This window comes from Hemibagrus wyckioides, linkage group LG26, assembly GCF_019097595.1.
Source record: "Hemibagrus wyckioides isolate EC202008001 linkage group LG26, SWU_Hwy_1.0, whole genome shotgun sequence".
In the NCBI taxonomy this organism is placed as follows: Eukaryota; Metazoa; Chordata; class Actinopteri; order Siluriformes; family Bagridae; genus Hemibagrus; species Hemibagrus wyckioides.
In genome coordinates, this window is record NC_080735.1 from 7335786 (window position 1) to 7459211 (window position 123426).

Consider the following 123426-nt stretch of genomic DNA (forward strand, 5'->3'; position numbering starts at 1 on the left):
ACTGATTTATACAAGTTGTTCACCTGAAGATGGGTATCAGCTCAAACAAGCCCTGGAAACTGCAGTGGCAATGTTGAAGCGCTAAAACATCCAGCTGGACCACAGAATGACTTCTCAAAGCCTGGTCAGGACGGCGTCAGTAAGTAGCCTGGAGATGAAGAAGTTGATACTATTCAACACTCTACGATGAAGGAAACGATAGCCACGGATTATCCGAGTGCGCACCTCATCTGAGTTCAATTCAAAGAACATGATCTCGGTCATCAACAGTCTGGAAGAGATGAAAAAAAAAATGGATTCAAAAAATGGACTCAATCCATGGGCTTTACCATCTAGCCAAAATCAGACGTTGAGTGAGTCACCAAACTTATATCCGTGTTGGTTTGAGCGATTTTATCAAGCTTACCAAATACCAGTTCACTAGGCTTGTGAAAACTTCCGAGGCCAGCAAAGCACCCATGACAAAAAAATAAAGCACACACTCTCCACTCACCACTCTGTGGTGCAGCATGGAATCGAGATAAGTATTGAAGTTCTCAAAGACCACTGCATGGATATGGCCGAGCAGCTCCAGGTTCAAGGAAGGCACAGATTCTAACAGTGGAGTACTAGGCACGCAACACCAGTGACAACCGGTGAAATATCTTGCAGTAGCAACACCAAGTTGCAACGAGGTGGACACCAAGATGTGCTACACATAAAGAGATGATCAGCTAGGTCATTGCTAGTTGTACAGTGCCAACTCCTACTGAGTGCATGATCTAGCACAACAATGTAACCAGCACAGAGCTTGATGTCGAGTGCCTGAGAAACGAACAATGGTTAATATTGATGGCAATCCAATAAGAGAAAGGAGAAGCGATGACTGATGTAATCCCTGATGAAAACAACATATTGATTGAGGAAGGCTGAAAGCTGAGCAAATATAAAGATCTGGACGTCAAAATCAGCCAGATGTGTGGAGACAAAACTGTGATGGTCTGAGCTTTTAGAACCATCATTAAAGGATTTGACAAGAACCTGGAGGAGTATATTACAGTCTCTTAGGTATCTTTTAACTCACCCAACATTGACAATTATTGACATTTATTAATTTATATCAAATACAACACATGGTATTTTATTCACATTTGTTCTGCAGATCATTTTTTCACAATGACAGGTAAGGATTCACTTGGTTTAAATGTACAGTACAAAGTCCTTATGGGAAAGTAAGGATTTAATAGGAGTGTGTAGCTATAATATACACTGGAGCATTATACACATATGTAAAATAGATATCTGGCAGATATATTTGGATTAGATGGCATTCTTTCAGTTAACACATTCTTGGAGTACAAGGGCTTGACAAAGACAAGAATATGAATTCATTCATTTTTAAGTTTAGAGAAAACGAAAGGCAAGTGAAAGTGAATGAAAGGGACATTTAATGTTTAAGGCAAAGCACTGACAAAAAAAGAGAAAAAAGTGAAAGACAGAGAGAAGGGACTTACAGAAAAAATACAGGGGGGCTCCCCTCAAAAATCTGGAAATTTATGACCCACGCTGTTAGCTATATCATGATCGTGGCTAACCAATGCTTCCAGTAAGCAGGGAAAAAAAAAAAAAGACGTCATTAGCGTCAACATAACACGTGTGATATAAAGACATACAAGCTCACATGAAGAATAGTCAGTACAAAATCTGCAATGTTTCTCTCACCACCTAAAATGACAAGGTATTGTACACGTGTAAAATGTAAGGTCCTCTCCGAGTTCCTGCTGTGTGTGTAGCAAACAGATGATATCACTTCCTATTTTCAGTCATCATGCAAATAACTTGTACGAGTTTGAAATGGGGGACCACTGAGTGTTTTCCCTGTAGTTACCAGAAACAGACTGACTTATACTGAAACTGTGTCTCATTTTAGGAAAAAAAAAGATAGATGAATAAGACAGGAAGCAAAGATCACAATGAAGCCTGTACATATATTATGCTAATAAGCTCCAGCAAGCCAGAATGAACAGCAGCAGGTAAGCAAATGTCCATATGTTTGTAAGTTCCCCAAGACCACTTTATAATTGGAAATAGTGGGGGAATCACAGACGCTCTGGGAAAACACCTGCCTTACACATATATATCACACACATACACACACACACACACTCTGACCTCATAAATGCATGATGATCTTCTCTTCTTCTGCTTCGCTACATCTCCTTACTTATCATACAGTAAACATCTTGAAGATGAAAGAATTAGTAAAAAAAAAAAAAAAAAAAACTAAATCGATTTTTTATTAGAGTGAAACGAAGTAAACAGAACCTCTGCAGCTAAACAGTACAAATAAATAAATAATCTTGGGCAGCACGGTGGCTTGGTGGTTAGCACTGTTAGCCTTTCTGTGTGCAGTTTGCATGTTCTCCCTGTGCCTGCGTGGGTTTACTCCGGGTACTCCGGTTTCCTCCCACAGTCCAAATGTGAGGTGAGACTGTCATTTACTCCTCTTACTTACATCTAAGTTGCAATCAGGTGTCCGATCTCCTCGATGTCCTCTGTGTGTAGCCTCTCTTTTAATTCCCCCTTGCCCTTTTCTGAAGTGTATTAAAAATAAGCTCGGTACACATTTTGAATAAATTTACTCACTGAACTGTACTCAGTCATTTACACTGAGCAGATTTTATTTGGGTGGTGGATTATGGAGTAAAATTAGTCACTTCATCATATTCTACAGATATTTAGAGCTGGGAGCCAGAAAAGAGGCTTGCTCTGTCCACTCCATGTTACTCAGACAGTAGTGGCTCAAGTGATTAAGGCTCTGGGTTCAAGCCCCAGCACCACTGTTGGGCAATTGACCAAGGCTCTTAACCCTCTCTGCTCCAGGTGTGCTGTATCATATCTGCCCCTGTGTTCTGACCCCAACTTCCTCAGCTGGGATATGTGAAGAAAAGAACTCCACTGTGCTGTAATGTGTGTGTGGTGATAAAGGCTTCTTGCCATCACTGATGAAAAAGGGAATCATGAAACAGATAGGTAGTATATGGGGGCATGGCTTAAAGTGAATCTACACCGGGACAGAGGAGTGTGTGGATGAGTTATATGAAAAATATCCAAGCCTTGTTCTGTGAGAGAGCTCTCTCTCTCTCTCTCTCTCTCTCTCTCAAATTCAAATAAGCTTTATATGCATGACTGTTATAGGACAGTGTTGCCAAAGCTTTGACTAGAATACATTCAGTTCATAATTAAATCAGAAGCCAATGGAAACACATGGGATAAGAGGAGCTACGGGATAGGAGTGTTAAAGGTGAAGGAAAAGAATGGGTCTCAGTGGAACTCAGAGCAGATCAGGACAATCTGCCTGCTCTCCCAAAGATACAGAACAGGATACAGATAGAGTTTGTCCAGCTTGTGTCTGGAGGAATAACAGTAGACTTTGCGCTGTGTGTGAAAAATGTGTGTTTGTAGCGCCCCTTTGACCACCCTGGCTGATTGGGCGCTTAGTGTTAAGTTATATTTAACTTTCTTGTACCTGAATTCCTAGTTTGGGTTCTCACCCGTTGCTTACCTGCCTAATATGCTGTCAACACTCTCATCCCTAGTAATTACAACAATAAACAGACACACGAATCTGGATATATAAATAGCCAAAATATATTGTACTGATAGCAAAATAATAAGCATATTGAAAATAAAATAAACTAAACAATCCCTCGTTGGGTATAAAAACAAATAGTACAATTATAAATAAAATAAATCACAATTTAAGTACCCTCAATGGAAATATAGCAACTTAATGCTCTTCTGCTTTTACAGATTAGTATAACTCAGTAGATGAACAAAAATAAATGATTACAAATCATAACACTGAGTACACCAGTATTCACACTCAGTTACACTAACTAATGTGACCAGTCACCTAGCTGTATTAACAAACTAAAATGCCGGCAAAAAACTACACTCATTGCAGGCCTGTTTCACCACACTGTACTCACAGTTTCCGTTGAAGTGTCGCACCACAACATTGGTAGGGATAATACCTCTCAGTGGCTTATTGTCTCCGAGCAGCAGTCTCATGAGTCCTTAGCAAACCGATGCTAAACTCTGTGTCGTCGGCAGCTCAAGTCGTCGGCTGATGTGCTCAGGTCCCTCATTGGCCAAAAGGAGGAACCCCGAACGTTCCCCATTGAACGGGGCGCTATCCATCAGCTCTACTTCCAGACATGCTCTCACAAATTGTCCCCGTCCTGGTAGCAAACCACTTTAGTACAGTATTAAAGCATTAGCATGGCCTGCTAACACCACAGCTAAACACAGTCTTCTAGTTGAACACGTGTACATAAACGCTGCACTCTTTACTTAAGGAAGTTTACACAATACTTTCAGAGACCTATAAAAACAAACAACTTTAGAGAGAATTCTTAGAGTTGCTGAGGCTCACAGGCAGTGACTCTCGTCTAGGTCTTCTCTCCGAATACACACACACTCCACTTTTCTCACCAACTCCTTTTCTTTCTTCTCCCCTTTTATTCAGTAAAAACAGTATAAACAGTCTTTAACACTCTATCCTAATGGTAATACCTTTATGTACGATGGTAATGGGTTGATCACTAGCTTTACCTAACTCATCATAAGTTAGGCGAAGTACAGGCTTCACTGGTCTCCTAGTTCTAAGTCTTAGCCCAAGATCTTTAGCCCTGTCTGAAGTAACTCTGGACTTATGGTTAGGATATCTAACCAGGATTTCCAACCTTTCTGTTTCTACCTCAACATCAGAATGGTGGCCATCAGGTGTACTCTCATGACCCTCACCATCCACCTGGCATTCTTCCTCCAGAAGTTCATCTGAAACTCGACTGTGACCTTCCTTGTGAACCAAGAATTCTGTCTCATTTTCACTTAAATCACCCAAACAGAATTCCTGATCTTCATTACTAGACACAGCACTAGATGGTTTTTCATAGCCTGTCTTTCTCAAGAACTTATCTAGGCACTCTCTAGAAGGTCTACACACCGCTACACTATCCCCCCCCAGAGGAGGAATCAGTGTCTGATGCACTCCCTTCAGGTGAGTTTCCCGTTTTTCTCTGGGGTTCGCTCCCAGTCGGTGCGCACACTTTCCTCTTTTTAGGTATACGTCCCTGACCGTCAGCGAAAGGCATTCTCATGGATTGACTAATGAGTAGAAGGTGATCTCTGTGCAGAGTTTTTTCTCTCCCTCTACCATTCTCCGGTTTTACCCTATAAACAGGTAGGTTGGGAAGTTTTCCCACAACCACATACAGTGTGATATCCCATCGGCCTTCAAGCTTGTGTTTACCTTTAAGGCCCAAATTTCTCAAAAGCACGTGATCCCCAGGAGCAATTGCTTGAAATCGCACCTGCTGATCATACATTTTCTTATTTCGCTGATGTCTCTTATCAGCCTGCTCGCTGGCCATTCTGTAGGCTCTTTGCAGATCACCTTTCAACCTTCCTACATACTCAATAGTGCTTCTCTCCAAGTCCATCAGGAGAAGTTCCAAAACATACATCCACCGGTAGCCTAGCCTCTCTGCCAAACATCAGCAGGTACGGTGAGTATCCTGTAGCATCACACTTGGTGCCATCATAAGCATGAACTAGGTAAGTGACATGCTCACTCCAAGAGCGCTTCTTCTCGACCCCTAATGTAGCAAGCATAGAAAGCAAAGTACTGTTAAACCTCTCTGGTTGAGGGTCTCCTTGAGGATGGTAAGGTGTAGTTTGGGATTTACATACTCCCACCATCATCAAGAGCTCTCGAATTAACCGACTTTCAAAATCTCTACCCTGATCGAAATGAATTCGGGCCAGTAGTCCATAATGCACAAAAAACTTCTCCACCAGTTTTAGCAACTGTCTGAGCCTTCTGATTTCTAGTAGGAAATGCCTGTGCATACCTCGTAAAATGATCCGTCACCACTAGAACATTACTGATCCCTTTGGAATCAGGCTCTAATGAAAGGAAGTCTATGCAGACCAGGTCCATGGGACCATTGCTCACTATCTGGTGCATGGAGTCTTGCGTGTAGCACAACCCCCACAGTCTTTGATATACTGTTCAGCTTCTACTCCCATCCTTGGCCAATAAAACCTACTTCGCAACAGATCTAAAGTTCGCTCTACCCCTAGATGACCCATGTCATCATGTAAAGAGTGTAGAACAATCTCTTTGAGTTCGGCTGGTAAGACGAGCTGTGTTACCTGTTCACCAGAAGGCTTTGTGCTCATCCGATGCAGCAGCCCATCTTTCATTACCAAATGGCCTTTCTCTCTCATCATCAGCATCAACTCTGGGCCTGAATCTTTATCTCCTGGCCATTTCCCTGTTAGCAAGGCCTCAGTCACCTTCTTTAGGGCATCATCCCTCTTCTGCACTTCCGCCAACTCTGTTCTGGACATCACTAGGGATATAATCAGAAGGGCCTAACTGATCCACACATCTTTGTGGGAAACTAAGCACATCTTGAGTACTGACTTTCTGACAAATGGATTTTACTGCATTTTGAGAGATCTCTTCCCATTGTCCTCTCCTTGATAACAGGTCAGCATCAATGTTGTTCTTGCCCGGGCGATACTGAATGGTGAAGTCATATGTAGCTAAAGCAGCCAGCCAGCGATGCCCAGCTGGCAAAGGCTACTGGCCGTAGTCCTTCAGGGTGCTCCTGGTATAAAACAGCACCTAGTCCCTTCAAACTGGCATCCGTATGGAGGACATACGGCTTGTGGGCATCAGCAAATGCTAGAACTGGTGCACTGGTGAGACAATGAATAATCTGATGGAATGCATCGATACATGCTTCATCCGATCACCAAACGGTTCGGATTCCTTCAGATAGGTCTTACCCTTTCCCATAGTCTGCTTTCACGACTTTTGAGTTGGCGCATACCCTTTAGTAAGTTCCGTGAGTGGTCAAACAATAGCCGAGTAGTTGGCTATAAATCACCTATAATATCCACAGAATCCCAGGAAAGACCGCAAAGATTTCAAATCAGTGGGCTGAGGCCAGTTGGCAACAGCCTCAATCTTCTCTGGATCTGTGGCTATACCATTTTCGGAGACGATATGCCCCACGTATTTCACCTGGGACTGACAGAATTGACATTTGTCTAGGGACAGCTTTAGACCCGCTTCCTCGAGCCTATCTAGTACTTTGAGGAGTCGTTGTTCGTGGTCCTCCAATGACTTCCCAAGTCATCTAAATAAACTAGCACCTCGAGAAGGTTCATGTCACCAACAGTCTTCTCCATCAGTCTTTGAAAGGTTGCCGGGGCTCCTGTAATTCCTTGCGGCATTCTCTCAAATTGATAAAACCCCAGTGGACAGATAAAGGCAGTTTTTTCCTTATCTACTTCAGACATTGGAATCTGATAATAGCCACTTCTTAAGTCTAATACAGAGAACCACCGGCTACCTGACAAACAGTCAAGCACATCGTCAATGCGAGGCATAGTATATTGATCAGGTATAGTCCTATTATTCAAAGTGCGGTAATCCACACACATCCTGATGCAGCCATTCTTCTTCTGGACCACCACTATAGGAGAAGTGTAAGGACTATGAGACTCCCTAATTATGCCAGCTGCCAACAAGTCTTGTAAATGTTTTCGAACATCTTCAATATCGGCTGGCGCTAATCGCCTAGACCGCTCTCTAAACGGTTGGGGATCTGACAAGCGGATGTTATGCTCTACGCCTTTGTCCATTCCAACATCCCACTCATGTAAAGAGAACACACTGGCTCGCTTAGACAGTTGTTGTCAAAGTCTGACTTTCCATTGCAGGTATAGGTGAGTCACCAAAATCAATGAGGCTATAATCAAACTCGGTCAATGCTGCCTCAGTTCTTGTCTCTGTCATTAGCATTACAGCATGCATTAATGGATCTGCAATGCATAACTGACCCTTCACTGTTCCTACTGGAAGAACTACACTGCGAGTAGACTCATTGTGTCATCACAGAAAAATGTTTCAACTTTATCTCAGAGCTCGGGATTACCAATGTCGTTAGTAGCACTCCAGCTGGTAGGGGAAACTTGGAGGAAGCCTCCAGCATCAGCACCTTTTTGTCTAAAGGCTGGCTCAACTCTACACTACATACAGCAGAGCAATCACTACTAGCAGGTACTGTCAGCGAACCTGGCCCTTTCAACTTCACCCATCCTACAGCATCATCCCCTTCACCAACCACCGTAGCGCCACTTGGTACTAGTCCATCAATTCTGATGCCCAGTGTCTGAGCAATATCCACTCCGGCAGTCTCTTGGCACAGCTTGGCCAGTCGCTTAAAAAGGTTAGCATTGGTGCCTAGAATAACTGGAGTCTGATCTGGAGTTCTGGGACTAGGACATATCAGTGCTAGGACTGAGATAGGTTCTCTGGCACCTGTAACACTCAGGAAACTCCATGTCTACCACCACATAGCCACGATAGGAGTAGCTACTCTCACTAAGTCCCCAGATGGCTAGTCCTGAGACTGGGTGAATTGGGACATCTGGCAAATACTTCTGATACCAGGTCTCAAAGATTATTGTGACCTGTGAACCACTATCCAACAGAGCATCACACATGTGTCCATTAACTCTCTTCACTACTGAAGATGGACCTATCAGCCCTTTCGGAATGCGCTTACCTCCCACCGAGGTTACCTCACTTCTCTTTACTGAACTGTTCTCTTTCTCCACATCGATAGCAAATGCTTTCTTCTGTACCTCTAAAGAATTTGGTTGGCATTGGGCCATTTTGAGCAGGTCTAGGTGGCTCTGCTCTCCATGACTTACCCATTGTACACACCTTATCATCCACCCTGTTGGCCACTTTACACTGCAATCTCTTGACTTGTTTCTTTAAGGCGGCTCTCTCTGCATTCTCTGTAGTTATAGGAGCATTAGACTGACCTGTCTGATCCAACACTTTGTCACTGGCTTCCCTTTGCGAGGGCTTAGTGTTCATGGCAGTGAACATTGACTTCAGCTCTTTAATTTCAGCTTTTAGGCTCTGAATGTCAATCTGTCTACTGTCCGCGCCCACATCCGTACGAACCTTCTGAACAGCCATGTTAACCTTAACCCTTGCAGTGGCATATTCCTCTTCTGCACAGATCTCACTTAGCAGTTCTAATGTTGGAGGATTTTGCCCCCTCTCCCGTAGTTTCAGCTGCACCAGCATCAGATCTGAATGTATGGCCCCCCGAAGTAGCTGTTCTACCCGGACAGAAGCCATACGACTAGCAGGAATACCACCTCTACTAACAACTTTTGTGAGAGACTGTTCTAGTCGCCTCAGAAAATCTGACAATTTTTCCCTTGGCTCTTGTTGCATTAGTCTTAGCTCGATTAGTGCTGCACGATTAATCGTATCGCAATCGCGATGTCAGCCTGTGCGATTATATGACGGGAAAATGTTGCGATTATATTAAACAAGTGTGTGGACTTGAAAAACATTCATTTTAAAAACACATACTTTCTGAGAACAGTTTGCCGATTTTCTGTGCCGCTAACAAAACAAACAAAAAAAGATCTGACAGTCTCTCAGTATAGGCAGTGCACGTGTGGTGTGCGTGCGTGTTCACTTATGTGCACAGCGCGGATAGACCAGAACGAAGACGGATGCCGAGGGGACTGATCTGGTAGCCAAAAAAAACTCTACCTCTGTTATATGGCGATATTTTGGATTTGAGATTACTCACACTGAGCAGAGAGATGTACTGTGCAAGATTTGCAAAATTAAAGTTGCTACGTCACATGGCAATATGACAAATCTATATCAGCACCTGAAACAGCACAGGGAAAAATATGATGAATGCATGACGATGAAAACCCAGATCAGTAAAGAGACAGCTGAAGGAAACAAGGCACCAGCTGTTCCCCAAACAAAACAAAGCACAATTACAGATGTGTTTGCAAGTATCACGCCATATGATAAGTCTTCGCCTAGACATAAAGAAATCACCGAATCCATAACGCATTGCTTGGCAAAAGACATGATGCCAATACACACCGTTAGTAAAGTGGGATTTCAGAAAATGATCCACACACTGGACAAGAGGTACCAGCTGCTCTCTTGAAACTATTTCTCACAAGTAGCGATCCCTAAACTTTATAACTCGCGCCATGACGAAGTTCAAAAGGAAATTGCTACGGTGATGTTGTTTTCAACCACTACGGACCTGTGGTCAAACAGGACAAGTGAACCGTATATTAGCTTGACTGTACACTTTGTCGACGAGGAGTTTGAATTGAAAAGCCGCTGCCTTCAAACGCCGTATTTCCCCCAACGACCACACAGGAGAGAACATAGCCTTGGGCTAAAGAGAGGCACTGGCTGCGTGGGACCTCTGAGGAGAGCCAGGTCGCCATCACTATAGACAACGGCACCAACATTGTCAAAGCGGTGGAGCTTAATCAGTGGACTAGAATCCAGTGTTTTGGGCATAGACTTCATTTGGCCATTGGTAAGTTAAATTAATGTCATGTTATTAGACGGCCTGCACGACAAATCGCATGCGATATCCGATGCGCGACTTTTTAGTAAAGCCGGTCCTTGATCAGTAGTAAATCTCCATCACGCAAGTGTTACCAATAGAGCAGCACTTACTACACAGAGCTGTAGTTCATTGACAAGCTGCGTAAAACCACGCAGACAAAATCATCAATTTCGCACACAGCTGTGAACAAAGGCTCTGCGTAGTGAAGTGCTGCTGAAAGCACACGTGTGATGGAGATTTACTACTGATTACAGGACCGGCTAACTATGGGGTTAGGGGCAGCTGTACCCTCGATTAATTAATGAAAATTTTAAATACAATGTAAATTTCGGTGTGCCACAAAAGATACAAGTGGCATATTTCATTTAGGGCTAATCATTAAACATAACTCTGTAAGAGGTGAATGAGTGTAAAGCACAAATCTGCCATAGCTATTTGCCTACTACTTTTAGGTCTAGAGTGGTGACATGATTTGATAAAAACAGTTTGTATTACTGTTTTATGCTATTAATATGAAAATGGGCATGTAATCAGAATGTGAATATTAGGTTTTGTAATGTCACTATTGTAAGTAAATGGTTTTTTTTTCATCTTATCATTCACAGAAAATGCTCTGAAAGATTGCACAGTGCATTAACAAAGCTACTGGGATATGCAGGAAGATTGTGGGCCACTTCTCCCATAGTTGGAAGAAAAGAGTGGCCTTGAGGGAAGCACCACGAGAGCTGAACCTCCCAGAGCATGCCATGGTGACAGACTGCTCAACACGATGGGGTTCCACTCAGAAAATGATAGAAAGAGTCCTGGAGCAGCAAAGTGCATTGTCCAAGGTTCTCTCTATAGACCGCAAAGTGCGACATCATCTCCCTTCATGGCAGGACCTGGAGATCTTGGAATCTGTAAACAAGGCACTAAGCCCTCTCCAGGACTTTACGGATGCCTTATCGGGTGTGAGTTATGTGAGCATATCTTGTGTGAAACCTGCTCTGCATCTTCTGAACACCTCAGTACTGGCTGAAGACGAAGCAGACGCTGACCTGACCAAATCACTGAACTCAAAAATTCTTAGCTACCTCAACAACAAATATGAAGGCATGTAGAACTTGCTAAACTTCACCAATTTCCTAGACCCAAGGTTCTGAACACAATACATCTGTGAATAAGAGAGCCAGACCTTAAAGGAACGAGCCATCTCTGAGTTGATAGTAAGTGAAACCAGAGTTTACCTTACTGGTAAGAATTCAACGTAACAAATTTCTGAAACATGCATTTTTTATTTGTTTCAGGAAATTTCCCAGCAGCACTCTGTAGCCCAAAGCACTGCAGTGATGGAGAATGATAGCCTGGATGTGGAAAGTCCACCTGCTGCTAAAGCCAAGAAGAAAACTCTGGCCAGTTTCTTCAAGGAAACAACATGCACAGCACCAAGAGCATCATTGTCATCCGTATTTGATCCCATGGCACAGTTTAGAGAAGCAGTGGCTGCTGAACTCAATGCTTACATTTACATGCCATGTGTAGACCATGGAGAAGATCCACTGAAATGGTGGAAATTCCACTAGGCTATGCAAACTAGCACAGAAATATCTGGGCATACAAGCAACAAGCTCTGCATCAGAGAGAGCTTTTAGCATTAGTGGAAATGTGTCGAGTCACCGATCCTGTCGGTGAGAAAGTGACTTTTACTGAGAAAGTGGTCAATCACAATTTAAGTACCCTCAATGGAAATATAGCAACTTAATGCTCTTCTGCTTTTACAGATTAGTATAACTCAGTAGATGAACAAAAATAAATGATTACAAATCATAACACTCAGTACACCAGTATTCACACTCAGTTACACTAACTAATGTGACCAGTCACCTGGCTGTATTAACAAACAAACTAAAATGCCGGCAAAAAACTACACTCGTTGCAGGCCTGTTTCACCACACTGTACTCACAGTTTCCGTTGAAGTGTCGCACCACAACATTGGTAGGGATAATACCTCTCAGTGGCTTATTGTCTCCGAGCAGCAGTCTCATGAGTCCTTAGCAAACCGATGCAGCTAAACACAGTCTTCTAGTTGAACACGTGTACATAAACGCTGCACTCTTTACTTAAGGAAGTTTACACAATACTTTCAGAGAACTATGAAAACAAACACCTTTAGAGAGAATTCTTAGAGTTGCTGAGGCTCACGGGCAGTGACCCTCGTCTAGGTCTTCTCTCCGAATACACACACACACACACACTCCACTTTTCTCACCAACTCCTTTTCTTTCTTCTCCTCTTTTATTCCCCACCACATCAGTAGTCCTGCTCAGGGATGGCTCCGATTGGCTACTAGGGATATTACACTTAAGCACGACCAATCTGATTCCAACTCAGGCTGCCATAAAACTAGATTGTGTGACCTCATGGTCTTCTAATACACTCTAAACAAACTAGGTTACATTTCACAGCAACAAATCAGCGCATGCGCTAACTCAATTTAAACCCAATGCATTTACAGTGTTAGAAACATCATTAAGGTTTTACCCAGGGCTACATGTTCAATGTGTTTTACATTAGGTCAACTGGTAATTCTAAATTGCCCATAGGTGTGAGTGTGTGTGATTGTGTGGCCCTGTGATGGACTGGCGACCTGTCCAGGGTGTACCCCTGCCTTTCGCCCAATGTGTGCTGGGATAGGCTCCAGCAGACCCCTGTGACCCTAATTAGGAATAAAGTGGGTGTAGAAGATGGATGGATAAATAATCTGCGAATGTTAAGGCACAGTTCCTTTATATGTGATGGCCCTATGGCATGTGTCAAAACCTTGGACACTCCCCCACTTGTAAAATCACATAATTAAGTAGTTAGTCATTAAATAAGTCATCAAGACTTGTTACTGAGGTCAGTTACTGACAGTAGGGACTGTCCACCTAAGAGCTACACAACACAAACATCAAATTATTCATCATTTCTTAGAAGAGAATAAACAGGCTGAGCTCTGCATGAACTTTCCCTTAAATTGTAGGATCTGCTGCCCTACTGCAGATTAGATGTAATTAAGTGTATTGGGGCAGGTGATAATCATTATAAATCAAAATAAATGTTTTTAATGAAGACACAGTAACATTTATGCAATCAGTCTTCATAATGGTAGTGAGTGTACTGTGCATCATGACATAAAACAGAACGAGTGGAAAATAATAAGCACCGTCTGAGCAATCAGAATCAAGCTAGGCAGCACTATGATGCAACAGCATTTAGTATATATAGAAAATTTGTATTGGTCATTGATATATTTAGATTATATTTCATCACTTTAATGTTCCTTGATATCTATTTAAGGAATCTCCCATAGAGACTGCAGAAGAGACAACTTCCCTCCTATCATTCAGTCAGAAAGAATAGAAAATGGAAAAAGAAAAAGCACATGAAACACCTCCTCATTGCTGATTAGAATGGGAAACCAGAGGTGTGCTCAGCTGTTTCTATATCAGTAAAAGTGAACATCCTGTCTTTGATGGGTCTAATTTTATTCTAGTGGTTCAGAGAAAGCGTAGGTGCATCACAGTAAACCAGAGGCATGGTGGGAAGGTTAAAGGGAAACAAACTCAATGAAACATTGTTCTATATGTGACGACATAAAGCAAAAACTATTAGGAATGAAAGTCTTTGAATTGGTTTCATAATGTCTGAGAATGCCACGTAAAGTTTCAGCTTAGCAAAGGTCGTATGAAATAATATGAATATGACCTTTAAAAAAATATGACTTTTAAAGCCAAAAGACTGGGAATATACTTATGAATTCAGCCATTTAGAACATCAGGTGGAAAAATAGCATCAAAGCAGTAGATGAATGTATTTTCCAGTGGCAGATCATCAGGGCCAGCAAGGCCTTCTCTCCTTCAACAGCAGTGATCTGAATCACTGACTTGCATTTTAATATGTTTAATATAATTTTCCATGAATGTATATTAAATTATTCCCAATAGTCTATTCTTTACATTTCATAGCTGTTCTCTTGGTTGTGCTGCTTCCTGTAGTGTATATTTATGATGAGTATTTATCCAATCATATTTCAGCCAGTGGCTGACATCATGTGTTGCCCGGCCTTAAGGCCTTCAGAATCAATAGTACAGGCGCCCGTAGCTTAAAATAAGTGGCAATGACACTGTTCCATTAACCAATCAGATTTCGAGTTGGCGTCACTGGGGCCATAGCAGGCATACGATTACGTGAGCAATTTCCTGTTCTTTGATTGGATAATTAACTAAATAAAATCTATATATTTTAACTCACAATGGCTGACAGAGGAGAAGAAATCGATTTGGTCACGGACATCCTTACAAATGCATTTTCAAGGCGGACTTTTCAAGAAAATCCTTTTGATTCTTTAAAATAGTTGGTAAGCTTTTTAAAGAACCATTTATGCTTTTGGGTTTTCTTTTTTTCTGGGTTTTCAGTTTGCCTTCATTCCAGATCCCCGGGGTGGGCTGTGTTTTTTTTTTTTCCTGCAGTGAAAGGAAACTTGTGAGAATGATTTGTGTAAATTTGTTTTTTTGCTATATGTAATGTAATTTTATTCATGTTCGCTACAAGAACCTGTGACACAACATACTGTTATACAGTGTTCTATATTCGCTGAGTCTCAGTTCGGATGCTGTGTCCTTCGGAGATTGCAGTTTGCTGCATACGGCTTTTTTGAGAAAAGTAACCATAATAAAATTGACTATTCCTTGTGAGGTGTGAAATACTGTAGACTAATTTCTTTTTTACTTTGTTATTTAACGGTTGATTAGTATCTATTGCCGTGGCATCATAATGATGCTATAGAGGTGGATTAATTCAGGAAGGACTCCAGTGAAGGCCTAGGTGTGAAATGCATGGCCCGCCACTGGTATTTTCTATATATTAATTAAATCTATAATGGATTCAGAAATTACGCTGATGCTCTAAAGCTCCTGGAGACACAATTGCACTTTTTTTTTTTTTACATAGAGTACAGTTATAGTGCACTTGATTATTTCATACACAGAAAGGGAACACTCTCCAGTGTCACAAAGATGAGGATGAGGTTACCTTCTGAGTCTCTCAAGGTTTCTTCCTCACACCGTCTGAGGGAGTTTTTCCTCCTCATCATCACCGCCTCTGGCTTACTCATTAGGGTTCAATTTTAATGAAATCTTTAAACTTTCAGTTTCTATAAAGCTGCTTTGAGACAAGTCATTTGTCAAAAGTTCTATACAAATAAAATTTAAATCAATTGAATTGTTATGAGTGTAATGGAAGTAACCCATCAAACAACCCCCTTTAATTCTTAGAAATTTAATTGCAGTGAATTACTTTAAAAAGTTATATGACTACCAGAAAAACTAGCACAATACTTTAGTTTTGAGTGGGTTGGAGAATTTCTTAGTCAGAATGGAAAACTGTTTTTCATATTTACATTCTCACTTCATATCCAAGTGCCATCTTGTAGCACAGGTGGGTTTCCCTATTGACATCAAATGCATGATTATGACCTAAAAAAAGAAAGAAGATGCTCCAGTTAATGTTTCCATTCATTGGTAGTGATTTAAATTTTTTATTTTAGGGCTGTTTTTCACAGCCTCTCTACCAGTTACCACTTAATTATTATAAACACACCCACCATGTTAAAAATAACACCTGCTCATTCATCCAAACATGCGGTACAATGGCACAACACAGTGCAATGTAAACAATCATGCAGGTTTGTTCACATCAAACATAAACATGGGGAGAAAATGTGATCTCATTGACTGACTGTAATATGGCTCAGAAATCGCTGATCTCCTGGGATTTTCACACACAACATTCTCTAGAGTTTACACAGAATGTTGCAGGGGAAAAACATTTCATGACAAGCAATTCAGTGAGGAAATTCACATTGTTGAAAGAGGACAGAGATCAGACTGGTTCAGCAGACAGGAAGGTTATAATAGTAACCTTGTGGTGCAATTGTGGTGAGCACCAAACTGCTGAAAAAGCATGGTGATGCTTTTCTGATCTTCAACTGCTCAGGTTTATCTGTTGGGACCTTGAGTGAGGTCCTTAACCCGCAACTGCTCAGTTGTATAAATGAGATAAATGTAAGTGGCTATGGATAAGGGCACTTGCCAAAAGCTTTGTGTGTGTGTGTGAGTGTGAGTGTGAGTGTGAATGAACGAATGAACAAATGAACAAACAAACGAATGAACGAACAAGCAAACAACCAAATGACGAATGAACAAACAAACAAACAAACAATCCATTAACTTAGTCTGCAAATGTGCTGGTCTCAGATTTTTCTACAGAATACTAAAACATAATGAGATTTCTTTAGATCATGAGGCAATATAGAAAACAAGCCTTCCTTCACAAGCCTAATAACAACGCTTTGTTTTAGATCAGTTAGTACCTGTTAAACTGGCTCGCTTTCAGACGGAGCGCTGAGAAACAAAGGCAGAAGGAAAGTAAACTAATCCAAAGTTACTGTGACTGGAGTCAAGTAATCCTTATTTTTGTGCTCTGGTAAACAGTATTCATAAATAAAACCATAATGTTTACTAATTTTAAAATGTCTTACCTCTGATTATACTTTTGACTTTTTAAGAGAGATTTTAATATTTATGTTCGTTTAATATTTATATTTCTATGCTCAGTTAGTTGTACAGTTAGCTGTTCATTTTGTACAGTTTAAGAACAGTCCCACACACATAATTAAGTCCACACTCTCAGTCTTATTTGGTTTTTCTATTGGCAGCATTAGGCAGGATTTATGATCATAGGTTAATTATCTGCACTATAAGAACTGTATTGTTAATACTAAATCCAGGTATTATTCTGGTTTAATATGTTCCTATGAAGGCAAAACTAAGATGCTGTTTTCACTCTTCAATACTGTTTTTAGTCCCCAATGTTCTTTGCCTTCTCATCTATATTCATCTGCCTTTTGCAACTCTCTGATGTCCTTTTTCAATGATAAAATATACAAAATTCATCTGCACTGCTCACCATCCTCCCTTAATAGTTCTTCTGAATCTTACCCTATTCCTTATCCTTTCTCCGCTTTCCAGTTTCCTACCAATTCAGATATTTCAGATCTTATACACAAGTCTAAGTCTTCTACTTGTTCGCTGGATCCGCTTCCCACTGTTCTGGTCAAGGCCTGTCTTCCCTCTCTGATTCCTCTTATTTCTGCTATCATTTGCTCCTCTCTTACTACTGGAATTGTTCCTTTCCCACTTAAAACTGCCGCTATTACTCCAATTCTGAAAAAGTCTGGTGCTGATCCTAGTAATTTCAATAATCTCCGCCCTATCTCCAACGTACCTTTTCTTTCAAAAATCCTTGAAAAATAGTTGCTTCTCAACTTCATTCTCATTTAACTTGTAATAACTTGTATGAACATTTCCAGTCTGGTTTTCGCCCTTTTCATAGCACTGAAACTGCCCTTTTAAAAATTACTAATGACCTTCTCATGGCAGCTGATTCTGGTTCAGTCACCATTCTTATCCTTCTTGATCTAAGTGCGGCCTTTGATACCATTTCTCATACCATCCTTCTTAATCGACTTATCTCAACTGGCATTACTAACACCCCCTTGACTGGTTTAAATCATATCTATCAGAGCGCACGCTCATCAAATTACACTCTTTTAGTTCCAAATCTTCCCCTGTTAACACTGTCCCGCAAGGTTCTGTCCTTGGACCTCTTCTTTCCATCATCTACCTTCTTCATCTTGGCAATGTCTTTCGAAAATACGGTATTCTATTCCACTGTTATGCGGATGACGCCCAACTCTATTACTCTAGCAAACCTAATGCTACCCTCCCTCCTTCCTCTCTTCTTGACTGCTATAATGAACTCAAATCCTGGTTTTCTTCCAACTTCCTCAAATTAAATAGTGAGAAAACTGAATTTCTTTTAATTGGTACTAAATCAACTTTATCTGAAATAAATACAGTAGCTTCTCCCTCTCTATTGACAACTCTATTGTTTCCCCTTCTACTCAGGTTAAGAGTTTGGGTGTCCTCCTGGACAGTACACTCTCATTTCAATCACATATTAATAACATTAGTCGGTCTGCGTATTTCCATCTATGTAATATCAACCGTCTTCGTCCTTCCCTTACACAGAATGCTACTGCTATTCTTGTTTACAATCTTGTTACCTCACGTATTGACTATTGTATCTCCCTTCTTTTGGGTCTCTCTCATAAATCTCTTCTTAAACTTCAACTGGTTCAAAACTCAGCAGCTCGTATCATCACTAAGACTCCTTCATTTCACCACATCACTCCGGTTCTGCAGCAGCTTCACTGGCTTCCGGTCAAGCTTCGCATAGACTTTAAGATTCTTCTTCTCACTTTTAAAGCTATTCATAATCTCGCCCCTTCTTACTTGTCTGATCTTCTCCATATTCATGTTCCCTCTCGTTCTCTTAGATCTGCCTCTTCTCTTCATCTTTCTGTGCCTTCTGCTCGTCTCGCCACCATGGGGCAGAGGGCTTTCTGTTGCTCTGCTCCCCGGCTCTGGAACTCTTTACCTCCAGACATCCGTAACCTTGACTCTCTATCTATCTTTAAATCTAGACTCAAGTCTCACCTGTTTAAGCTTGCTTACTCTTCCTAAATCTTACTTGCCCTCTCACACAGTCAGAGTCACAGTCTTCTGTATTTGTTTTTTGTTATTGTTGCTTGTTTTTTGTCGTATTGTTTCTATGTGCTTTGTTTTGTAACTCATTGTTTGGTGTCCTTGGGTGTTGAGAAAGGCGAATAAAGGAGAATAAAATGTATTATTATTATTATTATCTTAAAACCGTTTGGCACTATCAGTTCATAAACACGCTTAGTATCAGTTATTTTTCAGATGCTTATCTTAGGAGCCTCATGAGTTCCATTGCGTCTCGATCACCTCAGATGAGAGTCAATTAAATAGTTCCACTGTGTCTACTCTGCTTGATCCACTATCAAACAGACAAAACTCATGTCACAGCCCATGCTGGAAAATAACACCCAGATGCTGGGGTTAAGCAGAAACTTCAGAAAGGTAGAAGATTTTTAACAAGTTGTACTGAACATTACAGTTTAGTCCTGAACTTTCATCTGTCCCTGTGTGCGCCAATATTTTCAGTCTGGACCCGTAAGCTATTTCTCTGTGCCACTTTAAAGAAGCATTTGACATCTGTCTTAAAGAGGCTGTATAATGTTCTATTTCTCTGCCTCATCTTCTTTTTAGCGAAGTTGACAGGCATTTGCTAAATAGAGGGTGGTACTTATAGTATATTATGGCAGGTATGGCTACCTGGGAGGCAAAATTCCTTGTGTTCCATACTCCTTTAGGGGTAATCGGGGTTTTGTGCTGGTGACGTGGATATCACATGGTCCAAGAAGCTAAGGTGTATAGTTTTGGCTTTCAAAGCAGGCAACTGAGTGTTTCCTTCCGCACCCAAATTTTTACTTTTTGTTGTTGGAATGTTGATCCGCTGTGGCCAGTTAACCATGTTCGGGCTACCGGAGCTGGAGAAGATAAGTAGCAGGGAGTTAATATAAGCTGACTGTATAGAGTTCTTACTAACAGCTGTTTCTTAATTTCCCCTCCTGGCTGGATAGAAGCTGTGGGCTAAATCGATTGGTCGGCTGACCTTATGATGGTGGAGCTTCCTTCCTTACCTTGTGCTGTCATTCACTCAAGGTGTCTTCGAGTGTGTATTTTGTGTGCTCACTTGTGGTGTGCCATCCAGTCCTCTCCACCCATTAGAGCAGCCCTTGGCCATCGTGATAAGTCCCAGCCTGTGCCCTGCTTTAGAGATTGTGACTTGGCATTTGTCTGGCATACAGCTGACAGATCAGCATGGAGGATGAATTACAACAACCTAAGGATTTACTGTTACAGTTTAAGGCAAACAATGAGAGGCTATGCCAAAAACAGGCTGCTTTTCAGGCAGGTTTTAGTGTACCTATCCATTCTTCTGAGCCAGTACCTAATGTTCCACCTGGTCCTACAAGTGCTACTGTTGTAGAGTGGCTGGTGGTTGTTCATAGGGACGTGTCCCATGTTTAATAGGAAGACGGGCATAGGTGTAGTCGAGTGGATAGAAGAGGTACAGACATTGTATTTGTGCCCACCATCTGTCTGCCACTGATCAGGCCTTTTTTATATTTGACAGTTAGAGATTAGGTATAATCCTAGCACAGAGTGGAGGGATCCAGCCAAGGTTTTTGCTATTTGACAGTTATATGGCTGTGCTCAATCCTATATTTCTCTACAGCAAACATTCTTTTCCAGGCAGCAGCAGGGAGTGGAGAGTTTACACGAGTTCTCTTTGGCCCTTATGACTTTGATGGAGTGAGTCAGGGAGTGTGCACCTGATCGTATGCCCAACATGGAGGTTTTACTCCACGACCAGTTTGTTGAACATGTTGGATAGTGAACTCTGTAGGGATTGAAGCAGTTTGTCCATCAACAACCCACAGCTATATTGATAAGGGGAAGCCATCCAGTGGGAGAGGGAGGGGTCGTCTGGGAGAACCAGGGGCCATAGTTATTCCCTTATATTAGCCTATGTTTGCAGAATAGTATGCAGGTTAGCTCACTCCAGTCAGTTCAGTAAGATCTGAGTTGGCAGAATTGCAAGAACTGTTGAAACGGCAGCAAAAAGAGTTTAACCAGCTTTCTCAAACTGTGGCTGCCCTGCAGTGTCCTGTATTGTATAGTCAGCCCCCCATTCAACCTTCAGTCATGCCAGTGGCTACAACATTGGGCAGCCAATGGCCTGGCAATTCCTTATATTGGCTACCTGGAGTTGGATGTGTTTGTAAAGGACCCCCCTGGGCCTTCATCCTCCACCCCTGGTAACTCAGGGATGAACATTATTAGTCATTGTTACCAGGAGTGGCCTCTTTATGCCCTGTTTGGGTTATCTAAGGTTGGGATCACTGAAGTGCTTCTTTACCCTCATATAGTCCTGGGTTCTTTAAATAGTGTCAGGCCTGGTGTCATGGAGGTGAGGCCTATTACAGAGACAGTCTCTGCTCAACTAGAAACAGGCTTTGATATCGAAATCAAGTATAGGTTGCAGCAGCATGAAAGCGCCTGCCCTTTACCAGCAGTATATGTCAGGTTCTAGCTTAGGCACAGGTCCTTATAAATGAGTGGTTCTTTAAATTTAGGGTGCTAAGCTATATCGACTCAGACCAGGAGAGGTGTTTTGAGAATTCCCTAATAGAGCAACTTTGTGTTTTGTATGGGGTAGCTAAATCCCGCCCCACACGGCTGGTAACAGACAGTGCAAGCGTTTTAATTTTAGGACTCTCCATAACCTTTTACGCACTTTGCCAGATTCACAGAAGAGGGACTGGGCATTTTGCATTCCACGGAATCTTTTCTGCTATAACACCACACCCCATTAAGGAACTGGTGGGTCCCCATTTTTCTTAATGTTTGGACAGGAGCCTCAGCGTCCTATTGATTTCCTCCAGGGTTGGGTTCATTATTCCAGGGGAGGTGCAGGATTGGGTGGCAGAGCACCGGGTCAGAGTTCAGATGGCTTTTGAGGGTACTCGTGACCGACTGGCTCCTGCAACAGGCAATGAGCAATGAGAACGAGAGGTGCCATTGCAGGTGGATCAGTTGGTTTACCTGCGGGCTTGTGACAGTAGGGGTCACCATAAGATCCAGGAAAGGTGGAGCTCTGTCGTCTACCAGGTACTTAAGGTTCCTTCTGGTGAGGGTGAGTGGTTTATACCTTTATAACCTGTAGTCGATCTAGAAAAGGTAAGGCATATTCATCATGACATGTTGTCTTGTCATCATGACAAGTCAGTTCTGCATCCCTTGGGTGCCCCAATAGGTGCCCTCCTCAGCAACATTGTTAGGTGATTTCTCTAGCTTTTTGTTTTCTTCTGTTTTTTTCTGGGGGGGTTTCAGGAGGCGCTGCGATAATTGAGTTTCAATTCAATTCAATTTTATTTGTATAGCGCCTTTTACAATGGACATTGTCTCAAAGCAGCAGTTTCGTTTTCTTTATTTCATATTCGATATTTCTCTTAGATGTTGGGTTTTCAATCGTGCTGATTATAATTTGTTTGTATATTGTTATTTTTTGCTTTATTTTTTTTTTCTGTGTCATTTTCTCTTCTGGGGTGTTTGAATAAATGTGCTTAGCTGATTTGACTGATCAGTGGGAACGAACCTGTGATGTCTAGTTTGGATAACGTTGTAAATTCATAAAAACTATTTCCTGAGGAGAAATACCCTAGGTGGCATTGTTGGTACTATAAACACTCCTGCAGAGCTGTACCCTTTTAATTAGTCTTTCTCTGCCCTGCTCTTGCCACATGAAGTAATGGGAACAGTTGTTCTTTCACATCAAAACATTCACACAAAATATTTTTATATAAAAACTTTCCAGTCTGGTTTCAAACCTCATCATCGTACAAAGTAAAGGTGACACATGGTTTGCTGCTTACTGTTGATTCTGGAAATTGTGTTTTTGTAATCTTACTATTTCTGTTCATCTGTTAACACTGTGAGTCAGCGAGTGTCGTAAACACACTGTGGGCTTTAATGGGTATTATTGAGCTGGTTTAAGTCCTGTCTTGGTGATTAGTTAATTAGTTAATATGGGTATTTCATATATCATTTCCCATAAAGCACAAGTGTTTTGACGATAGCAACATCTGGTTAGAAGTCATTTTCTCCAGTCTTTACAGATCTATAAAGAAAATCTATAAAGTTATTAAATAATATTGAAGCATTGGCACAATGTGTTAATTCAATTCAATTTATTTTTTATAGCGCTTTTAACAATGGACATTGTCTCAAAGCAGCTTTACACAAGTATTGAAACAAAGAAGAGAGTTTAAGTTATTTGTCTTATTATTTGTCTTTGTAACTATTTGTCCCCATTTTATCCCTAATGAGCAAGCATGAGTCGATGGTGGCAAGGAAACACTTCCTGTGATGATATGAGGAAGAAACCTTGAGAGGAACCAGGCTGAGAAGGGAACCTTATCCTCATTTGGGTGACACTGGACAGTAAATAATCTAAATGTAAATAAAGTTCTTTCTACAACAGCAACCAAGGGCTCATGAGGCCCTACTATACAGTTATGTTGAACTGTATATTAGATCAGTTTTGATTAAAGTTTTAATCATCATCATTAATTTGTTGCCATGAGTAGCTTTTTTCATGTCTTAAGTAATAAGTAAAACTTAAGTAATAAATAAAACTTCCATTCAAATTCCATTCAATGTTTAAAATGTTAAATAATGAAACTCTGAGGAGGAGTATGTATTAGAAAGTGTACAGAAAACAATGATTTTATGATTTTTACATTAGCACTGATGCCTGCAGGTTTAGAAATGTCTACAAATCAGCCACTAGAAGGCAATAGAGACTCATTTCTCATATTATTTTTCATCTGACTCATTTTTCAATATATTGTTTCTTATCTAGGACTGTCTACTGTCAGAAATAGTAAAACAATTAATCTATTGAACTGCCTGCTATTATTTCTATTGAACTACTGCTGCTTATTTTCCCTTATATATAAGTTTATCTTATGTATGCACGTTGCACATACCATATTATTTATTGTCATTACATTTATATTTATGTTTATTTGTTTTTTTATCTACATACATGTATATACTATATATTATAGATGTTTATACATATATATTATTTATATATTTTTATAATTATTATAATATATATTATTATTATATTATTATTATATTATTATATTATATATATATATATATATATATATATATATATATATATATATATATATATATATATATATATATATATATATAAATAAATAATGCATTATATTATTATTATTTATGTTTATATTATATACATACTTTTACTTTATATATTTTTATATACATATATATTTGTATATGTATATCCGATACACAATTGGCTTTACATAACTATTGGTGTTTTTCATAATTTATCATGTCTTTAATTAATGATCGTTTTTATTCTTCCAATTTTTCTCTCTCTCTCTCTCTCCCTATATATATATATATATATATATATATATATATATATATATATATATATATATATATATATATACACATATATATATTTTTTTATTACCTATATCCCTATACTTTTCTTGTCTACACACTTTAAATTCTTTCTTCAAATGTAGGACAGTCGTAAAAAGCATTTCACTACGTCATATTGTGTATGATTTTGTATGTGACAAATCAAAATTGAAATTGAATTTTACTTTGCTCTGAGACAATAAATAAATAAATAAACAAACAAACAAACAAACAAACAAACAACTGTAACCTTCATACGATTACATTCTCATATAAGTATAGTGGTAAACGATTCAGTGTTGTGCTCTTTAATAGCCACAAGAATTTGTTTTATCAGAATTTCTTTGTTAATGTTCCTCACACTAATTTGTCTCATTAGAAATCCATGGATTATTTGTAACAGAATTACAGAGTTAAATTCTCACAAGCTAAAAAAAAAAACTATTTTATTGGATAATATGCTCACCTGTACACTTGCTTATTTATACATTTAATGTATTTAATCAGCCAATCATGTGGCAGCAGCACAATGCATAAAATCATCAGGTCAAAACTTCAGGTAATATTCACATCAAACATCAGAAAGGGGAAAAATGTGATCTGTGGCTTTAACCATGGCACGGTTAAGGGTGTCAGATGGGCTGATGATCTTGTCAGATTTTTTTTTTTTAATTAATTCAGTTCAATGTTATTTGTAAAGCGCTTTTAACAATGGACATTTTCACAAAGCAGCTTCTAAGAAATATACCACTTTCAGATAAAAATATTAAATGTACGAATTAAAATTCCAAACAGGGTGATGATGGTAAAAAAAAAAAAAAAAACCTTGAGAGGAAGAGGAACCCCTTCTCATCACACTGGATACTGTGATTATAAATTATTTCCTTTCTACATCTGTCTACTATACAGTACAGTATACTCAACTAAAAAAAAAAACACTTTAGTATTGCTGTGATCAGAAAAGTATCTCAGAGCACACAGTACATCAAACATTGTGGTGCATGAGCTACAACAGCAGAGGACTACATCAGGTTTCACTCATTTCAGCAAAGACCATGAATCTGGCTCAAATAGACAGACTCAATTCTCCAAATGGATTAGCTCCCATGTATCTAGCCAGTCTTCTGACATGTTACAATCCACCACGCTCCTTAAGATCACAAAACTCTGGACTTCTGGTAGTTCCCAGAATATCAAAGTCTACAAAATGGGGTAAAGCATTTTCGTATTTAGCTCCTAAACTTGTCAGGAATAGCCTTCCTGACAGTGTTCAGGGCTCAGACACAGTCTCCCAGTATAAAAGTAGATTAAAGACATATCTCTTTAGCCAGACATACACATAATACATCCCATAACCTTGTGCTCCAGTACATCTGATTAAATGCACATTATCATCTAGTGCTGCTAATATTATGAATGGCAGCTACGCTAATTCCTTTCCACCTGTTCCTTTTTTTCTACTCATCCCGAGGCATCTGGAGATTGTGCCAGCTTCAGTAATCAGAGGCCAACCATGCGAGGATCCTGAGGCATCCAGAGATGGACCAGCTCCAGCTGGGTTCTGCTTCGTGAGGATTTGTGTATATCAAAGCAACGCTGCCAGCCCTATGTGGACTTAGAGGACAACAACAACCTCCTAATTAATACACACACTAACATTCTACATATGCTGTATTGCATCACACTGTACATAACTGCAGAAAGGACATTGTTCCTATCACACCCCCCGTTGTTTAGAATAATTTATAATCACACTCTCTGGAGTTACCCAAATGAGGATGGGTTCCCTCAAGGTTTCTTCCTTATACCATTTAAGGGAAGCTTTCTCACTAGGGATGTTTTTGTCTAACATCTAGGATTTTTTGCACTATGTCTTTTGTTTCTTATTTCTGTAAAGCTTCTTTGAGACAATGGTCATTGTTAGAAGTGCTATACAAATAAAATTGAATTGAACTGAACTGAACTGAAACTGGAGAGTGGAAAAATACCAGTTGATTTTTTTCTATCCTAATATTCATCTGTCCAGTTTGGATGATTCTTGGTTTAAGATATCCTCATCTTCTTGGTTCTTGGCTGACAGGAGTGAAACCTGATGTGGTAGTCTGCTTTTTTAGCTCATCCTCAGTCATCCACAGTCTGCTGTTGTAGCTCATTATTTCCTTCCTGGCCATTTCCTGTATTCAACAAGTGGTTTGCAACTACAGAACAAACTCACATGCTATGTTTTTTTGCACCATTCTTTGTAAACTCTAGAGACTGCTTTGTGTGAAAATCTCAGGAGATCAGCAGTTTCTGAAATATTTAAACCAGTTCATCTGGCACCAACAACCCTGCCACGATTAAAGCCACAGAGATCAGAATTTATTCTTCTTTATTCTTCTGTTTGATATGAACATCAGCTGAAGCTCTTGACTTGTATCTAGGTGATTTGCAGATTAGACAACATTAGGTGCACCACAATGAATTGTATTGTCACTGCATTCTGTACGCCTCTGACTTCAATTCGGGAACGTGACATCACAAGGATTTCTTGGATCACCCCTCTGTTGTTGGGTGTATCTCAAATGATGAAGAGGAAAACTATAGAGAACTTTTAAAAAGGCTCAACAACAGAGGACAACAGACATGTGACAACAACCATCAGAAAAACCAAGGAGCTTGTGGTAGAGTTTTGGCACAGCTAAAGAACCCAGACTCCATCACCATAAGGGGGAGAGAGTGGAGATAGTGGAAACCGACAAGTTTCTACAAATACAACTCAACAATAAATTGGACTTGGACATTACTGAGGCCATCTATAGGAATGGACAGAGCAGGATTTTGTTTAAGGAAAGAAGTTATCTTAACTTCTGTGTTGTCTTCTCTGCTGTGGTGTGCTGGCAAGGTGTAACTGGTGGTTTCATTAAACTAGGTAAAGCTGGAAGAGGAAATTAAACCATGTGAAGGCAGCAGCTGTGATGAGAACAACAGAATAGCTGAAAGCTATCATGGGTAATCTTTCTCATCCTCTCTACGATGAGCTGAGCAGGCTTAGAAGCACTTTCAGCCACAGATACATCCAGCTGCAGGTGGAAAGTTCTATCTATCTATCTATCTATCTATCTATCTATCTATCTATCTATCTATCTGTCTGTCTGTCTGTCTGTCTGTCTGTCTGTCTGTCTGTCTGTCTGTCTGTCTGTCTGTCTGTCTGTCTATGTGCAGTTTACACCCCACTTGCTGAATCTTCAACATATAATTATATATACTATACAATAATTGAAAAGAAATAAGAGGGATCTTATAAACTACATAGTTTTTTATTTAGTTCTGTCCTGAATAAACTTGTTCATGTTTACACAAGACACATTAATAACCAAATTTACAGAAAGCAACCAGTTCAGAAGTTTCACATCCCCTCGATTCTTAACCCTGTGTGTTGTTACCTGGATGATCAGTGACTGTGTTTATGTTTAAGTTCTTCATTAGTCTCTGGTTTGTCCTGAACAGTTAAACTTTCCACCATTCTTCAGGAAAATCCTCCAGTCCTGCACCGTCTTTACTTTTCCAACATCTTCCGTATATTCGATCCCTTTCAAACAGTCTTTTCACACTGAGGGACTCGTACACGACTTTGACAAAAGCTGCAAACATTCGCTGAGGATCAAGTAGGAAACATGATACATTAAGAGCCGGGTTGGGGGTGCGTGTAAACTTTTGAACTGGATGACTGGTGTAAATTATTACTATTTTGTTAATAATAATAATAATAATAATAATAATAGTAGTACAGAGAGAAAGAGAAAGAGACTCATATATATATATATATATACCTACCGATTCAATAGAAGAAGAAGAGGAAGAAGAAGAAGAAGAAAGTATACAGTATTCTTTGATGTTACTTATTCATGCTATTGTGTCAACTTGAATTTCCCCGTAATCATATCTCATATCATCTGTACCACATGAAAGTGCAGGTGTACCTAATACACTGAACAGTTACTGTAGTTAGAATAGAATAATGTAGTTAGAACAAGGATTCTGCTCTTCTAAGTTTCATTTCACCAAATTATTATTATTAGTATGTACAATAATACTGCATTTCTTTGCAAGGAGACAGCTAAAAAAAACAGTGGTTGTTGAATCAAGGAAAATAGTTCACAGATTTAAACACATGATAAAAAAGTAGGACTGGAGGAAGTGAGTGGTCAATTGTACTCTTTGGGAAATTATGTGCCAGTTAAGTTCATGTTTTGAACATGTGTGTGTGTGTGTAAGAGAGAGAGAAAGAGAGAGAGAGCAGTTGTACGACCTGTAAATTGTGCAACATGTCAGATGTGATGGACATGATAAAAGGTCAAGATAAAAATCAAAAACAGGAAGCCACAAATCTTTATCTTGCACAAATATGCTGACTGCTTATTAATATGTATTCAGATTCTTTTTCACGCAATCTTATCTTTATTCTGAAATGACATTATTGACAAAAAGGACCAGTTTTGACTGTTTTCTCAGAATTTCCTTATTACTCCTGACAGAAAGCAGGTTGCATCTTTAAGTCACTGCAAATGCAGGGCTGAAGGGCTGTAGTGTGTTGAAGGAGGAAGTGGTTTTCTCCACAGACTGCAAGTTAATATCAGAGAGCTCACCATACCTGCACTTCAACTATCAACTTCATCTGCAGGTTTATTTATGGGAAAATATTTGATCAGACAGGTTTGCAGTTCATTTAGATTAAAATGCAGATCTGCAAAATGTGTAAAGGCTGCCGTGTCTGATTTAATGTTTTAATATTTATTTCTGATACTTTCCCATCCTCCAGTTTATTGAGGCAGTTCTGTGTTGAATTGGAGATATGTTTGATTCATTTTGTTCAAAGCTCTAAAGATGACTAACATGCTAAACTTCCTGACAGTGCCATCAAGGACTGAGATTTCTATAAAAAAAAAAATCCCCATATCATCAAAGATCCTTTTTTATTTCACAGCCCCGCTTTATCTTGCCAAACATGCTGATTATGTGCGTAACCAAAAGGTTGAATGTTGCTTTTATCATGATGAACGCTTCAGGTTCAATTTCAGATGTTGATCATTTTGTGACCTGCTCTCAGGAAGGACTTTGTTTGCGAAACCCTTTTAAACAGCCAATCATAACGGAGTATAACAGTTAAAGTAGATGAAATAAATCGTGTTTTATATCTGTGAACTTGGGGATCTTTTACAGCTCCAGGACATAAAATAGTACATTTTCTATATACCTCCTTACTGTCATCCCACCCTGTACTGGGTTAATAATTAAAATTTATTGTATATCTCATCAGAGAGAGCAGTCATGGTGCTGTACTAGTAAAGAAATTACGTTGAATAGAATTGAAAAAGATTTCAAATGAATTAAATTTTCCTCTGCTTTTACATCGTCCTTACTGTGATGTGGGACACTGTGATTTCGGCCAATTTCATAATCACTTTTGTATTTCATACACATTGCCTGATTTATGCAAGAAAGGTAACACAGGACTTCTTGGAGACTCAGTAAATCAAAAATGATTTTTTTTCCCCCCCCAGAATTTGTGCATTTGAAAAGGAAAAAATATTGAAAGAAACTAGCTCTAATGGGAATTTGTTTGTTGGAATATTTTGTTAGAACAGTTACGGTGTGTAATGTTTATTTCATTCAAGCAGTCAGATTCATTTATGAAATGTCCCAACAATTCTGTTATTATAAGCACAAAATACACCACCCAAGTGACAGTTTTTAACCTGAAGGGTACAGTATATCCCCCCCCCCACCCCCCACCCCAATAACCCAACCCCACCCCCCAAAGTGCAGCATGCCTGGGAGGGAAATGGACCAGATATTGAGGGAAAGGTTTTCATCCATGCTGTAAGTCTCACTTGCTGAAACTGTGTTCTAGAGCAACCACCATTTCCTCAATCCAGCATAATATACTCTTTCTAATAAATAAAACCACCAAGGAAGAAGTATGATTGTGGAGAGAACAAACAAACCAACACATTTTTGCACAGCACCTAGTGGCAGCATATCAGTGCCTGTTTTGCAATCAGCTTGTTGCAATATTTAAAGAGGAAGGAACATGCATACGTGGGCATGAAGGTTTTCTTTAACCCGCCTCTAATGAACACTCCCTCTAACTTGTTTCTTATACCAGCTCCTGCTTTCTTCACACCCCCCAATCTAACAAATATACACTGTGGAGTATATCTCTCCTACCTCTGGCTCATGTAACATCACTGTCACTGTCCACAGGCAGACTGCTACAATTACAGGTAAGCATTACATAATATTATGACATGATCTCTGCAGAATTTAAACCATATTGTGTTAAGAAGTCAGGGAAATACTAAACGTGAAATACGTGCGAGTGTATGTAAGCGTGCTAAGGTGTGTTCTTACACACAGTTTTGGATGGGTGTGTAGACAGGCGCTGAAGAGCAGGTCCTTTCCACTGAAACTTGTTCTAGCCTGAGGTGGAAAGGGTTAGCATTCCTTTGAGGAAAAAAGAACACACACACACACGATTGTAGCAATTATAGAACTAAACTTGGTTTTATTTATGCAAATAAAAAAAATTCAAGCTTAATTACAAATACCTTTTTTTTTTAAAAAAAAAAAAAGGTTTGCGCAGGAAAATACTACATCTTTGCCCAGGATAGCTGCTGTTTATAGTGTAGACAGGATGGCTCTACAATAATATTGACTTGTGCTCATTCCAAAACAGATTTTTCTGGACATCTTCAGAAATTAAGGGTTAGTGAGTTGTAAATGTTTTATCTTTATAATATTTATCTCTATATTTTATTGTTTCACACTAAAATTGGAGAATCAAATTTACATTATTCTCATTCTCTAAATGCTTATCTAGTATTATTGATTCCCTTTAAAAAAACAGTTTTTATATATATTGTTTTGTCCCTGGGTCCCAATATGTTGTTGCCAAACTGTAATCTGCTGTTCTATATCAAAAGACTTTAGGTTTATATATATACTCTATGTATATAGTACATTTAACAGCCAACAAGAACTGGACCTATTATTACACACACACAACAGCTCCCTGAAATAAGTCTTTTCGGAGGTAAAGCCACAACCCACAGGACATGAATTACGCCATATCCTATGAGAAAATTTCGACCCTGCACAATATCATTAACAACTTCTGCTAAAAACGGGAATTACAGAAGGACTCAGTGCTGTTTTTTTTCTTTGACGGGCTTTAACAAATATTAATGTGTCAGTGAAGATCATTCATTCATTCATTTTCCTGTCACAGTGGATCCTGAGCCATTCCTGCTAACACTGAGCACAAGGTGGGAAAAGTAACCCCAATCAGGACCCCGGTTCAACTCATTACACTGTTCACACACACAGCAGTAGTGACATTTAAAATAAATTTTGGCCTATAGTGTTTGTGGAATTGAGGGCATTGGTGGCTCAGTGCCAGGTTTTTCACCTACCATGAGGAAGCAATGCCCAAACCCCAGCCACTGAATGCAGTGCCAGTCCCAGGCCCGGATAAAAATGGGAGGGTTGCGTCAGGAAGGGCATCTGGTGTAAAAACCTGTGCCAAGTTGTTGTGTGGACCAGTTGGCCCACTGTGGTGACCCCTCAAACGCAGAGAGCAGCCAAAAGATCAACTGTTTGTGGAATTGGAAAAGCCTCAATGAATTTAGAGCTTCTTGTCTTGACTTGATTCCTGTTGAAGTTCCACAGCTTCTCCTTCGTTCAGAATCATTCTGCACGTGTACTACCCGAGTTCATACCTTAGATGACTTGCTACATAGAAGATTGTGCTTCATGAGCATAGCATAGGGCATGAGCTTCAAGGTATGAATACTTTAGGCTCTGAAAAGTTGACATTGTATTGTTTAAAAAACATTATAATCCTTAATGATCCGTTAACAAAGAGAGCATGTTACCATGCCATCTGGCAATGTTCCAATCGTGAGTATGGGTTTAGTCACACTCAGGTATAAGTAAAGGAATGAGCCAACCTATTGTCTCTCTTACTTTCTTTGAATAAGCAACCACAGACAACAAACATATCCAGTATTCAACTTAAGATGTTGCCTGATCATTTTAGAGGAATTAAAAAAATGTAATTGTAATGCCAAAAAATGCCTGATATCATCTCCCCACAGATATCCAATGGATGCAGGACGGGTGTTGCAGATGATAGTGACGGTGTTGATCTTCGTGGTGGGTGTAACTCTGAACGGTATGGTGGTTTGGGTGTTGGGATTCCGCAGGAGGAGAAGAAGTGGATCTATAGGAGGTGAAACACAGGGTGCTGGAAGCTTCCGGATATACGTTGTGAACCTGGCTCTGGCTGACCTAATGTTAATTATGCGCACACCTCTCATGCTGGGCTATCTACTGAATGACTTGAGCTGGCCCTTTGGACAGCCTGTGTGCCAATTAATTATGTTCCTACGCTGCCTAGGATTATATGTAGGGGCCTTTTTGCTGAGTGCCATCGCACTGGAACGTTGTTTGTGCATATTACGGCCTGTCTGGGCTCGAATGAGAAGGCCTCGCTGGGTGGTGCCACTTGTCTGCATCCTGCAGTGGGCATTAGCTTCTGTGCTCTCTGTGCCCTACATTACAGCTGCCGGACTGATCACAGATACTATCAACCGGACCCACTGTATAGAGAAGGTCAATGGAACTGGACAAACAATGCTGTTTGTGGTGGAGTCGGTGGCAGGTTTCCTGCTTCCACTGGTAATTTTCTTATCCTGCAACCTGGCTGTAATTGTTACCGCAAGAAGAGCCGAGAGCGGGCCATCAGTGACCAGCACGCCTGTCTCTTCCCCTAGTTCCCCTACTGGATCTGTTTACACAGCACAGAGGCTGACCCGCCTCTACCGGATCCTCTTCTTCACCATGCTCCTGTTTCTCACTTGTTGGGTGCCGTACTTCACCTGCCGCTTCCTCAATACACTTACTACTGGCAAGCATGATTGGAAAAGCGTTAATGACGGAGCAAAACAGGGCATATACGTGGCACTGTTCTTTGTGTACATCAAGAGCGCACTCAACCCAATTTTGTACGTGTTTGCTGCTCGCGGACTGAGCCGCACTCTCCGTGACTCGCTGCTCTCAACCATTGTGCGAGTCTTTAATGAGGATGTGTCCGAGTCGCTGCGTAGGAAGTCCTTGCGGAGAAAAGACTCACAGATTTAAATACGAATTATTGTTCAACGACTGATATTACAAAACTTTGCGCACTCTTGAGAAAGCTGTGGTCAAAACTAGGAGAAGTGAAACCATTTCCTGAAAGGAAGTCTATCTGGCCAGCTCAGGACGAAAGAGACATATGCAACTCAAATATTATGTACTGGTTACTTGTAATGGTGAACTCTTAAGATTTTCCTAATACTCCTCAAGCTGCAGAGTCAAGATTCAGAGATAATTATTAAGATATCTTCATTGCATTTATACTTAACAGAAAATACTGCACATCTGTTGAAAAGAAAGTAGCTCAAAGACATTTATTGTCATATTAATAAAAAATCCAGTGTACAAATACTGGAGATAATGGAGATATCTTCGAGATATCAGCTGTGGTCAAGGACAGTGGTACTAGCATGACAGATGTAGCTTTGGAACCTTTGTGTACAGTTGAGGAGATGACAGATCTGGAAAGACTGAAGGACTAAAGCCCTGCTGCACCGGCTTCTCTGAGTAGAGATGTGACAAGGGCTAAAATCCTGCAAGATTTCATCTTTTTAAGATAATTAAGTTTATTTTAAAGTGTAAGATGTTGCACTATTGAAATGTTCCAACTTTTTTATGACAGAAATTTCATTAAAATACTGAAACAAGTTGCTAAATACTGCGAGAACTGGACATTACGATTTATTTAAGTAAAATGGTCCAACTGTTAATAATCATTTTCAATTTCAATCAGAATAAACTATAAACCAAACAGAGCAAAAACACGTTTAACTTAGACAAGTTCATCAAACAAATACATGTCTTGTAAATGTATGATTAATAATAAGTCAGTATATTTACAATCATTTTAACCAAGAAAGTAGTTATAGTTATACGCCGCTGTGTATTTATACACTGCACTAGAAAAAGCGTGAAAATTCAGTTGCCTATAAATGCTAATGTCATGTTATTTTTGCTTATATACTTGCATGTGTTTATCAGTGACTTTTACGTTAATACTATATGAAATCTACCGAATTATGATCATCTTATTGTAATAAACAAGGATGGTGATTTCTAACTGAGCCAACAATGTTTTAAATAAGAAAAATGTACACTTTTGTTCATTAAAAAAAACACACACACAATCATCTGCAAACACTGATCCACTTGTTTGGAGTTACAGAGTGACTCACAGGTGATCCGTCTGCTTATGTGCCAACTCCAAAAAGGCGTTTACGTTCCCAGTGACTTTTCTTTTCTGAAGAGCCTTCATGACAGCTTTGGGATCAGGTACTACTTTCATGATGATCTCCTAATGGACCAAATCAGATGCAAATCAAGCAATCAATCTGATGCAAAATTACACTGTTGTCACATGTCATATTACTCAGCACTCCTTTCTTCACCAACACATTAAAAAACCCAGCAGTTCACAAGCAGGCAGCGGGGGTTGTGTAAAAAGTTTTACACTGCAAGATGCAAGTCTATCGAGATGATACTGAACAGGCCGTAATGCAGAAGTTGTCCGTTTTGAAAGAGCTGCAGCAACACTTTGGTTTCTGGTTTGCGACATAAAAAAAGAGAATTGTGACTGGTGTCAGTGGTTTATGTTCATGTTTCCATTTAAAGGAGATGAAAAATGTTTAGCATGTTACACAGTATTACCAATCACATTCCCATGTATGGTCACTTCATTAACTAACATTTCAAACAGACTAAATTCTTCTCCACTTTAATTAATAAATGAGTAAAATGTTGTAAAAATGACTCCAATGTTCCACTCTGAGAGCACAAATGTAACCAGCTTCAGTGGAAACAAGATTCTTTCATAGTTTCATTCTATACTACATAGAGGTTTTTTAACTGTGGCAGATTAGCAGAGATAAAGAATGGAAATAATGTCACACTTACCCGAATATCCCTCGTTGCAATTGTAAGACTTATGTGTGAAGCCTGGCCTCCACTAAAACTTCATTAAAACACAGCAATGATTTATTTCTATATTTATTGTAGAATTGTGTAGATTATGATAACCACTCTTGATGAAATTCAGTATTTTAAATAGTGAGATAATAGCTCTGAACATGCCTAACATGCTGCCTGTAGAGATGCTGGAGTCAATTCCACTGTGTAGAAATAAAATATCTTTACATTTATTGGCCAGTGTGCTCTTCAGCTCATCCTGCCCTTCAAACAGCCCAACTGCCCTTCTTAACCAGCTTTCAGTTATTGAAATGGTAATGAAGTCAAATTTAAACAATATATGGCAACAAGTTTGTTCACACTTGCCCATCACACCCATATGTTGCTCTTCCCCTAACTGTTGCCACAAAGTTTAAAGCACACAAATGTATAGAATGGCTTTGCATGCATTAGAATTTTACCAAACCCTTTTTCCAGCATGACGATGCCCCAGTGCACAACGCAGAGCTCCCTGAAATCATGATGTGTTAAGGTTGATGAAGGTGGAAGAACTCGAGTCTCCTACACAGAGACTCAACCCCACTGAACAATTAATCAACAATTAATCGATTTTCTAATCGCGATTACAATTACAGATGCCACGATTAAGTAATCGTTCAAAGCTGCGATTACAAAACAAATCTACTTACGTTATTCTGCGTGCTTAAGGGGTGTTTATTGCATGTTACGTTGTGAGGGGCGAATAAAGACTTTTAATAGGCCTAATAGTCTATTGGCATGTCCTTATCAACACCCCGATTATCCACTTGTCATGTTAATTTTGCGAATATGTGCACTGAGAAAGAAACATCAGAGCCAACAAGAATCATCAAACATTAGCAAAAAAATAAATGCTGTGTTGTGGAATTATTTTGGATTCACTAGCGATGATGTCGAGCGGCATGCTATAGTGTGTTTCTGCACCATCAAGCAACACCATGAATTAATTCAATCATTTAAAATTCAGCCACAGAGTGCAATGCAACCAGTGTTTTAGAATGAAAAAAGCAACAAGCTATGCAAAAATTGCAGCACACACTCCCATCACGACGACATTGTTTTGTGCTTCTCCGTATCCTACAGGTTCCCCAAGACAAATGGAGACGACTGAAGCCATTGTGCATTTCATTGCAAAAGACATGGCGCAGATTAATACAGTTTCCAGCACGGGGTTTAAAATACTCAAACACACTGGATAAGAGAGATGACTTCCCCTCTCGCAATTACTTGGTCTAGATTCATAAATTATTTTTAGTAGAACTTTATTTATATTGTGCATATTTTTCCTTTTTAATTTTTTTTTATTTAAAGAAACCAAAGCAATGTATAGTTGACATTTCAGTCTTAAGTAATAGTAGTTTTTCAGGAAGAATGTTTTCAGCTTTTTAAAGTTTTTATATAATATATGGCATGCAGTTGCTTCAAACAATGGTAGCTATTCAAAATACCATTTAATGTTAATTGTGATCATCGTAATTAATAATTGCAATTACATTTTCAAGGGAATAATCGACAATTGTGATTTTTGTCATAATCGTGCAGCCCTACACTGAACTCCTCACCTGACATCAGTGTCTGATCTCACTAATGATCTTTTAGCTGATCCCCACAGCCACTCTCCAACAAGTTATGGAAAGCCTACCCAGAAGAATGGAGCGTATTATAACAGCAAAGGGGATTAAATCTCGAATTGAACGTTCAACAAGCACGTGTGTGAGATGGTCAGGTGTCCACAGACTTTTGGCGATGTAGTGCTTTAGGACCATTAAGACAGATAACTCAGAGTTGCAGTAACGGTCAGTAGCGCAATCCTTAACAGTTTTACACAACTTCTATAGCTTGTTACTTCATCATTATAACTGATAGAAAGTTAGCTAGCTAGTTAGCAGCTTAGCTGGTAAACACTACTAAGATTGACCAGCAGATAATAAAGAGATAATAAACAAATAATAAAGAAACACCCAGATATACAGTCAGGTCCATCATTTATTGCACAGTGACTTAATTTTCATTTTGTCCTTGTACACTGCCTCAACGAATTTGAAATGAAGCAATCGAGATGGGATTGAAGTATAGACTTTCACCTTTAATCAAGCGGTTTAATTATGTCAGTTTCTCCAGTTACCTTTGAGGTGTTGTACAGAGGCAAAACTATGACAATTGTGTCACTGTGCAAATCCTTATGGACCCGATTGTAAAGATCAATAACAGACGTGCGCTTATTTTAAAAACCACTGTCCCATTGATCGGCACTGGATCCACTATAACCCAGATAAGTGGTTACTGAAGAAAAATGAATGAATTTGTTCATTTATCTTTGAGGTTGGAAGACCGTGACCAACTGCTACAACCCACAACCCCACATTAACACTCCAAATACCAACATGGGGTTTAATGTGTGTAAAATCTTTGGGACAACTCTCACTATCTGCATGCTGCTGTTCTGGATCTATAATGTTAGACTGAATTGGGAAATTGTGCAGTACAACTGTAGGCTATGTAGCCTAAAGCTCATTTCTCATCAGATGCTGTTCTAAAGCATTTTAACAGATGCTTCTGACTTTCCTCCCTCAGTTACTGCAGTTTCAGTAACTGCATATCTTAATCAGATAATTATGCAAGTTTCATCACAGGGATCCTGCAGTGCAACAATTTATTTATTTGTTGTACTCAATACAGTGGCATAAAAATGAAACCATTAAATAGTTTTTAGAATGTTCCAGTTATTCCTGACTTTATGCAATTTTTAACAATGCTATTATCACACATATATAACGTCTAGATACTATATGTGTGTCTCATGTCAAAACAGGAAACCTTCTATTTAATGATTGGTCAGCAAAATTGACTTCACAACCAAGCTTCTGCTGTGGTTTTTATCTCTGAAGAAGTGTTGTGTGAAGAAGTGAAGTGCTGTACTGACAGCTATCTTTGCAACCCAAGCAAAAAAAAAAAAAAGCGCTTGGTTATTAATGGAAATGAATATGTCCAGATAACATATTAAAAATAGAGTAATGCAGAAGACTACACTGTGGCTTCTGAAGCAAAAGCATGGAAATCTCATGCATAGTAGGTTTTAATTATTAGGAATTAATGCTCTGTACCTGTAACGTGGGCTCATTTTCAGGATAACGTGGCAAAGCAGGAAGATGCAGAACAGCTTGTTCAGTCAGCTGAATAAACTATAGACAGAAATGTGTGGGAGACATGTTACACCAATACAAGTAACTTGTGAGATCCATGATGTAATATGTGCTTCATTGTTATACATGCTAGTGACTTAGGGAAGGAAAGCTAGCTTTTTTTTTTTCAAACTAGCATAAAAAAAAAAAAAAAAACACCTTTCTTGATGATCCAACTTTTGAGAATAGCAAAATTTGCAGCAGCTTTTTATTTCATGACTATGGCTTGATTTCACCAAAGGAGACATCTGCATCCGTTTTAGTGTCAAAACACCGTTTAACAAACGGCCAAATTATAGTTTTAAGCATGTCTGGTATGTGCCGTACCCTTTACAGAGTATTATATACATCTCCTTTATCTGAGGTTTGTGATTAGGGCATGTCACAACACCACCAACTGGGCTAAATTTGCTATTTAATTTATTCTATATTTAAAGTACATCACTAACAGAAGTGCAACAAGACTCATTCAAAAATTCATGAAATTTCAATAAGCTACTCACTGGACTATGCTTCAAAATATTGTTAACTGGAGTCGAATAATGGAAACATCAAGACATCCGCCATATGTCGATAAAATAAATAACTTCCCGCAGATTTTAAACTTAACGCCGACATATATAAAGTTTGACTACAGCTCGTACTGAGAGATATTTGGACAGTTTAAGGAGTTCCATATGGAAACATGAAAAGGCTAGTGTATGTTTTGTTTTTTTAACAAAGAAATTTCCCCCAAAAGCTTATTAAAGACTTCACTCAAACTTTAGCAGTCAGACAATTGACTCTCTCATCTACACTTCAACAAAGCACTGCAATTCAGTACGAGGTGTTTTAATACAATCAGCATTATTCACTAAATGAATACGAATATTATAATATGAATATATTTATTAAATGAATATTTAATAAAAGACGGGAATAACAAAGTGAAGCACAAAATCTGAATCAATAAAATAAAAATAAAATTCTAAAATAATATTTAGATTAAAACTTTCTAACCTAAACCAGGCTACATTACACGTAGTCAGGTGATCTTAGGAGAGGCAACTTTCCAGCAAATGTACTTCAAATTTAGTAAATACTAAGCTTCAAATATGAATAGTAAAAAATAAATAAAATAAATAAAAATGAATGTGATCTGGGTGAATGAAAAAAAAAAGTAGAATATGGAGCATGCAGTAAAAATGCTTTTGTTGTACCTTTGCCTTTAGTACATACCTTTTGTGCATTTAACTCTTCTTCCTCCAGTTTGTCCCTCATGCTCCTGCACTCATGCTCCAAACAGTCCATCTTTCCTTGCAGCTGCTCCAGTTGGCTAACCACCACCTGGCTGCTCTCCTTAAAACAAAAACACACATGACTGATTCAGCAGAGCACTACTGCACGTTACACAGCAATATCACAAGCAAAACTACAATTACAATCGTGTGCAATTAGTCAGCATAGTTTCTAATTCACTGTGAACAGCATGTTGGTATTATATGAAATAAGTTGACCCAATGAGCCAGTGTCTCCTGTAGCCTCAGACTCCTGTTCTTCACTGACTGCCGTGGACCCCAATGTGGTCTTCTGCATCAAGGCTCAAAATGCTGTGTGTTCTTAGATGCTTTTCTGCTCACCACGGCTGCAAACAGTGGTTACTTAGGCTACCAAATTAACCAGTTGCACCATTCTCTGCCAAACACTTTCACCAATATTACCAACAAGGAGTTTCCTCCCACAGAACTGCTTGATCATTTATTTACACACCATTCTGTGTAAACTCTACAGAATGTTGTGTGTGAACATCCCAGGAGATCAGCCATTTCTGATATACTCTAATAACTACACAAAGCCAGTGAGGTCACATATTTCCCACACTGTGATGTTTGATGTGAACATTAACTGAACCTCTGGAACTGTATCTGCACAGCTCATAAGATAATGGCTTGAATAAGCAGGGGAGAACTGGGTTCAATACATGTCAGGTAATAAACGAGGGACAACACACTTATGTGTGGTTACAAGCCGTCTGTCATTTTTAATTCCATTTACACTTGCAGAATTTGGAAGACGCCTTTATCAATGAATATATTAATAACGGTTCATTTGGGAACAGACTAAGGATACCATCAGTCTAAAACTCTGGGCATACCGTATCATTACATTCAACACAAGGCTTGTAATTTGATTCATCTGTGCACACAACTCACTCATTCACATTCAGCTGACTCCATAATAAAGCAGGCTGTTCATTAAAAAAAAGGATTCAATTACCATGAAGTGAAATAAACATTTAACAGTAATCAAGTCTACACTTTAACCGCTAAAGTAATAATTTCCTTTGTTTTTCAAAGAAAAAAAAACACACTGTGAGCTAGTTTACTGGCATAGTCACTCCTGCATTACACAAAAGCAGAAAGCAGAAGATTAAAGATTCTTACTGAGTATGGGAGGAGTTTAACTTCTAAAGAAATTATGAAGCGGACAGACAGACAGATAGACAGACAGACGGACAGAGACAGACAGACAGACAGACAGACAGAGTGATGGATTGAAACATTACAGTACGTCAGTTCTGGAAACGGTGTTGGTAAAAGGCCAGAACCAACACTCCTAACACAGCTCAGCTCTTTAACCACATTTAAATGGAAGCCTAAGGCACATATCAAGGAAATGCTATATTGCAACTCTATTACAGTGAAGTCAACACTATACTATATTGAATTAGAAGTTTGTGTATCGTTATTAATCCTTTTCCCAAAGGAGTACATCAGAGGGACAGCTCATGTTGGATGTTTGGGGGGGACAAAGTTAGGGAGAGGACAGATTAAGATGGTTTGGAGGAGGGAGAGTGAGTATATTGGTAGGAGAATGTTGGACATGGAGCTGCCAGGCAGGAGGCAAAGAGGAAGGCCAAAGAGGAGGTATATGGATGGAATAAATGAGGATATGAAGCTAGTGGGTGCATGTGTTGAGGATGCAGAAGATAGAGAGATGATTCGCTGTGGCGACCCCTGAAGGGAAAAGCCCAAAGAAGAAGAAGATTAATCCTTTTCCCGTTGAACTCTTACAATGATTTTTTTTGCTGCTTATAGACAAACAAATGCTGCATCCCTACAAACAATACTAGTTTGTACTGGTACAAACATTTACCTTAAAGATATAAAGATTTGTCCATTTTTCACCTCTAAATATGTTGCCCACTGGAACTGATCTAAAAGACCACATTAAACTGAGTGCCAAAGGCATCAATTTCAGACATTTAACCTTGCTGTGACCTTGGTATTGTTTGAATCAATTCCATAATCTAATCTGTTCATCTTTTTGGTTACAAAAGCCACAAAAAATCATTCAAGCACTCGTTATTGAGGTTTCGCACCAAAAAGAATTTGGGACAGACGGACAATCCACTCTGTGATTCGGGAGACATTCATTCAGTGTCTGCATTCATTAGTAGAGTTGTTTAAGCCCACAAAAAACATTTTGTGCAAAACTCAGGCACCTCCAAAAAAAAGGCAATTACTGTATCTTAGCTTAGAAACATATGCTCCTTGGGCTTGGCACTGAGAGTTATCTCTTGACCCTGAACCCGGCCCACATCAGTATGGCCGAGTTCACACTGCATGATTTTCAAAGTCATCGGATCACGGTTACTTTCACACTGTACGACTAACCGTGGTAGCATTCAGTCTCTGCTGTGTTAACACTGCACGATGGATCGGTGACAGGAGCTTTCACACTGCATGACTACACAATGGACGAATCGCTGACAAATCTGTCTAAGCATACGTGGGAAATGATAAGGAAATAATGACAAGATCACACATGAGATCGGAGTTCTCGCACAAGACTGAAATGGTACCATGCAAAACGTTTGTGAGCCAAATGGTCTAAATGAACAATTTTGAATTTTAAATGTGCTGCAGCTGATGTGGCTGGTCAAGCAAATATTTCTGCTTTATTTCTGTTTGATGTAATTGTAAAGCTTATTTATTTTGACATAACTATATTTAAGACATTTTTTCTGATAAAAACCGATAAACTCTATTAATCTATAATATTGTGCTACAACTGAAGCCATGCTTGCTGATATTGTGGTCTCCTCCCCAAACTGCCCTCTACCCTGTATCTCGCTCTTTCATTGGCTGTAGGTCACTGAAGAGGTATGTTTCTCTTTTCATACTGTACGACTTTGAGTCACTGACAGGTCCAGATATTTAGCATGCCAAATATTTCACGGGAGTCGGCGACTCATCGGCGACTCGGTCAGATCGAGTTTTCGGTCATTCACACTGCGCAATTGTCACTCACGTGCATGCGCTTTGCCTTCATTTTGCAAAACTAGTCGGCGACTGGAAAGTCATGCAGTGTGAACTCGGCATAAGAGTGCAGAATCTTGTCCCTGGACCACCAGGGAACAGTGTACAGATATATATAACAAATATAACAATAAAAACTTCTTCCTCTTTTACCTCTAATGCCTCAAGTTTCTTTTTGCCCTGGTTAACCTTCTGGTTCTCAGTGTGGAACTGTTGGGACACTTGCATCAAATTTCCATGTTTCTGAGGTGGCACAGGGAGTTGAGAACATTTAGCTAGGAACCTGAAATTAAAATAAATAAATAAATCAGCTCATTTTTTTTAATGACATCAGAGAAAGAAAATGATCATAGATTACTGAGTATGTGTCTTACTGGTCTTTCAAGGAATTAAGGTGCCTCTGGGATTCCTCCTTTTCTTTTGATTTCATTGTAAGAACAGATCTATAAAAGACAAAAGAGATTAATAGACAAAATACTGAAAATGCATAAAACTAATGATTTATTTTTGATAAAGGTTATAAGGTTGCTCACAGAATTGACAAACTCAGCATGTTGTCGAGGATCATGATTGAGGACTTGTCCAATGGTTTCCATTTCTCCTGACCTTTCACCTTTCTCAGCTCTGCAGGTGCTGAATCAAAACAAGAGGAATGTAAGAACAACTGGTTAACAGGACTAGCATATAGCGGTATTTAAATTAGTTAAACACAAGCTGTATTTAGTAGCACTGGAACTTACCTGCATGCTAATACATCACTTTCAATTCTGTAATGTTTACACATTCTGTACTGTTACTCCATGTAACAATCATGCTACCACTTGTACATCACATTCTATTACCTCTTTCTCTTTACTGTATCTAGTCACTCTTTTCTTTTTACTTAGTTCACAGTCTAGTAGGAGTGGTCAGGTTTTCATTTCACTGCAAGTTGTATACTGTATATAATTGTATACTTGACACAAAAATATTGGATCTTGAATTTGTTTGATTTTATTTTAAGACAAATCTTATCAAATTTGGCTTAAATGCTCAAGTCCATAGTCAAGATTGTTTCTGGGTTGGTTTGGGGAAGAGTTCGCACACAAACTAAATGATTTCAAACTGCAGACCGATTGCACAATTCAGCATCCTGTTTTCAGGGAAGTATGGTCTACAATATGAACTATGTTTATATGTAGACATCATTGTACCCAATATCATGTTTCCAGAGAAACAGGATGTTTCGTACAAATGTCCGCCAATCAGCTATGCAAAATGGCCCTGTGGCTGCGTTCACTTCCTGCTGGGTTATATAATTTTTATCTACATAAATTGCTTTCCTCGAAAATTTTTAAAAATTGGAAAGAAAAGGTACAAAATCCATTATTTACACTATATGGCTAAAATTCTGACATCTGACTGTTAAAATGTCAAATGTGGTTCCTACACAATTTTTTAAATGTCCCTGTCCACTGTAGCTTTACAATTTCCCTTCACTGGAATTAAGAGGCTCGAATCTTGTTCCAGCATGACAAAGCAAAGCTCCAAGAAGACATGATGTGTTGATGAAGGTGAAATAACTCAAGTGTCCGGCAAAGACCTGACTGAACCCACCCAACACCTTTGGGATGAACTGGAACACCGACTGAACCCTCACCTGACTTCAGTGTCTGATCTCACTAACGCTCTTGTAGCTGATTGAACAGCCAAGCTTCAACATCTGTAGGAAGATGTCCCAGAAAAATGGAGGCTGGTATAGCAGCAATGGCGTCCATTGCTGGTTCTAATGTTTGCTAGAGTAGTTGTTGAAGATTTCTATACTTTTAGTCCCAGTCATGTTTGTTTGCTGTGAGCCCTGTGCTCAGGTGGAACAGCACCATGGATCACATCATCAAGGGTTCTTTACCCAAGCTGTGTCCTGTGTTTACATGCAAGTTAGTAACGCTATGCCCTTACAAGAACAGTACACATCATATTATCAGTGCAAGTAAATTATCTGACCTTTATCGCACTAGTTTTTGAGTTCTACCCGAATATTAATGAACAGAACTCCTGTTGTTTATAATAACAGGCAACATGAGCAGCTTTGACTAGTTCTCCATACTCACCTTTCTTTCTTGCCTTGTCTTGTGCACTCTCACCATCAGGCAATGGTTTCTAAAGTACAGAAAACCTCCAAGTTACTTTATCTGCACGATAACATATAGTGCAAACTGGAAATGAAGCTTGCCCAGTAGAAGCAGTAATGAATCAGTCTTACTTGCTGTAAGTGTTTCCCAGTCCGCCCTGCGCCTTTAGGACCCCGTGTTGATGCTCTGGATGAACCTCGAGCTGGCTTCATCTTGTGCAATAACAGACTAACAAAGATTTTTATACAGTGTTAATGATGTGTGAAGGGAATATATTTATCTTTACATGTGTATGTGGATTTTATAAGAACGTTCATTATAACAAAATCTAGCTAGCGTGATAGAAGCAAAGTTAGCTAAACATAAGCCTTAATACTAAGCATGCTAACTAACTATCTACCTAACACGGAGTAATTTGCAAGTTTATTATGCATAATAAATGGTTAGTTCTGTGCAATGTAAATATAACTTTATAACCCTTTGAATTTTTTTTTTATTCTACATTAGCTGTTTCTGTTGACATACTCACCGGGTTCGCGGCTAATGTTTCAAAGTTTGTGCGCATGCTCAAAAGAATAACCGTACACTTCCGGAAGCCATGTTTAGAAGGTCACCATGATGGTAAGGTATGTAAAGAAGGTCTAAAAGAAAGAAACAAAAGCAGTAACAGTGGACACATAACATAACAGTTCTATGGAAACAATATTAGTGTCAGAAAGATCTGATTAATTAAATGCATCATTAATTTATTGCTTGATTCATTTTATTTCCATTGTATCTATGAGTCTTGTGTTGAATCTCATCAGAATTTATATTCACACTGGTATTTCCTTTACAACTATGCATGTAAATATTATAAATACATTTAAATATAAAGCATTCATCACAACAACAAATCTGCATGGTTCAGATAAATAAATGAAAACATTAAATATAACAATGATACACAGAACCATAAAGAGAACATACCAGAAATACTTATCAGGTTTTGTGATGATAGCTCAATACTAGTTGTTCATATTTATTAGCTAGCTTTATTATATGTGTTTTTGTTGAAGTATAATAAGATGAAAATGGCCATGTTTTTGATGTAACTCTCAGCAATGATTGAAAATCCAGATTAGCTGATTGATGCACCATGCCAAATTTCAGATCAGTTGGAGTTTGAGTAAATACAGCAAATGTCCATCTCATTAATATTAACTTTAAAGCTAGTTACCATTAAAGAAGATGTAACCCAGCACCCTGACTGCATCACCTTCTGTCACATGAGCAATCAGGTAGAGTGCACGGCTTATCACTCTTGCACAACTAAACCAAGGGGCTGCTGATTTGTACACAGAATACACATTATGAATTGAGTCATATATGCAGTTTGAAGTAGGCAATGGGATTTTGCATATGCAGAATTAAAAAGAGGAACATTTACATTTATAGTGTTTGGCTGATGGCCTTATCCAGAGAAAATTCAAGTCAAGCAGTGGTAGATACTCAGAGGAAGTGTTGTGCAGAGTAAAGTTGAATAACCTTTTAAATCTGGTGTAGTCAGATACAGGAAGCCAGTGAAAGATGTATAGCAATGGGGTAAGGTGTGAACAAGTCTTACAGTTTCATTTCCTTTGGAAAAAACGAATGGTAGGCAGAGGCAGAAAAAGCAGGAGGGAGTTGCCGTAATCCAGTCTCAAAATTGGACTGAACAATCACCTGAGAGGTGTATGTGGAAAGATATGACCAGAGAAGAAACCAGTGTGAGTGAGTCAGTTTAGCTATGTAAGGCTAGATGGATGGATTGTTGTCCAGGTCTACCTCTGCAGTGACAGATAATGAGATCTGGAGTGTTGTTCAGTAATGTACTACAGCTCAGTTTTACTTGGTTTACTTTTTAGCTGAAGTTTTCACTGCCATCCATGTGAGAGCCATGCAGATGAGTTTCATGAAAAACATGAGCTCTATTGCCTTACTGAAGGAGAACAGGTTCAGGGAATATTCTTGAATATACCAGAAGAGAATAGCAAATATACATAAACTATGACCACACTGATGCATATTTTATACCTCAAAATAGTGAGGTGTTAGAAAGTCAAATTTGACTGATGTTTATTTAAACCTGTTAAGAGAACCAGTGAAATCTTGTGAATTTGGAATCAGATATGCTGAGAGAAATGGCCATGTAAGAGGCTGCTTGACAAATTCTTGCAGAAAGAAGGACTAACATTACATAGAGCTCATACAATTGACAGAAACTTTGACTTGGCTCTAACCGTATCCAGAAAATTCTTCACCAGGGCATGAGAAAGGCACTCACATACAATAAATGAAACCAAGACAGAGAAACACAAACACAGATTCATTAGATAAAGATCACAAAGACAATGTCAAACATAGATGTGGATTTGCAAAGTGTCAACCAGATATTACGGAAGTGTACATCGAAAGAAACAAGATATTGAATTGGCATCAAATTCTGAAAGTTTGTGTATCATATTAAAGCCAAAGTCGAAAATGAAATTGTTCCTAAACACACAAAAACACAAACACTGGATTTAAAGCTGTCACAAAGCAGCTTCACAGAATTATATAAGTTCAGGATATAAATTGTAAATTTTGTGAGGAAAAACCCCCTATATGAGGAATAAACTTTAAGAGAAACCAGACTCATCCTCCTTGAGAGGAACCAGGCTCAGAAGGGAACCCATCCTCATTTGGGTGACACTGGACAGTAAATAACTGTAACTAATTAATGTCCTTTCTACAACAGCAATCAAGGGCCCATGAGGAACTATTAGGTCATTTTAGATTCTGAGTTCATTATAGGCACTAATTCCTTGCTGTCACAGATGAAGCCTAGATTGAGAGCTTGATTGTTATAGTCTTGCTTTATTTTTGTTTCTCTAACAGATATAGAAAGAATGCCTCATTGAGGGCATTAGATTTTAAGACTAAGACTTATCTGCAGCACTGCACCCAGTGTCTGTGGCATGTGCCCTAACCAACATAACTGGTGATGCTCTGCACAATGACAATAAAGTTGAATGTATCTTGTGTAATCTGTCTAATGAACAGGTCTGACTGGGCCTGCCGCTGATGCTTTTAATGGTGGTTTGCTCAGACACACAATGCAAAGGTTTTAGGCACGTGTAAAAAAAATGCTATTCAAAAACAGAAGTGTCAATCATTTATTTGTATCAGTTAAGAAAGTGGAAAGTAAATGAAGATAAGAGAAATCCAAATCAAATCAATATTTGGTGTGACCACACTTTTGATGCCTGCAAAATAGCATCAATTCTTCTAGGTACACACAGATCTTCTGTGGTTGTAGGCTGCTTCTTTGTGCTTCTTCAAAATAGGACAAATAGAACAGCATATCTTGAAACACCAGTCTGCTTTGAAATCTTTGCCTGGGACTGATCTTTCACAACCTCACCTAGTAACAGAATGTGACTGTTTAAGTGTCCTACACAGCTGTTTCTGTTTCGGTTAGGGGCTGTGTTTCAACCTACATATGAAATTAATGATCATTAGCTCCTGCTTGGTATAATTAGCTAATTATACACTCAGATCCTACTAAATCCCTGACTTTGTGCAAGTGAACAAAATGTGCAAGTGTAGGAATTGATGCTGGTTTGAAGCCAAAGGGAAGTCACACCACATATGGATTAAATTTAGCTTTTATATTCTTGTAATAAGTAATAATTGTAATTATTATGTAATTAATAATCTTGTAATAATTTTATATTCTTAATAATAAGATATATATTTTTGGAAGCATTTTTACTTTACAGAATTTTTTTCACACTTAAAACATAAACCTAAAATTTTGGCACAGTACTGTACATTTCCCACACACTCCGGTATGATGAGAGCTTTTGATATTGCCATGCACAAGGTACAGTATGTACAAGCAAATGTGTTGCTCACACTGGATCATTCGCGCCAATCAGGAGCAACTGTACCTAATTCTACCTGTGATAGAATTGATTGGAACTGCACTTCTAGCAGTAGGAAGCTTAGACCAGGATGCAGGGCAGGTCTCAACCAGTGTGGTGGTTATTGACTGACACCAGGCATGGTTAGCAGAGTCAACATTGTTGGGTGTATTCAAGGCTCAACTATGCAAGGCACACCCTATATACCAGGGATTCTTTCTGAATTTGGTGCTCTTTTTTCCAAATCTACTTTGCCACACTGCTTAAAATTCTATTGCAGTCCATCATTGACAAGACCTGCTGATGGAACTTTTTACAACCAAATCCTTCTTGTCTGTTTAAATGATCCACCTCATACATTCTTGAAGTCATAGCTCCTTCCTCTCTGGAAAAAGACCCTTACCAAAGCCATGGGGTCCACCTCTCCCCATGGTTTAAGAATATAATGGGTTCACGACACGGAAGAGGGCCTCTGCAACTCTGCATACTGAGATGTTGCAGAGAGGCACTGCTTCTAGATAACACATTACGTAGTCCACTAAAACTAACGCAAAGCAATGTCCTTGTGCAGTTTGCTCTATAGTCTCAAAAGGTCTATATCTGTTGCGTAAATGTGAAAAGGAGACCAAGCTCATGCAAAAGCACTGGCGGTGTTCTATAGGGGTGTGGCCAACCATTTTCCACACACTCCATGCTCTACACAGCTTAGCTCTCACTCCTTTGTCTCTCAACTCTTCCCTCTTTATCTTTGCTGCCACTCACTGAGAATACTCTTTAGCCAAAATTTGGCTCAGTAGTGATCTCAGTGGAGAACCTTAGCTGCTTGTCAAGTCTAACTCTCATTGGGACCAAAATTGATGTTTTTCATTGTCTAGCTGTGACAAACTGTCTGAGCTGTGGATGGGCTCTCTCTGGTGACACTGGGGCACTCTTTTTTGCCACAGGATGTGGTAAGCAAGGAGCCTTTGCTGTTTCACAAAAACCACAGGTCTATTGTCATAGCATGTTTAGAGTGTGTGAACCTATGCATGTGTCTTTTACATCATTAAAGAAACATCTGTGAGCTATAAACAGTACACAAAGATTAACTTCTCCAATGGAGCACTGATCCCAGGTGGATCTAACTTTCCGGAAAGTTCTGTCTTTCTGTGGTATTTAGGGTTTAGTCTGATTATTCTTTTTTTTTTTCTTTAAACAGCACAAACAGCCTTACCTAGAGTTTGTACCAGAAATAGCAGTTTGTACAGTTTTGCTTTGCATAAAAAATTCTCATCATAGACTGGGACAACAACTTGGATTTATCATTCCAAGGAATGAAGCCTCATGCCCATGAAGTTTGTTTTTGTACTAGAATGTGTTTTTCCATTTTACTAAGAGACAATGTCTCTAAAGCCTATTCCGTGGTGGGGGCACAAACAGGCCACAATGATATGGAAGTATTTTTAAGCCTTTTGCCGTCAGAGGCAATAGGACAGTCTAAAGGCATCTCCTGCATATCCTCTGTGCTGGAGAAAAACCTGAAGGGTAATACTTGATTTGGACAACCTATTCTCAAAGAATATTAAAGCAAGAATTGAATTTTACAGTTCTTGCATATCATGAGTTAGCTAACCTTGAATAGAAACTTAGAATGTAATCAGATTTGAATAGATGATACATATTTGCCAAATAATGTGTTCAAAATGAATGGAACCACATACACAAAAAGGACAAGCACTATTTGGATATTTGTAGAAGGCATGCTGGAAAGGGAAGTCCAAAATCCATTAATAAAACATCATAGAGTATGTGGATGTTTTCTGATGCCCCTAATGGAGCATCCTAATGCTTTATTTCTACTTGGAATTTCCTTCACTATAGAATCATTTGCTGCTGTTGAGGTTGGCTGTATGATGATATTCCTGTGGAGTGTCCTCAATGTATACACTGTTTACTGATGACGGCCCTACTTGGATACACTTCCAAATGATTGCACTTACCAAAAAAAAACTTTCAATAGGCTTAGCAATCTCACCGCTGAAACCCGCTGATTCCTGGGCAGGGAACCAATGCAGCCACTGAGGGATTAGCTCTCAATCCTGGTTCCAAGCCTGGATAAAATAGGAGGGTTGCATCAGGAAGGGTATCAGGTGTAAAACCTGTGCCAAAACAAATATGCGGATGGGATGAACCAATGTGGTGACCACGAACAGGGAGCAGCTGAAGGACACCAAAACAACACCACACTCTGAGAAGTGGATGGATTTCACATCTGGTTCTGCTCAAGGTTTTCTGCTGGTCAAAATTATAATGGTTTAATATCTTTAGCTACTAGGTAGTGATAAGATGTATACAATTTTTGGCGTCTAACTAGTCCTACAATGATTGACTCAAAGACACGGATCGTTTTTTAAATCTTTCAGTATTCTCCAGATGTGTGTTATTTAACTTTTGTCTGTTGTGAAATGTCCCATTTACACTCACTGAGTAATCAGTAGCAGGACCCAACAGGCCATAAACTGAATTTAATCCCCAAAAAACTGTAGACATGTCATACATCAAAACCAGTGGTGGGCCGTGCATTTCACACCTAGGCCTTCACTAGTGTCCTTCCTGAATTAATCCACCTCTAAACCATCATTATGACACCACGGCAATAGATACTAATCAACCATTAAATAGCAAAGTAAAAAAGAAATTAGGTGACAGTATTTCACACCTCACAAGGAATAGTCAATTTTATTACAGTCCGCCTTGAAAATGCATTTGTAAGGATGTTTTTGACCAAATTGATTTCTTCTCCTCTGTCAGCCACTTTGAGTTAAAATATGATATAATAAATATAAATATAATATAAAAATAATATATATTTTATTTAGTTTGTGCAGTTCGCTGCCTCTGACTACTCCAATTATCCAATCAAAAGACATGAAATTGCTGGCATAATCGTATGCCTGCTAGATGGCCCCAGTGACGCCAACTCGAAATCTGATTGGTTAAGGTAACAATTTCATGGCAGATTTCTTTCTCCCTGGCAACACATGATGTCAGCCACCAACATGATTGGATAAATACTCTTATCATAAATATACACTACTGGAAGCAGCACAACCAAGAGAAAAGCTATGAAATGTAGAGAATAGACTATTGGGAATAATTTAATACACATTCATGGAAAATATATTAAATATATTAAAATGCAAGTCAGTGATTCAGATCACTGCTGTTTAGGCCAGCAGAGAAGGCCTTGCTGGCCCTGACGGCCCACCACTGAAAAAAACACTCGGCTCAATGAGGAGAATTTATCTCTATCTTACATGTAATGTCTGTAATACATTTGAAGTTTAGCACAAACTCTGGCATTATGGTTGATCAGAGTGGAACAATTCTCTTGTTTCTTAAGATCTCACTGTTTTGGGTCTTTATGAATTTATGTGACTTTAAAACTTTATAATGAATGAAAATTATTAACAGCTAAACAGAACTTAAATGTCCTAATCTCCTAACCCTAATCTCTTACATTCAAAAGCTGTATAAAAATGCATCTTGTGAATCTAGATGTTGGAAAAAATCAGGTTTGCACTGTTAGTCACAATTTATTTATCCATTTTTTTTGGTAAATGCTTTGCAGCCTGTCCTACTACAACAACTTGGTAACAAACGTACCACTGATGTACTTAATTAATAAGAACTTGTAGAAGAGATTGATTTTTTTTAATGTCAGCTTTAAGACACAGCCTTCTTGTATGGATTTTTCAGTTAATGTTTGATAAAATAGTAAGAGAATCCTCACCATATATTCCTTTGTGTTTAATAGGTTACTGGTTCAGTAATACACGCCTTTTGGTTATGTAAGAAAAATAAAACGATGAGGGCGTCAAAGATCTTAATTAAGAAGTTTATTGCAGAGTCGCAGTGACAAAATACATAAAGTACTTTGGGTTCATCGGAGTCAAAAAGAACACAGGACAAATCCTGCTCAAACATTTTATACAGTGTTTCCCGTGTAATTGAAATGAGTTTCACTTTAAATGTAAATTAGTGTAAGAACTTGGTATCCCCCAAATGGCTGGATGATACTGTTGTCTAGCCGGATGTCCTTAAATGGTAATCACGGTCACGTACACCTTGGCTAGGTATTGTTCTAGGTGTTATCACCCAAATTGTCGGGCAATACTAAATGGTAATCACGGTCACGTATACCCTTTGTTCAGTGATGGTCCTTGATGTCTTGCTGCCAATCCCATACTAATAATTGATTGGATTAAGTGTTCTAAATGTAAGGCTGCTTTAAGCCTATGTAAAAAATACCATAAAGATAAACTGATTTGAATGAAATATATTTCTATATGATATGTAAGCCTTTTTGGGAATGAGCTCTTTCAGACATGTACTGTGCAGTGTAATCTGGGTTGAGGCAGTCTGTAGTTTCTTACAGTTACCTTTAACATTTATTACTTACAATAAGACAAACCCTGGCTCTAGAATGGCTGCAATTGCCAATTGCCTAGAACAATACTGGAGATTTCAAAACTATGAAATAACACACATGGACTTAAGTAATCCATATGTAATGACAACAAAAAACAGTCAGTTGTTATTTTAAGACACGAAGGTCAGGTGTTCTGGAATAGTTCTTGCAAGAACAGTATTGTCAAGTGCATTTGCAAAACCCATCAAACACCATGATGAAACTGGCTCACATGAAGACCATCCCAGTAAAGCAAGACCAAAACTTACCTCTGCTGCAGAGAAGTTCATTTAGAGTCACCAGCCTCAGAAATCACCAATTAACAGCACCTCAGATTAGAGCCGTTATGAAGGCTTTACAGAGCATCAGTAGCAGACATATCTCAATATCAACTGTTCAAACGACATTATTGTGTATATCGTCCGCCTTCAGCATTGTTTTACAATGTAGAAAGAAACATCAGGAAAGACCATGGAATTAGGTGGTGTGTCCAAACGTTTGACTGGTAATGTATGTCCACACGTAGCTGGGTATTTTTAAAAACAGAGATTTTTCAACCTCGTTTTTTTTTTTAATTCTGTCCACACGACCTTTGTCCACATGAAAACACAAAACGCCCTGTTAAGTTCTGTCAGGAGCCTAGCCAAAACTTTATTGCTGGTTCCGTTGGTTTAACAACAATGACACGTCGCGTGAAAGCGATGGCCTTGACATGCGAAAATTGCATTGTAGAATGTAGAAGTCCAACCGGGTCTCGTCCAAAACCACCATCGCTGTGTGTGTTGTGGGAGTTTTGTATGTAGCAGCAGTGAGCTTCGCATTACATTCTGGCCCTCATGAACGTAATGTGTGAGTAACTGCGCGTGTATGTACACGCATGTAAAAAGTCCAGTAAACAACGTTAACACAGTCAGTAGTTTACGTAAGTCTGCTATTGCACAAAATATCTTCATAACAAAGATGACGTCAAATCAAGGAGACTGGCACACCGACAATGACGTCAATTCATCAAAATCTCGGTTTCCCCTGTCCACACAACGCCACTGAAAACGGTGAGTTTTGGAAAATCTTCACTTTGGAAGCAGTTTTCCAAAAGCTCCGTTTTCAACGACCTCAAACTGCATTAGCGTGTGGACGAAAAGCCAAAACGCAGAAAAATCTCCCTTCTTAAAAATCCCCGGGTACGTGTGGACATGGCCTTAGTCACAAGTGCACATGTATGGAAACACTGATACTGTACACTTCATTACAATACAGTTCTAAAGGCCTCTTCTTTCTTTCATGCAAGTCTTATTTTTTTTTTTAGTGGTGCACTTGTTTAAGAAAGAAATCAATACAGAATAAAATTCATAATTCTCCAAATTATTAGTCTTGCTTTTTTATTAATTTACTTCTTCTTTTACTTTCCATACTTGAATACATTCATGAAAATACTACTTTTGATACTTAAGTACAGTTTATTTCAGATACTTTAAGACTTTTACTCAAGTAGAATTATAATGGTTGACTAACTTTTACTTGAGTCATTTTCTCCTGTACCTGTACTTTTACTCAAGTATGGCTTTTGGGTACTTTATACAACACTGGATAGACAGACATGTTTTTGTACAACTTTTAGACAGTAAGCTGGAAATTGCACAAAAAAAAATCCTGTAATTTCAGAAAAACTTTCCTATCCTACTCATGCTAATAAGTGTGTTTACATCTACACATGAAAAGACTAACTATAGACAAAACATGATTTGCATGGATTGTCAACTTTTAATTGCTTATTTTTATTCAATTTACAGCAGTCATCCAGAGTGTCTTGTAATGTATTCAACGCCTTGGAATCAGATTCATCTGAATAACACAAGAAAGCCACATATTCTTCCAGTCAGTATTTTCACTTGTTTTCTCTTACAGTGATCAAAAATGTAATCAAAATTAACTATTGATAATCAAGTATTTTTGAAAAATCTAAAACCAGAAGTGTGTTGCTTGTATCAATATTAAACCTTTGACCTGTTCAGGGATGTTTTTACAGAAATAATGAATGAAGAATGATTTGCATTCATACATGTGAATAAAAAAAAAAAATCCTTTTCAAAGCTTTTGTAAATCTGGTGCAAGAAGTTTGGTTTACACAAAAACTTTGCACACAACCTCACAGAGACTGATAACCGAGGCTCTGTGGAAATTTGCTTTAATATACAAAACACTGTATATTACAAAACACTTTGTGGCCTGATGGTTTGGCTCTCACATACTTCAGATTCAGCGGTAACCACACTGTTGATTTCTAGTCTTCTCACTTCAGTGTGATCCTAATCTGACACAGGATGCTGTGTTCAAATTCACACAATTCTTTTCACACTTTTTTTTGTGTGCTGAGGTGTTGTTTTTCAGCCCACCATGCTTCATATAGACTCAGACCCTTTCCGGATTGAAGAATTTTCCAGTGTAGCGGCCATGATTGTGGAGGTCAAAGGGGCTGATGACTTTGCGGATGCCCAGCATGTTAGATCTCACTATTCTCTCAAAGGTCCATGGGTTCTGGTTGTTGGTCTCCCTCTCAGCTTGCTCTTGCTGCATGGCAGCCAGACTCTCTCTGCTCACCACCTGCATGAAGAAAATATTTTACAGATAGAAGTAAACTGGAATATTAACATACTAATTGTTTCACAGATTTTACTTTGCACATGGAGGTTTTACAATATGGCACCATGTTGAGAAACCAGTATTCCAGCAAAAAGACTAATAAATATAAAAAATTAAATATCCAACATTAATAATTACATGGCCAAAACTGCATGGACACCAATGTGCGATTGTGTTGATGTGATCAACAGTTCTGGTACCAACCTTCACAATCAACATTACAGAGATCACACTTTTAGCCCAGAGAGAGTTAAAATAGAGATAATGAAGCGGAATATACACACATGCATACACACTCACACACTCTCTAGTGTATTTATATATAATCCCCCAACAATGAAACACCTGAACTTTCTCCACCCAACTAATCTCTCACCTGTCACACTTGACTGGAGGCCACTTATGTGCAGCTGAGGCATTTCACATACCTGTAGTATACTTGTGTGTGCTTGTGTATGACTTCTACAATTAGTCAGTGCAATTCATGGAAATGTGACACCGTGACATTCAGACAACATTCTGGGGAAACAACTGAACAGAGTGGCGTTGTTTAGAAGACCTGTCAGAGCAAGGACATGAGAACATCATGCCTCACAATCGCGTCTATAAACAGGGAAAACATTCTCATCATCCCAGAAATGACTATAAATCTAAAGCTGAGGCTTTGCTTTATTTGATTCATTGATTATTATTCTATTATTCTATTCTGTTTGATTAGTTGGGACAGTTTTGACGTTAGATAGATCGGGGTGTAAAATGAGAGGCAAACAGGAAATACTGGAAAATGAATTAGAGGAGGATAAAAGCAGGTAATGGGTTTTACCAGGGTCATGCTTAAGATATAAATGATGTTCTCTTCAGTTGTAACCTACACATTTGAGACGCAGTAAGAAAAGTCCCTTAAATAAACCATATTTGGGCCTGTCTGGGCCAAGATCTTACAGATGGCATGTCCATAAACAAATGATTACATCACTATTTCCTGCCACTTCGTCTGAACAGCTCTCATAACTCGATTGATAAGGCGCTGAACATGACACAGAAACGTGTTAAAACATGGAAAGATTAGTATCGGTTTTCATTTCCCTATTCAGACATGCAGATGCTGTTCTACAAATGAGGGACCACTACTGTAATGTTCCAAGAACCTGTGTAAACACAACAACTGATGGATGTGAGCACTGGGTGTAAGATAGTCACAGACACCGACATCAAGGCAATCAACCGTTGAATACGTAACACACAAAAAATTGTTAACACTTCAGGAGTTTCAAAGTCGTTGTCCGACTGGATTCCTCAAGATTTCCAGTAAGCGTGAATTAGAGCAATGCAATACAATGCTGCAATAAGTTTCCCATCCTACCCTGTTAGTCAAACCTTTATTTATTTATTTATTTATTTACTATTATACCCACATTGGGGGCAGAGTCCCCCTTAAATGAAAATCCTAGACTCGCCCCTGATTATGCCCATATACACAGATGTAAAATGCTGTCTGGCTCCTGTTTGGTTTTATTTAGCGTGTTAGTTGCGTGTTGAACTGATTTACAAAATTGTTTTTCTTCAGGGATTTTTTTCCCAGGTGACAATTATTTATTTTATAAAAAGTGATTTAAGTTAAGTCTGCAGTTTGCACTTTACAAATTCCTCATATTTTGTTACATTACTTTATTTTACTAGAATAATTAGAACTTGTAAAGACTGGTGAATTTTTGCATTTTATAAATCCCCAAAAAAGGTTATGTTGTTGTATTTATTGTTTTTCTAAAATAACAATAACACTGCACTTTTAGTCCAAATTAGCAGTTCATGTTTGGTTATATTGTTTTTGTTCAAATTTAAAAAAAAATCTATTCTATAGTCTCTAGTGTTTTATTAAACTTCTTTAAAGAAAAATAATCATTTTAAAATCGAAAATCGAATTTTGTTTTAAAAAATCGGAGATTCAATTTTTTGGCCATATCGCCCAGCTCTAGCGTGAATGTTTTACGGTCTGCCTGGAAACAAAGCTGTCATGATGCTCTGCTTCACTCATGCGAGAATGAAGTAGTTGTGTTTACAACTACTAATCTGCACAACTAATCTGACAATCGATTCATGCACAAATTAAATGAACAATCTAAATGTTGCATGCCAGTCTGTTTTCGGACAGATTTTACACTCTTAAACATGACACCGAATGGCTGCATTACATGTTAGTCAGATGCCCTTTTGGGTGGTCCATGGCCAATAAAAGCTGCTATGGTGTCTAGACCTTCTGCTGTCAGTCTGAAGATCTCAGTTTAATGTCTGTGTATGTTTATGAGTTTGTACAGGTTTCCTCCAGGTTCTCCAGTTTTCTTACCAAAAACATGGCAGTAGATGGAACTGCTAACACAAATTACCCCCAGGTGTGAATGACTGGCTAACATATGCCAGCATTCCATTAAGGTCTACTTTCCAATCAGGCCTAGCATTCCTGGGTGGGTGATCTTGATGGCTTGGATGCTTTTCATTTCATTCATTATTTCATCATTAGTGACCTGTTCATCATGTTCAGAGTACACCCTGAGATGCCAGGCCGTCACAGTATCATGCACACACATGGAGGCAATTTAGAGCCGCCAATTCACCCCCAAGCACTTTTTCCGGAAGAAAACCAGAGAACTCGGTTAAGACACAACAAAGAACTCGCAAACCTCCACACAGAGAGGCACCAGAGTTCAGGCATCACTTCAGCACCATCCTTCAGACTATACTGAATGCAAAATACCAAACACCCTATATAATCAAAAGATACATAGATGCAGGCACAAGAACATTGATAGAAATCAAATTAAAAACGAACCATGGCTGGGAAGGGCAGCTTCTTTGCCACTTCTTTAAGCACAGATTCCACTTCCCCAAGTTCAAGATGACCTCCGACTTCCACTATTAACCGGCCGCACTTTACCGGTGTAACATAGTGGTCGATGGCACCTTTGCCTCCTCCCATGCGCTGACCCAGACCTTTACGAGTAATGGGCTTGTAAGGAGCGTTTATCCGCCAACGAGCAAAGGTGGTGCGAGAATCCATACGCCGATTTATAGTGAGCCTTATCATCTCCATATGGCCCCAGTGCAGATATCCTCCACCCATGGCCTAGAAGGAACAGAAACAAGAAACAAATACTGAGTACAGCTTTATCTGAATAACACTGTGCTAAATTTTACTCAGCAATCAATACGTAACAAGGATATACCTTATAGAGGAATTATAGAGATTTATGTAGAGAGTCTTAGAGGGATTATTTCTTGCTCAGGATATAGTACACCAAACCAGTAATACAACAGTGTCATACATTGGTTTCACACCTGAGGTAGGCACAGGTATGTGTGTGAAAAAGTAGCAAGGACCGTGAACTATTTTTTTTTTTTTTAGGTCTGACTATGGTTGTCAGCATGGTTATTGGTTTCTGTTACAGTCACATTGTATGAAAGAGTTTCTGCCCACGATGAAAAAAATGAAAAAGAGACTAGTGTCCTAGGGTTAAAAAAAAATAAACTACAGTTCTTTAAAGAGCATTTCTCAATATGGATTTTAATCTGCCACCTCCAGCTCCACCTCCTGTCTTTCTGTCAGAGCCATCATCTCTAAACCATACAACATAGATGGTCTCAACACACAGTCTTGTATGCCTGTATGCTCTTCTTCACTTCTCTACCACACTCTCCATAACCCTGGACAGCTGACCCCACGTATTTACTCTCACTACAAATCAATATCATCTGCAAACATCATAGTCCATGGGGGCTCGTGTCTGATCTCATCCTGTCCATCATGATGAACCTAGCTGAACCTTGATGTAATCCCACTACCACCTTGAACCAGTCGGTCATTCCTACCACACACCTTACTGCTGCCACACTGTCCTCATAAATATCCTGCACCACCCTAACATACTTCTCAGCCAACCCTGTCGTACGCTTCCTCCAAATCCACAAACACAACGCAACTCCTTCTGACCTTCTCTATACTTCTCCATCAACATTCTCAAAGCAAACACAGCATCTGTATTGCTCTTCCTTGACATGAAGCCATATTGGAGGTGGTTTCAAATTGTTATAGCGTAGTGTAGATGGGACGAGAAATGGTGTAGGAGTAATCCTGAAGGAAGAGTATATTAAGAGTGTAGAGGAAGTGAAGAGTGTGTCTGACAGAGTTATGCCTGAAGCTGGAAATTAAAAGGTGTTTGTAAATGTCATCAGTGCATATGCCCCACAAGTGGGGTGTGTGAAGGAGGAGAAGGGAACAGAGGTGATGAGTTGGGGGCAACAGGTAGATACAGTTTCGAGGAGAGGAACATGGAAGGACAGATGGAGGTAGATTTTGCAAAAAGGATGAAAATAGTAGTGGTGAATACATATTTTAAGAAGGAGGAGCACAGGGAGACATAAAAGTGGAGGAAAGTGTACACAGGTGGACTGTGCCCTATGCAGGAGATGCAACCTAAAAGAGATTAGAGACTGTAGGGTGGTGGCAGGGGAGAGTGTAACTAGACAGCTCAGTATGGTAGTCTGTAGGATGACTGTAGGAAGCAAAGCTGAGGAGAAGAGAGAGGACTGAACCCAGGATCTGATGGTGGAAGCTAAGGGAAGATGACTGTTGTGTGAAATTCAGAGAGGACGGATGCTGGGAGGTGATGAAGGGGTACTGGACAATTGGGCATCTCCTGCAGAAATGGTGAGGAAGACTAGGAACTAGGAAGGTACTAGGTGTGACATCTGGACAGAGGAAAGAAGACAGACACTTGGTGGTGGAATGAGGAAGTAAAAGCTAAGCATATGGAGAAAAAGGCTGGCAAAAACGAACTAGGATAGGCAGAGAAATGGAAAAAGTAGACAGGAGTACAAGCAGATGTGGCGCAAGGTAAAGACAGATGTTGCAAAGGCTAAGGAAAAGATGTATGGAGAGCTGTACGAGATGTTGGATACTAGGGAAGGAGAAAAGGACTTCAATTGGCTAGACAGAAGAACCGAGCTGGGAGGGATGTGCTGCAGGTTAGTTTGATAAAGGATGCAAACAGAAATGTGCTTACAAGCAAGGAGAGTGTTTTGGAGTACTTTGAGGAGCAGATGAATGAAGAAAATGAGAGAGAGAAAGGAGGTTGGACATGGAGATGCATCAGGAAGTGAGGACAGCTATTACGAGGAAGAAGAGTGGAAAGGCAGTTGGCCCAGATGACATACCAGTGGATGCATGGAGATGTTTAGGAGAGATGGCAGTGGAATTTTTAACCAGATTGTTTACAAAATCTTGAACAGTGAGAGGATCCCGGAGGAGTGGAGAAAAAGTGTAGTGGTACTGGTTTTTAAGAATAAGGGAGATGTGCAGACCTACACTAACTACAGAGGGATAAAGTCGATCAGCCACACCATGATGGTATGGGAAAGGTATGGGATAGTGGAGGCTAGGCTGAGAGGAGAGGCGAAAATAAATCACTATATTAAAACCAAAAGCATTAATGTGACACCGGTGTTTCAAAACTCCCACAATCATCCATCAACATGATTCTTTCACCTTGATGTAAACTGTTTTATTTTAAAAAAAATTACAGATATTACACATATTGGACAGTCTACAGAAAAAAAAAAAACTGACCAAAATGCCATACTGTCCCCATCTGAAGGTGTTAGCGGTATTTGCTGGACCCTGGATATCACGTAGCTTCTTCATCTCCTTCTTGGCCTTCTTTAAATTAGGGACTTTGTTGAGGAATTTGAGTTTGGGCTTCTCTAGTAAAACCACATCTGTACAAAAGACAGTGGAAACAAATAAATAATGAGGGTGAACATGTTTTAATTAAACAGCCATGATTCAGGCGCTTTCGCTGCCTGCAGAGGGCAAAAGGCATTATTCTGCTATAATATAATTATAATAATTTCTCTGTGAAATATAATTATAATATACATATTGTTCACTTCATAGATAGATCTGCTGTAAATACAACTTGCACATACTTCTCTATGCACATACTGACATAGTCTGATCCTTTTTTTTATTGATGTACATAATTACCTGCACTCGTTCATTTGCACAGTGTCTACTATTTGCACTTCTGGTAGATGCTAAACGCCATTTCGTTGCTATGTACCTGTACTTTGCAATGACAATAAAGACGCCTAACAAAGAAAAATCTAACAAAGACGCCTCTCACCCAAATCACGGACTATTTACACTTCTCCCATCCAGAAGACAATCCCTGTGGCTGTTTCCTTACTGAACAGCTGTGTACAGTTACTTTACCTCACTGTTATCCACCTGGCATCTTTGCACTATAGAAATTTTAAAAAACTGGTTTTGCAATACTGTACATAATACTTTTTAAACATGCATCTCGTTTAGCATGTTAATTCTTAACAGATCTTCATTACTATACATTGATTGTACATAGATATATCGATATTTTTTATACCTATTTATAATTCCTACTACACCTGTACATAAGACATCCATTCTCCTGTACATATCACCCCCATAGCTGTATATCTTTATTATAATTTATTGTAAATGTGTCACTTATGCACTTCTGGTTGGATGCTAACTGCATTTCATTGGCTCTGTACATGTACTCTGCACAATGACAATAAAGGCGAATCTAATCTAATCAAGTTTAAATCAGCACGAGAACCCATATATTATTCTGTTTTTTATTAATCCACTATAAGCTGGGTTGAATTTTCTGTGTAGTTCATTATTAATAGTTGATATTAAATGAATAAAAGGGTTACCACTGTAGTCTGGAGGAACATCATACGTCTTCATCCCAGCAGAGAGAACTTTCAAGTGATGCTGCTGCAGGATAGCTGAAGATAGAGGCAAAGCATAGAGAAAAACATCTCTTAGAAAACATTTTGATGTAATGAAGCAATACCCCGTGCAACAACAATATACATGATTAAACACAAACCAATGTAAAGCATCATCAATGTCAATATATCATATGAAACTCGCTGTGTGTTTTATTTACCTGGCGATTCCAGCGTCCTGCTCGCCAGCCCTGAAAGCACGCGCCTAAACACCGAAAACATCATAATAATAAAAATAATGATAATGAATTAACTTTAAACTATTACTTTAAAACGCATCTTCTCTTTGTTACAAAGCTGTCATTTCATCAACACGCATTCAGCAAGGTCGCAGCCATCTTTCTTCCGTTCCATCCGGTGAAGCGTTAAAATACGTCCGCTGAATGAAAACCAGAAAACAAAGTTCCGCTTACATAGAGTGAGTTTCATCTCAAATCATTTAATCTCATATTAACTACACAAACGAGTTTTCGTTATCTCTAAAAAAAAAAAAAAAACAAAAACATTTTTTACTTAAAATTTTTATATGATGCGCGACGTGACTTATAAATACACCACTGATAAGCCCACATTTAAGAAAAACACAGAAGTCCTTGCCTCCTCTCATCAAGACAAACATTATTTATAAGCAGGATTTCTGTAGGACTGAATCTTAAATAGTTTCAGTCATTTGTGATCAAATAATAATGATAAAAAATAAAAGTGCAAGTCCAGATTTCAATATTCAACCTCCAGATTAAGGTGTAAGAAGTGCTTTCCAGGTTAAACACCTGATTTAAATGAGCAGTGATCAAGAGACTTGAATCAGCTGGGTTTGAGAAGAGAAACCACGGCTGAAGAAACCTAATTTTCCTCACTTATTATCTGTTACTGCCTAGAATTACCCAAAGTGATTTAGTCTATGTACAGCTCAAGTTCTAAAGATGCTGGAGAGTTCTGAAGTAAATAAAAAGACCCCATCAGACTTCCCATATTCCTTCACTGAGGATGGACATCTCTGTCATGTAGCCACACTGAAACCCTACAAGTTCCCGTTCCAGCTCAAGGACGTTCAAGCGACCATGAGGGAACATACAACTCTGTGCTGCTACATCTCCCAGCATGTTTACAGTCTCCTTGAAAATAAGTGTAACTTGATCAAGGTGTACCTGGACAAAGGAAGCCGATCTGATTCCCCTGCTCCTGGATTTGTCTACATGAGTCCAGGGGCTTTGGGACATCATGGGATGCTAATGGTCCTGATCCAGGGTAAAGGCACTATAAGGTGTGGCGTGTGGAGTTGGAGAGCTGTAGCCCATGAGGGTCTAGAGAGAGGGAGTCAGATCCCATACGTGCGCTGGGCTTTGGAGGAATCCTGTGCTGTTTTGTTAATGAACCCCAACGAAGAAGCAATGACCCCAGAGGAGCATGTGCTCCAGGTGTGGGATCAGTTACTGCTGAACAGCACTGCAGAGCAAATCGCAGTGGTGGCACATGGTCACGGAGGTTTAGCTTTTGTTCATCTCCTGTGCTGTAGGTTGGAAGAGATACAACAACGGAAGTGTGCAGTGGCCTTCGTCGATTCTTCACACAACCTGTGGCATCAGCCGCTCGGCCCTTCGGGACGCGATTGGATCAAGGTACATTCCAGCACATGGGTGCTGAGCAGCAAGCCCAAGAATCGGCTGGTGGGGTCACTGAAGGCGGGGTGTAGGATGATGTCAGCAGGGACACAGTGCCATGAGACGGCGCCTGCTGTGTGCATGGAATCGATATTACGCTTCTTTACCAAACTGATGAGGCCTGCAGTCGTACCGACGCCCTTCGGGATCGTTACTAGAAGCAGGAGCCTTAGCGTGAGAAAAATGAGCAGCACCACAGACGGAAACAATAATACTTCCTGAATGTGGATACTTGTATCTAAGATGTGCACTTAAATAGGACGAGCATCATTACAACAGTTAAAGTAGTGTGTAATGTTTGGTGGAAATAAATTTAATAAACAACTTCATGTACATCCAGACAATTCATTAGATTTTATTTTTAATGCTGATTTTTATACAAATGCTGATTCTTTACATTTTTCAAACAGCAAGAGTACTGTATCATTCATACATATGAAAACATGTAACGTAGAAATAACAGAACATTTTTAAAAACTAAGCTAGAATGCATTTCCATAGGAAACAACTAAAACGTATTTATCTGATTTACAAATACAAGCAAACACCTCAATTAAACACTTCAGTAATTTTGTCTTCATGTCCATTGTAATTTAACCAACATTTCACAAACCCAGCCTCCAAATCTGTGGAGGAATAATTATAGCTAAATCCCATGGTACAGCAGATCATATTTAGGAATATTTCGTGGATCAATAGGGCTTTGCACAATCAGCTTTCCTCTCATGGCACCGCGATAGATCACCTCAACAAGATCAATGAAGTCCTGCTTTGTTTTAAAGCATCCGACAAACTTGGTATGATCAGGAGACCTGGTGGAAATTATACAGGATTATAAAGATGTACAGACACTCAGTAGTACAAATAAATACAGAGCAGGTACTTTACCAGATGTTTTTTGTACCTGCACTTGTTTTTTCCGATAAACCTACCATTATACACTATATTGCCAATAGTTTTGTGACACCCCTCCAAATCATTGAGTTCAAGTGCTGTTTTTCAGGGGTTGGGCTTGGCCTCTTAATTCCAGTGAAAGGAACTCTTAATGCTTTAGCTTCATACCAAGACATTTTGGACAATTTTATGCTTTGTGTGAACAGTTTGGGGATGACCCCTTCCTGTTCCAACATGACTGCAGACCAGTGCACAAAGCAAGGTCCATAAACACATAGATGAGTGAGTTTGGTGTGGAGGAACTTGACTGACCTGCACTGAGTCCTGACCTCAACCTCTGGGATGAATTAGAGCAGACTGCCTTTACATGCACATGAATTTAATATGAAGCTGGCCCACACTTTTTTGTAGCTATAACAGCTTCAACTCCTCTGGGAAGGCTTTCCACAAGGTTTAGGAGTGTGTTTATGGGAATTTTTGACCATTTTGACCACCTCTAGAAGTGCATTTGTGAGGTCAGGCACTGATGTTGGACGAGAAGGTCCGGCTCGCAGTCTCCGCTCTAATCCATCCCAAAGGTGTTCTATCGGTTTGGGGTCAGGACTCTGTAAAGTTCCTCCACACCAAACTCGCTCATCCATGTCTTTATGGACCTTGCTTTGTGCACTGGTATGATGTACAGTCATGTTGGAACAGGAAGGGGTCATCCCCAAACTGTTCCCACAAAGTTGGGAGCATGAAAATGTCCAAAATGTCTTGGTATGCTGAAGCATTAAGAGTTCCTTTCACTGGAACTAAGGAGCCGAGCCCAACACCTGAATTCAATGATTCAGAGAGGTGTCCCAAAGATGGCAATATGGTCTAGATTGAGGTGTTGTTGGACTGTAACCAAAGTCCAGCCATTAATAAAAGGTAAGTCAGTCACCAGAAATGATCTGGCGGGTGGACAACTCACATCCACACACTATCATGTCAGTCTGAATCCTGTGCTGAAAATCATCCAACCACCAAATAACATGTACAGTAGTGGTCATGTGGAGGCTCGTTTTCAGTGACCCACAACATCGTGATTATTAACAGATGGACTGCGGTCAATCATTTTATATCTGCATTTGCAAATCCGTCTGTAAAGTAGGTTTACAGGATATAATTGTCTAGAGTTAGTGTTTATTTACTTCAGCTGCTGCTGAGTGGCTTTAATGACTTTATACTCACCCATAATCGACCTTCATGTGCTGCCCATTGAAGAAGAAGACAGTTGAAGGAATATAACTGATGTCAAAGTATCGGGTATAAACTGGGACTTGATCCACATCCACGAGATAAATAGAAGTCATATTGCTCAGGTCATGGGAGGTTTTTGACAGCTGCAAAGAAAAATAAAGAGAATATTACTTGCACAAGAGGACACAAGATGGTTCTGCTGTAGGTCAGGTTAGAACACAGAAAATCATAACACACGTGTCAAGCTAAACCCATTATTAGCAAGACTTACAATCTCGTCCAGCTGCATGCAAACAGAGTCTTCATCTCGTCCAAAGCGCAACACCAGCACCTTCTCAGCAACTGTTTTAATGACTTCATCTACATCCTTCTTACACGACAATTTAGGCAGAAACAAACTCATCTTTTCACCAGGATTTCAATAACAAACCGGTAACGTTTACTTAACGCAACATATTCCTCTTAGCGCTCTGATTGGCTAATAATCAAAACGAAATCGAACAACCAGCCAATCATCGCATAGAAGGCGGGATCTTTCTGAATGGAGCGTATTAACAACAACGCGGCTCGGCCTTGTCCCAAACGGCGCCCTAGGCACTGCTGTCTGTCTTCCTTAGAGTGTACACTTTAGTGAGCTCAAACAAAGCGGAACCGGATAAAGAGTCCTCGAGTCCTCGATGGTGCAGTGTTTGGAACACAGCTCAATGTAGACTGATAGCGCTGTTGAAGGTTGTCCGTGTAGAAACATGGTGTTTAAATATACTTTAAATATAAAAAGCGACTTTTTATTAGAGATGTTTGTTGCCGCAAATTTGTCGTCTCTGACATTTTGTAAATTCATGGCTTAAGATTTGTGGAAATTGCTTGTTGGAAATGATTAAATTAAGTCGAGTGTGTTTTTTTTGTTTTACTACGACTGAATTTGTTGATGCACCGATATTCAACGTGACCTAAGACAGAGGAGCGAACGGTACGAGCTTGCTAAGAGTGTTCTCTAACTGGAACTAGAGCATGTGTTGGAACATTTCTGTCACTGCGTTAACAGGTTAATGAGCCAGCTTCAGCCAGTCTGTGTATCAGCATTCATCTGGTTTTAACTTTACAGCCCATGATGTTTGTCAGGGTTCACAGTGTGGCTGTGCTGAGGAGGTTTCTCCCTCCAGCTTCTACACTTGTGAAATATCATGTCACAAACCCATCCACATCCTGCTCAGCTGTATGCACGAGCCGATGTCTGAGTACCGGCTGGACGTTGAAAAAAGAGGCTCCTCAGCATAAACCTGAGCTTGACTTGGATGCATGGAAATCAGTGATGAGATCTCAGGCATCACAAAAAGAGAAAGCCAAGCACAGAGAAGAAGAAACCTCAACAGCTGAAGAAGAAGAAGAAGACAACTCTCCGATCGAGGCGAGTCGCATGCTGGTGGACATGTGGCGGCAAGCTGGGAAAAAAGTCCCAGAAAACATTACAGATGAGCACCTGGAGACGCTTGCAGAACTCACCACTAAGTCCTCCAAGAGGAAGTTCCTCAAGTACCTGGCTATAAAAGAGGGTCATAAGAAGGCTAACAAAGAGAAAAAGGAAAAAAAGAAGGCTGAGAGGTTGACGGAAGTGAACAAAGAGGAGGCAGGACGGACAGACGGGCTGGAAGATGCAGAGGAGGAAGGTGAAGGAGAACCCAAACTCAGAAATACTTATCTGATGCAGTTCTGGACTCGTTCTATAGACAAAGCATTAGGCTGGAGAGCAGCACAGGCCATGCAGTTTGGCCAGCCTCTGGTCTATGACATGAGCTATGACCAGCACATGACGAGGCGTGAGTTGGAGAACACGATCTCGCAGCTAATGGAGAGTGAAGGCTGGAACCGGCGCTCTGTAGATCCTTTCCATTTACATTTCTGCAACCTGCAGCCAGGCGGCGCTTACAAGCACGAGCTCCTGAAACGCTACGGCCAAGAGACATGGGATCGTCTTTTCATCACCGCTACCAGCCAGCGGCATGTAGACATGTTTCCCAGAGAGGACCTCGTCTACCTGACCGCCGATTCTCCTAACGTCCTCCGCACCTTTGACCACAGCAAAGTGTACATCATCGGAGCCATGGTGGACCGATCCATCCAGAGCGGCGTTTCTCTGGCCAACGCCAAGCGCCTCAATCTATCCACGGCGCGCCTGCCTCTGGACGAGTTCCTGCACTGGGAAATTGGGGCCAAGAACCTGACGCTGGACCAGATGATCCGCATCATGTTGACGGCCAAGGAGACGGGCAGCTGGGAGAAAGCTCTGGAGTTTGTGCCCAAGAGAAAGCACGATGGCTTCCATCAGCAAAGAACTAAAGACAGTGTACAAAGATCAGAGAAAGCCAGTACAACAGTGAGCGCTTTCAGAGGGAACGCAGAGAAAATATTTGTGAGTAAACAGAGACAGAAAAACCTGAACACACGCGTTGTCCAATCCAAACCGACGTTCAGATCAGAAAACGAATCCAGCATGAGCAAACTGCGGATCGCGCTGAGAAACAAGCTAGAGGAACGTGGTAGAGTAGAGCATAAAAGAAACTGGTGGGAGGAAGAGTAGCTTTAGCACACTGATGACTTCTCTTTCTACAAATGAACTGCTCTTATCTACTGAATTTGATGTTTAACAAATAAACTCTTGAATTATTGCTGTTAATGCTTCAGTTCATGACTCCAAAATCAACATTACATGAAACCTTGTCTTACATGCAGCAGATGTCTGATATTAAACACTGCTCTATGTAGAAATCTCAAACCTCTGCCTGTTTCTGTTGCGGATTCTGCAGAAGAAAGGTATATTAAAACCAAACTTATAAATGTTGCACTGTATTTTCATTCAGTAATATGAATATGAGCTTTAAACAAAAATCTGCTTCAGTGATGTGATGGTTGTGTCACAGAAAAATGACAAACTCGGTAGATTAATGTTATATTGAAAAATATGATTCAAACACTGGATTGAACATTGTTTTGTACAATTAACCAGAATTTAATTGATGTATCTCACAAAATTACAAAATGTACAGAGGTTTGAAATGTTTTACAAACAGATTCATTACAATAGAAATAAAAATGACTTGTAGAATTGCACCCAAGTTCTTTATAACAGGTTCAAACACTAGAATACATTTCTTTCACAAATACTGCCTCAAGTATAAGCAGCTCATTTATTCCTGATTCAGTATGCACAGATAAAACAAGCAGTGCCGGGCTTTTATGAAAACGAACCCTAGCAATCAAGCACACAGATGAAAGATGAGATAATCTTTCTGGAAAATTCCATAACAAAAACACACACTGCATAAATCAGGGAGAAAAGCAGCAATTCAAGAGAAACGCATCAGGCAAATCATCACACAGCATTTTCTTAATCTTAAAAAGAATTAAAAGTTTTTTTATCATGTTACGTATAAATAGTTGTGCAAAGACGAGGCGAGTCCCACGTGAACACGAGCTGATAAAGAAATCAACAGCTTCAAGTTACAGGGGAAAAAATAATAATATAAAGTGAAAAAATGCAAAAAAAGTCTCTAACTATTCTCTCTTTGGTGTCCACAATAAGACGCATTATTTCTTGTCGCATTTATTACACAAAAAAATTCCGCTGTAATGTATGTGTGGCGATAATAAAGGCTTCATGCCCTTTATTGCTCCATTATTTTTGTGGTTGTTGGGATCCATCACCGCACTTTCACTGGAGTTCCTCATTTTCTTTTCTTTCGAATTAATGCAATGAATCATCCGTTCACAAATGCACACAACATCCTACTACATGATAGTGTTCAAGCTTTAGTAAAAAATACCTGTTTTTTGCTTTTTTTTGATAGAAAAATAAAAAGTCAGGTGTATAGTTATATTACACTGAAGCAGTTGTGTGTCTTCTGATACAGCGAAGGACAAAAGTTTGCACCTCAACTCTTTTTAAATGAAGGAAAATGTAACAGAATCATAACATTTACATCATTATTATTTACATCATTCCCTTTCACTACTCTACACGACAAACACCTGAGCGTTTCTGTGACCTGTAGTAATGAAGAAACAGCTGTAGAAATCCCAACGCTACATTTCTTTGTGCTGAGGGTATGCAAACTTTTGCACTCATCTGTATTCGGGGCACAGATCTGTTCGGAAAAAATAAAATAAGAAAATAGGAATTGTAACAGAGTGTGTTACCACAGGGAAAGCCTAATCTGTAAGGTTTTATATGTTTTACTGAGAAAAGAACTGAACATTTCACTTAGAAGAGAAGCCTAGGGGCAGCTCATAGACATGTTAAACACCTTCATAGCTATTTTCAGCAATCATATGTACCTTTAAATGGCTATACTTTCAGAAATGAGCAGTTGATTTCATTTATAATTTACACATGAACACCATTTTGTCACTGATCAATTAACACTTTGTGAGACCTAAGTAATTAGAAGGTACAGAATTCTACATCTGCCCTTAGACTTCTATTAGAAGTGAAAAGGTTTTGAATAAACAGGAACTCTGAGGGTCTCAAACGTACTAACAAAAGTCTCAAAGTGCATGTTTGGAAAAATCCCTAACTCTACAGATGCAGTAAATGGAGAAAAACAGCACTGGAGTATGGCTTTCATGTGAGCGTGTCTTAGAGCACGAGCAGCTCTCCGGAGCAGTGCTCACAGCAGTTAAAGGTGATGTTCTCGTAGCGAGTGTACGGGTGAAAACGTCCGATGCTTTTCTTATTGGGAAGGAAAGGAGACACGGTGGAGTCAGGATTGGCCGAGTCACCCGCCGAATCTGGGCAGGAAATGGGATCCAGGATCCTGAGGACCTGAATTGGGAAATAAGGATTAAGAATATAAGACAGCAGTCGTGGCATCACCACCATCCTTCCAACTCCCAATCCCTCCATCTACACAAGAGAAGAACATAATACAGACATGGAGGTCTTTTCTACCTTCTCAGCCATCTTCTCCGCCGGCGTGTTGCAGAGTTCAGACGTTGAGCTGCTCTTCACGCTCGTGCTGCTGCTCTTGCCTGTGTTTCCCAGCAGGTGTGAGTTGATGGCATCAGCCAGCTTGTGATTGGCCGCAGCCAGTTCTCCGGTGCTGAGCGGCTGTGCGCTGGGGTAGTAGGTTTGCTGTCTACCCCACTGTAGTGAGACTAGCAGCTGCTCCAGAGACCTGATTATCACAAAAAATATAAAGCTGTTCAGTATAAAGAGAATACAGATACGGTTCAGTTAATAGCATGTGTACGTGTACATAGCAGTCGTTATATAACAATAACATGAGAGGGTTTTTTAAGATGTTTTAGACATATTCGGGGTACCACTTATCCCATACTGGGTCACAGAGAACCAGAGGAGTCTATCCCAGGGGACTCGGGACACTGCACAAGGATCCACCTTATCACATGGCAAAATCACACCCTCATTCACACACTGCTGACTGTTTAGGGACAACCTACAGCGCATGTCTTTGGACTGGGAGAGAAATCTGCTGAAACACGGGGAAATCATGTAAAACCCCACACACAGGGCGGATGTGGGGCTAGAACCCCCAGCTCTGGAGGTGTGAGGCGGATGTGGTAAATATTTTAAAATGAAACTTTAGATGGTATGAATTATAGACTGTGTGATTTTGTATGTAAGCCATAAAGCTAAAACTATGGCTTGCGCCTCTGCAGTTTCCCTCAGGATTAATAAAGTTGTATTTTTGGAAAATAATTATTTTTCATAGTGTAAGATTATATACATTGTACTGGCTTTTTTTTTTCCAGTTTTCAAAAAGTCTCCTTGTCTGAGACTCTTATGATGTGTTGAATATTTAGTTATAGAATATATAAGAATACAGTGTTGTACATTTGCTGGTATACTATATCATCATGTGCTAGCCTTGTTCTGGACTGTACTGATCCTGCAGGAACACTGTTTTTTAACCGGTATACAGATTTAATCACAAGGTTGACTCAACTAGGATTAGCCAGTCACCATGTGTGATGTCCTCATGTTCTTACCTGTGTGTGTGCGTCATGTCTCGGGAGAACTCCTCTCTCTCACGCAGCAGGTCCTGGATGGCAGTTTGAGCCTCTCGAATCTGTCGCTGGAGAGCAGCTCGGGAATTAGTCAACTCCTCGGCCATCACTCTACGTTCACACACGGCAAGAGGACGGGTTAAAATGGAGGACAGTGCTTGTAAATCATGCTGCAATACAGATGATGAGGTAAAAAATATATATGTAGTATAATATACAATACTACATTACACTATAATATAATATATCATATAATATCATATAATATAATATCATATCATATCATATCATATCATATCATATCATATCATATCATATCATATCATATCATATCATATCATATAATATAATATAATATAATATAATATAATATAATATAATATAATATAATATAACTCTAGCAGCATTCAGTGAGATGCACCATCCTCTTTTGTCTAATTGTGAACAGTGTCATAAAGCAGCTCTATGTTCATAGGCTTTAGTTGGAGAGAGACAGAGATCAAGAGGAAGAGAGCGAGGGAGGGAGGGGGGGTAGAGAGAGAGAGAGAGAGAGAGAGATAGAGATAGATAGATAGATAGAGAGAGAGAGAGAGCTGTCTGTAAGCTTTGTTTACAGTAACAGGTTGTCATGGCAATTTCGTGGCACATCCTGAGCCCTTGGCGTTCTGTACTGCGCTTTTTAAAACCATTCATAAACACAGAGTCTTGACCGTAACTGACAAATTAAAACAGTTTGATCAAAATAAACAAACTATATTTGTCTTTAATTAGTATTTGTTACCAATTAAAAATAATGCAGTGCAAAATTTCTGGAAGACTGAATGGATCATAACTTGGTAGTCTAGTAGTTCATCCTCTTTAAGAAACACAAACAGTTTGTGGTTTTAAAAGGTCAAAAGTTTTCTGTTTAAAAGCTGGAACAAACATTGTGGTAGTGTAAAGGTTTAGTTTTACGCTCATATTTGTAATACCCAATGTGTAAATTTAATTTGAAATAAAAAGGTATTTAAAAATGTGGTGTTTTTATCCGATTAATCGATTAATAAAAAAAAAATCACCCAATTAATCGATTATGAAAATAATTGTTAGTTACAGCCCTAGTTCTATTCTAAATTTCTAAAAAGGTTTGGGTTTTACTCTGAGGCAGATTGCAACCCCCGCTCCCCACTCCCGCCTCAAAGTTAAATAAGATCTACACTATATTGCCAAAAGTATTCGCTCACCCATCCAAATAATCAGAATCAGGTGTTCCAATCACTTCCATGGCCACAGGTGTATAAAACCAAGCACCTAGGCATGCAGACTGTTTTTACAAACATTTGTGAAAGAATGGGTCGCTCTCAGAAGCTCAGTGAATTCCAGCGTGGAACTGTGATAGGATGCCACCTGTGCAACAAATCCAGTCGTGAAATTTCCTCGCTCCTAAATATTCCACAGTCAACTGTCAGCTGTATTGTAAGAACGTGGAAGTGTTTGGGAACGACAGCAACTCAGCCATGAAGTGGTAGGCCACGTAAACTGACGGAGCGGGGTCAGCGGATGCTGAGGCGCATAGTGCGAAGAGGTCGCCAACTTTCTGCAGTCAATCGCTACAGACCTCCAAACTTCATGTGGCCTTCAGATTAGCTCAAGAACAGTGCACAGAGAGCTTCATGGAATGGGTTTCCATGGCCGAGCAGCTGCATCCAAGCCATACATCACCAAGTGCAATGCAAAGCGTCGGATGCAGTGGTGTAAAGCACGCCGCCACTGGACGCTAGAGCAGTGGAGACGCGTTCTCTGGAGTGACGAATCGCGCTTCTCCATCTGGCAATCTGATGGACGAGTCTGGGTTTGGCGGTTGCCAGGAGAACGGTACTTGTCTGACTGCATTGTGCCAAGTGTAAAGTTTGGTGTAGGGGGGATTATGGTGTGGGGTTGTTTTTCAGGAGCTGGGCTTGGCCCCTTAGTTCCAGTGAAAGGAACTCTGAATGCTTCAGCATACCAAGACATTTTGGACAATTCCATGCTCCCAACTTTGTGGGAACAGTTTGGAGCTAGCCCCTTCCTCTTCCAACATGACTGTACACCAGTGCACAAAGCAAGGTCCATAAAGACATGGATGACAGAGTCTGGTGTGGAGGAACTTGACTGGCCTGCACAGAGTCCTGACCTCAACCCAATAGAACACCTTTGGGATGAATTAGAGCGGAGACTGAGAGCCAGACCTTCTCATCCAACATCAGTGTGTGACCTCACAAATGTGCTTCTGGAAGAATGGTCAAAAATTCCCATAAACACACTCCTAAACCTTGTGGACAGCCTTCCCAGAAGAGTTGAAGCTGTTATAGCTGCAAAGGGTGGACCGACGTCATATTGAACCCTATGGATTAGGAATGGGATGTCACTTAAGTTCATATGCGAGTCAAGGCAGGTGAGCGAATACTTTTGGCAATATAGTGTATATCAAGTAAGCAGCCATAAACGTCCTGCTCTCTTTATCAGGTGCAAAAACATGAATTAAAAAAAAGCAGTGCTAAAGTGTCAGCAGTTTTTAAAGCAATCTTAAGCATTCTTAATTTTTTGCAGAAGCCTATATTTTAGAATTTCTCCCTGATTATGTCATGGTTGTAAGACTTGTATGATTTGAGTTTGCACCCAGCTCCACCTCTGCTCTGTGCTCAACATTACATCAGTAATCATATTTAAAATAAAATGCAATGCTTACTGATCTGAGACTAATTCCTGATCATCCAGGATAAGATGATTTTGTTTAGGATACACAGCTAGCATGCACTCAACCCGTGTGTAAATCCTCCTGGGTGACAGTCTGGATTTGTTGAACAATTTTTCTGGTTATCTGACTGCAAGTGTCTGTAATTTTATATTAAAATAGAAGTAAACCCTTGTGGGAACAGATCTGCTCAGAAAACAGACTTAGATACTGTGCTTGCATGATGTTCGAAGATTTTGTCCCACTGTATAAAAGTATACCAGATCCAGAAATTCACCTCTGTGTGAAAAGACTGACCTGCTGGCGAGGAATTTGCTCCTCCACACATCACACTGAATGCTCATGCGCTCCAGCTGCTCGGCCGTGTGCGCCAGGTTACGGCCCAGAACCTCGTTCTCCAGGATGAGGTGGTTCTTCTCCCGAGACAGTCGCTCAAAGTGATACTGCAAGTCGTCGCCTACCGAAGCCACAAGAAGCTTCTTCAGCTCTCTGTTTACCTGCAGATGAAATAAACATGACAAAAAAGCCGCATCATTCTGTTACAAAGGAAAAATGGGTATGTTTAAGATTTAAAATAATACAGCAGAATAAAACCACTCGGTTTCTAAGTAAGTTTAATGAGGCTACAAAAAAAGGACTAAAATATCTGAAAATAAATTCCTCTGAATAAAAGTAACCTCAGTCTGAACACGCAGCTGGTTCGAAAGCCCTTCTTTGTCCTGCAGCAGCCTGCGCTCAGAGTTCTGCAGCTTTTCCACAATGCTCTTATAGTCCTGTGGTTCTGAGGGCGGGGACGGGGGGCGGTCCTCACCGTGGTGAGGAGACCCTGATCCTCTTTCATCCGTCTTGCTGTCAGGGTGAGCACCTGCTCGGGCGCTCCGGATGATGGCGGCACGCGGGACGACAATGCGCACGGCCTCCACCTCAGCGCAGGATTCCCGGTTCACTTTTCCCAGGTGAAGGACACCGGGGGATGCTGGAGCAGTCCTGGGACTCTGTCTGGGAGGAGACGCCTTTAGAGGCAGTGGCTCCACAGACGTCTCCAGTTTCAGTGTAGGTTTGTCCGTCTCCATGCCATCGCCGGGGCCACGGACGAACACGGCAGAGGGGTCTAAGACGGGACAAATTATGGAGATGAGAAATCCAACAAGTGTCTGATTTTTGTAAATAACAACACAACACAACAGTCCCTCACCTTTCATGATGTCAGCAGACATAGTTGGGGAAGATCCTTAAAGCAGCAGCACCAGCAGGATGAAATCGTAAAGAATTCCACACAATGTCAGTATGGACGATTTGCCTTCAACCTGTAGGTGAAAAAGTCAATAAAGAATTAACTGAGAATGTAAAAAAGCTGAATAAACAAAAGTAAAATTATTATTACATCTATTAAACATATCACATAATCTAAACATTTGATACTCACTACTTGATTGTCTACATAGGTGCAAAAATAATTACTGGATTATCAATGGCCAAATAATAATAATAATAATAATAATAATAATAATAATAAATAATATTTTTTTTTACTGCCAAGGCTTTAATAATAAAACAACAGAAAGCACAAGTACAGTTAATAAGTGTCTTTTCGAAATTGTGAGCTATTTACATGCAATATTACTTTAAGGACGCAAAACTACAAGATTAATACATAACTTACTAAATATGTGGAGATATTGTAGCCAGCATGCTTTACTTTTCTTCTTTAGTTTACATGACACACCACAAATGTTTAGACAGACTATCATTAGCCAACAAAGTTAATGTTGTTTTGTGAGTGTAACAGTGAACTGCTTGGGACGCTTTGTCCCAAATAATCATTTTTTTAATTCATATAACCTTGAGGACTTGTGGAAGAAGCAATTTTACTTCACATGCAGCACAAAAGTTTAGGACATTTTGCGACAGATTCGTTGTAGAGTCAGAGATAATCTCAGGCTTGCTTATCTTGTGTAAATCCATTGTACATCAGAGCAAGACTAACATGTCTTCTGTTATATACTTTAAACACAATAACCCCTTCCTATACTCTCTGGGTTTAAGAGCATATGAACCTTTTACAACATGTTGATTAATTAATACATATATAAACTGTTTTCACCTACGACAAGTAGACTTTTTAAAAACAACAGGTGCAAAGAAAACCATAATATATGCTAGCGACATCATAATGAATCGTTTTGTAAAAGCATCGTGACTCCTGAACCGAATGCGAATCATTTAGGGAATGATTCACGGAGCTCCCTTCCAAGTAAGCAGAAAGAGTTTATTCATAATGTGTAGCTTCAACACAGAAAACTGCTAATAATACTGACTAGTAAGAGGGGTGTTGAATAACAAGTTAATGTTAATCATTTAGCTTAGAGTAATCTAGATATCACACACAGTACAGAGGAAGGCCTCTATATAACCAACTCCAGTGATCAACTGAAACAGTCTTCAGGGAAACAAATCAACATCACCATGACTTCAGCGACAATTGATCTAAATCTTCTGAAGCTTTTTAAATCTAGTTTTTGTTGTTGTTGCTATTGTTGTTATATTGAGTGTGTTTATGACTTGTCGGAGCTGATAATGGTAGATTAGATAACATCAGACATCTAGCTGGCTGAGGACCAAGTCAGGGGATTCCCACGACAGAACACAAAATGTGCTAACCATAAAAAATGAAGTAAGTTTAAAAAAATGTCATTAAACGAATAAACACAAATAAAAACATCAACAAAACAATCAATCGTTACACGTACCTCACAGCCCCGGCCCGGAAATCGCCATTTTCTGACTTCTTCTCATTGCGCCGCGCTTCCTGCCGAGATGTTGTTTATCGCCATCTACTGGACTGCACTCGAAAACAAACATCAATGACATACTGTAATGTTTTAGTATTTATTAACACAAATTATTAGACCGCGCTCTATCTGTTGTAACGCTTCGCATATTATTTATTTATCCATATTTCGTTTTCCGACTCGAAACGGAACCACAATAAAAGCCGGTCTCGTAGGAACTATTTTGCACAGGACGTGTTTCCTGAGGGACCCCTCTAAAGTAGACGCTACTTGTGTTACGTAAACAAAGAAACCTTACGGTGTTTAAATTAAGTAGTAAATGAGTGTTTTGTAGTCTAGGGAAAACTGTACTTTAAGCATACATTTTTTATTTATGTATTTATATGAATTAAAGGTCTACAGGGGTGAAAAATAAACAAAGAACAAAAGTTGTAATGTGTATTATGTGCCGTAGACTGATGTTGTGTTTGAGTCAGACCTGAGAACAGGCTGCAATGGGAGTTCATGGCCTGTGGAAATTACTGGAGAGCACTGGGAAGCCCATCAACCCTGAAACCCTCGAGGGGAAGATCCTAGCAGTCGGTATCCTTTTAAAAGTTTAAAGCTTCCTGATCTGTTTGGATATAGAGGTTTGTACTTTCTATACTTATGGAAGAGCACCACAGAAATGAATCAGTGAAAGACATTCAGATAAATGGTCAGGTCGAGCGATTTGCCTCTGATTGGTTATATCTATGACAATCCCAATTCCACCTAATTACTACTGCAATGAATTAAAATGAAATCCATTCGTTTGTCTACAAAGTTTAATTCTGATCCCAAGGGAACCCAAATGAAGATGGGTTCCCTTCTGAGTCTGGTTCCTCTGAAGGTTTCTTCCTCACAGGGAGTTTTTTTCTTGCCATTGTCACCACAGGCTTGCTCATTAGGGATAAAATAGGGATAAATTGGTTTAATAATTGAATTTAATCATTTTTTTTCTCCTTTCCCTGTTTCTCTACTTTTGTAGAGCTGCTTTAAAACAATGTCCATTGTAAAAGGCGCTATACAAATACTGACAGCTATACAGACATTTACACACCCGTTAACACCTCTGGGCAATTCACGATATTCTGTTCACTTTCTGGTGTGTTTTTGGATAGTGGGAAGAAACCAGAGAAAATCTTCATGGATACAGGGGGATCATGTGCAACTGAATGAACACTAACAAAACATGAGCTCTGGGTTCAAGCCTAGAGCTTAAAGGTGGCAATGTGACACAGTGCACCCCCATTTTGCCTCTTTAAATAAATTGTATTTGGTTAAAAGTTTATATTAAACCTGAGATAAATGTTTGAAAGCTTTAAAATCAGGTTAATAGTCACAGTGCTAGAGAAATCGCCTGTGTAACTAAAAGAATGATCCAGAAGATATTCCCATACAATTGCATTGTTCACTGCTTTGTCTTTCACATCCTTGACATATTAACTCACAGATATCAGCATCTGGCTAAACCAAGCAGTAAAGGGCGTGCGGGATCGTGAAGGCAACAACGTCCAAAATGCTCACCTTCTGACATTGTTTCACCGTCTCTGCAAGTTGCTTTTCTTCCGCATCAGGCCAGTCTTTGTTTACGATGGAGATGCACCTCTGCTTAAGAAACAGACCCTGGTGTGTATTAGTGCTGAAGCATGTTCACATCCTCTGTGTTGAGCAAATCAACCAAGTTTCACCAGAATGCTTTATTTAATTGAAATCTTTTTTGGTTTTGTTTATTTTTGTGTTTTGTGTGGGGTTTTTCTTGTAAAAATGTTCCGTGTTTAAACCTTTTAGGAAGTTAATAACTCATAACCATCCAAAGAACCACAGAAGAACATTGAAGATGTGTGTTTTTTTGTTTTTTTTTACTGTGGGTGTTGTCCAGCTTTCAACCAATTTGAAGTAAATGTGTGTAATAAATGGCAAAACGGTGATTCCACAGGCTATCAGGAGACAGAGGAAAGAGGAGATGGCTCTGGAGTCCAGGCAAACTCATGAGAAACTCTTGAGAACGTTTTTGAAGAGGCAGGCCATCAAAACTGCGCTAGGGGACCGCAGGTGAAAAGAAAGTACAAATTTACAAATGTATTTTTCGGTGATGATCAACAAATAATTGTAATGTATTTTGTTGCGTTTTCTAGTAAAGAGACAATTCCTAGTATTTCTTCTGTACGAAGAGATGAAGAGGACGAACTGTATGTTTTACCAGCACTGCCTCCTGTAGAGGAAAAAGAACGAAGCAGGTAAGAAAACAAGGTGTTCGATGATATTTTTGAATTTTAATATAATTCTTTTAATAAACATGATTTTTTTTTTTTTTTTCTTCTTTTAGTTCTGATGAAGAACCAGAAGGAGATGAAGCACAGACACAAGAATGCTATCTCACATTTCAGGTGAGTTTAAGCAGCTAAGCTCTCTGAGAGATGGGTCTGTTTCAGCATTGAATGATCTGCGGTTTGTCCTCGATCAGTTACATGCCATCTGTCTCTTTAGGATGAGACTTATGAAAATCCCAATTCCATCGACATCAACTCAGAGGATTTCCACATCTTGTCGCCAGAGATCAAGCACGAGATTCTCAAAGACATGAAGGAGTTCAGCAAGAGAAGACGCACGCTTTATCACAAACCTCCTGAGGTACCACAGGCATCACATTCACAGTTACTTCACTCTCCCAGTCCTCAATGCTGACTTCTACATGCGTGTGCTTGCAGAGGTCAGGGGACTTCTCTCAGTATCAGCTGGCTGGGCTACTGCAGAGGAATAACCTGAACCAACGTCTAGAGGGTGTGGAGAAAGAAATGAGCCAGCGCAGATGTGGAGCTGTGGAAGAGGAGTACAGCCAGGGTGGAGAGCAAAACGTCGAGTCACGCCGACTCATATCGGAGGATTCTTCACACTATATACTCATCAAAGGTCAGTGAGTTTATTTGACTTTGATTTGATTTAGAGCAGATGGTGCCCTGAAAACTCCTGCAGTCCTTAGAAGAAAACGTCCAGTCAGTTGTTTTCTGTTCTAATGCAGGGTCACAAAAGTGTACACAGACATCTGAGAGTCATCCAGCCCCAGATCCCTGGTCTTCTGGCCCTTGGTCAAGGAAAGGGAGACCCAAAGGAAGGCCAGAGCCACTTTGGCGCCCAGTATCAGATGGAATTCCTGAGGAAAAGGAGCCTTCTTCTTCTTCATCATCATCAACTACTCCAAAACCAATCATTTGTAGCGAGGAACAGCCTTCAGATGGAGCGCCTCCCTCTCCACGAACACTCCAGGCCATTCAGGCAGCCATGATGGACAGCAGCTCGGATGAAGAAGAAATGGTCTCGAAGAAAACTCTCCAAGATGGAAGTGGAACCGCAGGTTCTCAAGAAGGAACCGGTGGTGCATCACCTCGCACTTTGCAGGCTATTCAAAGGGCCCTGATGGAGGACAGTAATGTATCTGAACAGATTCAAACTCCGAAGCAGAAGTATGTCATTGTCAGTAGCTCAGATGATGATGATGATGATGAAGCAGAAAGCACAATGATGAACAGGAGCACCATGTGTGAGGCTCGGGAAGGAGGTGGAGTTTCTCCGCAGACTTTACTAGCCATTCAGAGAGCTTTAGGAGAAAAGGAGTCATTTCCTGGGATTAAGCAGGTGGAGCATGGGGGTCTCTTGAGCAGCTCTGAAGGGGAGGAAATGAAAGAGGTCTTTGGAGTGAGGAGCAAAGAGTTTAAAGCTGCTGCACTTACTCAGGAACAAGAGTGTGAAAAAGATGCCCTGAAGACAGGTGTCTCTCCCTCAGATCTACACTTGGATAAGGACACTTTACCCCAAGATCGTGAACCAAGTTCAGAAACCAGTTTCCGGGAGAAAGAAAGTTTAAGCATTAAATTATCTGAGAAACAGGAGAGAAATGGGCAAGTCATTGTAAAGAGTGAAGAGGAGGACAGCAGCTCTGAAGGTATGTAGGATTGTCTGCATGCTACTGCAAGATCTTTTTCAAAGGTTCTCTGACATCTAACTTTATAACATTTTCTGAAACAGAACCCTATGGTGTGCTATGTAGACTCTTAAATGTAAAAAGTGCTTTTTAGAGGAACCCTAAGGACTGTGTCCATGCAAATTTTTATATGGACTATTTTTGTTGGCACAAATTTAAAGCTGACATTATTTCTTTGGCATATTTTATCTGCCATAATATTCCTCAAAGGGCTTTTGGTAAATTTGTGTGTACTTCACAGTTTTTCTTAAAAATTATTCACTCATCAAAGTGGGAACAATCTCACTGTCGAGGTTTTACCACATTTGTTTAAAAAAACCTAAACATGACAAAGCTGGACAGTTGGATTTCATACTGAACATGTGTCTTGAAAGTGTTATTGCATCATAAAATATAACAGCCAATCACATTCCAGTATGCAAATACAGGCTAAGAAGGTTTATTAGGACAGGGTGGTACAGAAATGCACTTCTATGCGTTCTATCTGTTATGGGAAACTATTTAGCACAGAATTTTTAACGCACTCAGTATTTTCTGTGAAAATGTATTCATTACAGTGTTTTTGCTTTTGTTAGAAGGTTTCATTGAGGTTTCAGATGGGGAAGAGATGTCTGAATTGGATAATTCCGTAACCAAATCAGAAGAACAATTCCCAGAAGTGAGTGATAAAGAGGAGGTGGTGGGGATCGATAAAGAGGAGAGCCAAGAGAAAGAGTCGAGTGATGGATCTTTATCATTAAACAGCAGTAATCTGAAAGAGCAAGAAGCTGAAAGCTCCCCAGCTGAGGCAGCTGTTCCTGCACCCAGTGAATGGGAAAATATCGACGTGGTAATCATTTTTATTCTTTAACATTATATTTGTTCTTTGTTAAGACAACAATCTGATGCAGTTATGAATGATTTTGCAATTTATTTATTTGTCATTCCACGTGTGTGTGTGTGTGTGTGTGTGTTTGTCCTGCAGGAGGAGCTGGTGGAGTTGGAGAGAAGTCTGCAGGCAGAGCAGAGCAGCCTGCGGGGGCAGCAACAGCAACAACAGCGCAGCGCTGCTACAGTTACAGGACAGATGTGCCAGGAGAGCCAGGTGAGGACTTTAACTCATGGATTAACTAATACCACTAAAATAAACAACGGTACTCTTAAAAGTTTGATTTAAATACCTACAACACCTTCAGAAACACTGCATTGCTCATTATGTACATTCAGTGAAGGATGGGTTTGGGGAAATGTTACAATTATTACATCTAGATAAATGTAAAATCTTCATGAATGACAAAATAAAGGGATTTATCAACATATGGACACCCATTAAATCAAGTACAGCTGCCAGGGTGCAGTATTTTTTTGGTCTTGCTGTTGATAATGGTAGACTGTTTTACTTGGTCATGTGTGATTTGTCTGTATGTTACCTGTTTTGTTGTATGTATAATTATGTTAAATATGTGAATGGAACAGATACTGCATATGCACAGAACTGAAGTGGAATTAATTGGAATTGATACCCTGTAGAACGCTAACTCAGAAAAGCCTAGAGGAATTGAGCTGTTCTCTGGTCCTTAAAAAGTCGCATTTTGATTATATTTTCCAAATTACGAATGAAATGGCCTAGCAAGGAAGATAAAGCGTTACATTTACCATCATGGGACATTCCACAGGATTTTTGCCTCTTCTTATTTAGTCGATTCCTTTTTTTTAATAACTGAGTTGACAATATTCAATATTTTCACTCAGTTGGACAAAGCCCAGTGTTTGCTTGCTGTTGTTGTCCTTACATACAGATACACATCAATTTGGCAGAACTGTTTTAGTGTCTGTTTGCCATTTGTCAATTTTCATTGCTGGTGGTATTCGTGTGTGTGTGTTGTTTGGGAAGGCATCTAACAGCCCAAGCCAGTTGGTAATGCTTTTCAAATCCGTGCAAGCTGGAAGGACATTCACCAGCTTCTCTCACAACAAACACAACAAAGTGACCTCAGCATCTATCTTTAAACTGTTCTCCTGATAACAAGCCGCTGATGGAAAATCTAGACCTTATTCACTGCTCTTATCGGGTACCATATGCTTCTGACATTAGCTTTGCTGGTATTCCTTTAATTTGTCCATCATTTAAAATTGCACTTAAAAGGTCACACTGAAAATAGCCTTTTCCTGAAGCTTTGAAGCTTGAGAGAGACCCTCTGCCTTTCAGTATCTATCAGCAGGGTCAAAGATTCAACAAGTTTTCAGTAGCATAGAAAATATGAGTTTAATATGTCCTAAAAATGATGACAATTTACTTTTGATGAATCTTCTGTAAATGAAGAGCCTTTAAAAAAGAAGCTCATCATCTTTGACATATAGAAAGTGAACTCCAGAATTACTGGCACTTTCAAAATGGTCAAAGATGATTCAGATTTCCACGTAGGAACAATTATTTGAGTACTATACAGATGGAAGTAGTTAAACCTCAAGGAGAACAGCTTTATTACTGATTGTTAGAAAATAAAGTTACAATCATGAGGTCAACTTTTTATGTAAAATTACATATTATAATACTTTTGGTCTAATTAGGCTTGGATAATTTGAAGCATCCACTATAAAATGTTTAACCAAATAGTGAAGTAGTTTAATATATAATAAGCCTCAGTGTTTGAATATCTGGTTCAGACTGAACATTGTTCCTGTGTTTGTTTGGATCAGGAGCTGTTGCGGTTGTTCGGTGTGCCTTTCATTGTAGCCCCGATGGAAGCCGAAGCTCAGTGTGCAGCTCTGGATCGGACGGACCAGACTCATGGCACCATTACTGACGACAGTGACATCTGGCTGTTCGGAGGACGACACGTCTACAAAAACCTCTTCAACAACAACAAATATGTGGAACACTACCAGTTTCTGGATATTCAAAACCAGCTCGGTGAGGCTCATGATAACTTTCAGGGTCTTGTTTTTAACCCACCTTTCACTGCATAAGAATCTCTATTAATTTGGACAAAAGATTTTTGGTCATTAGTTGTTTAAGCAATATTTTTACAAGCCTTCCCATTACTTGAGGGGCTGATGGCAGGTGAGTGTTGTGGGAGTTCTAATAAGAGATTGGAGAAAAGACTAGGACAAAAATAATTGTTATTTTTCATATTTTTATATTTTATAATTTGTTGAGTAGAGAATATAAGTTTTGCTCTAATAAAAAAAACAGTTTCTGCGTTATAGTGGATTTATAGTTCTGTATGTCTGTATACTGTATGTCTGTTTAACTATTTGAATTATTTGTGGTTTTACAAACAATCTATTATGAAGATGTGCTCGTATTTTGAACAGTTGCTTAAAAATTCCACTTGCTTTACTTACATTTATACTTCATCTAATTATCCCACTGAACTGCTGACAGTTAACTGTTCAAGACCCCAGCTTACAATAATAAGCAGAACCTGAGGAATGTAATGTTATTTGTAATGTACTGTGTTACTGTATAATCATGTAGGACTGGACAGGACTAAACTGATCAATCTGGCCTATCTACTGGGTAGCGATTACACTGAAGGGATCCAAGGAGTCGGATACGTCACGGGCATGGAAATACTAAACGAGTTCCCTGGGCCTGGATTAGAACCTCTTACTCAGTTCAGGTCAGACATTTTAACAGGGAAATTCTCTCAACTTGCTTTCCAGAGTTGAACTGCAACTATCTGAGAACTATACAGCATTACACTACTAATCCGTACATGAATTTGACATACAGTAGGAATAATCTGCCCTCTGGCTGTTACAGTACTTGGTGGAACGAAGCTCAAACCAAAAAGAAGCTGGCTGCTGATCCTAAGGACACGAAAGTGAAGAAAAAGCTGAGAGGCTTGACTCTTCATCCAGGATTCCCCAACCCTGCTGTCGCCAAGGCCTACCTCCAGCCCACTGTGGACCAGTCAGAGGGCTTGTTTTGCTGGGGCCGCCCACAGCTGGATCTCCTTAAAGAATATCCTTTAAATGCAGCTTTGCTAATCGATCTGCTGATTATAGGCTGCACCAAAGATCCACCAGCAGTAATGAATAAACATATATATATATACATACAAATGACACTGCAAAAAATGATCATAGTAAGTGATTATATCTTGATTCTTGTCAAATGTATCTCTATTTGTATGTCAAATGTATCTCTCAAATGTAATTCTATGGTTATGTTGAAATTATAAGCCAAATACAAGTTTATTAAGTAGACATGGTTAAGCTTTACATTCTTCTTAAAAATAGTAAAATATGGCTAGATGTAGGCTTAATAATCTGCTACTTCTAGGGTAGTAATAAGATTACAATGAACCAAATCTAAGATCAATTTGATATATTTAAGATATTTTACCTTGCTATGATGACATTTTTGCAGTGGCTAAAAAAAAGTCTTACTTTGCTATCTTTAGGAAGAAAAAAAACCCCAAAGAACTACTCACACAGTAAGGAGGTTTGCAAAGGAAGGGGAAAAATTGCAATAATTTGGCCATAAAGTAGACTGCATACAAGGAAAAGTACCTCATACCCCACTGTAATATATGGTGATGCTTCAGAGCTGTTTTGTATCTGATATTTCAGGGTTTCTAGTGGAAGTTAATGGCATTAATAGGTTTTCTAATAATGAGAATATTTTAGTTCACTGCCTGGTTGCTTCTGCTAACAGGTCAGGCTTTCAGCAACATGATGAGCTACAATCAGTGTTTTACAAAAACTGTCTCAGTCTCTAGGATTTGAATCCTACTGAAAATCTGTGGTCTGAATGAAGGTTGAAGAAAAAAATTTCAACCTTCACAAACCTGGAAATATAAACCAGTTTAAAATTAAACACAGGAACTGGACCAAGATCCCTAAACACTATATTGCCAAAAGTTTTGGGACACCTGCCTTTACATGCACATGAATGTAATATGGAGTTGTCCCGCCCTTTGCAGCTACAACAGCTTCAACTCTTCTGGGAAGGCTTTCCACAAGGTTTAGGAGTGTGTATACGGGAATTTTTGATCATTCCTCTAGAAGTCACAGTCTCCGCTCTAATTCTTCCCAAAGGTGTTCTATCGGGTTGAGGTCAGGACTCAGGTTTGCAGGCCAGTCAAGTTCCTCCACACCAAACTCACTCATCCATGTCTTTATGAACCTTGCTTTGTGCACTGGTGCTCAGTCATGTTGGAACAGGAAGGAGTCATCCCCAAACTGTTCCCACAAAGTTAGGAACATGGAATTGTCCAAAATGTCTTGGTATGAAGCTGAATCATTAAGAGTTCCTTTCACTGGAACTAAGGGGCCGAGCCCAACCCCTGAAAAACAACCCCTGAAATCAATGATTCAGAGGGGTGTCCCAAAACTTTTGGCAATATAGTGTATGCATCTTCATCCTTGTTAGACATTACAGGCAAAAGCTCAGAGGTGTGATTCTCTCCAGTACAGGCGTCAGATAGTACATTATTATAAAGATATTGATCATTTTGAAAGTTTACTAAACATTAGTAAAAGTTTTTAGATAAAAATATCCCTGTATACTTGAGCTCATAATATCACTTGTTTCACATGTTAATCTTTTTCTATAAAGGTTCTTACAATGTGCTTTTTGAGTACTTGAGTTTCAAATGTGACCATGTGTTTCTTAACTAGTCCTAAGTTTTGTTACAGTCGATTTGGTTGGAACAGCAGGAAGACCGAGGAAACTCTTCAGCCAGTCTTAAAACAGCTCAGCACTCAGCAGGTAAAGATTTCCTACAGTACAGACTTATATATTTCACAGTGTTTAACCATGAAGACCAATGAGATTCATCAGAATCAGAACACACTTTATGCATCAAAACACTATATGGTCATGCATGCACCAACATGTCTCTGACCCCGTGTTCTGGTGGTGAACAGTTTATTGATGGGGTCACACAAAAAGGCAAGGGCTACCAATGGCTGATAAGCAGAGTCCAATCATGTGGACCTGGTGACACACCTGACACAGGTTTCTCTAGGCTGCTAATGACCACCAGTAGTGTCCAGAAATGAGTCTAGACCTCTGTCAGTTCTCATGTACCTCTGACAGGCTGCAGCCAGCTCTCCATGACCAGCCTTAAAATGGCAGGCAGAGCGCGAGGGACAGCAAAAGATGCGCGTGCAGCGGTCAGACACATTCATTTATCGCATTCATTAAAAATGTGTGAATGACCAACACATTAAGCACACAAATATTGCACATGACTGAAATCTGCATTAAACTTTGCCGCCCTGAAGTTTCTCCTTCATCTGTGATTCCCACATACTTCCGGTTTATGTGCTCGTTCATCATTGTCGTGTTTCCGTGTCACAGAAGCTCCGCTTTGCGAAGTTTTTAATATGAAATGCTCCCATGCCTTAGAGGACTTGGGTCACACACTTTTATCCGAGGTGCTTGTTACTCTCCTCCACTCTTCCCATGTGTGTCTGGAACAACGCTGTGATTGAATGCGTGGTGATGTGCGCCGGCCGAACAATCGATAATGTCATTCGTCGACATTTGTTACCACTGTTTGTCTTGCTAGATATGTGTAAATAAACCCTGTGATATAGCTCCTGCTTTCCTGTCATGCTCTTGTGACCTACTGTCAAAGATAGTATAGAATGATGGGCCGTGTTTCAATTGCCTACACAAGAGCTATAAAGCTTGTTAGAATCATAGATGACCCGTAGTGTAAATAGACCAGGAAGTCCCAAGATGCTCAACAAGGCCTTATTTGTTACCACTAGTTTTGCTAGCGGACAGAATACTGTTTGGACGTTTTGGCACCCTGGCCGGAGCCAGGACACCTGTGTCTGTATGTTTGGCATTTAGAGTTTAACCATTAGCATTAAGGCCAGAGAGAAATCAATACTTTACAAATACAACCCATTTTATGAGTCACCTTATGACATGCTTTCATATCCCCAGACTCAGCTGCGTATCGATTCCTTCTTCCGTCTGGAGCAGCAGGAGAGGCAGGCCATCCGCAGCCAGCGCTTACGTCGAGCCGTCACCTGCCTCAAGAGGAAGGAGCGTGATGGAGCAGACAATGAAGCAGAGAGCAGCGAAGATGAAAAGGTCTCACCAGTCAAGAAAGGGAAGAATGCCAAAGAGAAAGAGACTGATGTTACACCTGCAGGGCTGTTTGGAGGAGGTTTTATTGGGTTGGACATGAGTATGAGTTCTAACAGCCCAGAAGAGAAGGTGATTGTGGGTGAAATTGAGAAACAGCCTGAAACAGTAAAGAGTGACCTGCCGAAAGCTGAATCCAGCAGCAGCAGCAGCAGTTCAGAAGATGAACTGGAGCATAAGAATAAAGCCACTATGGTTACTGCTCGGTCTGTATTTGAGGGAATAACAAGAGCAAGGGGAAGAAGAGGAGGACGAGGAGGAAGAGGAAAAGCCAAGAAAAAGTTATAATGAAAAACTGCTCAAATATTTATGCATTTATGCACGTAAGGCAAAATGTGGCATACAATGTGAATGAAATAACATAAAATATTACCTCGATTTTCTGCCATAATTTAATGTTTCCACAATTTCAATTCAATCATGTATATTTTTGTATTTTTTAAAATAAAAAAATCAGTTGAGAAATTTCCTCAAGCCAGCGCTGCATGAAAACTGAATGTCTAAATGTTTTTTGTTCAGTAAATTACCTCTGGCTTCTTAATGTGTCTAATTTATTCCATAGGTTTGTAACCCTGGTCCTGGACATTTTAAGCATTTTGCTGAAAATTTTGCAAATCTATTTAATTTAAAAACTAATAAATAATATCCAATTAATGGATATAACTAATTAATAAATGTCCATCTCACTGTTTCAGGATTCTGACTCATCAGTGATAGACTCAGCATGAGTCCTACTAACTCCATTGTCTCCATTCTCTCTACAAATGAGCAACTCTTTCTTTACACTTGTATTATGTATTGTTTTCCTTATTGTTAATGCTCTTACATAGGGTCTGATTTTGCCTTTCTTGCAACTACACTCACAGGGCACTTTATTAGGAACCCTTCTAGTACACTTTCATGCCATTATCTAATCAGCCAATCATGTGGCAGCAGTACAGAGCATAAAATCCTGCAGATATTGCCAGCAGGGTCATGTGTAATGTTCACATCAACCATCCAAATGGGGAAAGAGTGATGTCAGTGATTTTGAACGTGGCATGGTTGTTAGTACCAGAATGGCTGGTTTGAGTATTTCTGTTGATCTTTAAATGCAACAGTCTCTAGAGGTTATTCAGAATGGTGCAATATAGAAAAATCATCCAGTGAGTCATCATCCTTGTTGGAGCAACAATTTTGTTTGGAGCTGACCGAAAGCCTACAGTAACTCCGATAACTGCTCTGTACAATGGTGTTGAGCTGAAAGCATCTCAGATTGCACAGGATATCAAACCTCATTGATGAGCTATGATAGCAGTATTAGTATAGTGTTCCTAATAAAGTGCTCGGTGAGTGTATAGAATACTCCCACAATCCGGGATTAGTCTTTCAGAATATGAACCATTAAGCCTCAAGAATTGGGATGTCACTCTGTATGCATTCACATAGCTAAATGTAGATAACAATATAAATAACAGGACTTTCTAGTGCTGGTATAGATCATTCTGGAAGACAGATATCCATCAATTTCATGCTAGGTTTATAAAACAGCCCAGCCTCCTTTGTCACTGTGCCATCAGAGGGCTATTAAAAACCAGCAGAGGGCAAAACCATATTTGGTCATAAAATCCCACCCACTCTGCTTTCCCATATGTCATCCAGAAACCTATTGTTCTCTTCATCCAATCTTGGACCTGCTTTTAAACTTTCTGTCTATGGAAATCACTTAAGATCATGTCTGAATACTTAATTTCATGTGGCAGGTGTGTGTGTGAGACATGCTCTGCATATCAGTATCCTCAGTCCTCTGATTATATTTCTATCCTGTGGTATCTGGTGGGTCTCCTTCCACTGGCTGACCTACTTCTCTGAAACTCTGCCCTGTTGGTTTGAGTTTGACACTCTCGGCTGGACGGAGAGCGGACACATGTTTTGAATCTGGCGTACCTCGGTTTACTCAACACACCCAGAACTTCCACACAGCCATGGAGCAGGAGGCTGCAGAGGACGCTGAGACTCAGGGTGGGTTGATCATGGATCCATTGTTTCTTTTTATGTTCATACTGTGGAAACTCACAATCCAAACTGTATAGGCTTTAACGTCCTACACGTCTGTGTAAACAGAGACAACTTAACTTAATCTCTATAGAGGTTTACTTGATGCCTGTGAACCAAAGCTTAATAAAAGTCAGGGTGTGTTTTACTTTACTGCATAAAATATCATCAATGAGAAATGTCTCGCTCAAAATGGAAGCTGACGTTTTCAAATAACGAATATGTGAGTTATATAACTGTGGATTAACGCTGTAGCCTGTGATCTGCATTGGATATGAATTCCTGTTTAAACAATAACCTTTATGTTAGACACTTTTCCACAGATTACACATAAGATAAGTGTTACAGATAAGTTGCAGCTGTTTATGGCTGTAACAAAGCACAGGCTAATAATAGGGATGGGGTGGGGTGGGGGTAGGGGTATTTAGCTTAGTGTTGGGGGTACAGTGCTCTGTGTAAACTTGCACATGAAGGATTGCACTTAAGATCTTGACCCTTGTGTAATGTTTACTCTTGGACTCATTGCTGCTGTTCAGGTCAAACTAACATTATTGAGTTTTAAAAGCAAAAAGACATGCATAAAAGTCCATAACATACATATTGTCTTTATCTTCATCCCAGTCACATTTAACAATGATTTTTGTGATAACTTTATGATTTGTGTAACAAAATATATTAGAAAGACCTTGTTGGCATAAATCTAGAAAAAAACAAAACAATCATAGAAAAGTGTTTCCATGAATATTGTTTTGAACTGTTTTATAAAATACAGGTGATGAACAATAGGAGAAGCACAAGATTATTGTAATCACTGGCTATGAAATGCAGATGATTTACAACAAATGCAGAATGATTTTAGTAAAAATATAAAAAGGCCATATGACCCAGACTTCATACAAGGGATTAATACTTTTTCTCATGCTATTAATCTAATCACTCTATTTTGGTGCATTTAAAAAAAATTTTTTATACTGTAACTATTTTAAATATTCAGTCAAATATATCTGGATTTTATCACACACCCTGATCAATCAGTTTTGTACAATGACTGACTATTCATATCACATTGCTCTCCACAGATTAACGTTTCTGCAGTCATATGAAATCTAAACGTGTCTCACAGAATCATTCACTTGCTTCAGTTAATAATGAATCCAGAATATATAACCATTTTTCTTTCCTAGTCCAGAAGTCTAATAGATACTTTAATAGTGTACTTATGTATACGTCTAGATTTCTATTTCAGTTTTCTCACTAGGACACTAGGAACTGTTAATAAGTAGAATACAATTCCTCATTTAAACTCTAACAGGGTGACACCTGATCCTTATATGTATTTATTGTATTTATTTTGAAATGTCTGTCTATTTAAGGTTTCTGTTTGTGAGAAGTTCAGCTTCCTAGAGCTAAAATGAGGTAAAACAACTGAGGAATGTGTTGAGAATTCCAAGAAGTAGAGATCCATCTCTAATCCATCAGCAAAATATTTACAGTTTGGTGAAGGAATAAACAGAAAACCCATAATGTAAAGTCTTAGAAAGGTGTTAGGCCATCATGAGCTGGCAGGAACATTATCAATGTGTTAGACACATGCCTGGAACATCACTGCAACTGCACAGGAAGGATGAGCACAGTACTTCCCACAAGATATTCCCACTACTGGTGTTTTGATGATGATGATGATGATGATGATGATAATGATGGTGGTGGTGGTGGACATTCTTGTGCAAAAACTCAGTGGAGTGATGTTCAGCTGTATTGGGATCTATAGACTGTGAAATTTATATAACAATTCAGAGAGATCTCATGCTGTTTGAATGGAAGCATGTTCATCTTGGGAAAGGCCACTCCCATCAGGAAGGAAGTATTTCATCATAAAATAAAGTTAATCAGTCAAATTTGTATTCATTTGCAGTCAAGTCAGAGTAATCAACACAGCACAGAGAACAATAGAGCAGTTTCGGTACCTGTTACACACTGCAAGCTAGTTAGTAGTAGTTTTTTGTTCATTTTCACCATAAGCAAGCTCTAAAAATGAGTTTGTGCTTTTGTACTTTACCTGAAGTAAATAATTCAAAAGAGTATTGTAATAGATAACTATCTGAACATTTACTTAAGTAAAATGTGTGTGTGTGTGTTTGCTTGTACCTCCTCTAACTGTTGATTTCCTTCCACCTATAATCTCCTCCTTGTTGACTGTGTTTAATGCCACAGAAGTTCCTCCAGATGCCGAGCTGGCAGCAGCTATTATGAAAAGACATTTTCGACCATCTCTGATTAAATGTGAAGCATGGGAGGGATATACATTTGCCAATCTGGAGATTAAAATCAAAGAGTCGACTGATTGTTATGGTGCTGTGCTGTGGCCCTCAGTAAGCTTTCTTTTTTGGTGATCAGACTACTCAAGTATTCAAACCATTTTTTTTGTAATTGCCATATTTATCATTGTTTATTTATTTATTTATGTTTCTTTTTAATTAGGCCATGGTGTTGTGTCATTTTCTTGACACGCATCAGGAAAAATATAACCTTGTAGATAAGAACGTCATTGAGATTGGTGCTGGAACGGGATTGGTTACTATAGTGTGCAGCCTTCTAGGTAAGAATGAAGTATGATCTTAGCATCTTAGTCATTTAGTGTAAGTATCTTCAAATAATTTTTTTCATAACTTCCAGGTGCAAAAGTGACGTCCACCGACCTCCCAGATGTTCTCGGTAACCTGCGCTACAACGTGAGCCGCAACACAAGGGGACGCTGTCGCTACGAGCCCCATGTGACAGAGCTCACCTGGGGGCAGCAGCTAGAAGAGCGTTTCCCTCGCGCATCCTGTCGCTATGACTACCTCATGGCAGCAGATGTTGTCTACTCCCACCCGTACCTCAGCGAACTGATGGAGACCTTCGAACACCTGTGCTCAGAGGACACTGTTATATTCTGGGCAATGCGGTTCCGCCTGGACCCCGAGAATAGCTTTGTGGACCGATTTAGAGTGCGCTTTCATTTGGAGGAGCTTTATGACCTGCCCAGTCTGCATATTAAGTTGTACAGAGCGCAGAAGAAAGTCTCAGGTTCACAGAGTCATTCTGGGGCTGCAGCGTAGAGTACAGGATGGTATCTGCTCAGGATATAGCTGTGTGTTTAAACTCCTGAATTCACTGTGGGTGTGATAATAAAATGCATTAATTTGGCAGCTAAGAAAATTCCAAAATTTTGAAGGTTCATATTAATTTGTTTTCTGAAGGAGTGATATCAAAAACTTCTAAAATTAATACATTTTGTGTGAATAAAGCAGATACAAAGGTATTTTTCCAAAAGTATCAGTCTTAATACGTGGCTTGACAGCTAACCGGCTCTCAGGCCTGAGATTTGAACCGACAACCAGCCACTAGTACAGATCTCTTTGTTTACTACACAGCATTATTTAATCCAATATTTCCAAGAACTGAATCTGTACAGAGATTAAAATATTTAAGACCAAACTGAGGAGAAAAACACTGTAGCTCATCACCATTGCAGTAAGAGTTTTAGAAGCTCTGAGAGAGCATGCATTAATCCACCCACCCTCCTACCTCGGGCAGTTTTCATTCCTGGTGCAACCCCCTGGGCCCCTTTTCTATTCTGCATGTCTCTTCGATGACTGAACTGTACAAAAATAACCAGGGGAGTTATGGAAGAGCTACACAAACATTACTAACTAATGTATCCTTTTGTTACTGAAGATATTTGTCAGCCAAATGAGATACCTACTGATTTAGAATTTTAAAAAAAAAAGACTTAAATGTAGGACTGAAGCAAAATTAACAGCAGAATATTTTGCTTACAGAGAGAAATAATGTCAAAAAGTTAGACTGTTCCTGCCAGTAAACAGACCACTCAGTGCTCAGTTTTCATTTTGTATATTTACAGCATATGAAGTTTCAGCTTCTGGTTAGTTTCCAGGTATTAACTGAACTAAAAGCAGCATTAGGTATAAGTTATAATATTGTAGGATCATGTGGCAAACCAGAATCAGTTTAAGACCAATTAACATTTACTTATGAAATGAATGGAAGTATTAAACATTAGAATCTGTAATGTGTGTGTGTGTGTGTGTGTGTTTTGCATTGTGTGACTATTGCATTATGTACAGACTATACAGTACAGAAGGTGCTGTGATTATAATATACACACATTTCACTGTATTTACAGTGTGATGAGAAAAAACCCACTAGTCACTGTGTAAACTCCCTTTAAAGCTTTAAACTGTTGCCTTCTGCAGTCTAATGATTCATCAGTCGTGATTCAATGATCCAGTGATCATCAAATTGAAGATCCGTCATGACCACTAGACTGTCTTACAGTAAAATACATGAGATTTTACATTTCTTTCTGTCTTCCTAACAAAATATAAATGAACCATGAACTGCTTTGTATTTGTACAATAAACCTCATGTCAAAATCATGATGTTTTTGGACTTGTTCCTGTGCAGTAAGCTATTTGTAATTGATTTTAGGGCGCTACCGATGGCATTGATCTAATATCCAGGAACCGAATCAGGCCGATATCAGAGAGAATGAATTTGACGAGATCCTGGAACAAATGGAAAATATTTCTTTTTAACTGGAAATGTCCTTTATAAAGAGAATTAATACATAGAGATTTTTATTATTGATGATGATGATGATTATTACTATTATGATGATGATGAGGATGATGTAAGTAGTTTTGTGTGAAAGCTAGGTTTTGTGCAAGTCACGTTTACAGCTATGTATTTTTCCTTCAGTTAAACATAATTTTAAAGCTTTGTGATTTTTTCAAAGTAAAAAATGTGGGACAGAAATCAGCTGATTCTCAGTGGATGTTATTCATCTCATTTGCATGTTTTAATATTTTAACATTTATATTTTTCAATGATAAATTTGTGACATCATGAGTATTAACCCTCATCTTGCAATTTACAGCATTTTGACTCGTATGTAATCGACTTGTACAGTAAACATCAGGTCACATGAATCTATTCTTGGACCCTGTAGAGAGAGTGAGTGATAAATTAGGTGCTAATTTGGATGAACTCATATTCCACCCATCTGTATAAAACACACACCTTAAATCTTTTGCAAATAATTATTTATAACACATAATTATGCTTATGCAGCATTTGTTCACTATTCAACAAGTTTGTTATTGCTGATCAGTCTAACTTTTGGTGTGCATAATACATTCAAATAGAATTCTTTTATAATATAATCATACAAATAAATCCTTTATATTTATTCAGAATCAGCTGTTGATTAAATTCCCAGATTTTAGATTCTCAGGTTCAGATTAACAGCCTGGTGATTTACATTCCCTCAGGATAACTTGGTTCGGAGCTGTGATTTATGAAGGAGGTGTAACGTAATGCACATCACAACATTCCTCAAGGCAACAGTCCTGCTGGTTGTGTTACATGTAGAAATAAACATTCTCCTGCTCACGTATTGCACACAGGATGGATGTGATACCAGGAAAAGAAATTTTTGGAACGGTTTATAAATGATAGTCACTTTATCATTGTTTCATTGATAGAGAGCATTTTCTTGAGAGGAGATTAATCCTGGATGTGATGTCACCTCTACTCTGCCCCCTGCTTACTTCCATCCCTAAAAGGTTGAGGAGTTAAACTGGCTGCCTGCTATGCAAAGTTTTTTCTTTTTCTTTTTTTTGTGATGAAGGAAACAGGAGAAGATGCAGAGAGAATTTAGATCACGAGGGTATTTAATGTCAGGGTTACCGAAGATTTCCAAACTCTCTGAATGGATGCAACACCTGCCATATTGAGTTTCCCATCTGCATAATGCATCAACTGTGAACATAACAATTGTGCATTATAAAAATACACAACACAGTGTGTTTACAGTGCGGACCAGATGCTAGAGGGAGCAGGATAACTCACACCTACAGTGTTAGACATTCAGTAAAAGGCCAAAAGGTTCTGAGAAAGTTCAGCTATAACGTTTCAACAATAACGTTCCTGCAATGTTGTAAAAACTGTCACCAGGTTTTGCTAACATTTTAACAGAATAACATTGTTTACATTTTAAATAACGTTGTTTAAAAATTACAGGTACCTTTTCTTCAGCTAAACGGTTATAAAAGTTGTGTTTTAACTTTGACAAAACCTCCAGAAAACCCAGAAAAGTGAATGTTCATGAAAACACAAGTGCCCCAAAAACCCACAACTTTTAAACACTTTAAAATCATCTCTAGCTGGAAAAATGTCAAACTTATGAATGCTGACACAATATATGGAGACAGCATAGGACTACTTAATTTACACTGAACTAAACTTAAGCTATTATTATGTGAGGAGATCAATATGCAGTCTCAATTGCAGAGAAACTTTTATTTTTTGGCATCAAAATACAAACAAGTTCCTTTTTCTGTAAACAATTATAATGTATTACAATGCACGTGCAATTTTCACCTTTACTTCGTATTCATCTTTAAATCGTCATCTACATTTCATCCCAAAACATAACCGAGTGTCCTCATACTTCATCAAGTGCTAATGATCATGTCCATCGACTCCTTCCATAAATAGAAAGCTCTCCTTCTGTTCTTTGCAATCTCTCCCATTTTGTGTGGATCTTTCAGCAAGCGCCTGCTTCATGCTTCATGTATCTCTTTCTAATTTTAATCTGGGCTCCGGTGATGTTGGGAGTGTCTGCTATGATGCTGCTCGTCTATAATTCTGTCTGGCTGAAGGCTGAAAATGCAGTCAGGACGGTTACCTGAACACGCCTGGGAATCTGCTGACTGCAGGTATGTGCGGTGTGGATTTATATCTCCGTCGCAGGATGGATTAATCAGCTGAGATCATTTAGAGCAATTTTATTCTTTCATCTTTTTGCTTGAGACTTTTGATGCAGTACCCCAATGCAGTGTTTTGTACACAGTGTTTAAACGTCCAGCATTTCTTCAAAGTTAAAGTTTGTCTGTTAACTATTTGGGCATGGATTTTATTCATATTCATTTTACCACATTATAAATGAATGATGAAGCGAAAGCTACATTTTACTCAGTAAATTTACAATCATTAAAAGCATGAAGTGGACAAGGCTTTTAATGTTTTTAATATTTTAATACATTTTCTTAAATATTACAGTGCAAAGATATAGTGATGGAGGGAATCGTAGCCGAGTGCACCGACAAAGAAGAAACAGAGGAGGAAACAGAGGAGGCAATAGAAGAGGCAGAAGTAAATAAGGACGGTATGTACATTTGGAATGATCAGTACATTTGAACAAACATGAAATGAAATTGATACTAATAGGATGGTTAATAAATTTGTTGAGCAAAAATAATCTCAGTGCTATGATTTTACTCTTCTTATCTCGGGGCTCAGACCTCAGTGGTGTGGTGTGTCAGAAAGCCTGGGAGCCAAACTTCTACTGCAACCTGAACAAGGAGATTCATTACTACGCTGGACATGAAATCAGGATCTATGAGTCTCTTGATTCTTACGGCGCCATCATCTGGCCTGCGGTGAGAATCATGATCACTTTGAACACACAATTTATGGAAAGTGATGGGCTACTGATCAGAAGGTTAAAATACCAGGACCACCAAGCTGCTACTGCTGTGCCCTTGAAGAAGGCCCTTAAACCTCAACTGCTCAGTTGTATAAATAAGATAAAAGCCAAATGCTGTAAATGTAAATTTCCAAAAAACTAGCCCATTTATTGCCCTGGAGAGAATAAATAGTGCTAAGACTAATCCTATAATGTCTTATAAGATTGGAGACACTTGTAGAGGGATCTTAATCATCCATGCAGGATGTCTGAAGCTCCTGTTTAATGTTTGTTCAAGTTCACTTCCATTTTCAACACAGATCCCAGTTTGGTCAGTGGGATTCAGCTCCAAACATTGAGAAGGTTTTGCATAGAAATATCCTGGCACTTAGCACATATCATGATACCATCAACCTTAACAAAATCCTATGAAGCAGCAGCCAGAAAACAGCCCTAAAGCACCACAGTGGGGTATCAGGTGATTTTACTTGCATGCAGTCCCCTTTTGTTGCCAAATATCCTGATGACCAAAAAGTTATTTTGGTTTTATCTGGCATCAGAACACACATCAACTAAATCTCAGTAAAGTTCAGACACTGCTTTTTGTTAGTCACTTTCAGGAACCTCTTGAAACACCTTGTTGTAAAAAGGAACCTGACAAATTCTGGCAAATGCGCACAGTATCTGACATGTGAAACTTTTTATTATGGTACTAGTTGTGCTAATGGTGTTTTAGCTGCGTGTTAATTTTTATATCAACTATTAGGTCAACAACAATCATCTGTCACTTTAGTACTGCAAGGTTAGATGTGTGCAACTGTGTTTTTACCTGAACTTATTCGTCTCCCATTTGTGGAGTGTTAAAGCTTCATGGGATACTCGTATAGAACAGAAAAAAGGGCTCAGAAACTAATCAGGGAAAATGTGAATAAAATGCAAAAATGAAGAAACAATCCATTGCATGGCAATATGCTAATAACAAGACATGTTTTAAAGTGTAGGATTATTACAGATCGTAAAACAAACAAATTATCGGTCCTGCATTATGTTATTATATGTAATAACCTTTGCAGTCCAGTCACATGTACACACAGCAGAGACCTCGGATGAACACCAGTGCTTTTTTTCAGTTGTTAATTCCAGTTCTTTTCAAACATGTAGGGAGTTGCACTATGTCAATATCTGGATTCTAATCGAACAACAATGAATCTGCAAGACAAAGCTGTTTTAGAGCTTGGATCGGGAACTGGCTTGGTATCCATTGTAGCCAGCCTGTTAGGTAAGTTAAATCACTGACATACACGTTCAAAATGGCTGTAAATTTATATTGAATGCATGAATGTTTGTGTTTTAGACAATGATAATGTTGTAAGTGCTCTACAGGTGCTTGGGTCACAGCTAGTGACCTTCCTGAAGTTTTGGGAAACCTGCGAAGTAACTTGTACAGAAACACAAGGGGATACTGCAAATACACACCACAAGTGGCAGTGGTGTCGTGGGGTCACGACCTGGAGCAAACTTTTCCCCGCTCTGTTTACCGATACGATTACGTTTTGGCCTCAGACGTGGTCTACCATCATGACTTCTTAGCCAAGCTGTTAGTGACCATGCGCCATTTCTGCCAACCAGGCACGACCCTGATCTGGGCCAATAAGATCCGCTTTGAGTCTGATCTGGCGTTTACGGAGAACTTTAAGAAGACCTTTAACACCACGTTACTTGCAGATATGGGTGAGATTAAAATTTACTCTGCCACCATGAAAGATGAGGTTGAGGTAGAAAATGATATTCCAGTGATGCTGGTAGAAGATGCAGCAAAGCAGGAGAAGGAGACAGAAGAGTGCAACTTTGGAGAAATTAACAAGAAGCAGGATCAGTGTGTGGATGAGGACGAAGGGGAGGAATTGAACATTGAGTCAGAGACAATGAATGTCAATGGAAGAGAAGAAGAATCTGAAGATAATTGCGATGATAAATATAAAGAAGGTAAATATTTGTAAGCCATGCATACCTGTGTCATGTCTTCCCAGAAATCAGATACTGACAAAAAATCTGCTTACATCATCATTTGTGCAAAAGTTTTCTTCTGTGTCGAACATTTGGACTGCTTGTAAGATGAAATCATTTTTGACTCTGTATGTTTAGCAGAATCACATGACTCAGAGAGGCATGAACAGTTGGTCTTCCAGAGATGCTATTCACCCAGTACGGAGGATAAAACAGTAAAAGAGGTTTACAACTTTGTTGGTCACAAAATCTGCATTGAAAGTTCCGATGGTGAAATCACATGTCCTGCAGTAAGTCTCCGTAATTGCAGGTTGTCGTACGTGAAAGCTGAATGACATTAAGTGACAAAATATGGATAAGATTGCTTCTGATGTGCATTCTTGTCTAGGCAGTGGCTTTATGCAAATTCCTCGAAACACCAGCAGGTCAAGAGAAGATTGTTCTGCTTGACCAAACTGTATTAGAGCTGCATGCAGGCACTGGATTGCTGTCAATAGTAGCTACATTATTGGGTAGGGTATGAGTTTCACAATATAGTTTGATATAGAAATGTATCAACAATTAATAATAAACAAATTGTAAATTGGTAAATTGTCTTGTAGGTGCCAGAGTAACAGCTACGGATCAACTAGAAAGCTTGGAGAATCTAGAAAGTAACTTGAATGAAAATACAAGAGGTTATCAGAGGCACAAACCTCAAGTGACAAGGCTAACACATGACCTCAAGCAAAACTTCCCTCATTCCAAGTGTCATTATGATTACGTGCTGGCAGCTGAGATGCTCTACAACCTCGACTGCTTCACTGAGCTATTGGTTACCATGAGACATTTCTGCCAACCAGGCACAAACCTGATCTGGGCCATTAAAGTGTGTTACCCATCTGACTTGATCTTCATTGACGACTTCAATAAAGCTTTCCATGCCACCATGCTCGCAGAGTTGGATAGGGTGAGGATTTACTTGGCAATTCACAGAGCTCCAGACAACAAAGATGACCTGATGAAAACAACGAGCATGGAGGAAGAGATGGAAAAGTGTCTCTCAGCATGGAACCATACAGAGGATGAGAATCCAACCAGGGAAACGACACAAAACAGTAAAGATTGCATTAAAGAGGATAAGGGAAAATGTGAGGAAGCTGTTCTACATCATCAGGAAGTGGAGGATGAGCAAGAACTGACTGGAGGAACTGACAGTGAAGGGGAAGAGTCCCAGGTTCACAGTGAATTGGAGTCATTTTCAACAGGTATTAAGATCACTGTTAAGGAATTACATCAATTTATTATGCTATGTTTTTAAAAAAAAATATCATTTCATCTCCTTTCACAGATGAATCAGATGAACAGTTATCATGTCAGAGGATTTGGGAATCCAAGTTTTCCTACTTCCCCGGCAAAGAGATTCACTACTTCATGGGTCACAGAATCATCATAGAGGAGTCATTTGATTCTTACGGTGCCATGATTTGGCCTGCGGTGAGTGTCGAATGAGAACAAAGATTAAAGGGTTGATTAAAGCAGCAGTCCACTCCATTACCATTCACTGCAGCCAATTTATGAATCTTGTAGTGATATAGGAACATTTGTGCCTTTTTGCAGGCAGTAGCTCTTTGTAAATTCCTGGAAACAGAAGAAGGGAGGCAGACAATTAACCTTTTTGACAAAACAGTTCTGGAGATCGGAGCAGGGACTGGGCTACTCTCAATTGTCATAACCTTGCTTGGTAGGTCTTAAATTGCTTGTTTACTCTCTGTATACACGAACGAATCAAACACAAACGTTTGATCAGTATTAAATTATGTTCACAGGTGCCAAATTAACAGCCACAGATCTGCCAGAAATCTTGAGTAATTTGAGATACAACCTCAATCGGAATACCAGGTGGCTGCGCAGACATGAACCTCAGGTGAAGGAACTGTCCTGGGGTTTCGAGTTAGAAAAAACCTTCCCTCGCTCCTTACACCACTACGACTACATACTGGCAGCTGATGTAGTTTACCATCATAACTTCCTAGATGAGCTTCTAGCCACCATGCATCATTTCTGCCGACCAGGCACGACTCTCATCTGGGCCAATAAGATACGATATCCATCTGACCTGACCTTTTTAGAAAACTTTGAGAAGATTTTCCATGCCACACTACTAGCAGAGCTGGAGGAAATACGGATTTATAGCGCCACATATAAATCTTCATAAAGAAGAATGGACAAGAATGAGATGTTGATGAATAAGATGCTGAAGAACTGAACTGTGGGATTTTTTTCATATTTACGAATTGGGAAGTCGTAATTACGACGTCAGGTGCGTTCAAGTCACTTTGGGTGGAGCAACATGGAGGTGTATATTATCTTAAGAAACTAAAAAAAGGTGTTTTACTAACAGCAAGGTTTTTTTGTGTTTTTTTTTACCTCGATTTCTTGAGGAAACGAGCAAGGTGTGTTTTGCATTTTTATGTTTTTATTCAATTTATGAAACAGTTGTAAATTTTATCGTTATAATATGGTTATATATATTCCTTTTTTCTCCTGTTCTTAAATGTTAACAAATTTGCTTGTATTTTAATAATTTGCCGCATAATAACTGAAAATAACTAACATCCTAAGCTTCTGAGATGAGTTAATATCAAATTTCAATAAATTCACCATAATTTACAGATGTTTTATTCATTTTTACACCATATTTTGCTTACACACCTCGGGGCGTAAATCCGATATGGCTATTTGCAGCGCCCTCTGCTGCCTGTAATGTGAACTAAAAACCGAAGACTTGTCCTCAGCTGATGAAACTGGGTATGTCTTGTGAGTTGCCTTTTAAAGAGAAACTTGTGTGCCAGTGTACGTGCGACACCGACTGTTATAAGGCCACAGAAAACACCTCCCTGTTACTTGCTGGTAGAAGCCATAGAGAGAACTTTAGAGGTGTGTAATTTCATATTTCATATTTACAGCTTAACCCAGTGTGTCCATTATTTCCCAGTTGCTGAGCAAAAGCCTGGTGTGTTGGTGCATGTGACTAAACCTAGGGGCATTTGTAGGTGTTTAAATGTGGAGCAATTGCATCTTTAGTAATAGAATAAAAACTCAATGAACGCTTTAATCAGCGCCCACAGCTTTGTGCAAGTTTGTCAAGACTATTTATCATATAGCATATACACTATATTGCCAAAAGTTTTGGGACACCCCTCCAAATCATTGAATTCAGGTGTTGTTTTTCAGGGGTTGGGCTTGGCCTCTTAGCTCCAATGAAAGGAACTCTTAATGCTTCAGCATACCAAGACATTTGGACAATTTCATTCTCCTAACTTTGTGGGAACAGTTTGGGGATGACCTCTTCCTGTTCTAATATGACTGAGCACCAGTGCACAAAGCAAGGTCCATAAAGACATGGATGAGTTTGGTGTGGAGGAACATGACTGGCCTGCACAGAGTCCTGACCTCAACCTGATAGAACACCTTTGGGATGAATTAGTGTGGTGACTGTGAACCAGGCCAATTCTAAAAACTTCTAATTTGGTTTTTCTCCACTTTCGCTCGAGGTTACGGGTTGCTCTCTTGAGGGCGTGGGTATGACTATTGTACCATGGTGCAGGTGTTTTATCTCTGACCTTTTTTAGTCGGATGGGGGTAACAGTGTCTAGTGTGCTGGTAAAAAATATTGCCTATGCTGTTGGTTACTTCATCTAAATCATCTGCATTTAGGGGTCTAGTAAGAAGTTGAGACAGATCTGGCAGATTGTTTGTAAATCTGTCTGTAGTGGTCGGAGTTATAGTTCTACCAAGTTTATAACATGGAGAGACATGTCTAATATGTTCTACAGGTAGAGTGTACACTAAGAGGTGATGGTCTGTGATGTCATCGCTTTGAGGTAAAATGGCTATATCAGTAACATCAGTCCCATGTGATATAACTAAGTCTAGTGTATGATTAAAATGATGAGTTGGTCTATTAATGTTTTGTTTAACCCCAAAGGAATTTAGTAAATCTATAAATGCGAGTCCTAACGCATCGTGTACATGAATGTTAAAGTCTCCTACAATTAACACTTTGTCAAAACTGATCAAAAGATCTGAGAGTAAATGTGAAAAATCATTAAAAAAAACACCGTAGGGCCCCGGGGGTCTATACACGGTGGCCAGAGCAAGATATAGTAGGGATTTTTTATGCCTGTCTGAGAGTGCAACATTAAGGACAAGCACTTCAAATGAGTTAAACCTGGGTCCTGTTTTCTGAGTAACGGTAAGAGAATTATTATAGATGGTTGCAACACCACCACCACGACCTGTCTGATGGGGCTCATGATTACATGAATATCCTGACGAAGTAGACTCATTTAGGCCAATGTATTCATTTGGTCTAAGCCAGGTTTCAGTAAGACAGAGTGTGTCGAAACTATAATCTGAGATCATTTCATTAATAATTAGTGCTTTCGGTGCAAGGGATCTAATGTTGAGGAGCCCAAACTTAAGAAGTTGTTTTTCTATACCTATTTGGCCTTTTTCAGGTTTAATTGTGATAAGATTATTTCGAGAGTTATTACCGAATTTATCCTTTAATCTCACTAATCGGGGAACAGACACAGTTTCTATATGACGAGCTATTTGTGAACTTGTATTAGTCTGGCGAGTTGAACAGTAGCTATTATAGATGTAATCTGAGGTATGACTTACCAGTCAGATGGAGGTGTCCCGCCCTTTGCAGCTATAACAGCTTCAACTCTTCTGGGAAGGCTTTCCACAAGGTTTAGGAATGTGTTTAAGGGAATTTTTGACCATTCCTCTAGAAGCGCATTTGTGAGGTCAGGCACTGATGTAGGACGAGAAGGCCTGGCTCACAGTCTCCGCTCTAATTCATCCCAAAGGTGTTATATAGGGGTGAGGTCAGGAGGTCACTGGTGTGCAGTCACGTTGGAACAGGAAGAGGTCATCCCCATAATAATCCCACAAATTTGGGAGCATGAAAATGTCTTGGTACACTGAAGCATTAAGAGTTCCTTTCACTGGATCTAAGGGGCCAAGCCCAAACCCCTGAAAAACAACACCTGAACACCTGAATGGTTTGGAGGGGTGTCCCATTATAGTATATTTTAAAGGCACTTAGATTTAAAAATCAAAGCAGTTTTCTCATTTATAGTCTACAGCAGGGGTATTCAACACATCGCTTCCAAGTAGCGTGCTTCAAGGTTCACAGAATATGTACAAAATTGATAAAATCAAGTTAACTCAATAAACCCACGCCTTTTTCCGAAATCTGACTCCGGAAAAATCATACTCCTCCGCACATGCATGTGCATCATACAGTTTAATACACAGCACCAGATCTATAAGCACAAACTGAAGAGGTTTCTGCTTCAAAACACTCACTGGGAATTTATCAGGACAAAACATGAAACACATGTATCAGTTACTAAAAATTACATTTTATTAGGAAAATAAAGTCACTTTAAAACTGTCTATTTTAAATCACACTGATTTAAAAAATAAATAAGTACAGCAAACTATTACACTAGGTAAGGAGGTGCAGTCTATACTACAGGGCAGAAAGGGCAATAAATCACTCTTTATCTTCATTCAATAAAATAACAAACACTTTGTCCATACCTTCGGGATAAAATTGGACATGCCAATCCATTTATTGTCCATTTAGCAATGCAAACAAAAAAGGAAGCATTCCGATACTTAAGTCCAACTTTCAACTAAGAAACAAATATTTTATTCAAGACAACACGTAACACTCTTCCAGACTCTCTTCCAGACACAATCCATTCAAAATACTCAGATACGCCCTCTAGTGTCCGGAACAACAATTACACATTAATATAATAACTCCAACAGCTACTTTCATTAATCCTTTGTCTTCAGAGTTAATCACTGCTATATTTATATCGTTTTTTCAATGTTTTAGAGCCTGCTTAGCTATAATATCCACCTCCTCATTACCCTCTACTCCAACATGAGCTGGTCCCTATAAGAATTATTTCTGTTGAAATGTCTTTCCATGATGATTTTCCACTCATTAAAAGTACTGAATGTGAATCAGAGCAACACTCAGGGGTAGGAATTTTTTTTTTCTATTCACTGTAGAGAACTTAGTAACAAAAAAAAGAGCTATGAAATAAATAATTACATAAATATATATTTAGATAGATAGATAGATTGATAGATAGATACTTTATTCATCCCAAAGGGAAATTCACATTTTCCGATATATCTGCAAATGATACAATGCAATAAGACATTACTGAATTTCAGAAGTCTTCCTGTCACAGGGTCATTGTGCTTACATGCTTATATTGCTCCTTTTATTTAAGAATGTCATTTTTTTCAGTATGTTTCTTCAGTATATTTATTATTCTGCAATAGCATTTTCCATGTTTACACTCAGACATCGGAGTCTCATTCAGGCCTGACTTTGACTTGGTTAATTGTGGACGTGACATGTATGTAAGGGTATGATTTAGTGAAAATTGACCGGTTTGTCTGCCCCAAGCACAGTGAGATTAAGAGCTTTGACCGATCCTATGCTGGGATCCAGCTTCACTTCAAACACTTTATCTAAATAATGAAAAATACAGCAGATCAATGCTGAACATCTGAACATGCATTATGTGATTGGATACTGAAATACAAAATATTTATAGGATATCACATTCACAGCTGAATTAAAATGTGTAGTGAGTAGTGAAACCAAACTTTTACACAAAGTATTTAACACTCTGTGGACTTTAGTGCTGGCTGTTTATTTGCATGTGCAGTGCAGAGTCAGATAGAAACAGAGGCATTTTACATCAGCAACGTATTCGCTTATTAACATCCACTCTGACAAGACTCTATTCAGCATCAAGCAGGAGCAGTCACAAAGCCATCCTGCTGAAAAGGAGGAAATACTGCAGGTAGTAAAAGCACCTTCAGACCTTCAGCCTTAGGAATGTTTTCATGATGAGATTCACCTTACAGTACAGAATAAATAGTACAGTTCAAGTAGAAACTGCTCCTTTAAATACAAAAAACAAAAAACTGAAAAAGACACACACACACACACATTACACACACACACATTAAATGAATACTCAGACACTGAATTTTTTTTTTATTTCAATTTATTTCGATTTGTTTTTATAGCACAACTTTTAACACTGAACATGAATCTAAGCAGCTACACAGAAGTATAGAAAGATAGAAAACATTTTTAAAGGAAAGTTGCTATTTATCCCTAGTGGACAGTGGCAAGGAAAAACTCCCTGAGATGATATGAGGAAGAAACCTTGAGAGGAAGCAGGCTCAGAAGGGAACATTATCCTCATTTGGGTGACACTAAGGGAGATGTACACTGATCAGCCATAACATTATGACCACTGACAGGTGAAGTGAATAGCACTAATTATCTCCTCATCATGGCACCTGTTAGTGGGTGGAATATATTAGGCAGCAAGTGAACATTTTATCCTCAAAGTTGATGTTAGAAGCAGGAAAAATGGACAAGTGTAAGGATTTGAGCGAGTTTGACAAGGACCAGATTGTGATGGCTAGACGACTGGATCAGAGCATCTCCAAAACTGCAGCTCTTGTGGGATGTTCCTGGTGTGCAGTGGTCAGTATCTATCAAAAGTGGTCCAAGGACGGAACAGTGGTGAACCGGTGACAGGGTCATCAATGGCCAAGGCTTGGTGATGCACGAAGAAAGTGAAGACTGGCCCATGTGATCCGATCCAACAGCTGAGCTACTGCTGCTCAAATTGCTGAAGAAGTTAATGCTGGTTCTGATAGAAAGATGTCAGAATACACAGTGCATCAGTTTGTTGTGTATGGGGCTACATAGCCGCAGACCAATCAGGGTGCCCATGATGACCGCCAAAAGCGCCAAAAAATGGGCAAGTGAACATCAGATCTGGACCGCGGAGAAATGGAAGAAGTTGGCCTGGTCTGATGAATTTTCTTTTACATCACGTAGATGGCTGGGTGCATGTGCGTTGCTCACCAGGGGAACACATGGCACCAGGATGCACTATGGGAAGAAGGCAAGCCGGCGGAGGCAGCGTCATGCTTTGGGGACTGTTCTGCTGGGAAACCTTGGGTCCTGCTGTCCATGTGGATGTTACTTTGACACGTACCACCTACCTAAGCATTGTTGCAGACCATGTACACTGTTTCACAGAAACTGTATTCCCTGATGGCTGTGGCCTCTTTCAGCAGGATAATGTGCTGTGCCACTGGACAGTATTATTACAGTTTATAATCAGGAAGAATTGTGCAACCAAGAGCTCTTGAGGAACTAATATGTCAGTATAGTTTCTGAGCTCATTATTGACATAGCACTAATTCCTTCCTGCTGTGAACTGACTGGGTCACAGGCTGTCCATCCAGATCTATCCCCAGCAGCAGTGAGCATCACCAAGCCACGAGACTCCAACCAGTGCTAGAGTGGTCACACTGGAAACTCAGAACACTGGGAGCTAGGGAGTGGGACGTATAGCTCGACAGAGACAGACAGAGAACAGAGAGAGAGAAAAATATTAGCTAGCTTTGATCATGTGACATATTTTATCTGGAATTTGCCTGGGAACCGAATTCAGCTGAAAGAGAAGTTCTGTATGTTTTGTCAGAACATCAGCAATACAGCTCACGATCATCTAGTAAATCCCAGCCGCTTTCTAGACTCCTGCATGTAGGTAGTCACATCCAGCTTCTTTCTGCGCACATAACTGGGCAGCTGAACTCCTGATTTATCCTGCACTTGGTAACTCGGTCTAATGACTCCAAACACAGGTCCGCGTCCTCCACCAATGCCCACCTTTGAGGCCTTGTGCAGGATGGAGGTGTTCCTCTGACCCTTCCTAGCTGTCTGTGTCACATCCTTGGCATAAGTCTGAAACTGCTTCTCTTCCTCTGCAATAAGCTGTGCATTCCTCACTTTACATTCCAGCTTCTGTTTTTCCCTGAGCTGCTTCTTCGCATGCTTCTCATTCTAGATGCCAACAAAAGTGGAGTTTGTAGTTATGTTAAATAAAGTCTAAAGAAATGTAAAGTTAAATAAAGTCCTGATATAAAACTAGAGAAAAAAATGAGCTGACTGACCATCTGATGGACATATGAGTCTTGTAGCAGTTTGACTGCCTCTTTCTTTTTCTGGGCCTTGATTTTCTGAGTTTGATGGTAGAGGAGATCTGCTGCTTTGTTTGCTTTAAGCATCTCAGCAGCCTCCTGCTTCTCCTTCTGCTTCCTGCACTTCAGCTCTTTATGCTAAAATGGTATAATTGGAGACAAAAATACATTTAAATGCATCAAAAAATACCCAAGTAACAGAAACAATTTAAAAAGTGTAAACCATTGAAACATTAAAGGTAAAATATTGTCTTCTTATAGTTGAACATATTCCCAAAACTGGAATTTACCACAGCTTCTCTGTGTTCAGCAATACTCCTCAACACAGCAGCCTTCTTCTTCTCCTTCTCACGCTGTTCTTTATCCTTCTTGGCCACAGCTTCTGCAGCTGCCCTGGAGATCACCTCATCCTCATCGTCGCTTTGTGCCGCGAGAAATTCTGCCAGTCTGTCTGCAACAATTTCCCTGGGTCTCTGAAACTCTCTGCCAAAATACATGATCATCAGACAAATATGTAACGCTACATTATATGACCAAATGTATGTGGACACCTGACCGTCACACCCATATTTGGGTCTTCTCCAAAGTTGGAGGCACACAATGGTCTAGGATGTCTTGTACACTGCAGTATCACAATTTTGTGTTTACAAAACTAGTAGCTATAACTGACAAAAAGCATCTGATCCACCAAGCGGTAAAGAGAAGGCGTATGGACCAAGTTTAAGTGTAAAACACAACTTTTTAAAGATATTTTGAGTACCTGAACATCTCTGCCTCTTTCTCCTTCCTAAGTTTCATCTGTTTGTCTTTGGCCTCAACAACAAGCTTCCGTTTCTCTTCTTCCATCTCCTGTTTCTTGGCCTTAGACGCTTGGAAGATTTTCCTATTGGCAAACTCTTCCTGATTAAAGATAAAAAACATACAGGAGATTAGACTTATTTTAGTGCAACCTAGAGGTGGATACATTGACAAAAATCTATCACTATATTCAATTAAATAACATGAGAACATGCAAACAGAGAGCACACAGGGCAGAGGAGGGAATTGAACCCAACCCTGTAGATTATTTTTTAGATTTGATCAAATCACATTTCATAAAATGACCATTTTTTCCCCTAAAAACTGAGATACAGCTTCTGCACATTTTCTACTTGCTCCCAAGTTTGAGAAGCAATTACTTGAAAAGCCTTCTTGTTCTTTCTCTTCTCCTCTTGCTTCTTCTGCTTGAGCATGGTTTGTTCCATTTCATAAAGCTTTTGGAAATGCTTGAGTTCTTCTTCCTTTTTCTTCTTTTCCATCATCTCCTTCTCTCTTGCCTGGTCACGCTCCTTAACCCTAATAAACAAGGACACAGTTATAGCACACATGCTCCTCACTGAGCAAAACAGAGGTAACATGTTAGCTCTCATTTAAATCAAAGCAAAATGTTGGTCTGTCAACTACTTTGTTACACCAGAAACTAATAGCTATAATACTGTGCATATGTTGGTTAATCTGATACGTTACTGTTGTTTCAAAAACTCAGCATGAGCCAGGCGCTTCTGCTTCCTCTCCTCAGCTTTCTCTCGCTGCTCCTGTAAAGCCAGCTCCGTGTTTCGTCTAATCTTGGCCGACATCTCGTCTTTTTCTTTTTTAGCCTCTATTTCTTTTCTTATTTTCAGCTCAATCTGAGCCTCCCTCTCCTTCAGGACTTCAGTCATCCGCAGAGCACTCTGGGGAAGAAATGATTTTAACGATAACAAAATGAACACAATATTTATGTGAAGGAAATCACAAAGAATATGATGCTGCATACAGTATATGTGATGAAAAGCAAGACAAGAAATCCAATTAAAATATTCCTATACTAACATGAAATCTTTTCACTCTGTCTGTCTGGAGGAACTGCAGGGTTTTGGCCCTCTCTATTGCTTCCTTTCTTTTCATCGCTTGAAACTTTGCTTCCTCCAAGTCGAGCTGCTTCCTCTTCTCCTCTTCAATTTCCTTTCTAATTCTCCTTGATTCTAACCTCTTTTGCCGCTGTGCCTGTAAATACATGAACAATGCATTGATATATTTAGAGATTTTCAGAGAGAACATTTATTCAATCTGTGGCACTGGAGATACATGGATATATACATATGTGAAAACTGCACATACTCATATGTACGTACACTAAACGGAAATCGTATCAGATAATCCTACTTTACAGGTATACAATTACTAACTGTAGCCCAACTGTTGCTGTGTCCAGTTTGTTAGTCCTGTGGTCAGAGACTGATTAAATACTGATAAAACACACTTGTGGCTAACAAGTGGGCAATTAGTGCAGACTTTACAGACTCCAGCATCACTGCTGTGTTTGAGACACTCCTACTTGTTCCACACTCACTAAAGCAGGGGTGTCCAATCTTATCCGCTAAGGGCCGGTGTGGTGCAGCTTTTCAAACCCATCAAGCAGAAGCCACACCTGATTCCACCTGTTTAATCAGTTGATCTTGGCTTTCAGTAGACTCAGATGCGGCTTCTGCTTGGTCGGAATGAAAACCTGCTCCCACACCACCGGCCCTTTGTGGATAAGATTAGACTAAAGTGTCAGCATCATAGCTGAGCTGAGGAAGTTTGACTTACAGCTAGGGAGTCAGGCCAGTTTTTGACCACTTCTTTGGAGCGCAGGTGCAAGGCCTCTCGCTCTCTCGCAGCTGCATCAAGACGATCCTGCTCTTCTTTCACACGATTCACACTGTCCTGGATTCTCTTCCAGTCTGATGTGGACAACACGGTCACTTCGTGCAGGTCTACAGGTAACTTCGGTGTATTGATCACCTCTGGTAGAACACCTGTTGAGATGTAAATCAGGATGTAAATTACAGAGGATTTTGTGCACATTTTTAAAAAACTGATAGACAATAAAAACCATAGGTTAATGGGGTTCTTCAAAATCGAATGTTGTTTTGAAAGACACTCAAACATTTTTTCTCCAGTAGTGTTAGGACATACATAAATAATGATCTTGTTGATCAGGTTTTACTCCAGAAGAGCAGACATAAATAAGACTTTTAAACAGCCCTAAAGCTGAACATACCCTTCCTTGCCCTGTGGTATACTGTGTACAGCAGATCGTATGGTATGATGGAAATGATACTGTATGTTAGTATGCTAACAGAAAACCTCAAGTATCTAGGGGAACATTTTAGCTTTCCAGGATATTATTGCACTTTATTTGAAACTTTAAAAGGGACAAAATATGTCCTTAGGGTACAATTATGTTCCCAAAACGAGTTATAAAGGTACTGAATAGAGGTAGAAAATTGTACCCTTCAGGGTACCACCCCAGCGACGGCCACTTGTACCTTAAAAGATCCAGTTTTGTACCTTTCTTTCTGAGAGTGTGTATGCTAACGGATCTTGCTAACTAGCAGGATTGTCGGAATTAGGAAAAGCTATAATGCAGTTAGTAACCATACCATAATCAATACGGCTAAATAGTCTGAATGAAGACAAAATAAATCGCTGGGAAATTGTTACAGGTTATGAGTTAAGGCTAAATTCAACAGAAAACTATTCTATAAACTATAAATGAGCGAAGTGATCTAATCTGGCCAAGTCTATGCATACATATTTAAGTCAGTAAACACGCTAGCATGTGTCTATTCACTCACCTTTTCTAATTGTGCCTTTTCTCCGGACAAACTGCCCCACAGGCACTGTAGCCTCTGTCTTATTCTTTTGCTCGGACATTTTAATTTTTCTCAATGGAAATCTCTGTATTGATGGTTTTACACTCATCTCGATAAAACATACAGTTTACACTGAGCACTCGATCAATGTTTGGAGTGTTTAATCCCCGTGACGTGATCAATGACGTAAATTCTCATTCTCATTCGGAATCTGACGTCATCTTAAAAAAAAGGATAAAAAACGGCAATATCATGAACCCCTGGGTTTGGGAGTGTTGTTCACTTCACCAGTGAAATGAGCAAAGAGGATTATTAGTAGTATTAGTAGTAGTAGTAATTATTATTAAACATAGACATTAGTAAAACATTAAGGCAGTGCAGTTATAGACACAAAGAAAGCAAAGCAGCAAAAATATACACCAGAGAAAACAAAGAACAATGTAATAATTATAGGACAAATATAGAAATATAGTTTTCATTGCTCTGGATAGTTTCCATATATTGTCTAGAGCTATTTTGAATAAAGAAAATAGAGGTTTTAAACCTGGAAATATAAATTTATTTTGTAATATTTTCTCATAGTCTCTTTTGAATAGTCAAACAACCCAAAGAAAAGGTCATTAAAACAGAAAGAAATGTCACTTACTAACCAGAGACCAGGCCAAGAGAGTCTGCTTATGGAAATTTGATAGAGATCTTTACAACATCATTATTACTTACTTATTACCTGGGATAATTTCACTCAACTTATTGGCACAAGTTAGAGAAAAATTCAGCCCACCAACTTCAGAAAATATATAATTAGGGATGATAATATTCCAAAGTGAAAAGGGATTATTAAACGTTCACTCAAAAATAGCTTATTCAGCTGGTTTGGTTTATGTCAATAAACTATATAAATAAATAAATAAATAAATAAATAATTAATAACACAAGTAGCTCTCAGGAAAAAGGTTGGAGACCCTTGGTATAAACAAATGAATGATTTTATGGCTGCAAGTCTGATATAAAATTAATCAGGACATTGCTGCTTTTTAGTGTGAGACGTTTGTTTAACCTTACACAGAAGATAACATCTCAGAGAGCAGGAATGGGTTTGATATTTCCAAGAAAATGTTGGACCTTTTCAATGAATATATTGCCCCTAGTAGGCTAGGAAAAAAAAGAAATACTTATGAAAAACTAAAAATACATAAAGCCCTGAGTATCTACTTTCACATGAGCTTCATATTAACCACCACTGTGGAGTGCAATGACAAACACATTCAATGCTGAACATGGACACAACTAAACAGGAGGAAACTCCATTATGTCAGCTGCTGGAACAAAAGGTCATGATTTAAACATGTCTCAGCTCCTGTTGATTGGGCAAAGACCTTTCCAGTTACATCACCTGGGAGCCCTTATTAAGACATATTTTCTAAATCAAGCATTAAAAACATCCTGACTAAAGTCAACTACTGTCATAAGTCGTAAATATAAACAGTGAAAAACAACTTTTGTTATCTCGAGATCACGAGAAAATTAAGTCGAGATCATGAGAAAACAACTTTTGTTATCTCGAAATCACGAGAATATTAAGTCGTGATCACGAGAAAACAAAAGCAAAAATAATAATATCACATGGCTACCATGTCTGCTAGGGATGGGCGATACCACTTATTTTCTTTTCGATCCAATACCAAGTACTTTCAAGACAAGTATCGCCGATATTGATACCGATACCAATACTTCTATGAAATTTTTTTATGTAAGTGATTTTATAGTGTCTTTTGAGCCATCATTATTAATATTAAATAAACTGCAATAGACATGAGTTCTTTTTGCTACATTTATTTAAAAACACTGAACACTATTAATCAAATAGCAATTTGTACAACAAATATATAACATATTCTACAAACCGTTTTCAATATTTGTCATGTAATATTTCAACATTTCTTCCCTTTACAGGTTTTTGAGATGTAACAAGTGAATGTTGACATTAACATTTTCCTCCTGAGCCTTTTTTTCTTTGACTGATCAACTCTCTTGCTTTTGTTGTTGTGCTGATAGAACCTGAAAGTCAAATTCCCCCCATATGCCTCCTTTAGCTGTAGATGATGCAGCATGTGGGGTCACTGGAGGAGTCACTGTCACTGATGAGGCACAGCTTGCTGTAGGTTCTAACACAGACCTTAATACAGATGTTGAGGTAGCTTCTAGTGGTGCAGCAGCCAAGTGGACATCCCGCATTTCAGATAGGACTCGCTTTTTCACAGCTTCTACATGATCTTTGTCACGAAATGCCAGGTGTTTAAACCTAATATCAAGAAAGGTGCTGACAGCAAGGCTGTGTATGGTTTCAATCCCACGGAATCTACGCTGACATTGCTGTGCCAGCTCTGTGGCAAAAGAGCTACCTTGATGCTCACTGGCAGCAGTTGCTCTAAGCAGCAGTGATACTAAAGGAATGACCTTTGAGACAGAAATGTATTTTTCTGCTGATATTTCACGTGTTGCCTCCTAAAAAGGTTTCAAGGCCTCAATGATCAGGTGAATAAGAGACTGCTCTTCATTTGTAAAGCACAGGTCACTCTTCCCAAGTAAACAGAGGGCTGTGGTAACTGGATCTACTTGTTCATGTAGCCTCTCCAACATGTAGAAAGCTGAATTCCACCTGGTTTCAACTGAAATAATCAGTTTATGTTCTGCCACTTTTAGTTGATTTTGTATCTGTTTAAGCTTCTCTGTGGCTTTTGTGCTGTGGTGGAAAAAGGATACAATGCTTCTGCATTTTTCCAGCAGGTGAGAGGTCTCAGGAGATGCTTTTATTGCATCTTTGACCACCAAGTTTAATGTGTGGGCAAAACATGGGTAATGCTTCCACCCAGCCTTATGTACTGCAGAAACCATATTCGCACCGTTGTCTGTGGCAACTGCAAGCACCTTTTGAGTTATGCCCCACTCTTCAGCTATTCTTTTCAGCTCCGCACTAATATTGTCAGCTGTGTGCTGTAGACTGAAATGGCAGGTTTCTAGCACAAATGTCTGCATTTGCCAGTTGTCAATTAAATGACAGGTCACAGATAAATATGCTTCTGTGGACCTTGAGGTCCACATATCTGTTGTGAGAATGACATGGTTCGCATTTGGAATGCTGCCTTTACTTTGACTTTACAATCAGCATACATGTTGTTAATTGTGCCCTCCATCAGCTTTTTCCGGCTAGGGATCTGGTAACGTGGATCAAGAATCTTGATCGTCTTCTACAACTGAGATTGGCTGGAGGTCCCTTACAATCATCTCTCCTATGCTTCTTGTAATTTCTGATGCTCTCTGTGAGTCATCTATAAAATATAATACATATATTATCTTCTTAAAGCTGTGTTACAGGCATTAAGAATATATAATGATAGTAAATTCTTCCCAGGTATTACTTGACACTTAAACTACGTAATTTATTTAATAAACGTGTTTTAAATTCTATAAACAATATATAAATGATTTCATTAAGAATATCCACCAGGTATCAGAAACAAAAAATAGATATAAGCTGATGAAAAATGTATAAAAGGTTTTAATAAAAATCCTACTGTTTAAAATAAAATATCCAGTTTAAACACTTATATGCAGTGTAATATTCGGCTCCACATGAAATACTGCAATATCTTCATATCTGAAATAATTTGTATTGTACAGAGTATAGCTATGATAAATATGACTCGACTTTTTGTATTCAAATAATCTAGTCACCACTTGGTACCTGGATAATGTCCACCTCTCTGAAAGGATTCTGCTAAAGAACTCTGCCTCAAGCCAGAAGATGGGGGTCGTGTCTGTGTTACCTCCTCTGCTCGCCTCAGCTGTACTTCGTCGTGCTCTATAGGGTGTTTTGCTTTTAAATGCTTAGTCATATTTGTGGTATTGCCACAGTGGCGTATTGTTTTTTGACAAATGTCACATAAAGCTTCATCATTATTAGCTGGAGTGAAATAACTCCAGATTATGCTTCTTCTTTTTTTTTCAGTCATGACTGCAGCCATGCACTCAAACGAACCCCTTTTAAACCTGCCTTGGACTGAGTGAGCAAATGCGTTGATACAGCGGAAGAAGATATAGTTCCCATTGACGTTCCGATTGAAGTGTATTTATATACTATACAGCATACTACTTCTATGAAAATGTTCTAAAATTACTTGTTTAAAAAAACAGATAGGATCGATACTTGCTTTTGAGAATCGATTCTTTTGATACAGTGGCAGTATCAAAAATATCGATACTTTAGGATCGATCCGCCCATGCCTAATGTCTGCTTAAAATAATTAGGGAGTCAGAAGTATAAATATGAAAACATGCTCCTCATATTCTTACAGTACAGATAGCATTAGAGGTGTTGTAATATAAAGTGGTTTTATACTGGGAGCATTATTTGATAGGGGATCTTGGTCTGTCGATACATGCTACCCATGAAATCTTAATTAATAATGTTATAATCGAGTATCGAAACATGCTCCTGGCATTCTAACAGTACAATTAGCCCCTTTTAATATGCCATAACACTGTAAGAGTTATACCTTTAAAGTATATACACAACTGGACATGTGAACCTGTAAGGCAGTATTTTTCGATAGGGTAGCGCGAATCGATAGAGTCTGCTAATGATTCGTGCTACAGTAGCATTTTTCAACAAAGCAGCAAAACTCGACAGAACACCGGTTTTGTGTCATGCAGAGAAAAGTGGAATAAAAGTGGGTACTGTTCAATGAACTTCTCGTTTTCATTATTTTATTATTCTAAACGTGTTTAGGCGAACCCGTTAAGGGAGCTCGGTTATATTGTTACTATATAATACTATAAAGTATTATTAGATAAAATAGACATTATACTATATACAACCATAATAATAATAATAATAATAATAATTATTATTATTAAATTTTTCTTTTTATTCTTTTATAATTGTATTATTTTATTTTATTTTTTAAATTATTATTAAATAATCCGGCGACCCCTCATGCACGTAGGGAGCAGCCGAAAGATCAACAACAACAACATTATTAAATAATCCATAAATCGAGTTTCTATACAGAAATCCCAGTCTTAGACAATCCCACGTGGGGTCTCAAGCCCCGGTGTCAGAACCTGTGCAGACTGAAGTGACTGAAACCGAAGTGACTAGAGAAAGCGATTGAAGAAGAAGAAACCCGATGGATTTCCGACGATTTCTCCCGGGTCTGAGGAGCTGGACTCTCCGCGAGCTGGCCTGTGCTGCGGGGCTGCTCGGTGTCTCTGCAGGTGCAGGTTACTGCATTTACCGCTACTTGCATGGACAAAGCGCTGCTGCTGACCACACTTAGCCAGCTCACGGGAGGATGATTTGACTTTAATATCATAGTGTTTTTACAATAAATCATGTTTAAGGTACACTGTGTTACAGTCTAATGTTATCTAGTTAATCAGCGATATCCTCTTTTTCCGCGAATTAGCCTAATGCTAGTTACCGTGCTAGCGAACTCGGCCATAGGAATAAACTACACAGCAAAATACTTAACGGAATTGATGACATTGGCTTAAGAATTTATTTTATTTCCGCAATAAAATGTTTACCTCACTGTTCGGTCACTTTTAACAATAATGACTACTGGTTTTACACGAAATCATGCTTAGCCTAGTGATTAGCTAACTCACGTGCCGCAGACTTTTAGCTAGCTCACGCGCCACGGTGTAATTTGTTGTCCTAATGTTATTTATCTAGAGAATTTGTCTATGACTTTCATTATTACACAGATTACATGTTAAATTAATGTACTTTTTAATGTCATTAATGTCTTTTTGTTATAAATGTGTTATCTGCCTTTAGAATGTAACTAATCATGTAATGTACACAATATCATAGTGAGTATAAAGATTGCTGAACTTGGTTTAATAATAATAATAATAATAATAGTTTTAATAATTAGACATTATAATAATTAGACACTATAATATTAATACAGATAATACTTGGGTGATGGACAGGAGGGTTTAGAGAGTTTAATCAGGTCACGTGCACAGTGAAGCTGACTAATAATACTGTAATTTTCTGTTTCTTCACAAGTTCACTAGCTATCAAACTCACAGGGTTATAAACAGTCTCTCTCTCTCTCTCTCTCTCTCTCTCTCAGACTCTGTGTCCTCCAGGTATGTGTCAGATAAATAGTCAGATTTTAACTAAATTTAAACATGTAGGCTGCTACTAATTGTGTGTGTGTTAAGGTCGTTGAGCCCAAAGTGCTGCTTCTCCCCACTGAACCTCACCATGACACTTTTATTACAATTTATTAATGAAAGATGATGGCTGGATTGTCCATGTGACAGAATGTTAGATGTGTTAGTATGAAACTGCTAGAATAAGAAACACTTGTGAACTGTTTGCTCTACTTTTCACAGCCTCCCAGTGCTGGTGAGCTGATCTGAGGTACTGTACAGTGCTGCACCTGAGACACACACACACACATTTTTACAAGTTCTAATGTTTAGTTTTGTTTTTCGATTTCTAGTCAGTGGACATTAAGAGCAGTTATAATGTTCGGTGTATTAGTGTAAAACTCTTGTGATATGAAGCACTTGTGATCTGTTTATCTAAATGTTATTTGCAGGAATTCTCTCATTTTAATGATACTGAGGACCATCTCACTGGAACTCAGGTAAGGGCTCATTCATTGTGGCATTACAAAATGTTGTTAACTGCAGTGACTAATTTTTGTGTGTATTAAGGTCAATGAGCCGCTGCCCACCGCATCTCTCGATGACCCTTCAGCTTTCGTTCTGGTAACCAAACCATTCATTTATTTACTAAAGCCAATCAGTGCAGTTTACAAGGTTGTGGGGGGTTTTTTTGGGGTAAGGAAAGTGACAGAACGTTAGATGTGTTAGTATGAAACTGCCATGACAAGAAGCACTTACGATCTTTATGCTCTACTTTTTATAGCCTCTCACTGCTGGTAGAATATTCAGTTCCTCTCTGATGACTACTTCAGCTCCCAGTCTAGGGTATTGTACAGAGCTGCAGCTGAGATACAAACACCATTAGTTACAAGTTCTAATGTTTACTTTTGTTTTTGGATTTCTAGTCAGTGGAAATTAAGACCTACTACCTCAGGATGATAAGGGGTCCAGAGAGTGGGGCCTGCTGGTTTAGTACCACCAAGACCTGCTACTTGAATCACATGGTAATTACAGGCTTAATTACTCTGATGAAGAGAATTGACATTAATGATTATTAGATGAGAACTTTAGTGAAAAAAAGTATTGAGTTTCAGTTGATTTTGCTGTGCATTTGCAGGGATTACCTTATGACATCTGTATTGAGGACTGTTTCACTGGCATTAAGGTAAGGGATTGTTTGTTATGGCATCACAAATCTTTTGTTAATTGCAGTAATTAATTGTGTAAAATGTTTAAAATGTCTTTTAAGAGTGTATCTGGGAGGGTTACAGAATACATTCGCTGTAACCGCATGGAATCGTCCGTCCTTGTGGCACTGGAGGATTATGTAGTAAGTTTATTACACTAGTTATTATTTATTCAGTATCTCTATATATTTTTTGAATATGTATTTTATGGATTTTTAATAATATGTTTTAATAATTTTTATTTTTTAAATTTTTTATTTAATAGCACATACCTGCATGTGTTTGAACTACAGGTGGACACTGCCACTTCGGCAAAGCAAGATGTTTGCTCTCCTCATAGTTCACAGAGCAACTCTGAGGTAATTCTGTGTTTCCAAACTCACGTGTATCTACACATACATGCTATTCCCCTGGATAGGAGTCTGTAAAATGTACTGTGTGAGTTTTAATGATTCATTGCTAATTTGTCTTGCAGGAGTGTGAGGAGAGATTTAGCCCAGAGGAGACAGAGGTGCCTTTTATTAGGTACAATCCTCTTCCCAGTTTAATGGTGTAATGGTGTTATTTATGTGTAACATACACTAAGCATTTCCATTGTTCCTTAGCTGCCTACTTTCAGACAGAGAGGCGACTGATATCGGCTTGAAGCTGCCTGCTCTCCGCCAGGCGTTTGCTGTGAGTAAAACCTTTGTGTAGCTACTTTTATTGCACAGGTAAAGTCCACTCTGCTTTAACTTATATTGTGTGCTGTCTTATATTCAGACTATGTTCGGCTGCATGCTTAATCAGAACTTCCTGTTTCTGACCGGAAAGAAGATTGTGATGCAACTGGCAGCAGCTAACAACCAGGTGAATTTTATTCTTCTATCAGTAGTTAATTTTCTGTTTTATTATGATCACAGTCTGTTATGAATGAAGGACATTCTTAGGAAAAATATTCAAATAAAATGTCCATAATGAAAATTTGGGCTATGTGTTCTATCATCTGTGTATCTTTAAAGGAAAACTGGACATGCATGCAGGGTTTAAAATAAGTAGCCATGTTGAACACCGTAGACAAAGTGAGTTATAGAGATTTGTTTTTGTTTTGCTTTAACAGGACACAGGTCATGAACAGTTGGCCTACGAGGCGCTGATCCGGTTCCTGAGGACATCGTCTAACCAGGAATCGATTGCAGCAGAGCTCTCCGGGGCCGGTGTAAGCTTGCAAATGCCTGTAGAAAATGACTTGTTTACATATCAAAGATTTTGGTATCATAGAACTGCCACATGTAAAGCAATGTATATGTAATGTCATTTTTTTAATTTTTCACATTTGTGCAGCTCCAACATTTCAACTTTTTGCATGTGTTCTATGAACTGCTCATCGTCGGCTATTACGGGAACGGCTTTACACCTGAGACAGTAAGTGTCTTATCAGAAGATTTCTACATTATGCCTGAATATTGAATATTTTTCTTGTATTTAGAATTTACCCAGTGATAATATATGGCACTAATGGAGCTTGTTGTCCTTCTTTCTCAAAGTTTGAGGGAGGATTCTTACAGCAGCTGATGGCACTCTTCAGCATGTGGGACCTGGATGTGTGGGAGCCTGCAGCAGAGCTGTATTTTACAGTGCTTATTGTAAGTGTGGAATATCTTCTGATGCCACGATACACAAATTCACAGCTTTGTATCTCTAAGTCAGTGACACTGTTGGATTTGTGTTTGGTGTGTGTGTGTGTGTGTCAATAGGATCAGCTGACAGAACTTTTAGTAGTTCTGTTTTCTCAGCCCCTGGAGCTCTACAATGACCCAGAAGCCTTGGTCACTGCAGTTACCCGACTCATCAGGCAGCATGTCCAGATGATGATGAACACTATGGAGAAGCTTTGAGCTATGTAGTCCCTTAACCCTACACCTCCCCATTCCCTGCCATCCCTCACCCCAAACACACACACACACACACACACACAGAGCACAATTTAATAATGATTTTAATTCTGGTCATCAATGCCCCATGTTTTAACTCATGATGCGCTCACCATCCACTAATAGGAACATCTGTAAACCTGTCCATTTATGCATTTATCCAATCAGTCAGTCATGTGGCAGTAGCATCATACATAAATTCATGCAGATACAGGTCAAGGGTTTCTGTTAATGCTTACATCAAACATCAGAATGAGGAAAAGTGATTTCTGTGGCTTTGAGTTTACACAGAGTGGTGTGAAAAACAA

At 39.2% G+C, this 123426-nt stretch overlaps 11 protein-coding genes across 13 annotated transcripts; 6 read left to right on the forward strand and 5 right to left on the reverse strand.

The window, feature by feature from the left end:
* The first annotated feature begins 30659 nt into the window (after positions 1 to 30659).
* LOC131347083 (C5a anaphylatoxin chemotactic receptor 1) lies at positions 30660 to 34222 on the forward strand. 2 transcript variants are annotated; one of them, XM_058380945.1, is made up of 2 exons: positions 30660 to 30796; positions 32669 to 34222. In XM_058380945.1, the coding sequence occupies exon 2, from the start codon at positions 32676 to 32678 to the stop codon at positions 33711 to 33713; it is 1038 nt and encodes a 345-aa protein (XP_058236928.1). In that variant the 5' UTR covers positions 30660 to 30796; positions 32669 to 32675; the 3' UTR covers positions 33714 to 34222. The 2 variants fall into 2 exon arrangements, with proteins under 2 accessions (XP_058236928.1, XP_058236929.1); XM_058380946.1 differs by lacking the exon at positions 30660 to 30796 and adding an exon at positions 30840 to 31277.
* A 144-nt stretch (positions 34223 to 34366) lies between these two features.
* On the reverse strand, positions 34367 to 45829 carry cenpq (centromere protein Q). The gene is made up of 9 exons (XM_058380948.1): positions 45775 to 45829; positions 45377 to 45473; positions 45225 to 45273; positions 43668 to 43767; positions 43509 to 43577; positions 43288 to 43417; positions 40052 to 40171; positions 38756 to 38833; positions 34367 to 35001 (listed from the first exon to the last, which is right to left on the reverse strand). Exons 2-9 carry the CDS (start codon positions 45455 to 45457, stop codon positions 34879 to 34881), a joined length of 750 nt encoding a protein of 249 aa, XP_058236931.1. The 5' UTR covers positions 45458 to 45473; positions 45775 to 45829; the 3' UTR covers positions 34367 to 34878.
* Positions 45830 to 54983: 9154 nt separating this feature from the next.
* On the reverse strand, positions 54984 to 63457 carry mrpl16 (mitochondrial ribosomal protein L16). The gene is made up of 5 exons (XM_058380968.1): positions 63251 to 63457; positions 63012 to 63086; positions 61882 to 62030; positions 59089 to 59382; positions 54984 to 56222 (listed from the first exon to the last, which is right to left on the reverse strand). Exons 1-5 carry the CDS (start codon positions 63312 to 63314, stop codon positions 56031 to 56033), a joined length of 774 nt encoding a protein of 257 aa, XP_058236951.1. The 5' UTR covers positions 63315 to 63457; the 3' UTR covers positions 54984 to 56030.
* Positions 63458 to 63868: 411 nt separating this feature from the next.
* si:ch73-41e3.7 (uncharacterized protein LOC572312 homolog) lies at positions 63869 to 64972 on the forward strand. The gene is made up of 2 exons (XM_058379814.1): positions 63869 to 63875; positions 63999 to 64972. Exons 1-2 carry the CDS (start codon positions 63869 to 63871, stop codon positions 64970 to 64972), a joined length of 981 nt encoding a protein of 326 aa, XP_058235797.1.
* A 129-nt stretch (positions 64973 to 65101) lies between these two features.
* txnl4b (thioredoxin-like 4B) lies at positions 65102 to 67346 on the reverse strand. Its single transcript, XM_058380597.1, has 3 exons — positions 67140 to 67346; positions 66860 to 67011; positions 65102 to 65562 (listed from the first exon to the last, which is right to left on the reverse strand). The coding sequence occupies exons 1-3, from the start codon at positions 67269 to 67271 to the stop codon at positions 65397 to 65399; spliced, it is 450 nt and encodes a 149-aa protein (XP_058236580.1). The 5' UTR covers positions 67272 to 67346; the 3' UTR covers positions 65102 to 65396.
* Positions 67347 to 67733: 387 nt separating this feature from the next.
* trmt10c (tRNA methyltransferase 10C, mitochondrial RNase P subunit) lies at positions 67734 to 69549 on the forward strand. The gene has a single exon (XM_058380340.1). The coding sequence runs from the start codon at positions 67977 to 67979 to the stop codon at positions 69444 to 69446; it is 1470 nt and encodes a 489-aa protein (XP_058236323.1). The 5' UTR covers positions 67734 to 67976; the 3' UTR covers positions 69447 to 69549.
* A 319-nt stretch (positions 69550 to 69868) lies between these two features.
* On the reverse strand, positions 69869 to 78482 carry blzf1 (basic leucine zipper nuclear factor 1). Its single transcript, XM_058380341.1, has 7 exons — positions 78356 to 78482; positions 76801 to 76912; positions 76283 to 76716; positions 75903 to 76102; positions 72875 to 73003; positions 71814 to 72039; positions 69869 to 71687 (listed from the first exon to the last, which is right to left on the reverse strand). Exons 2-7 carry the CDS (start codon positions 76820 to 76822, stop codon positions 71502 to 71504), a joined length of 1197 nt encoding a protein of 398 aa, XP_058236324.1. The 5' UTR covers positions 76823 to 76912; positions 78356 to 78482; the 3' UTR covers positions 69869 to 71501.
* A 111-nt stretch (positions 78483 to 78593) lies between these two features.
* On the forward strand, positions 78594 to 90089 carry ercc5 (excision repair cross-complementation group 5). Of its 2 annotated transcripts, none has more exons than XM_058380337.1 (15): positions 78594 to 78979; positions 79872 to 80047; positions 80358 to 80473; positions 80557 to 80658; positions 80748 to 80808; positions 80909 to 81052; positions 81130 to 81331; positions 81441 to 82361; positions 82976 to 83229; positions 83365 to 83484; positions 85080 to 85293; positions 85861 to 86005; positions 86149 to 86348; positions 88016 to 88101; positions 89293 to 90089. In XM_058380337.1, exons 1-15 carry the CDS (start codon positions 78892 to 78894, stop codon positions 89782 to 89784), a joined length of 3321 nt encoding a protein of 1106 aa, XP_058236320.1. In that variant the 5' UTR covers positions 78594 to 78891; the 3' UTR covers positions 89785 to 90089. The 2 variants fall into 2 exon arrangements, with proteins under 2 accessions (XP_058236320.1, XP_058236321.1); XM_058380338.1 differs by having other exon boundaries at positions 82979 to 83229.
* Positions 90090 to 91155: 1066 nt separating this feature from the next.
* Positions 91156 to 96104, forward strand: mettl21e (methyltransferase like 21e). The gene is made up of 4 exons (XM_058380061.1): positions 91156 to 91497; positions 93745 to 93902; positions 94012 to 94129; positions 94207 to 96104. The coding sequence occupies exons 1-4, from the start codon at positions 91461 to 91463 to the stop codon at positions 94629 to 94631; spliced, it is 738 nt and encodes a 245-aa protein (XP_058236044.1). The 5' UTR covers positions 91156 to 91460; the 3' UTR covers positions 94632 to 96104.
* Positions 96105 to 98673: 2569 nt separating this feature from the next.
* On the forward strand, positions 98674 to 103643 carry LOC131346405 (uncharacterized). The gene is made up of 10 exons (XM_058379815.1): positions 98674 to 98764; positions 98899 to 99038; positions 100226 to 100343; positions 100448 to 101050; positions 101213 to 101361; positions 101460 to 101583; positions 101674 to 102318; positions 102402 to 102547; positions 102671 to 102794; positions 102880 to 103643. The coding sequence occupies exons 1-10, from the start codon at positions 98674 to 98676 to the stop codon at positions 103266 to 103268; spliced, it is 2529 nt and encodes an 842-aa protein (XP_058235798.1). The 3' UTR covers positions 103269 to 103643.
* A 6051-nt stretch (positions 103644 to 109694) lies between these two features.
* LOC131346408 (cilia- and flagella- associated protein 210-like) lies at positions 109695 to 113890 on the reverse strand. The gene is made up of 9 exons (XM_058379820.1): positions 113812 to 113890; positions 112781 to 112989; positions 112022 to 112195; positions 111677 to 111882; positions 111349 to 111505; positions 110931 to 111070; positions 110461 to 110653; positions 110144 to 110308; positions 109695 to 110033 (listed from the first exon to the last, which is right to left on the reverse strand). Exons 1-9 carry the CDS (start codon positions 113888 to 113890, stop codon positions 109695 to 109697), a joined length of 1662 nt encoding a protein of 553 aa, XP_058235803.1.
* Positions 113891 to 123426: the final 9536 nt, after the last annotated feature.

Coding starts and splice junctions, on each gene's coding strand:
- LOC131346408 (XM_058379820.1), bottom strand. CDS start 113,890: ATGTCCGAGCAAAAGAATAAGACAGAGGCTACAGTGCCTGTGGGGCAG. Junction 111,071..111,348: donor AGAACAAGAAGGCTTTTCAA/GTAATTGCTTCT, acceptor ATCTTTAATCAG/GAAGAGTTTGCCAATAGGAA. Junction 110,034..110,143: donor ACTCATATGTCCATCAGATG/GTCAGTCAGCTC, acceptor GTTGGCATCTAG/AATGAGAAGCATGCGAAGAA.
- mettl21e (XM_058380061.1), top strand. CDS start 91,461: ATGGAGCAGGAGGCTGCAGAGGACGCTGAGACTCAGG. Junction 91,498..93,744: donor AGAGGACGCTGAGACTCAGG/GTGGGTTGATCA, acceptor TTAATGCCACAG/AAGTTCCTCCAGATGCCGAG. Junction 94,130..94,206: donor TATAGTGTGCAGCCTTCTAG/GTAAGAATGAAG, acceptor CATAACTTCCAG/GTGCAAAAGTGACGTCCACC.
- LOC131347083 (XM_058380945.1), top strand. CDS start 32,676: ATGGATGCAGGACGGGTGTTGCAGATGATAGTGACGGTGTTGATCTTC.
- txnl4b (XM_058380597.1), bottom strand. CDS start 67,271: ATGAGTTTGTTTCTGCCTAAATTGTCGTGTAAGAAGGATGTAGATGAA. Junction 67,012..67,139: donor GCATGCAGCTGGACGAGATT/GTAAGTCTTGCT, acceptor TTTTCTTTGCAG/CTGTCAAAAACCTCCCATGA. Junction 65,563..66,859: donor CACATGAAGGTCGATTATGG/GTGAGTATAAAG, acceptor AATTTCCACCAG/GTCTCCTGATCATACCAAGT.
- cenpq (XM_058380948.1), bottom strand. CDS start 45,457: ATGAAGCCAGCTCGAGGTTCATCCAGAGCATCAACACGGGGTCCTAAA. Junction 43,578..43,667: donor ATGCTGAGTTTGTCAATTCT/GTGAGCAACCTT, acceptor TGTCTTTTATAG/ATCTGTTCTTACAATGAAAT. Junction 40,172..43,287: donor AGAAACTTGAGGCATTAGAG/GTAAAAGAGGAA, acceptor TTTTGTTTTAAG/GAGAGCAGCCAGGTGGTGGT.
- LOC131346405 (XM_058379815.1), top strand. CDS start 98,674: ATGGAGGGAATCGTAGCCGAGTGCACCGACAAAGAAGAAACAGAGGAG. Junction 98,765..98,898: donor GGCAGAAGTAAATAAGGACG/GTATGTACATTT, acceptor CTCGGGGCTCAG/ACCTCAGTGGTGTGGTGTGT. Junction 102,548..102,670: donor GTGCCATGATTTGGCCTGCG/GTGAGTGTCGAA, acceptor GCCTTTTTGCAG/GCAGTAGCTCTTTGTAAATT.
- blzf1 (XM_058380341.1), bottom strand. CDS start 76,822: ATGTCTGCTGACATCATGAAAG. Junction 76,103..76,282: donor AGCTGCGTGTTCAGACTGAG/GTTACTTTTATT, acceptor TTTCATCTGCAG/GTAAACAGAGAGCTGAAGAA. Junction 72,040..72,874: donor GACATGACGCACACACACAG/GTAAGAACATGA, acceptor TGTGATAATCAG/GTCTCTGGAGCAGCTGCTAG.
- ercc5 (XM_058380337.1), top strand. CDS start 78,892: ATGGGAGTTCATGGCCTGTGGAAATTACTGGAGAGCACTGGGAAGCCC. Junction 80,809..80,908: donor AATGCTATCTCACATTTCAG/GTGAGTTTAAGC, acceptor CTGTCTCTTTAG/GATGAGACTTATGAAAATCC. Junction 88,102..89,292: donor AACAGCTCAGCACTCAGCAG/GTAAAGATTTCC, acceptor TCATATCCCCAG/ACTCAGCTGCGTATCGATTC.
- trmt10c (XM_058380340.1), top strand. CDS start 67,977: ATGATGTTTGTCAGGGTTCACAGTGTGGCTGTGCTGAGGAGGTTTCTC.
- mrpl16 (XM_058380968.1), bottom strand. CDS start 63,314: ATGATGTTTTCGGTGTTTAGGCGCGTGCTTTCAGGGCTGGCGAGCAGG. Junction 63,087..63,250: donor CAGGACGCTGGAATCGCCAG/GTAAATAAAACA, acceptor CTCTATCTTCAG/CTATCCTGCAGCAGCATCAC. Junction 59,383..61,881: donor GGGGACAGTATGGCATTTTG/GTCAGTTTTTTT, acceptor TGTTCCTTCTAG/GCCATGGGTGGAGGATATCT.